At 37.9% G+C, this 144179-nt stretch overlaps 2 protein-coding genes across 17 annotated transcripts in view; one reads left to right on the top strand and one right to left on the bottom strand.

Moving 5' to 3' along the window:
* Positions 1 to 20244, top strand: part of SLC25A12 (solute carrier family 25 member 12) — a 225185-nt gene extending 204941 nt beyond the window's left edge. For all 9 annotated transcript variants that reach the window (XM_054477026.2, XM_054477028.2, XM_054477029.2 and 6 more), the window contains 5 exons: positions 10910 to 11050; positions 13066 to 13204; positions 16713 to 16871; positions 16999 to 17089; positions 19138 to 20244. In XM_054477026.2, the coding sequence (XP_054333001.1) occupies positions 10910 to 11050; positions 13066 to 13204; positions 16713 to 16871; positions 16999 to 17089; positions 19138 to 19339 (732 nt within the window). In that variant the 3' untranslated portion in view covers positions 19340 to 20244. The remainder of the gene's footprint in view (positions 1 to 10909; positions 11051 to 13065; positions 13205 to 16712; positions 16872 to 16998; positions 17090 to 19137) is intronic.
* A 34269-nt stretch (positions 20245 to 54513) lies between these two features.
* On the bottom strand, positions 54514 to 115466 carry DYNC1I2 (dynein cytoplasmic 1 intermediate chain 2). 8 transcript variants are annotated; one of them, XM_054477002.1, is made up of 17 exons: positions 115242 to 115462; positions 112619 to 112735; positions 109981 to 110098; positions 95505 to 95595; positions 90047 to 90106; positions 87431 to 87546; positions 77182 to 77277; positions 76812 to 76974; positions 76600 to 76699; positions 75979 to 76104; positions 74932 to 75078; positions 74483 to 74596; positions 74060 to 74193; positions 73060 to 73204; positions 58719 to 58859; positions 56979 to 57104; positions 54514 to 55149 (listed from the first exon to the last, which is right to left on the bottom strand). In XM_054477002.1, exons 2-17 carry the CDS (start codon positions 112724 to 112726, stop codon positions 55036 to 55038), a joined length of 1899 nt encoding a protein of 632 aa, XP_054332977.1. In that variant the 5' UTR covers positions 112727 to 112735; positions 115242 to 115462; the 3' UTR covers positions 54514 to 55035. The 8 variants fall into 8 exon arrangements, with proteins under 8 accessions (XP_054332977.1, XP_054332980.1, XP_054332978.1 ...); XM_054477005.2 differs by having other exon boundaries at positions 54514 to 55146; positions 115242 to 115425; XM_054477003.2 differs by lacking the exon at positions 115242 to 115462 and adding an exon at positions 114996 to 115124.
* Positions 115467 to 144179: the final 28713 nt, after the last annotated feature.

The following is a 144179-nucleotide window of genomic DNA, read 5'->3' as shown; positions in this document are numbered from 1 at the left end:
GTGGCAGGTGCTTTTAATCCCGGCTACTTGGGAGGCTGAGGCAGGAGAATCACTTGAGCCTGGGAGGCGGAGGTTGCAATGAGCAGAGATTGCGCCCACTGCACTCCAGCCTGGGCAACAGAGAGAGACTCCGTCTCAAAATAAATAAATAAATAAGGAATCATGATATGTGGCCTTTTGTAAGCATGACATTGTGCCTAACTTCTTTCACTTAGCATGTTTTCAAGGTTCATCTGTGTTGTAGCATGTATCAGTACTTAATTCATTTTTATTGCTGAATATATGGATATACTACAGTTTGTTCATTCATTAGTTGATAAACATTTCAGTTGTTTCTACCTTTTGACTATTATGAATAATGCTGCTATGAATATTGGTATATAAGGTTTTGCATGGACATGTTTTCATTTCTCTTGGGTATATACATGTGAGTGGAATTGGTGTGTCATATGACAACTCTAATTAGCATTTTCAGGACTGCCAGACTGTTTTCCAAAGTGGCTACATCCTTTTCCATCCCTACTAGTAGTGTGAAGGTTCTGATTTCTTTACATCTTTGCTAGTATGTGTGTGCGTGTGTGTGTGTGTGTATGTGTATATTTTTTTAAATAATGGCAGCATCTCACTATGTTGCCCAAGCTGAGAGTGCAGTGACTATTCACAGGTGTGAACATCACATGCTACAGCCTCGAACTCCTGGCCTCAAGTGATCTTCCTGCCCCATCCTCCTGAGTAGCTGGGACTACAGGCATGTGCCATCATGCGCAGCTACTTTCATTGCAGAAAGCCTCTGAGAAATGTGCTCAGTACTGGTTAGCAGCTTGTATAGGAATCTCTGTCTTTTCTTCAACAGCTGGCTTCTTAGCCATTGACAGGAATTTCAACATAAATTTCTGAGAAGTAAGTTATGGTAAGCAAAAAATCCAGTAAATTGACAACATTATACATTGGTCAAAAATCATAAGAGGTAAAGATTTTTTTTTAAAGGCTGAGCAAATGAAAACCATCACATTTAACAGCCTGCCAAAGAAAACGGGAAAAATTCCTCACAAATTCCTCACAAAGATGTTATCACATCTTTGATAACACTTCTTATTGTCTGTCTTTTTACTATAGCCATCTTACTGAGTGAAAAGTGATACCTTATTCTGGCCTAATGACTGACAGTGTTGAGCATCTTTTTGTGTGCATATTGACCACTTGTATATCTTCTTTGAAAAAATGTCTATTCAGAATTTTTGCCTATTTTTAAATTGGATTGTTTTTTGGGTTACAGAGTTCTTTATATATTCTAGATATGAGTCCCTTTTCAGATATTTTTTATTTTCTTGATGTCTTTTGAAGAATTGGGCTTTAATGAAGTTCGTTGAATCTATCTTTTCTTTTGTTGTTTGTGCTTTTGGTGTTATATCTAAGAAGTCATTAATCCAAGATCATGAAGATGTATGCCTTTTTTTTCTGGTATATAGAAATTGACTTTATATGTATGCCTCCTTTTTTCTTTTCAGAGTTTTATAGTTTTAGCTTTTACATCCAGGTCTTTTCCGATTTTTAAGCCTAAGTTTTTTAGGTTTTTTTTTTTTTTTTTTGCCTTGAACAGAGAGAGATATTACTAAATGTCAGTTTTGTTTTATTTTTGATTGCTAATGTTTTGGTGTATTTCCTTCTAATGTTTTCATATACGTGTGTAGATGCTCTTATGCATAGCCATGTGTGCACATGTGTATACACACACACACACACACACACACACACACTTACACACTTTTTAAAACCAGATGGAAGTTTTGTTGACTCTGACTTCCTGATTGGAAATGCAAGCAACTCTCACTTACTACAGGAAAGAGGGAGTCACAGTGGAATGTCTTATTTTAGAAGTAGTATATAACCTTTGGTAATAGTAGTATAAACAGATTGTGCATTTTCAGATTTTTATTTTTATTTTTTTTTTTTGAGACAGAGTCTCGCACTGTCGCCCAGGCTGGAGTGCAGTAGCGTGATCTTGGCTCACTGCAAGCCCCACCTCCTGGGTTCACGCCATTCTCCTGCCTCAGCCTCCCGAGTAGTTGGGTCTACAGGCACCCACCACCACGCCTGGCTAATTTTTTGTATTTTTAGTAGAGATGGGGTTTCACCGTGTTAGCCAGGATGGTCTCGATCTTCTGACCTCGTGATCCACCTGCCTTGGCCTCCCAAAGTGCTGGGATTACAGATGTGAGCCACAGCGCCCAGGCCATTTTCAGATTTTTAAATCTCATTGTGAACATTAACCAAACTTTTGTTTTATATCTATATCAAAATCTTCTCAAAAAAACTTACTCGTTCAGAATTTATGATAACTTAGATGTGCTATCCCAATATGTTTTTTGTTTATTTGTTTGTAGTATCTATAAATTGAACTCTAGGTTAAATTGCCTGACCTTGGCTAGGTGTGGTGGCTCATGACTGTAACTTCCACACTTTGGAAGGCTGAGGTGGGAAGATGGCTTGAGCCCAGGAGTTCAAGGCCAGCTTGTGCAACATAGTGGGACCCCCCATCTCTACAAATAATAATATTAATAATTTTTTTAAATTGCTTGACCTTTTTTTAGGTGGAGATGGGGTAAGATTGTATGTGTGTGTATACAGTTGCTCAGTAAATATCTCATGAATGTTGAGTATTATATGAGTATTAAATATGTAACAGTTGGTTTTAAATAATTTTTCCTGTTGTTCTCATAGGTAAACCATTCTTATCAGACCATGTGTTTATTTTTCTATTAGAAAATTTCTGTCTTTCTCTACACACACACACACACACACACACACACCCAGATATTCTTCAACTTACAATGAGGTTACATTGTAATAAACCTATCATGAGTTGGAAATTTGTAGGTCAACAATGCACTTAATACACCTAACTTTCTGAATGTCATAGCTTAGCCTATCCTACCTAAAACATGCTCAGAACACTTATGTTAGCCTATAATTGGGCAAAATCATAAAACACAAAGCTTGTTTTATAATACAGTATTGGATATCTCATGTAATTTATTGAATACTGTGCTGAAAGTGAAAAACAGAAAGCCTGTATGAGTACTTGAAGTATTGTTTCTACTGAATGCATATTGCTTTTGCACCATCGTAAAGTCAAAAAACCGTAAGTTGTATCATTGTTAAGTTGGGGACCACCTGTATATATATGTTTATACATAATATTTATATGTACAAATGTATGTTTATTAGAAGACACAAATATAATTGAATGTTTGAGTATGATACCTGTTGTGGGCAAAAATAGTACCTTAATGTCAACCTAGAATTTTCAAAGTACATTATTATGCATTATTGTCACCCTCTATAAAATAGGTAGATGAGAAACAGAAGTCCAAAAAGGCTAACTCTCTTACTCCAATTTACACAGCTAATATATGCTGGAGGTTTCATGTGAACCCAAATATTCTGATTTTTTTAGACCAAGTCCTTTTATTCTATAATGTCCTCTTGGGGGAATCAAATCATTGATTTGTGTCAAAATAAATCTAGATGACCCTATTCAACTTTATAGTGACTTTCTTTCTTCTTTCCTTCCTTCCTTTAATAAGTATATGAATATGACATATTTACATATTTGGTTTTTTAGATATAATTAACATTTTTAAAAGGAACAGATTTTAGGTATTCAGCTCAATGAGTTTTGACAATTGTATACACCCATGTAATCACCACCTAAGATGAACATTTCACCCCAGAAAATTCGTTCATGCCTCTTTCCATTCAGTCCCTTCTCCCTTACCCCATGCAACCACACTTCTGATTTCTGTCTCAAGTTTTGTTGGTCTTGGATTTCATGTAAATGGAGTGCACGAGATGCATTCTTTCATGCCTGGCTTCTTTTGTTTAACATGTTTTCAGAGAGTCATCCTTGTGTGGGTATCAGGTTTGTGTTTGTTTTAAATTTTGCTGAGTAGTATTTCATTGTACGAATTTACCACAGTTTGTTTATCCATTTTTCTATTGTTGGATGTTTGGGTTTTTGTCTGTTACAAATAAGGTTGCTGTAAACATTCTTGTACAAATCTTTTTGTCAACCAATATTTTCATTTTTCTTGGGTATCTAAGAGTAGAATAGAGTCGATATATATTCAATTTAAAATAAACTGCCAGTTAGTTCTTAGAAGTGGATGGATCATATAGTCTCCTCAGCAGTGTACAGGTATTCCAGTTGCTCCACATCTTCACTAATGTTTGATATCTGTAGTGTTTTTGATAGTAATCATTGTAGGTATGTGAAATAGTATCTTATTGTGGTTTAAATTTGCATTCTCCTGATTCCTAAAGATGTTGATTATTTTTTCATGTGTTTATTGGCTATTCGTATATGTGTGTGTGTGTGTGTGTGTGTGTGAAGTATCTGTTCAAGTCTTTTGCGTACATTTTATTAGGTTTCATATTTTTTACTAATTGTAGAAGTTGTTTATACATCATGGATACAGCCCTTTGTCAAATAGATGTGTTGTGGATTTTTTTTTGCCAGTTTGTGACTTGTTTATTACTTTTATTAATAATGTTTGTAGTAGTTTTTAAAGAAAAAGTAATTATGTAGTTTTTTGGATAGATCCAGAAACTTAAGTGAGAATAAATTTAAATATCTTTCCAAATTAACAAAGCAGAATATTAAAAAATCTAAATGGACTAACCTTTATGTACTTTCTAATGGTCTCTTTGGTAAGTACCTGTTCTTTTTTAATTGTTAAACTCGAATCAGAGATTAGTGATAAACTTACCTAGCTGACTGCATTACCTCTTTCAGAGAGTATATACTCCTGAGTGGATGGAAGTCATGAAACTCAAAACTTATTACTCAGCAAAGTGCTAATGTTGCAGGTGAATTTTCACAACCCTATGCGAACACACTTTCTGGAGAACACATTCTTTCCCTTTGTGTCTTGCTTTCAGTCTGCATAGTGCTCTCACATGAGTTAGCAGTGCGCAAGACCACTGTGAGGCAGATAGCACGGTTGTGGAAATGGAATGGTTATGCTGAATGCAAAATCTATGACGATCTAGGTCAGTAGTCTTCCAAACCTAGAATCTTTCAACTCTCCCATGCTTTGTCTCAGCTTAAGCATGTGTCTACACACACCGCATACACACACCCTCCCTTCATATCGGTAAAGCAAAAAGCCCAAATGTTAGGTGGAGCATTTACTGATCCTGGAGGCCAAGATCTGTAACTAGCCAGCTCCTTATGATGAAGAATTCTATGTCTTCCTCAGCAAGCCAAGCTTGTATATCTCTAAAGAGTAGTTTGGAAACAGCTCTTCCACCTCTCATCCCCAGGAATTAGTGTGGTCCAACTTTATGCCTACATACTTATGTGAACACATATAGATATGCATACAAGTTGAAAATCCTTATATATTTATGTCAAAAGTGGCTTATGATAGGTACACAGGGATTTTCATTCTTGCTGTCTTAGTTCGTTTTGGCTGCTATTAAAAAATACCTTCGATGGAGTAATTTATAAACAACAGAAATTTATTGCTCACAGTTCTGGAGGCTGGAAGTTCAAGATCAAGTTACCAGCAGAGTCAGTGTCTGGTGAGGGAGGGCTTGCTGTCTGCTTCCAAGATGGCACCTTGCTGCTGTGTGCTTGCATGGTAGGAGAGACAAGGCAGCTCCCTTCAACCTCATTTTAAGGGCACTAATCCCTTTCACTAGGGCAGAACCATCATGACTTAATCACCTCCCAAAAGGCCCTACTTCTTAATACTATAATGTTGGATATTAGTTCCAACATATTAATTGTGGGGAAACACCAACATTCAGATCATAGCACTTCCCTTACCGTAGTTAGGAGTATATGTAGTGTTAATTCGTAACACCCTCGCATATATCATCACTCAGCAATGAACACATTGCATTTATTTCTTTTAAACTATCACTATCCTATTTTAGAAAGAACCATAGCATTTCCTATTGCTTTACAAAACTATGAACGGTTGGTGGTGTGCAAGGCTGAGTCACTGTCTGTTCCTGTTCCTCTTGAGTCAGTCCTAGTGACAACTAGTTCTGTGACTTTTACTGTTTATCTGGTTATTTTATATGCACATATTGTGTTCATCTGGAGTTGATGTGACCTTAAATAAATTGAAGTTAGATTTTTATTAGTCTCTATAAGGGAAGACTTTATAATGAGTTGCTTAGATTGGATATTTTGTGGTTGGAGGGAAATCATTTCAATCTATAGGAGACAACAGATCAAAGAAGGAAATAAACAAAGGACTTTGCACAAGCAGGGCCCAGTCTCCAACCTCTTTGTGAACCTTGCCCCGGGGGTAGGATTGAGAGGGCAGAAGGTTGAATAGGCCTAATCCTGTATACAGCCCCTCGGCCTTAGGCACTGTGGAGGCTTGGTGACATCTCAAAATTATATCCTTTTCCCCACTAACTTTTGCTGTCAGCTTTAGTTGATTTTCTCATTAAAAAATTCATATGATATAAGATTAAATGGAAGTTTTTTGTTCTTTCCATTTCTGTTATATATGGGTAACCCTCATTCAAAATGAGATTAGTTCCCTTTTATGTATCTTTTAAACTCAGTTCTAGAACAAAGAAATGGCAACAGAATACTGAAAAATAGAAAGCATCTAAGTCTGTTTTAATATTAATGTTTGTATCTCTTTTAAAAAATAGGCAGCAAATTTAATGAGGGAAATTTAAGCAATTAGAGAATTAGAAGCTAATTTTGGTGATTTCATGAGTGAAAAAAATCCAGCAAAGGTATGGTATAGAATGGTATGTTATCTAATGTAAGCATTAGTAACAGAAGCAGCAAGATGTCAAATTTAGCAACGTCCATTTACATTTATGTAGCTGTGTATCATTGTGGTTTAATTTAAAATTTTATATATCTTAGTGTCGATTATTTCAGATCACTAGCTATATTTGGTTAGGTTTTTTGATGTTCATATATAATAAGCTTTTTAAAAAACCTTGGGTCCACAGTAACTAACGCCAACCAGTTTAAAAAATATATTTGCCAAATTACCAAATTTACCATGGAGAAGAATATGCGAGAGAAGACTTAGTCTATAAAGAAGCCATTGTTTCTAAGACTAGGTCTGTTTCTTGTTGTTGTTGCGTAGTTAATACATTCATATGTTTTGAAATTTAAAAGGTACGGTAGAGTATGCTATGAAAATTATTTCTCCCAGCTATTCAGTTTCTCTTTCCAGGAGGCAATCAATGTTTTAATCTTTAAGCCACTTGGATTTTGAGAAACTTAGGTAAATTTTGACATATTTATGATCAAATGTATGCCTAATATTTTATGTTCTGTTTTTGTCATTTGGTGTGATTTTATTATCAAATCATATTGCCCAATTAATAGCATAAAATTGTATCTACTTAGCTGTTTTATTGGGAATTTGAATTTCTTCCTGTTCAATTTTGCTGCTATTAAAAATAGCAAATGTTAGCATATTTGTAGAAATACAGGTACTATTTTTTATTGAAAAGTTACTATATTTATGAAATTCTATATATTAAAGATTATATTTACTGCAAGCAGTGCTTTTCCCCTTTGGAAAGCTGTTATTAAATTAATGATATCATTTATAATCAATAGAGTCTTAGAAGAAATATGGTATTTCTCTGTATTTGTTTCTCAGAGAGGAAACACCCATTTCAAGAGTTTGATAACATCATAGTCCCTCATTCTGTGTTGCTTGATTTCTTACCAGTATAATTGAACTAATCTCAGATTTTACTCCCCCTTCCCTATCCCCAGTTTAATATGTAGGATAGAGAGAGTGGTCAACCTCAGAATTTGAAAAAGAACAGTGCATATTTGCCATGTGTGTTTCCCTTTAAGCATTATAAACATCCAGAGTTTTAGACAAATTATTACGTTGGTACAAAAGTAACTGCGGTTTTTGCAGTCTTTATCTTTGCTAAAATTATTCAGCATTTCTGGAAAGTATTTGCCTTATGTTCCTAGGCCTATCATGAGGTTTTAAAAATGTATACTAATTACTAAAAAAAAAAAAAAATTTTAAGAGGTAGGGGTCTTGCTCCATTGCCCAGGCTGGCCTTGAACTCCTGGGCTCAAGTAATCCTCCTGCCTCAGTCTCTTGAGCAGCTGGGACTACACGTATGTGTCATTGCACTTGGCTTGTATGTTAATTTTTAAAACATATACAAATCATGTAATTGTCAGAAGTTTTCCTCCTTCAAACATAGGCATGAAACAAACTTACAGATGTGTGCCTTGCTATAGTGTCATTGATTGTTTGCACTCTTACTTGCTAGATTATATGTGTTTATAAATGCACATCAATTGAGTTTTGTGGTTATGTCCTGTGCATTGTTGGGATTTGGTATGTGTGCTAGGTAACTAATCTTCAAAGCATACAACAATTAAGGTGTATGTATTTTTAAAATGTAGTCCCAGCTGGGTGCAGTGGCTCACGCCTGTAATCTTAGCATTTTGGAAGGCCAAGGCGAGTGGATCGCTTGAGCCTAGGAGTTTGAGATCAGCCTGGGCAACATGATAAGACTCCCATCTCTACAAAAAATACAAAAATTAGCTGGACGTGGTGGTGCACACTTGTAGTCCCAGCTACTCGGGAAGATGAGGTGGGAGGATCACCTGAACCTGGGGAGGTTGAGGTTGCAGTGAGCTGATCCTGCCACTGCACTCCAGCCTGGGTGACAGAGTGAGACCCTCTCTCAAACAAACAAAATGTAGTCAGTTATTTCTTTTTATTGTACCATTTTTGTAGAGTTTCAGTAGAAAGCCTGTTACTTGTATACTTCAAAAAATTTGAAGCATTGTTAAAGGAGTATAAATCTCAATCAATTATTTCTAAAAGAGAGAAGGAAGAGGAGGAGGCAGCTGTGGGGTGGGGGTGGGGGACACGGATTGGAGTGCTCCTGCCCAGCAGGATGCTATAATTTACTAATGATTACAAACATGAAAGACCTTTGTATTTATTTAAACATAATGTCCACATTTAACACTTGGCACCCAGGGACTGACACTGTCTGGTAGTGGCAAATTTGGGGGAATTAGAATAAAAATTTGTGGTTCTATTCATTTTTAAATCTGCTTTAGTTAAAACATAAAGCACATTTTCCAAAAGATAGCCTTTGCAACCATTATTTAAACAAGAGATTTCAGGGAAGTAGTAAACTTTTTCAATTGATTTGGTCTTTAATACTAGCTACAGGAGCAATTACTTGGATTATCATTTTAACATAATTTTTCATGCAGCAGTCCTTTTGAAAGTATTGTTTGCTTAGATTGAAACATTAAAGTGCTTCCTTCTGCCTGCAGTGCAACAGATTAAAAGAGAGAGAAACGCAGGCAAATCAGCATGTAAAATTGGGTCAGTACATCGTTAGGGGACCTGTGTGCCAGTGGTCTGGATTGTGTCGAGTTGAGGAGTTAGAGGAAACCATGAGGGAGAGATAGCAAATTGCTGCACCTCCCTGCTCGAAGGACAAAAAGGGGATTAAGGCCCTGGGGAATCCAGGACAATAAGCTGTCCACGAAGAGGGAAGGAATTTAGTATCAGTGCTGGCAATTTTGAATATTGAAAGGAGTTAAGGAGTCAGGATTGGAATAGGGGTAGTAGGGGGATTTATAGTCCCAAGGCAATTAGGAAAATGGGCTGAGCCATGTTCCTGTCCCTTGGAAGTGGGTCTGGGAGGGCTTTGGGTATTAGATAAGTGAGCAGGAATGTGGGCAAAGGTTGAGCACTGAAGTGCCATTGAAAGCTGCATGTAAATTTTTAGGTGTTGTTTGTAATCTTTCTATACCTGGGGAATTACGGTGCCCCAGATTTCATATTTCATATGTGATTATATACAATGATTATAATGATATGAATATTATGAATATTATATGAATATGGTTATGATTACATAATATAAACAGCTACAGTTGAGGATGTACAAATGGGATTTTTCATTTCATGAAAGGAGATATATATTTTATTTATTTTTACATATCCATAGTCACACACATTTTTTTCTTTCTTACAGAAACCAAAAAAAAGAAGTTGGTAGAAGTTTTGTTAAACGTTTTTTTTTTTTCTCTACTAGTTAACAGATTTCAGATGCAAATATACTCTCATTATCCAAATTCAAATCTCTGTCACTCACCACAGGAATATAGAATGTGGCTTTGATCTTGAGGGTGTTGTACTCATGGTAACTAGATGTTCCATTTCTCAGCTTTGCCTTGAAGAGTTTTTCTGGTTTTGTCTTGAAATGATACTGAAATTTATCTTTCTAAATTCTTCCCTTTTGTGTGGGTGTAGCCATGTACCTGTATCAGAGTTTTGCTTAGGATAATACATTTTAGAATTTGAACTGGGGGAGACTTTTTCCCTTCTGACTTAAGTCACCAAAGTAGTTTTAATTGCTTTACAATCCAAGGAAGCAGAAGCAGGTGGGTCTGTTGCCAAGAATGCTTACCACAAAGAGGAAAAAAATAATTGTAGCTCTGAATTTTAGCTCTGGCTTGTAAAATATCACAGTCTTTCACTGTCTCTTTTTCTTTCATTGAGTACCTTCCTGCCACATCTGGCTCCACTTTTTTTTCCAAATGGGTTTATTTTGTTATTTTGAATATGGCTGGGGTGATCCTGGAAAGACTGGTCTGAGAAACAATCTTGACATTTCGGCTAGAAACAAACCCAGAGGTAGATTGATCTGAGACAGAGTTTGGGACCATCCCTCTGAACCTCTCCAGGGTCGGCCTAAGTGTCAAACTGTCATTCCCCCCTGAGGAAGGAGGTTTCACCTCCTTCTTTTCAAGATAGCAAGATGTGGAGGCTTTGCTGGATTTTCCTTTTTTACGCTGCCAGTCGGGCTCTGATGTGGAATCTGCCTGTCTCTTCTCCCTTGCCTACAGGCTGGAGGCTCTCAGGTCATTTTTACCAACCCATTGGAGATAGTGAAGATTCGTCTGCAAGTAGCTGGAGAGATCACCACGGGACCCAGAGTCAGCGCCCTGAATGTGCTTCGGGACTTGGGAATTTTTGGTCTGTATAAGGTGGGTAGGTTTAGGTTATAATGTACTCAATAAAATGTGAAAGAATGTGGAAACCAGACTTCTTCCCTCCAAGTTGAAAAGCAATCTTGTCCAGCAGGGTAGTCTGTGGAGTAGAAAATCAAACAAAAAGAAAAGAATCAGGACACTTGTATGAGAGGCAGTGGGATACACATGCAGCCTCTCCTGTTGTCATCTTTAGGCTTTTATGAAACTGCCGGCAAGGAGGCCAGCACCGCAGACCTGCTGGCCTCAGGCTCACAGCCTTTCATTTGCTGGGGGGCTTGGGAAAACTTTCCCTGGTGCTCTCTTTGGCCTGGTTTAGGGCTTCAAAATAGTCTTATGTTTATTTTCGGTCTGAGTTATCTCTATTGTTATCTTACCAGTGGGAGCTTTTCTTTGTCTTAATAATTTGACCACAGTAAAACAGTAGTAGAGTTTGGTAGGATTCAGGTCTTTAAGAAGTTAAGTGGTAGGATTTGTCAATAATGAATTCCATTAAAAAAAAAAAAAAGCCAACAACAACAGAGTGTACTGTACTTTAACAAAATGCCAGTCAACAAATTCCTTCCCTGCGGGTATACTTACTGCCATCATTACAGATCAGATGTAATGGAGCAGAAGCTATTATTTTTCTTAAACAAGGAAGAATATTTCTTTCCATTCCTTTGCCTGGTATAAGGGGAATACGTAAATTTAGCCACCATAGCCAACTGTGTTTCCACAGCATCTGATATAGATCCATCACTGCAGAAATGTGTAAATTTGTTTTGGTAACTGCAAATTAGAAGTTAGAAATTCTCTAGATTGGAATCACACAGCTACAGGGTTCTCTGGAGACCAGCAAACAATGATGCCTGTCTCAAGAGAGTTTCGTACACATTTTTGCTTCCTCCTCCCCACTCCCAATTTCCATCCTTTTTGAATTCCCTTTGAGAGATGAATTTATTAATATTGCTTCTCTCTGTATTATCCTTTAGCGAGTTCTTGGATTTTTTTTTCAATGTTTGAGTTTGTCTTTTTAAAAAAAAGCCAGGGCTGGGAGCACTGGCTCACACTTGCACTCTCAGCACTTTGGGAGGCCAAGGCAGGGGGATTGCTTGAGCCCAGGAGTTCAAGACCAGCCAGGGCAAAATAGCAAGACCTTGTCTCTACCTTAAAAAAAAAAAAAAAGAAAAAATTAGCTGGCACAGTTGTGCACACCTATCATCCCAGCTACTCAGGAGGCTGAGGTGGGAGGATCACTTGAGCTCAGAAGGTCAAGGCTACAGCGAGCTGTGATCGTGCCACTGTGCTCCAGCCTGGGCAACATAGTGAGACCCTGTCTCAGAAAAAAAAAAAATTAAAAAGAATAAAACAGAGTCATTAAAAAAACAAACGCCAAGGTGGAGTGTTTGCCTAGCTAGGTAGTGGAATGGTGTGGGCTTCTGACAAAGCTGAGGGAGGTGTTCTTTGAGACCCCAGTCATTGGGACAAGCTGTCCCTAGGTGATGATTTTCTACTCCTGTGGACACCTGCTGCTAAAATATTTTGTCTGCTATTTAGGACATGGGGAATGAGGAGAGAAGATTTGGGTTTCTTCTCCCCCTGCTCTAGAGTAGTTACTTTCCTTCACCACTGCCTATAGCTTTTTACTTGGCACTGCGGGGACTCTCAGCTGATGTAAAAATTTAAGAGGGTAGATCTCGTGTGTTTTTACCATAGTAAGAGATTAATTCATTTAAAAAACCCTGAATCTATATAAGAAATGCCAGAAAGTTCTTAGTTTTCAGAATACTATCATTACCCAGTTATTAACTCTAGGACTGCAGGATTCACCATGCTTTCACAAGCTTTGAGATATGCGGATTTCCCTATTCCCCACTTATCTCCCGCCTCCCCCATTTCCCTTGCACATCAGTTCTAATGCTGTTTGAGGGACACCTCAGGCTTGTCACTGACAAATGTCACATGGATCCCATTTGGGCATTCACACTCAGTTTCACACTGTTTTGCACTATTTCCTCACTGTGTGGCAGGGTGCCAAAGCGTGTTTCCTCCGAGATATTCCCTTCTCTGCAATCTATTTTCCTGTTTATGCTCATTGCAAACTACTTCTGGCTGATGAAAATGGACACGTGGGAGGTTTAAATCTTCTTGCAGCTGGAGCCATGGCAGGTAACTACAAATTTTTTTTTAACTGAAAGAATTCTCCCATTATTTAAAAAGTACAGAATCTCTATGTACTTTCCCCCTTTATTTCTGGAATTATTATTGTTTGTACCTGACTTATTTAAATATCACTTTTTCTCCTTTGTGGGATGTGCTGTAATTCTGATGAGAGTTAATTACATTTGCATAATGTGGATAAACAGCTTAATGCAGCTTAGCAACTCAGAGCCAAATTAGATCTGCCCATCTAAATTGGGCTTTCATCATTAACATGTTTCTTAGTTTCCTGTGCCCCTGAAACCTTGAGTACAGCCAAGCTAAGCATTAAGGTGGGAAAGTTTTTCCTCAAATCAGTTGCTTTGCTGTATCTCATGCTTATGCACAGATCTAGCATGCTCTTACTTTCTCTTTCGGTATATTGGAATCTACATGATTTGGCCGAAAATTGAGCTTTTGTCGTGAAGCTGTCCCTCTTCTTCCTACCATTGCCCTCATTAGACCAAAGTAAGCAGTACCCCTCAGCAAACCACCTTGAACTCAATTTTTGTATTTTTTCTAATCGTTAACACTTTGTCATTAGCCAGGTGTAGTGGTGCGTGCCTGTAGTCCCAGCTACCCGGGAGGCTGAGGTGGGAGGATCACCTGAGCCTGGGAGGCCAAGGCTGCAGTGAGCCGAGATGACACCACTGTACTCCAGCCTGGGTGACAGAGTGAGAGCTTGTCTCAAAAAAAAAAAATTTTTTTTGTCTTTTATTAATAGTTATTTGCATAATTGTTATCCTCTGTACTAGGCTAATAGCTTCTTGAGGGCAAGAGTTTCATTCTCTTCATCCTTGCCTTTCCTATGTGGCCAGTCTAATAGTAATAGGTGCTCAATAAATGTCAATAACATGAATGAAAACCTTCATGTCGTCTAAGATACCAAATTAGGCACAGAAGAGATTTCATTTGAAAGAGGAGCCTCGTAAGAGCGGGGAGGTACTAAGATGCTTCCTTCTGACCTCATAGGTACAGCCTGACTCTTGAGTTAGGAAGGAGCTGACTTGGAATAGAAGGAGAGAACCAGGTGTCCTTGGCTGCACCAACACTCTGAAAAGACAAAGGAAGGAAGGGGTGCATGTTTGCTCTCTATACAACCAGTAATGAACCATTACAGAGCTCAGTGTGGCTCTGACCAGCCAGGCTTATGTTCACTGTGTGGCTCTTCCTTGCTGGGCTCATTCTTCTCTGGAGGCTCTGGCTAAACATCAGGACAACCTGAGCAGCTCCCGGAGTGTGCTGTGCTTGTTGTGTGGTAGGAGCCCTTGGGCCTGAGAGTGTTGCGATGGACCACGTTGTTCTTGCTTGTGAAGACAGGGATGACTTGTGATCATTAAGAAATGGCCCCAGGGACCTTACCGCCCTTATTTGGGGCCCAGCAAGTCCTTTCTCCTCTAGCGATGGTAATTTCAGTCAGTTTTGTGTTTAAAAGCCAGTAAAGTTACCTGCTCAGTCTTAGCAGTGAGTTGTTTGTAGCAGCCCCTTTCTGGTACTTACCAGTCTCCCACTTTTTTTTGTGTGTGTGTGAGACAGAGTCTTGCTCTGTCACCCAGGCTAGAGTGCAGTGGTACAATCTCTGCTCACTGCAACCTCTGCCTCCCGGATTCAAGCGATTCTCCTGTGTCAGCCTCCCAAGTAGTTGGGACTACAGGCGTGTACCACCATGCCTGGCCAATTTTTGTATTTTTAGTAAAGACAGGGTTTCACCATGTTGGCCAGCACAGCTGGTCAGAGCCACACTGAACTCTGTAATGGTTCATTGCTGGTTGTATAGAGAGCAAACATGCACCCCTTCCTTCCTTTGTCTTTTCGGAGTGTTGGTGCAGCCAAGGACACCTGGTTCTCTCCTCCTTTTCCAAGTCAACTCCTTCCTAACTCAAGAGTCAGGCTGAGGCCTAGTGTGGTGGCTCATGCCTGTAATCCCAGCACTTTGGGAGGCCAAGGCAGGCAGATCACGAGGTCAGGAGATCGAGACCATCCTGGCTAACACGGTGAAACCCCGTCTCTACTAAAAATACAAAAAATTAGCTGGGCGTGGTGGTGGGCTCCTGTAGTCCCAGCTACTGGGGAGGCTGAGGCAGGAGAATGGCATGAACCTGGGAGGCGGAGCTTGCAGTGAGCCAAGATTATGCCACTGCACTCCAGCCTGGGCGACAGAGTGAGATTGTCTCAAAAAAAAAAAAGAGAGTCAGGCTGTACATGTGAGGTCTCAAACTCCTGACCTCAGGTGATCCACCCATCTTGGCCTTCCAAAGTGCTGGGATTACAAGCGTGAACCACCACACTTGGCCCAGTCTCCTACTTTTAAATGGGGGCAGCATTTGCCTTCCAGGCTTTTCCTTGTACATTCCAATCAACAACGAAAAACAGCCAGAGAAGAAGAGTCTAATTGTGGACAGGCGTTTGCCAGTGGTTGACTGAACCAAGTAAATATTTCCATGGAACTGTCAGCACCGACTTCTTCCCCACAGACATTTGATGTCAGTTTTCAGAATGAGATTATTTTTTCTAATTTTTACCAGTCAAGCTTTGCTAGCAGGAACTGAGAACATTCAGAAGTCTGCCTCCAAAGGCAGGCAGTTTACCTAGTTTCATCTGAATAGGGTGCAAGGCCATGCCAAGGGGAAGTATTTGCATTATTCTCTAGCAGAACCCCCTACAAGGCTGCCGGCTCCATTCGCCTAGTGAGGATACAGTGATATTCAGGCCAAATTGAATTTCTTCCCCCGGGGAAGATTATTTTGCTCCTTTGCTCTCTGTTTTGTTTTATAACTAAAAGGTGTGGTTGTGAAATCCATCTTCTGTGTCCTGCTGCTGATCAATCTCAGCATGACCCCAGGGAGCTCGGGCACAGGGGCCTCTCCCTGACCAGTTCCCCTGTTGTTTCTTAACTGGCTGCCTGGCCACCTCTCGCTTCAGTTGTAATGACTTTTGTCATGTAAGCATGTCTGAAAGGAGTCACAGTCAACTCTCAAGGTAGCCCTTCAAACAAGCAAGTGATTATAAGTATTGATATTCACTTCCCACAGTACGATAAGAATCAGCAAAAACAGTAGTTTGGTGTCACATACATTTAGTGACTCACTAAGATGACATTATCACTTTTTTATACATAAAAATACTTGTATCTTATTTAAGAAAAAAAGGAGGTAAAATAATTGAAACTGAAAGGGAACGCTTGGGAATTGTCTTATTAATATTGCTACTTTTTTTGTTCCCTCTCACAGTTATTTGGGATCATGCAATGTAGAGTGATTTTTTTTTAATTCAGGAAAAAAAAATAATTTTCCCCTGATCACACTGCAACAGCTAATAGGCTTCTATGCCCTTTTCCCATTAGTTGCCAGACATCTATTTAAAGAGTTTTGAGTTCCGCTCAAGTGATTGAAGTTGCAGACTCTGTAGTAGATGTTAGCAGTATTCCTATCTTTTATAAGGTACTCTAGATAAATTAAATGTGGTTTTCTCCTGAAAGGTGTCCCAGCTGCATCTCTGGTGACCCCTGCTGATGTCATCAAGACAAGACTGCAGGTGGCTGCCCGCGCTGGCCAGACGACATACAGTGGTGTCATCGACTGTTTCAGGAAGATTCTCCGGGAAGAAGGGCCCTCAGCATTTTGGAAAGGGACTGCAGGTAGGCAGGGGCTGGAGCCATACAGAATGGCTGGCTGGCTCTAGCGTCCTCCCCTGTGATTCAGTGGCTGTCTTTACCACATTTGTCCTGGTTTTAAGTCTCCCCTGCCCCTGCTTCTCTTTTTCAGCTCGAGTGTTTCGATCCTCTCCCCAGTTTGGTGTTACCTTGGTCACTTATGAACTTCTCCAGCGGTGGTTTTACATTGATTTTGGAGGCCTGTAAGTCAGCTGCTCAACTCCTTTACAAAGAAATCACTAAATCCAAAACAAATGTTTGTTATGTCTACAAAAGCATTGTTGCAACTCTTAGAAAATTGATAAGACAGAACCTTTAAGACCAATGCATTTAAAACAGCTTAAGAAGCATTTGTGTTAAGCAAGTAAAACTGTGACAGAGTGACATCGTACATAATATTAAGCAGCTGTTTGGGGGATTTTAGGGAATCAGCAAATTTTTTTAAAAAAGACAGGATATCCTCTGTTGCCCAGGCTGGAGTGCAGTGGCATGTTCTTGGCTCACCGTAGCCTCAACCTCCCAGGCTCAAGCGATCCTCCCACCTCAGCCTCCCGAGTAGCTGGAACCACAGAGGCATGCCACCACACCCAGCTAATTTTTGTACTTTTTTATAGAGATGGGATCTCTCTGTGTTGCCCAGGCTGGTCTCAAACTCCACCAGCCTTGGCCTCCCAAAATGCTAGGTTTTTACAGGTGTGAGCTACCGTGCCTAGCCAGGAGGCAGCAGATTAAAATGCTGTGTAAATAATTGTCTTTTTTCACGTAAGCAAATACTGAACTTCATGGCGTTCTCATTATGTGGATTTTATTATATGGCCCTTTCACAGAAGTAATGTAAATGTATACCAGTAACACTTTTGTGCATTTTATTTCAAAGTCCCAAGCCCTTTTGCATCTCTGATATTTCATTATTCACCACAATTTATTATTAGTTAGGTGTAGATGTTCTTGAAGCTAATTTACTGGAAAAACCAACAGGTTTGAAGAGAGATTTTGCCCATGAATATAATCACTAGTGAGCTGTAGGCCAGAAATTGGGCTTCTAAAAGCTTACCACTTGAAGCTTGCACTGAGAAGAAGAATTACAAGTTGAATTTTCTGGGTGGGGAAGTTGTACCCAAAGCAAGCAATTATTAGCTTTTCAGCAGAAGACCAAGTACCATTCCTGAGTCCTCACATCAGAAACCTGTGAACTCCTCTGTGCCCAAAGGCCATATAGGGAATCAGCTGTTGAATCAAGTGGAGGGACCTATGCAAGAAATGTGAGGCTTCAGGCTTTTCCATGCTTCTTTCATCTTCTGTAAAAGAACTAAAGTGATTTCTCTCTTTTTTTTTTTTTTTTTAAGACGGAGTCTCGCTCTGTCTCCCAGGCTGGAGTGCAGAGGTGTGATCTAGGCTCACTGCAACCTCCACCTCCCAGGTTCAAGTGATTCTCCTGCCTCAGCCTCCTGAGAAGCTGGGACTAAGGGCGCCCACCACCGCGCCTGGCTAATTTTTTTTTTTTTAATATTTTTAGTAGAGACGGGGTTTCACCGTGTTAGCCAGGATAGCCTTGATCTCCTGACCTCATGATCCGCCTGCCTCGGCCTCCCAAAGTGCTGGGATTACAGGCGTGAGCCACCATGCCTGGCCTATTTCTCTTTAAATAATTTAATTGATAATCTTTATGAGTCTACTGTATAAAAAGTTAACTTCTAAAGTTATGTCAAAAGAAAAAATATATACTTTAAAAATTACTTTCATATATGCTAAGTGCAGAAAATTTGGAAAACCATAAAGCATAAAAGAAAAAAACCAGCCTGGGTGTAGTGGCTCACACCTCCCAGTGCTCTGGGAGGCCAAGGCAGAAGGATTCCTTAGACCAGAAGTTCGAAACCAGCTTTGGCAACATAGCAAGACCCCATCTTTACAAAAAGAAAAAAGAAAAAAATCATCCATAATCTTACTTCCCAGAGAGTCTTCATATTTGAGTGTCTTTTCTTCTGACTTTTTTCCTATGGATTTGTTTATATATGTATACAAGCATTGGAAATAAGGCCATTTCTCTTGTAAATCAATTATGTAGATAAGTTGCTGTCAAAGCAGCTATAAATCATGACTGTGGTTTCTAGTCATGCAGCACAGGTGCCATGGAAATGATTGAGACAAACACTCTTCTTTGTGGCACATGGGTCAGACCAAAAATGTCCAGCTGTAAGCTGCCCTCATCCACCTTGAGCATGCTAACCATTGGCTTTTTTTCTGTCAACAGCAAACCTGCTGGTTCAGAACCAACACCTAAGTCACGCATTGCAGACCTTCCTCCTGCCAACCCTGATCACATCGGTGGATACAGACTCGCCACAGCCACGTTTGCAGGCATCGAAAACAAATTTGGCCTTTATCTCCCCAAATTTAAGTCTCCTAGTGTTGCTGTGGTTCAGCCAAAGGCAGCAGTGGCAGCCACTCAGTGATGAGACAACTGTTGAGTGTGGCAAAATGGCGCCTTGAAGAAAGAGGCCTAGGAGAGCAGCCCTGTAATGTATCCAGTCAGCTGCATGGTGCTGACTGAGCTGAGGAGTCAAACTCTTCTTTCTATATGACATATACATATACTTGTTTATAAAATAATCATTTGCCCAGGGAAAAAACCACAACGCTGTTTCAAGCTTTAGTCTTATGTGTTGAAATGTTTTTGTAAGCCTTGGCATGAATTAGTGTTCTAGACTCTGCTTTGCACAGCTTGCACTTACAGTGATTGTACATATTGTACATCTTTGTACAGAGACATCTTGGCACCTCATCCCAACAAATCACATTTGTAGAAATGTAATGCGGTTCTGAGTGTCTTGAAATGTACAGAATGTTTGGAAGTGTTTTATTAAGAATCACACAAAAATAAATGTATTAAAATTAAATTCATTCTCTTATTGGTGACTTATGGAAATAAAGCATCAATATTGGATGTATTTAATTCCTAGTTTGTTTTCCATTCTGGAATAAAAAGGTATTTGCTGATAAAAGGCATAACGAGACATAGTGCTGATACCACTGAATAAGTGATACTTTGGAAAGATGCATGCCAGTGGATGCCAGAGGACCAGGCTAATGACTTGTGTGTGCTGATGTGTTTCCATTTGTATTTAATGTGTGTGTAGACCCTCCTCTGTTCATCAATCAAAAAGCATTTCCTAGGCAGCTCCTCTCCTGTCAGTGTGCATATAGAAACAGGGACATCTCCATCATTACTGGCTTAGTTTTGCTTTCCTTTGACACAGCAAGGCAAAGGCCAAGCTTTCAAAAGAGTAAAGGATACTTTCACAATTTCCCTTCATATGGATATGATTCCAGTCAAAAATAAAATGCACACCAAAATGTATACATGTAGTTGGATTTTTCTTCGTAAATATACTGATAATACTTTTTGTTCTGATTGACTACTGATTCCAAATAACTCATGATCAGGTTCGCCCTTTCTTCCACCTTTATAGAAAATAGAAAAATTAGTTTTAGAAAGGGCTAGCGCAGAGTGAAGGGAGGGAAGAAGAAAGAGAAGAAAAGCTCTATATGGTGATTTAGTGGGTCTAGGTTCTTACTTTGGAATCCAAGTGCAAACTGTTCTAAAAGTCACTCACCAAGGGCGTGATTACTAATTTGGATCTAAACATACATCTTGACAGCCACATCTACACTTTGCTATGGATGTGATTTGATGTGCAGCATCAGAATTTATTTACCTTATCAAAGTGCTCTGGGAAGACATTATTGCTACTGCCAGTAAGCTGGGATATGAGAATGTATGCAAATATTTTCAAGAGGCGAGCCTGGAGACAGACCAAGTTACTTAGTATCCTGCACAGTGCTCCTCGATTGATGGCTGACAGCTCTGTGACCGCAACTGTAGGCTCTCTCGAGGCCCTCCAGGAACAAAAGAATTAGCTTTGAAAGCAAGTTATTTTCAAATGTATTAGATTGGTCTCATGGGAATGGAACAAATAATAATACAGTTGTTTTGCTACTACCACTTGTTAGAAATATATGAGTAGTCCATGGATATGTGATTACAAAAGAATCCTATGTATGTATCTAGAGTGAGATGGGAAAGTGTCCTGCTTACCCTCCGTCTACCTCCACCACTTCCTGGCCCAGAGGTCATCACTGCTGACAGGTTACAGCATGACTCTGTAGTCTGTTTTTCATAACTATATAAATATATGTACATATTCATATTTTAAAAACAGGATTATGTTATGTGTGTGTTATTCTGTGTCTTGCTTTTGTTTACTTAATGTGTTTTGGATATCTTTCCATGTCAGTTTATAAAGTTTTATTTTTAATGGCTGCATAGTATTTCATTGTATGGGTTATAATACTTTTCATAAATCTTCCCTTATTGATATTTATTCATTTTTTTCACTACTGCAAACAATGCTGTAGTGAATGGCAGACATCTTTGTACACATATCTTGAGTGCATGTGAATTTCATTAGGATAGATATTTGGAACTGGAATTGAAAACTTTTAAGACAAGCTTTACGTTTTTATACATATTGCCACATTGTTCTTCAAAAAGGAATTATTAATTTACTTTCCTATTGACAGCATATGAGAATGCCTGTTTCTTTGCAACCTCAGCAAGAGGGATATTATCAGTCTTTTACATTTTCAGCAAATCATGATAGCTGATCATGGTTATTTTATTTTTCTAATTACTAGTGAGATTGAATGTCTTTTCATATCTACTGGTCATTTGTATATTTTCTTATTGTGGAATATGGACAAAGTACACGAAACGTATGCATGTATACAACAGATATGTACACACATACATATATATATTTTTAACATATCATAATGTACATACCATATGACCACCGGGTCAAGAAATAGAACATCTCCAGTACCTCAAAAGCTCCATATATGTCCCTCCCTAACACAACCCTCTGTCCACTTTAACATCATCCCTACTCTTTGCTTTGCTTTTCTTCATAGTTTACCACCCATGTATATGTCTCTAAAGACCATATTTAGTTTCTGTTTTTGGAATTTATATGAATCAAATTATACTGTACACTTTTGAGACTGGTTTCTTTTGCTACGCATTATGAGATTCATCCTTATCATTGTATGCAGCCATAGTGTGTTTATTCCATTGTATGAATGTATTACATTACATATACTTTTTTCATTTTACTCTTGATGGACAATTTGGATTTTTTCCACTTTGGGGATATTTCAAACAGTGCTTCTATGGATATTTTGAACATGTCTTCTGGAGTTTGCGTCTTTAAAAGGACATATACATAAAGTGGAACCTAGGTCATGCCAACTGTTTCCCAAAGATTCTCGTACTGATTTACATTCTTCCCAGGGTGTATTGGCTTTTCCCCAGCCCCCCAATCTGGTAGATGTATAATGGTATCATATTGTAGTTTAAATGACCATTTTCCTTATATGGAAAAAAATATGAAAGGTGTTCTTGAGGCTGATCACATTTCATATATTTTTTGGCCATTTGGATTTCATCTTTGGTGAATGAAGTATGTTAAAGTTTGCCCATTTTTCTCATTAATTTGCAGGTGGTTCTTTATATATTCTGGATACTACTCCTTTATGAGTTGTGTTGCAGAATCTTTTCCCACTTTGTGGCTTGTCTTTTCACAATGTTTATAAATAGATTAACATTTTAATTTTAATATCTTCAAATATATCAATAGTTTTCCTTTGCGGTTAGCTTGTTTTTTTTTTTTTTGGTCGTTATGTTAAAAATATAGTTAATATTCTCTTGTTACATGCTTTGTAGTTTTGCCTCTCACATTTTGGTTTCATCCCACTTGGAACAATCTTCAACATATAGTATGAGGTAATTTTTTTGCTGTTTTAGGGCTAGTCTGTTGTGCCAGCACTGTTTATTGAGAAAAAAAAAAAAAAAAAAAAAAAAACCTTCCTTTTCCCATTGCTTTGAAGTGCCTTTTCTGTTGTATATTGTCAATATATGCAAAGATCTTTTATGGGCTCTTTATTATATTGGTTTTTTCCTGTGCTAATGTACACTCTCTTCATTACTCCATCATCTTCAAAAAAATTTTTGATATAGTATCAAAGTCCTTTCATGTCCTTGTTATTCATCAACAGCTTGTGGCTCTTCTTGGTTCTCTGCTCTTCTTTATATATTTTAGAAATAGCTTATCACGTTTCACTAAAAAAAGCCAAACACATTGAAAATTTGATTGGAGTTGCAATGAATCTATAAGCTATTTTGGGAGAATTTATATCATAGTGGGCCTTTCAATCCATGAACATGATATATTGCTAAGTCCTTTTAATGTCTTAATAAAATTTTATTAATCACCAAGAAGGTCTTGTAAATCTTTTGTTACATATATTCCTAGGTATGTCATATATTTGGATGCCATTATAAATATATTTTTTGGAAATGTCATTTCTGGTATGTGGGAATATAATTCAGTTTTTTCATAACATTGGAAGCCAGTTGTCTTACAGAATGCCTCACATTGTTTATCTGATTGTTTCCTCCTGGTATCATCTGACGTGTTCCAGTACAATAAACTGGAAGTTAGTCTAGCAGTACAGTTTTCTTTCTGACATCTTTACTGAAGTATTTACAGAGCTACATAACCATCACCACAATAAAATTTTAGTGCATTGATATTATGCTCCAAAATGTAAAATGTATCACTTTATACTCCCACCAGTAATGGATGAGTGTTACAGTTTCTCCACATCCTTACCAATACTTAATTATTGACTATCTTATTATAGCTCTTCAGTGGGTGTGAAGTGATACCACATTGTGGTTTTAATTGCATTTCCCTAATAACTAATGTCAAGCATTTTTTCATGAGCTTATAGACATCTATGTTTCTTCAAATCTTTTATCTATTTTTTAATTGGAGTTTGTCTTTTTATTATTGAGTTGTAGTAGTTATTTATATGTTCTGGATGTGAGTCCTATATCAGATTTGCAAATATTTTCTCCCAATCTGTTTTCTTATTGGTGTCTTTTGAAGCACAAAAACTTAACATTTTTATTAAGTTCAATTTCCTGTTTTTGGTGTCATCTAAAAACTGGTTAAACTAAGGTCATGAAGATTTTCTGTTTTCCTTGAAAAGTTTAATATTTTAGTTCTTACATTTAGGTCTATGGTCTATTTTGAGTTAATTTTTGTATATGGTATGAAGTAAGGATTTAAATTCATATTCTATATGTGAATATCCGATTGTCTAATTACTAATTTTTTTTTATTTTTACTTTTTGTGGAGATGAGGTCTTACTGTGTTGCCCAGGCTGGTCTCAAATTCCTGGCCTCAAGCACTCCTCCTGCCTTGGCCTCCCAAAGTGCTGGGATTACAGGTGTGAGCCACTATGTCCAACCTCAGCACCATTCTTGAAAGGCAATCCTTTCCTCAGTGAATTGCCTTGATGTTCTTTAATCAACAATAAATTGACAATACCTGTAAGAGTTTATTTCTAGACCCTCATTTCTGTTCCATTAATCTGTATCACTATACTTATGCCAGTATCACAATCTTGATTATTGTAGCTTCACATTAAGTTTTGAAATAGGGAAGTGTAAATCCTCTAACTTTGTTCTTTTTCAAAACTGTTTTGCTTATGTTGGATCTTTTGTATTTCCATGTAAACTTTAGGATTAGCTTGTCCATTTCTTCAAAAAAACCAGCTGTTCTTTTTTTGATGAGGATTTTGCTGAATTTATAGATCAATTTGGGAAGAACTGCCATCCTAACAATCCTGAGTTTTCCAATCCACACACTTGGGATCTCTAATTAGATCTTTAAAATTTCAGTCATGTTTATATTTTTCAGTGTTCAGGTCTAATACCTCTGTTAAATTTATTCCTAAATATTTTATTTTTTTTTTGAGACAGAGTCTCGCTCTGTCACCCAGGCTGGAGTGCAGTGGCATGATCTCGGCTCACTGCAACCTCTGCTTCCCAGGTTCAAGCAATTCTCCTGCCTCAGCCTCCTGAGTAGCTGGGATTACAGACACACACCACCACGCCTGGCTAATTTTTGTATCTTTAGTAGAGACAGGGTTTCACCATGTTGGCCAGGCTGGTCTCGAACTCCTGACCTTGTGATCTGCCTGTCTCAGCCTCCCAAAGTGCTGGATTACAGACATGAGCCACCGTGCCCGGCCCTTAATTATTTTATTTATGATGTTTTTATTAATGTAATTTTCTTCATTTTCAGATTGTTCATTGTTACACAGAGAAACAGCTGATTTTTGTATATTGATCTTGTATCTTACAACCTTGCTGAACTCACTGGTTTTGATAATTGGGTTTTATTTTTATGTCTCTTCTTTTTTTTTTCTTGTTCCTTTCTTTCTCCTTTACTGCTTTCTTTTGTGTTAAAAATACATATTTTATAGTGTTCTATTATAAGTTTTTTGTTTTAACTATTTTTGGAGTTATTTTCTTAGTGATTTATCTAGGGGTTAAAATATATATCTTAATTTATCACAATGTACTGATTAATATTAGTTCTGCAAAATATATTCCAGTAAGTTCCAGTAAAATATAAAAATGTAGCTCTAATATAGCTCCATTTCTTTCCCTCCTTTTGCTATTGTCATATATATTACATTTGTATATATTATAACCACACAGTAAAGTTTCATAATTACTGTTCCTTGCAGTTGTATTTTAAATCAATTAAGATAAAAAATATATATGTAGTCTTATATTTACCTATGTATTGCCTTTATAGGTGTTTTTCATTCATGTGAATTTGAGTTACCATCTGCTATGGTTTGAATGTATCCAACAAGGTTCATGTGTTGAAAATTTAATCCCAAATGCAACAATGTTAAAAAGTGGGACCTTTAAGAGGTGATTAGGTCATGAGGGCTCTGCCCTTATGAATGGATTAACATATTTGTTTCAGTAGTTGGTTGGTTATCACAAGAGTGGGTTTGTTATAAAAGTGGGTTTGGCCCTTCTTGCTCTCACCCTGTCTTGCCCTCCACCAAGGGATGGTGGAGCATGAAGGTCCTTGCCAGATGCCAGCACCATGCTCTTGGACTTCCCTGCTTCTAGAACTGTGAGCCAAATATCTGTTAATTATAAATTACCCAATCTGTGGTATTCTGTTATGGCAGCATAAAATGGTCTAAAACAATACTGCTATTTCTTTTCAGATAATAGGACTTCCTTTAATAATTTCTTGCAAGGTAGGTTGTCTAGCAACAAATACTGTCAGTCATTTGTTTAATAATGTCATTATTTTAGCTTCATTTTTGAAGAATAATTTTGCTGGACATAGAATTCTTGACTGACAGGTTTTTGTTTTTTTTTTTTCCTTTCAGCTTTGAATATGTCATCTTCCTGCCTTACGGCATCCATGGTTTCTGATGAGAAATCAACTGTTGATCATATTGTTGTTCCCTTATATATGGTAAGTCATCTTTCTTTTGCTGCTTTAAAAAATTCCTCTTTTTGAATATTACCTGCCTGAATGTTGATCTCTTTTTATTCCGTTTGCTGCCTTTTTTTGTTTGTTTGTTTCCTGAGACAGAGTCTTGCTCTGTCACCCAGGCTGGAGTGCAGTGGCATGATCTTGGCTCACTGCAACCTCCACTTCTTGGGTTCAAGTGATTCTCCCACCTCAATCTCCCAAGTAGCTGGCTAATTTTTGTATTTTTAGTAGAGACAGGGTTTTGCCATGTTAGCCAGCTGGTCTTGAACTCCTGACCTCAGGTGATCCACCTACCTTGGCCTCCCAAAGTGCTGGGATTACAGGTGTGAGCCACCGTGCTTGGCCACTCCCTGTTGTCTTCTGAAGTATAGAGTTCTGAAATTCCAATTATACATACATTGGTATGCTTGATGGTGCTACACAGGTCTCTGAGGCTTTGTTCATTTTGCTTCTTTTTTTCTTTTAGTTCTTCATATTTTCAGGTTTTAAGAATTCCTTCTGGCCAGGCATGGTGGCTCACGCCTGTAATCCCAGCACTTTGGGAAGCCGAGATGACACCATTGCACTCCAACCTGGGCAACAAGAGCAAAACTCCGTCTCAAAAAAAAAAAAAGAAACCTTCTTGGTTCGGTTTTGTTAAATTTTAAGTTTTCTAGGAATTTTTCGGTTTTATTTAAATTTTTTTTTTTTTTTTTTTTTTTTTTTGAGACAGAGTCTCACTCTGTCGCCCAGGCTCAATCTCTGCTCACTACAAGCTCCGCCTCCTGGGTTCACACCATTCTCCTGCCTCAGCCTCCCGAGTAGCTGGGACTACAGGCACCTGCCACCATGCCCAGCTAATTTTTTATATTTTTAGTAGAGACGAGGTTTCACCATGTTAGCCACGATGGTCTCGATCTCCTGACTTTGTGATCCTCCCGCCTCGGCCTCCAAAAGTGCTGGGATTACAGGCGTGAGCCACTGTGCCCAGCCAGTTTTATTTAAATTTTAAAAGTATTTTATTTCTAATGTCTGTAGCATTTTAAAATTATATATAATAAATGAAATAAATTTAATTAAATAGTAAATGCATAAATAAATAGAGACAAAGAGAAAGGGTCACTCTGCCAGCTATGCTGAAGTGCAGAGGCACCATTACAGCTCACTGCAGCCTTGACCACCTGGGCTCAAGTGATCCTCCCACCTCGGGCTCCCAAGTGTCTGGAGCTACAGGTGCTTGCCACCAAGCCTGGCTAATATTTTTCTTTTTATTTTTTGCAGAGACAGGGTCTCACTATGTTGCCCAAGTTGGTCTTGAACTCAGGCTCAAGTGATCCCTGCCCCTCAGCTTCCTAATGTGCTAGGTTTATAGGCATGAGTCACCACACCTGGCCCTACAGCATTTAATATTTCTTCTTATTCATTTCTGATATTGTTGGTGACTTTTTTCTGTATTTTAATGATTCAGTTCAGAGATTGGTCAATTTTATTAGTTTTTACAGAGAACTGACTTCTGGCTGTGTTGATCCTTTTTTTTTTTTTTTTTGACAGAGTCTCGCTCTGTCACCCAGGTTGGAGTGCAGTGGCGTGACTTTGGCTCATCGCAACCTCTGCCTCTTGGGTTCAAGTGATTCTCCTGCCTCGGCCTCCCAAGTGGCTGAGATTACAGGTGCATGCCACCATGCTTGGCTAAGTTTTGTATTTTTAGTAGAGACAGGGTTTCACCATGTTGGCCAGGCTGGTCTCAAACTCCTGGCCTCAAGTGATCCGCCTGCCTCAGCCTTCCAAATTGCTGGGATTACAGGTGTGAGCCATCAGGCCCAGCTGTTTCGTTAATTTTTGCTCTTATCTGTTTTTCTTCTATTTTCTTAGGCTATTTTGCCATTCTTTCTTTTTTTTCTTTTTTTTTTTTTTTTGAAACAGAGTCTCATCTGTCATCCAGGCTGGAGTGCAGTGATGCAATCTCGGCTCACTGCAACCTCCGCCTCCTGGGATCAAGTGATTCTCTTGTCTCAGCCTTCTGAGCAGCTGGGATTACAGGCACCCCACCATGCCTTGCTAATTTTTGTTTTTTTGTTAGAGACGGGGTTTCACCATGTTGGCCAGGCTGGTCTTGAACTCCTGACCCCAAGTGACCCACCCACCTCAGCCTCCCAAAGTGCTAGGATTACAGGTGTGACCCACCATGCCCTGCCTGCCATTCTTTTTCTAACTTCTTGAGATGTCTCTCTCTCTCTCTCTCCCTCACTCACTCTGTCTCTCACTTACTCACTCTCTCTCAGATAGGGTTTTCACTCTGTCACCCAGGCTGGAGTGCAGTGGCATAATCACAGCTCACTGCAGCCTTGACTTCCCAGGCTTAAGTAATCCCCCACCTCAGCCTCCCAAGTAGCTGGGACCACAGGTGTATTACACCACAGCCAGCTAATTTTTAATTTTTTTTTTTTGATAGAGATAGGATTTCCCTATGTTACCCAGGCTGGTTTCAAACTCCTGGGCTCAAGGAATCCTTCCATCTCAGCCTCTTAAAGTGTTGGGATTACAGGTGTGAGCCACCATGCCCAGCCCCTCATTATTATTACTTAAAGAAAGCTAGGACATTTTCACTATTTTTTTTAAGAACTCTTTTCTAATCATCATATGCTAGAAATTGAGAAGGAACTCTTCGTTGATTATTATTTCTTCTTGGACTCATGAGTTATTTAGAAGAGTGTTCAAAATTTGGGAAAATATATATTAGTTTTTATTATTGATTCCTAACATAATTGCATTGTGGTCTAAGGACATGCTATCTATGATTACAATCCTTTTGAAATCCTCTTGGCTCCACAGATGGTCATTTTAAAATAAATATTGCATGAACACTTACAAGAATATGTATTCTGCTATTGATAGGTACTCTTTGTGTGAATGCATGTGTGTACTCACTACTTTCACACATGGCATTATTTGGTCAAGTGCAGTAATTTATTTAAAATGTCTATATCCTACTTTTTGTTTGCTTGTTCTGTCAATTGGTAAAAAAACAAAAGGCATGTTAAACTTTCCTATTATAATTTTGTATTTTCTATTTCTCCTTGTAGTTCTGTCAATGTTTGCTTTTTACATTTTAAGGTTATGTCATTAGGTACATCAAGACAAAATTATTAAGAGCTTCCAGATGAACTGATTCTTTTGTCATTGTCTCTTTTTTTAATCTCTAGTAATGCTTTTTGTCTGAAAATTTATTATTTTTGATATTACCATAACTATATTTTTCTTTTTTAACATTTACAAGGAAAATTTTCTCTGTCCTTTAATTTTCACATTTTCTCTAATTTTAGGTATGTCACTTATAAGCAGCATATATTTGGATTTTTAAAAAAGTGTAGTCTGACTTCACTCTTTCAGTGGAAGCATTTTAGTTCGTTTAATGTAATTACAGATATACCTTATTCGTATTTAAGTATAACATTTCATTTTGTGATTCCTTTGACCCATCTCTACTTATTTTTAATATATTCTTGGGTGTTTTAGAGCAGTTATTTTTATTTTTTTATTCTTTTCCCACTGTTTGGAGTTTATGTACTTTGTTTATTGTTTTAGTAAATCTATAATATGCATACTTAATTTCCTAAAATTGAAGTTGGATTGATTCACTCTGCTCTTTTTTATATGAGGATCTTAGTACACTTGAAGACTTGGTATTATCCTACAGTGCAAAAGCTGCTTAAATGCTCACTTTACTTCTCTAGGTTCTGGCTTTTCCTTAGATTGCTGACTTATATTCTTAGCTTTTCAGTGCTTTGAAAATTTTTAAAAATCTAGCATTTTTAGTTTTTAGTGCTGATACAAATAACGTAGACTGCCATCTTCCTAGGAATGAAGTTCCCTATTTGTGTGCTTTCTGTGAACTGCCTACTTTTAAATTTTAAATAGGGTTTACAATTTTTTTCTTTATTGACTTATAGACATTCTTTGTTATCTGGATATCAACTCTTTGCAATCCTTTTCTGCGCATATAATTTTTTAAAAAAATATTGAACACAGGATGAGGTGGCAAATCTTTTTTAAAAAAATTAATAAACTTTATCTTTTAGAGCAGTTTTAGGTTCATAGCAAAATTGAGTGGAAAACAGAGTTCTTATATACCACTTTCCTTTCTCCACACTTGGACACCCTTCCCCGAATCAACATCCCACACCACAGTGGTGTATGTTTGATGAACCTACATTGACTCATCATTATCACCCAAAGTCCATAGTTTACATTAGGGTTCACTTTTGGTGGTGTACATTCTATAGGGTTTTTTCTTTTTCTTTTTTTTTTTTCCTGCTGTGATCACTTGGTTCTAATTGATAGGTTTTGACAAAGGTATAAAGACACGTGTTTATCATTGTAAAAAATAATTTCATTGCCCTAAAAATACTCTGCTCTGCCTATTCATCCCTCCCTTCCCCCAATTCCTGACAACCACTAATCTTTTTACTATCCCCATAGTTTTGCCTTTTCCAGAGTATCATATACTTTGAGTTATGCAGTATGTATCCTTTTCAGATTGGCTTCTTTCACTTGTTTTTTTGTTTTGTTTTGTTTTGGTAGAGATGAGATCTCACTATATTGCTTTGGCTGATCTTGAACTCCTAGGCTGAAGTGATCCTCCTGCCTCAGCAGGAATATCAATTAAAGTTTTTTGTATGCCTTTTTATGGCTTCATAGCTCATTTCTGTTTCATGGTGAATAATATTCCAAAGCCTGGATGTACCACAATTTATTTAGATACTCATCTACTAAAGGACATCTTGGTTGCTTCCAAGTTTTGGCAATTATGAATAAAGGTGCTACGGACATCTCTATGCAGGTTTTTGTGTAGACATGATTTCAACTCATTTGGGTAAATACCAAGAAGTGCAATTGCTGGACTGTATGAATAGAGTATGTTTAGTTTTGTAAGAAACTGCTGAACTGTCTTCCAAAGTGGCTGTACCATTTTGCATTCCCATCAGCAATGAATTAAGAGTTCTTGTTGCTCCATATCCTTGTTAGCATTTGTTGTCAGTATTTTGGATTTTGGCCATTCTAATTGGTGTGTAGTGGTATCTCATTGTTGTTTTAATCTGTAACTTCCTAATGACATATGATGTGGAGGAGTATCTTTTCATATGCTTACTTGCCATCTGTATATGTTCTTTGGTGAAGTGTCCTGTTTAGGTCTTTCGCTCAGTTTTAAATTAGGTTGTCTGTGTTTTTTTTATTGTTGAGTTTTTAAAGTTCCTTGTATTTTTTTGGATAACAGCCTTTTATCAGATATCTTTTGCAAATATATTCTCCCAGTCTATGGCTTATCTTTTCATTATCTTCACAGTGTTTTCCCAGAGGCAGAAGTTTTAAATTTTAATGAAATTGGCTTATCAATTATTTCTTTCATGGATCATATATTTAGTGTTGTATCTAAAATATTATTGTCATACTCCAGGTTATCTCCTTATCAAAGGTTTTTCTCCTTTGTTATCTTCTAGGAGTTTTATAGTTTGTTTGTTTTTTTGAGACGGAGTCTCGTTCTGTCGCCCAGGCTGGAGTGCAGTGGCACAATCTCGGCTCACTGCAACCTCCGCCTCCCGGGTTCAAGCGATTCTTCTGCCTCAGCCTCCTGAGTAGCTGGGACTACAGGTGCACGCCACCATGCCCAGCTAATTGTTGTATTTTTAGTAGAGATGGGGTTTCACCATGTTGGCCAGGATGGTCTCGATCTCCTGACCTTGTGATCCACCCACCTCTGCCTCCCAAAGTGCTGGGATCATAGACGTGAGCCACCGTGCCAGGCCAGTTTTGTCTTTTACATTTTGTGGGCATAGAGCTGTTCATAGTATTTCTTTGTTATCATTTTCATGCCCATGGGATCTATAGTGATGGCCCTTTTTCATTTCTGGTATCAGTAATTTGTATCTTCTTTTTTTCTTGGCCCTGGCTAGAGGCTTATCAATTTTATTGATCTTTTCAAAGAACTAGCTTTTGGCTGTGTTGGTTTTCTCTATTGATTTTCTGTTTTCAATGTCACTGATTTCTGTTCCATTTCTTTTCTGCTGCTTATATTGGATTTATTTATAAGGTGAGAGCTTAGATTACTGATTTTAGATTTTTCTTCTTTTCTTATATATACATTAAATGTAATAAATTTCTCTGCAAGCACTGCTTTCACTGCATCCCATAAATTTTGATGAGTTGTATTTTCATTTTCATATATATATGTTTTGTTTTTTTGAGACAGAGTCTTGCTCTATCACCCAGGCTGGAGTGCAGTGGCGTAATCTCAGCTCACTGCAACTTCTGTCCCCCTGGGCTCTAGCGATTCTCTTGCCTCAGCCCCCTGAGTAGCTGGGATTATAGGCCTGCACCACCAAGCCCATCTCATTTTTTAATTTTTAGTGGAGATGGGGTTTCACCATGTTGGCCAGGCTGGTCTCAAACTCCTGACCTCAAGTGATCCGCCTGCCTCAGCCTCCCAAAGTGCTGGGATTACAGGCGTGAGCCACCGCGCCTGCCCTCATTTTCATATATTTCAAAATATTTTAAATTTTCTCTTGAGATTTCTTCTTTGACCCATGTGTTATTTAAAAGTGTGTTGTTCAATCTCCAAGTATTTTAAGGTTTCCAGCTATCTTTGTTATTGATTTCTAGTTTAATTCCTTTGAGGCCTGAGAATAGACATTATATGTTTATTCTTTTAAATGTTTTAAAGTGCGTTTTTATGGCTCAGAATCTGGTCTTTGTGAATGTTTCATGTAAGCTTGATAAGAATGCATTCTGCTGTTGTTTTAAGTAGTAGTCAACAGACATCCATCACATCTAGTTGATTGATGGTGTTGCTGAGTTCAACTATGTCCTTACTGATTGATCTTCTGCCTGCTGGATCTGTCCTTTTCTGATAGAGGGGTGTTGAAGCCTCTAACCATACTAGTGAACTCCTTGTAGTTCAATCAGTTTTTGCCTCACATATTTTGATGCTGTCTTGTTGGGAGCATACATAAGAATTGTTCTGTCTTCCTGGAGTATTGACCCCTTTATCATTATATAATGCCCCTTTTTATCCTTGATAACTTTCCTTGCTCTGGAGTATTCTCTGTTTGAAATTAGTATATCTACTCCTGATTTCCAGGATCCCTCACAGATACCAAAATTCAAGGATGCTCAATTCCCCCAATAAAATGTTTTAGTATTTCCATATAACCTACGCTCATACTCCCATGTACTTTAAATCATCTCTAAATTACTTGTACCTAATACAATGTAAATGCACATAAATAGCTGTATTGGGTTTTTATTTGCATTATTTTTGTTGGGTATTGTTATTTTTAATAGTTGTTTTCCCAATATTTTCAAGTTGGTTAGTTGAATCCATGGATATAGAACCTGCAAATATGGAGGGAAGGCCAGTTGCAATATGAAGTAGCATTTGGGAGAGCAAGTTCACCTTCAGTGTTCATTTTCAAAATTATGTTGCTTATTTTTCTATCATTTCTCTTCCATGAGTTATACAATCAACATTTTTTCAAGTTCTAGTTAAAAATTCTGTTGGAATTTTCCTTGGAAATTTATAATTTGCTTTAGGATATATACTGATATTTGATAATATGGGATCTTTCCATCTCAGGTCTGTCCATTTTTCAGATTTTTTAATATCCTTCAGCAAAATCTTATATTCTTAAGTATTAGGTTTTACAAACTCCTTTTATTAGTAGTATGCTTAGGTTTAAATATTTTCATTCCTATTATGAACAGAGTTATTGCCCATTATATTTTCTAACTAATGTAATAGGCAATTTGGATATGCTAATCTTATACTCAGTCATCTTAATGAACTCTTGCAATATTTTTCAGTTGACTGATTATCTTGTCCTCTCATGGTTAAAAATTTTATCTGCAAAGGTGGTTTTGTGTCTTTTCAATATTTACATTTTATTTTCTTATCTTAATGCAGATGCTTGGGCTTCTACCACCGTGTTAAACAGGAGGAGTGTGATAGCAAGCATCCTTGCATTTCTCTAGCATTAGTGAGAATGATTCTAACATCTCACCCTTAAGTGTGATGCTTGCTATAGGTTTCTGATAGATATGCTTTTTTTTTTTTTTTTTTTTGAGACAGAGTTTCGCTCTTGTTGCCTAGGCTGCAGTGCAATTACACGATCTTGGCTCACCGCAACCTCTGCCTCCCAGGTTCAAGTGATTCTCCTGCCTCAGCCTCCTGAGTAGCTGGGATTACAGGCATGCACCACCACGCCCGGGTAATTTTGTATTTTTAGTAGAGATGGAATTTCTCCATGTTGGTCAGGCTGGTCTTGAACTCCCGAACTCATGATCCACCTACTTCGGTCTCCAAAAGTGCTGGGATTACAGGCATGAGGAGCCACCGCGCCGGGCTGATAGATACCCTTTATTGACTTAAGAGTTTTCACTATTCCTAATTTATTCTAGTGTTTCTTTTTTCTCTTAAAATCAAGAAGAGGTATTAAATTTTATCATATACTTTTTTGCCTCCACTGAGATTTTTCTCTTTATTTTTTACATGTGATTAGCAATATTAATATATTCTCTCATAGTGAAACATTAAAAAATTTCTAGGATTAACCCTACTTGGCTGTGATATCTTAATCCACACATATTCAATTTTTGTATTTTTGTTCATTCCTGAGATTGGCTTATTTTTTGACTTTGTACTGTCCATGTCTGGTTTGGTGTTCATATTTGGTGTTCACATTTTCCATCGTTTTCTAGTTTCTGGAATAGCTGTTACTAAAGCTCTAGAAATTGTGCCTTTAAAGCTTATGTCTTTCAGCCAGGCGTGGTCGCTCGTGCCTGTATTCTCAGCACTTTGGGAGGCCAAGGCAGGCAGATCACTTGAGCCCACCAGTTCGAGACCAGCCTGGGCAACATGGCGAAATCCTGTCTCTACAAAAAATTACAAACATTAGCCAGGAGAGGTGGCATGTACCTATGGTCCCAGCTACTGAGGCTGAGATGGGAGAATCAGTTGAGCCCTAGAGATAGAGGTTGCAGTGAGTTGAAATCGTGACTGTACTCCAGCCTGGGTGACAGAATGAGACCCTGTCTCAAAAAAAAAGCTTATGTATTTCAAGGGAGTAATCTTTGGTAACCTTTTCAACTTCTTTTTGGTTTACTGGTCTATTTAAGTTTTTACTTCTTAGATCAACTTCACCAATTTATATTTTCCTTAGTTTTTCTTCTATATTGTCAAGGTTTTCAAATTTATTAACAAAGGTATATGCTGTATTGACTTAACTTTTGGAAAAATTCAAACGTATACAAAGTAAACAGAATACTGTAATATTTACAATTTTTACTCATCACACAGCTTCAAAAATGATCAATTCATAGCTAATCCTGTTTCAATTATACTTCATCCATGTCTCTTCCACCCTTACTGAATTATTCTGAAACAAACCCCAGATATCCGATCACCCAGAAATATTTCCTTATATACCTCTAAGTGTTAAGGACTTTTGAAAAAAATACATACCACCACAATTTCCCCAACTCTGTCAGTCTCTTTCCTTCTCTCTGTCTTGTGCACGCATGCACACACATACACACACACAGACACACACATATACACACACAGTTTGATCAGTATCCAAGTAAAGTCCATACATGGAATATAGTTGATATCTCTCTTAAATCTAACACCACCATTTCCCCAACTGTGTCTGTCAGTCTCTCTTTCCTTTTCTCTCTCTCTCTCTCTCACACACACACACGGTTTGAATCAGTATCCAAGTGAAGCCCATACATGAAATATGATTGATATCACTCCTAAATCTCTTTTTAGTTTTTGGTTTCCTTCTCCTCCTCTTTTTTACTTGCACATAAGACTTCAGCCTGTCTGTCCTGTAGTTTCCTACATTCTCAATTTTGGTGATTGCAACCTTGTGGTGGTGTTTAGCTGTTTCTATTTCCCTGAATTTTCTATAAATTGGTAGTTATGTTCTAGAGGCTTGACAGCATTCATGATCAATTTTTTTTTTTTTTTTGTAAGAATACTTTGTGGAAGCCGGGTGCAGTGGCTCATGCCTGTAATCCCAGCAGTTTGGGAGGCCGAGGCGGGTGGATCACGAGGTCAGGAGATCGAGACCATCCTGGCTAACACGGTGAAACCCTGTCTCTACTAAAAAATACAAAAAATTAGCTGGGTGTGGTGGCGGGCGCCTGTAGTCTCAGCTACTGGGAAGGCTGAGGCAGGAGAATGGCGTGAACCTGGGAGGCGGAGCTTACAGTGAGCCGAGATCGCGCCACTGCATTCCAGCCTGGGTGACAGAGCGAGACTCGGTCTCAAAAAAAAAAAGAATACTTTGTGGGTGTGTTGCGTGTACATCCAAAAGAAGGCACATAATAATGTCTCTTTTGGTAATACTAGCAGCCTTTGATAATTACCTTCAACCATTATTTCATCAGGAGTTGCAAAATGGTGGTATTCTATCTTATATATTAGCTGGGATACTTTTATAAAGAGAAACGTAACAATTATTTGGTTACACAGAGGGGAAAAACAGGATAAATGCTTGATTTTTTTCTGTTTTCAAAGTATTTCCCCAGCATCTTCCAAAGATGACCAATGAGAATTTCTTTGAAAAGTGTCAAAGAATTAAACATATTTGATATGTTTTAAACCTTTGAATTTTCTTTTTTTTTTTTTTTTTTTTTTTGAGATAGAGTCTCGCTCTGTCACCCAGGCTGGAGTGCAGTGGCATGAGCTCAGCTCACTGCAGCCTCGACCTCCCAGGTTCAAGCGATTCTCGTGCCTCAGCCTCCCAAGTAGCTGGGATTACAGGCGCCTACCACCATGCCAGGCTAATTTTTGTATTTTTAGTAGAGACAGGGTTTCACCATGTTGGCCAGGCTGGTCTCCAGTTCCTGACCTCAGGTGATCCGCCCACCTCAGCCTCCCAAAGTGCTGAGATTACAGGTGTGAGCCACCATGGCCGCCTGGTCTTTTTTTTTTTAATATTCAAGTTGTCTCATCTTCGGCCAGTGGGAGCCTCTTGCAATTAACTTCTGAGTCCTACCGATATTACCTGAGGATTTTTTTTTTTTTTTTTTTTTTTTTTTAAAGAGATGGGGTCTTGGTATGTTGCTTAGGCTGGTTTCAAACTCCTTGGCTCAAGTGATCCTCCTACCTCGGCCTCATGAGTAGCTAGGACTATGGATGCATGCTACTGCACCTGCTGGTTTTTTATGGGTTTTTTTCGATTTTTTGTACAGACAGGGGTCTTGCTTTTAGGTTGCAGTTTCCACAATTACTTTTGCGCCAACCTAATATATTGCTCAGGTTGGTTTCAAACTCCTGAGCTCAAGCAGTCCTCCTGTCTTGGCCTCCCAAAGCACAGGGATTAGACATGAGCCACTGTGTTTGGCCCTCAGGAATCTTTGATAGCTTCCTAGCTTTCTGGTATGAGAAGATGCTCCAAACTCTTGCTTTTCTTGCCAAGACCAGACATTAGTCATTTCTCCACGGAGCCCTAATTCTGTATTAATTACTAAATTATTTAATTTTTAAATTTCCTTTTGCCCTGAGTTATTTAGAAGGGGATTTGAAAACTTTCTTTTCGGCAAGGCTTGCATTTAAAAATGTACATTTTAGGGCTCTATGGTAAAAATACACCTACAATCACTCCTGTTGAGATATTCTGACACTTTTGGTCAATGATTCATATTTAAAAGGGATAAATCCTTTTATAGTCCTAAACTTGTGCCTTTTCAAACCAAAGAAAGCTATTCTAGTTTATATTTTTCTCCCTATGTCCCATCTTTTATCTCCTATTTAGATACTGGCATTTTGGGACATATCCCTGTATCATTGAGCTTTCCTTGATACTTTCTCTGTTACTACTTTTTGGTTGAATCTGAGAGACATCTTGTGATTATTCTACTGACAGCTTTACTCTTCAGCTCTATCCCTCTACTATTTAGCTTTTAAAACAACTTTAACAACCATAATTGTAATATCTAAGATTGGATTGGTTCTTTTATAATAACCTATACTTGTTTTATGGCTATGATATCATACTCTATACTCTTGGGATGTTAAATACACTTATTTGATGTCTTCTTTAATATGCTGTTATTTGGACTTTTTAAAATGGTTTGTTCAGGGCCTTTCGTGTTACTGACTTTCTTCAAATATTTTAGTGATTCACAGTTATAATTTTAAGTTATTTAGTTGCTCATTTTTGTTTTGAGAGCCTCTTTTTATGGATGCCATATCTGTTTATCATAGCCTGTGATGAAGAGTGGTGGGCTGTGCTGTGTTGAGGATATGCCAGTATTTTGGCTCTGGGTACAGTAGCCCCCCTTATCTGCAGGGAATATATTCCAAGACCCCCAGTGGATACCTGAAACCATGAATAGTACCAAACCCAGTGGCTGTCAGTTGGAACACGTTTCCATTCACGTCTGCCATCCACAAGTTAATGCTCTTTACACCTTAACTAAGTGCCTACCTGCACTGTGGGGTAACTTCCGCAGTTTAAGGTGCACAGCAAAACTAGCATGAATTTATCTTTCCTTCTTCACAATTTCACGGATGGAAGATTTGTTCATATCTTAGATCTAAGCCATACTTTAGATCTTAGCAACCTCAGCATACAATTAAAAAAAAATAATTATTGTCAAGAACTTTTACATTTTCACTTAAAGGAAGCAATTTACAGTTTTTTGGCACATCTGAATTGCCAGCATCACTACTGGCACTTTGAGGTCATTATTAAGTTAAATAGGGGTTGCTTGAATGCAAACACTGAGATACTGTGACAGTTGATCTGATTAACGAGGACAGCTACTAATTGCCTAACAGGTAGGCAGTGTAGACAGTGTGGATACACTGGACAAAGGGATGATTCACATCCTGGGAAGGACAGAGCAGATGGTACAAGATTTCATCCCACTACTCAGAATCTACCTGCAACTTAAAACTCATGAATTATTTCTGGAACTTCCCATGTAATATATTAGGACTGTGTTGACCATGGGTAACAAACTGTGGAAAGCAAAACCATGGATAAAGGGGAACTAGGGTATGGGCTTCTGTTCTCCCCTTGCAGGTGAGCAAGTGTCTGGGGGCATTGCCCTGCTTTCCCAGCTCCAGTGGCATCACTCAGTTATGCTATAGGCTGGCCAGAGACACGCTTTTGTCCACCACTCGGCCTGTGGTTGGGGAAGGGGACTTGTGTAGCTATTCTGAATCAGCTCCCTAATGAGTCACCCTATCCAGTACCCCAGGGAACCCTCCTGCTCTTTGCATCTGTTGACTCTGGGTTCCAACCCATGCTTCCTTTTGTAGTAGTCTTGCCTGTTTTGAATTATGATTCCCTATCAATCATTTTGTTTGCCTATAACTGATCCTACCTGCTTTTTATGTTTCTGGAATTCTTCCAAATTTCTATTCCATTGCTAGCCCTCTCATCTTTCAGTGCTATAGCAGATTTCTTATTTTTCTTCGTTTTATTAATTACAGCACTTTATGGAATTTAGAGTTGAGAGGGAGAGCAGATACTTCTGTTTGCCATCTTGATCCAATCTCACTAACAGCACTTAAAGCAAACAGAACAAAAACTCTTTTCTTTCTCTTGTTGAGACTCCTGAGATGATCCTATAGTTACAAAATGTGCTGTGCAACTAGTAATTCGCAGAACATATTTACAAGTTTTTATTAAAACATCAGCTCTTTTCCCTTCTTCCTAACACACAACACTTTGTGATGAATCTGTTAACACTAAACACCAATTCCTAGCAGTGAACACTCTTAGGAGTCATGAAATAGTATTCAGTGATAATTTTATTTGCGGTGAAAAAAATAACATATTAGGGACAACAGAATTATCTTTTAAAAAAAGTGACCTAGTTGACTTCAGGAGAAAAGACAGGCCCAGCACTGCTCTCGGGTGCCTCATTTTAGAGGCCCTCCTGTAGTTGTGTTCTTTCCCAGGGGGCAAAAAGTCTGCTGGGCCAATGGGTTATGCCTACCTGGAACTCATTTCATTCTCTTCTAGACCACGTTCAAGGTACCTGAAACCCTGATTTTCCTGCCTAAACTGCTCAGCTTTCAGGGCTTTCACAAGTCCTATCTTTTGCCCAAACTTACCCTGGTCAAAAAGGTGGCCAAGGGGCAGCTATTTGCAAGGCTGTGGAAAAACTTAGGCGTGTAGGCTGAAGAATACACAAGTGTTCCTGTGAAGCCCTTCAGAATACTGAAGGAGCGGGTGGAAGAGAAGGAAGGCAATGTGCTGCAGGCTGGTTCTCCCCTGGTTGCCATCTTTGGGCATGGAATTCTGAGAAGTGTGAAAATGCAAGGTGGACTTGCATGTTGTGCATAAAATTTAGTAGCTTTTAAGCTTGATTGGTAACACTGAAATATCTTGACCTATCTATCTATTGCTTCAGGGCCTGCAAATTTTAGGGAAGGGCCTAGGAAGGAGAAAGAGTGATTCCTAAGTGGGTCCAGGCAGCATACCTGCAAAGGGTGATGTCATAAAGTAGTCCTGCTGAGTTGTAGGTAAGCCACTTATAGCTACTACCATTTTTTTCAGCCAATGGAAACATACTCCATATCTAACCAGTTTCTTCCAGTAGTTCGAGCTAACGAGAAGAGGAGTAAAAAGTTCTAGAATCGATTGCTGGCAAGATGGCCGAATAGGAACGGCTCCGGTCTACAGCTCCCAGAGAGATTGATGCAGAAGGCGGGTGAGTTCTGCATTTCCAACTGAGGTACCTGGTTCATCTCACTGGGACTGGTTGGACAGTGGGTGCGGCTCACAAGGGCGAGCCGAAGCAGGGTGGGGCATTGCCTTACCCAGGAAGCACAAGGGGTCGGGGAACTCCCTCTCCTAGCCAAGGAAAGCCATTAGGGACTGTACTGTGAGGAACAGTGCACTCCAGCCCAGATACTGCACTTTTCCCACGGTCTTCACAACCTGCAGACCAGGAGATTCCTTCCGGTGCCTACACCACCAGGGCCCTGGGTTTCAAGCACAAAACTGGGCAGCTGTTTGAGCAGACACCAAGCTAGCCGCAAGTTTTTTTTTTTCATACCCCAGTGGTTCCTGGAACCCCAGTGAGACAGAACCATTCACTACCCTGGAAAGGGGGCTGAAGCCAGGGAGCCAAGTGGTCTGGCTCGGTGAGTCCCACCCCCACAGTGCCCAGCAAGCTAAGATTCACCAGCTTGAAATTCTCACTGCCAGCACAGTAGTCTGAGATCAACCTGGGATGCTCGACCTTGGTGGGGGAAGAGGTGTCCGCCATTGCTGAGGCTTGAGTAGGCAGTTTTACCCTCAAAGTGTAAACAAAGCCACCTGGAAGATGGAACTGGGCAGAGCATACTGCAGCTCAGCAAGGCCACTGTGGCCAGACTGCCCCTCTATATTCCTCCTCTCTGGGCAGGGCATCTCTGGGAAAAAAAAAAAAAAAAAAAAAAAAGGCAGCATCCCCAGTCAGGGGCTTAGAGATAAAACCACCATCTCCCTGGGACAGATGTCACCTTCCCCCAGGTGAAGGGGCAGCTGTGAGCGCAGCTTCAGCAGACTTAAACGTCCCTGCCTGATGGCTTTGAAAAGAGCAGTGGATCTCACAGCACAGCATTCGAGCTCTGCTAAGGGTCAAACTGTCTCTTCAAGTGAGTCCCTGACCCCAGTGTCTCCTGATTGGGAGACACCTCCCAGTAGGAGCTGACAGACACCTCATATGGGAGAGCTCTGGCTGGCATCTGGTGAGTGCCCCTCTGGGACGAAGCTTCCAGAGGAAGGAACAGGCAGGAATCTTTGCTGTCCTGCAGCCTGGGTGATACCCAGGCAAACAGGGTCTGGAGTGGACCTCTACGAAACTCTAGCAGACCTGCAGCAGAGGGGCCTGTTAGAAGGAACACTAGCAAACAGAAAGAACTAGCATCAACATCAACAAAAAGGACGTCCACTCAGAGACCCCATCCGAAGGTCACCGACATCAAAGACCAAAGGTAGATAAATCCACGAAGGTGGGGAGAAACCAGCACAAAATGAGTGAAAATTCCAAAAACCAGAATGTCTCTTCTCCTCCAAAGGATCACAATTCCTCGCCAGCAAGGGAACAAAACTGGATGCAGAATGAGTTTGACAAATTCACAGAAGTAGGCTTCAGAAGGTGGGTAATAACAAACTCCTCCAAGCTAAAGAAGCATGTTCTAACCTAATGCAAGGAGGCTAAGAACCTTGAAAAAAGGTTAGACGAATTGCTAACTGGAATAACCAGTATAAAGAAAAACACAAATGACCTGATGGAGCTGAAAAACACAGCACGAGAACTTTGTGAAGCATATACAAGTATCAACAGCCGAATCGAACAAGTGGAAGAAAGGATGTCAGCGATTGAAGATCAACTTAAATAAAGCGAGCAGACAAGATTAGTGAAAAAGGAATGAAAAGGAACAAACAAAGCCTCCAAGAAATATGGGACTATGTGAAAAGACCAAATCTACGTTTGATTGATGTACCCGAAAGTGATGAGGAGAACAGAACCAAGTTGGAAAACACTCTTCAGGATATTATCCAGGAGAACTTCCCAACCTGGCAAGACAGGCCAACATTCTAATTCAGGAAATACAGAAAACACCACAAAGATACTCCTCGAGAAGAGCAACCCCAAGACACATAATTGTCAGATTCACCAAAGTTGAAATGAAGGAAAAAATGTTAAGGGCAGCCAGAAAGAAAGTTTGGGTTACCCACGAAGGGAAGCCCATCAGACTAACAGTGGATCTCTCTGCAGAAACCCTACAAGCCAGAAGAGAGAGGGGGCCAATATTCAACATTCTTAAAGAAAAGAATTTCCAACCCAGAATTTCATATCCAGCCAAACTAAACTTCATAAGAGAAGGAGAAATAAAATCCTTTGCAGACAAGCAAATGCTGAGAGATTTTGTCACCACCAGGCCTGCCTTACAAGAGCTCCTGAAGGAAGCACTAAACATGGAAAGGAACAACCAGTACCAGCCACTGCAAAAACATACCAAATTGTAAAGACCATTGACACTATGAAGAAACTGCATCAAATAATGGGCAAAATAACCAGCTAGCATCATAATGACAGGATCAAATTCACACGTAACAATATTAACCTTAAGTGTAAATGGGCTAAATGCCCCAATTAAAAGACACAGACTGGCTGGGTGTGGTGGCTAATGCCTGTAATCCCAGCACTTTGAGAGGCCGAGGCAGGTGGATCACGAGGTCAGGAGTTTGAGACCAGCCTGACCAACATGGTGAAACCCCGTCTCTACTAAAAATACAGTAATTAGCCGGGCATGGTAGTGCAGGGCCTGTAATCCCAGCTACTCAGGAGGCTGAAGCAGGAGAATCGCTTGAACCCGGGAGGCGGAGGTTGTAGTGAGCCGAGATCGTGCCACTAGACTCCATCCTGGGCGACAGAGCGAGACTCTGTCTCAAAAAAAAAGAAAAGACACACAGACTGGCAAATTGGATAAAGAGTCAAGACCCATCAGTGTGCTGTATTCAGGAGACCCATCTCAAGTGCAAAAACACAGGCTCAAAATAAAGGGATGGAGAAATATTTACCAAGCAAATGGAAAGCAAAAAAAAGCAGGGGTTGCAATCCTAGTCTCTGACAAAACAGACTTTAAACCAACAAAGATCAAAAGAGACAAAGATGGGTATTACATAATGGTAAAGAGATCAATGCAACAAGAAGAGCTAACTATCCTAAATATATATGCACCCAATACAGGAGCACCCAGATTCATAAAGGAAGTTCTTAGAGACTTACAAAGTGACTTAGACTCCCACACAATAATAGTGGGAGACTTTAACACCCCACTGTCAACATTAGATCAACGAGACAGAAAATTAACAAGGATATTCAGGACTTGAACTCAGCTCTGGACCAAGCGGACCTCATAAACATCTACTGAACTCTCCACCCCAAATTAACAGAATACACATTCTTCTCAGCACATCACACTTATTCTAAAACTGACCACATAATTGGAAGTAAAACACTCCTCAGCAAATGCACAAGAATGGAAATCATAACAAACAGTCTCTCAGACCACCGTGCAATCAAATTAGAACTCAGGATTAAGAAACTCACTCAAAACCGCATAGCTACATGGACACTGAACAACCTGCTCCTGAATGACTACTGGGTAATGAAATGAAGGCAGAAATAAGTTCTTTGAAACCAATGAGAACAAAGACGCAACGTACCAAAATCTCTGGGACACACTGAAAGCAGTGTGTAGAGGAAAATTTATAGCACTAAATGCCCACAAGAGAAAGCAGGAAAGATCTAAAATCAACACCCTAACATCACAATTAAAAGAACCAGAGAAACAAGAGCAAACAAATTCAAAAGCTAGCAGAAGACAAGAAATAACTAAGATCAGAGCAGAACTGAAGGAGATAGAGACACAAAAAACCCTTCAAAAAAATCAAGGAATCCAGGAGCTGTTTTTTTGGAAAAGATGAACAAAATACATAGACTGCTAGCTAGACTAATAAAGAAAAGAGAGAAGAATCAAATAGATGCAATAAGAAATGATAAAGGGGATATTACCACTGATCCCACAGAAATACAAACTACCATCAGAGAATACTATAAATACCTCTATGCAAATAAACTAGAAAATCTAGAAGAAATGGCTGAATTCCTGGACACATACACCCTCCCAAGTCTAAACCAAGAAGAAGTCGAATCCCTAAATAGACCAATAACAAGTTCTGAAATGAAGGCAGTAATAGTCTCCCGACCAAAAAACGTCCAGGATCAGACGGATTCACAGCAGAATTCTGCCAGAGGTACAAAGAGGAGCTGATACCATTCCTTCTGAAACTATTCCAAACAATAGAAAAAGAGGGAATCCTCCCTAACTCATTTTATGAGGCCAGCATCATCCTGATACCAAAACCTGGCAGACACACAACAACAACAAAAAAAGAAAATTTCAGGCCAATATCCCTGATGAACATCGATGTGAAAATCCTCAATAAAATACTAGCAAACTGAATCCAGCAGCACATCAAAAAGCTTATCCACCACAATCAAGTTGGCTTCATCCCTGGGATGCAAGGCTGGTTCAGCATAAGCAAATCAATAAACATAATCCATCACATAAACAGAACCAATGACAAAAACCACATGATTATCTCAATAGATGCAGAAAAGGCCTTTGATAAAATTCAACACTGTTCATGCTACTCAATAAACTAGGTATTGATGGAACGTATCTAAAAATAGGAGCTATTTATGAAAAACCCACGGCCAATATCATACTGAATGGGCAAAAACTGGAAGCATTTCCTTTGAAAACCGGCACAAGACAAGGATGCCCTCTCTCATCACTCCTATTCAACATAGTGTTGGAAGTTCTGGCCAGGGCAATCAGGCAAGAGAAAGAAATAAAGGGTATTCAGACAGGAAAAGAGGAAGAATTGTCTCTGTTTGCAGATGACATGATTGTATATTTAGAAAACGCCATCTCAGCCCAAAATCTCCTTAAGCTGATAAGCAACTCCAGCAAAGTCTCAGGATACAAAATCAATGTGCAAAAATCACAACCATTTGTATACACCAATAACAGAGAGCCAAATCATGAGTGAACTCCCATTCACAATTGCTACAAAGATAATTAAATACCTAGGAATACAACTTATAAGAGATGTGAATGACCTCTTCAAGGAGAACTACAAACCACTGCTCAAGGAAATAAGAGAAGACACAAACAAATGGAAAAACATTCCATGCTCATGGATAGGAAGAATCAATATCACGAAAATGGCCATACTGCCCAAAGTAATTTATAGATTCAATGCTATCTCCATGAAGCTACCATTGACTTTCTTCACAGAATTAGAAAAAACGACTTTAAATTTTATATGGAACCAAAAAAGAGCCTGCATAGCCAAGATAATCCTAAGCAAAAAGAACGAAGTTGGAGGCATCACACTACCTGACTTCAAACTATACTACAAGGCTGCAGTAACCACATGGCATGGTACTGGTACCAAAACAGATATATATATGTATCAATGAACAGATCAGAGGCTTCAGAAATACCACACATCTACAATCATCTGATCTTTGACAAACCTGACAGAAACAAGCAACGGGGAAAGGATTCCCTATTTCAAAAATGGTGCTGGGAAAACTGGCTAACCATATGCAGAAAACTGAAACTGGACCCCTTCCTTACACCTTATGCAAAAATTAACTCAAGATGGATTAAAGACTTAAACGTAAGACCTAAAACCATAAAAACTGTAGAAGAAAACCTAGGCAATACTATTCTAGACAGAGGCATGAGCAAAGACTTCATGACCAAAACACCAAAAGCAATGGCAACAAAAGCCAAAATTGACAAATGGGATCTAATTAAACTACAGAGCTTCTGCAAAGCAAAAGAAACTATCATGAAAGTGAACAGGCAACCTACAGAATGGGAGAAAATTTTTGCAATCTATCCATCTGACATGGGGCTAATATCCAGAATCTATGAAGAACTTAAACAAAATTTACAAGAAAAAAACAAACCTCATCAAAAAGTGGGCAAATGTTATGAACAGACACTTCTCAAAAGACACTGATGCAGCCAGCAAACATAAGAAAAAAAGCTCATCACTGGTCATTAGAGAAATGCAAATCAAAACCACAATGAGATACCATCTCAGGCCAGTTAGAATGGCGATCATTAAAAAGTCAGTAAACAACAGATGCTGGAGAGGATGTGAAGAAATAGGAATGCTTTTACACTGTTGCTGGGAGTGTAAATTAGTTCAACCATTGTGGAAGACAGTGTGGCGATTCCTCAAGAATCTATAACTAGAAATACCATTTGACCCAGCAATCCCATTACTGAGTATATACCCAAAGGATTATAAATCATTCTACTATAAAGACACATGCACGTGTATGTTTACTGCGGCACTATTCACAATAGCAAAGACTTGGAACCAACCCAAATGCCCATCAATGATAGACTGGATAAAGAAAATGTGGCACATATACACCATGGAATACTATGCAGCCATAAAAAAAAGGATGAGTTTGGCCGGGCGTGGTGGCTCACGCCTGTAATCCCAGCACTTTGGGAGGCTGAGGCGGGCAGATCACAAGGTCAGGAGATCGAGACCATCCTGGCTACCATGGTGAAACTCTGTCTCTACTAAAAAATACAAAAAAATTAGCTGGGCATGGTGGCAGGCGCCTGTAGTCCCAGCTACTAAGGAAGCTGAGGCAGGAGAATGGTGTGAACCTGGGAGGCAGAGCTTGCAGTGAGCCAAGATTGTGCCACTGCACTCCAGCCTGGGCAACAGAGCGAGACTCCATCTCTAAATAAATAAATAAATAAATAGGTAAAAAGATGAGTTCATGTCCTTTGCAGGTACATAGATGAAGCTGGAAACCATCATTCTCAGCAAACTAACACAAGAACAGAAAACCAAACACTGCATGTTCTCACTCCTAAGTGGGAACTGAACAATGAGAACACATGGACACAGGGAGGGGAACATCACTCACTGGGGCCTGTTGGGGGTGGGGGGTTAGGGGAGGGATAGCATTAGGAGAAATATCTAGATGATGGGTTGATGGATACCACAAACCACCATGGCACGTGTATACCTATGTAACAAACCTGCACGTTCTGCACATGTACCCCAGAACTTAAAAGTATTTTTTTTTTTAAAAAGTTCTAGAATCACTTTCTAGAAGCCAGAAGAGTAATCCTAGTACCTCTCTCTCACAAAGAGTTGCTTTGTGGTCTTTTACATATGTAGTATTATATGTAGGCTTATTTGAGCTGAAAACTGTCATAAAAGTAGTGCAGCAACTTGGTTAAGTACACAAGTCTAAAATCAAGACTTTCTGTGTTTAGTTCCTAAACTATGACTCACTTAATGTCCCTAGTCCCAGGGATATGCTGGACCTGGCTTGTACCAGCCCAGTGAGAGCCCACTATGTGTGTATCTTCCCAATTCCATTTTCATTGATACTACATTTGTTGTTTGCAATTGGCCATGGTGGGAACATTTACATCATGCAAATTGGCTACAAACCACTTTCCTCTTTTGTAAATTAGCAATCATATTTCCCACATCTGTGTGTATATATATATCATTTAGTAAATGCTCAGTAAATAGTAGCAGTTATTACTACTACATGGTCAGAATGTACACAGGCCAGTTCTTTGTAAGGCAGAGGAAATGGTAACTTTAGAAACAGCTGTACATTTCCACTAAGTATAAAGTAATGGTGAAAGACCTTTGAGTAGGTTCTCATATCACTCCCATCTCTATTTTTTTTTTTGAAACTTATACTGATTTGGCGCTCTCTTTCAGCAGCAGAATAAAAAAGCTAAGATAAAGATTATAAATGAATCCTAACTGGTCAGGAAGGCTTTGTGTGGTAAAGCAGCTGTGTCAGCAGAGATATCTGAATTTCTAGGAGCCTGTTTTTAACCTCTAACAGTCAGGAGATAAGAGCCTGAAAAGCTTACAGGAGCTACTGAAGATCAGATACTGAACCTGTTGAAGGTTATTTACTTATCACCTTCCATAATACCAATGCTTCATACCTGTATGGTGCTTCATAGATTAGCATGCATTTTCACATATATTCGGGTTTAATTCTCATAACTTCTCTGAGAAGTGGTAGATGAAGGAATAGGCTTAGAGAGGTGAAAACATTTGCCCAAAGACATGGTTAACTGAGTTTCAACAAAAGTTGACTCTTAATATTCAAGGCTCTTAGAACTGGAAATATAAATTTCAGGACTACCATGTTTGAAAGGGCTAATCTACCAACTAAATATTAATATTTGGAGTCGATTATTTCCTCTCAGTTGATGTAATTCCAATTAAAGCACATCTTCTTGACATTCATTTAGCATTTTGGGGCATGTGATCTACATGAATGTATTATTCCAGTTATTCCCGGTAACGCTGATACTGCAGCACTCATTTTACAGCAAAGAGGGGGAAGGTCTAGAGAGATGAAGAATTTGTCTAAGATGAGGAGCAGGCAACTCAGGGGCAGTCTTTTTTGTATTACACTGTATTATTCCTTATTGGACTTTTAGCACAAAATAAAAATTTTTTCTTGATACAAATACTAAAGTTACTCCTGAGTTTGAGGAAGACTAAGGCTTATCATTTCTTTTACCTCTAGAAAATGAAGTTTCCTTCAAATCCATCTAAGAACCCTTAATGTACTGACAAATCATGACTATATCAAACATTATTAGAAATGAGGCCCATTAATAAGGGCCCAGTCATTTTACCAAGTTTCTTCCTCAATGGGTATTTATTACATCAGGTTTTGACTTGTTTCTGGAAATCATATTTTGGATATAGTAAGAGAGCAGGGCTCTGCCGATCCAGATATGAAGCAGATAAGAGCTATTTCTGCAGGACTGATCTCAAGGTGTCCTGTAAGCCTGACAGCCAATACACAGTTCCTTAAGGAACAAAGGTCTTCCTTTTAGTGATCATCTTCTCACATGAGCACACATTATTTCCAAGAGGACTAACCCTAGGGAAGGGAGAAGTACTGTGTAAACAGCATAACAGCTGAATAGCTGTTGTCCCTAGATTTGTATAGAAGTGACTGATTCTGGTTCTGCCACTATGTAACTGTATAGTCTTGAACCAAGTTTGTTCTCTCATTGATTCAAAAAAGGAGTTCCACTTGCCCTTTTCAAAGGCTTCAGATACCACAGTCAACGTTCTGTATATAACAGAAGAGGAACAGCTGAGTCTAGGATGGAAATTCAGAGTGGGTCATTTTTTTTCCTACTAAACGTAATCTGTAACTTTATCATAGAATGTAATAAAACGTTCCTAGAAAAAGTATCACTGATTAAAAGCAATTGGTATTTTTCTCAGTTCACTGCTACTCCTGAACACTTGAGGATTCTGCTGAGGGTTTAAGTTATGTGATTTCCTAGAATTAAAAACTAATAATAATTTCTTGAACACCAACCCACTTTATCCTGAGCTCGTTACATTGCACAGACGGGTACACAGATGGTCTCTCTCCCTTCTTGTATTCTTAAAAAGAAAATGAAAAGTAAAATCCCTTATTTGTATAGTACTTTGTAATATAATTTACAAAGGTCTTCACATATACATTTTCTCACATAATTGTCACAGAAAGCAAATATTTTCCTCATTTAAAAGATGATAATACTTACCCTTGTCCTAGGTTACACTACTAGAAATGGGAGAAATCAGGAATAGAACTTGGGTCTTTTGTACCCAGTGTTCTTTCTCTCATATACCAAGCCACTCTTAAATATAAGAAATTTTGTTTCAATGCATTTCCATTACCTTGTTCAGGAAAAAAAAAAAAATCTAGTACAAAAATTCACAAAAGATAAAATTACTTGCTATCAAAGTCTTACCACTGGTATACCTGATTTCAGGAGTCACAGTGTCAGGTCTCTGCATGTTCGGCCCAACGCAGGTGTGTTCTACATCCATACAATCACCGCCCCACAGCTTTCTGACCGAATCAAGTACATTATAAGAGAGGCAGGATAATACATTACCAGAGACCTGAATAAGCGACCACACAAAGTGAAACAGACCTTTCAGAAAGCTCACCTGAGTGCAAGCTGTTCCATCCTCTGACTGGGAACTGGTAATGGAATATTAAGAAGCCAAAACTGGGATTCCTGCTATGAAACTAACAACACAAAATACCGTAATTTTATAAAAGTTTGTAAAAGACTGCTGATTTGCTATGTGGAAACTATCAGTGGCTAAAAGCTACATACTGAAAACTTAAATTCCTGCCATCCATTTGAACTTTTAGAAGTTTGGGAATTGTGAACATGGCAGGCAGAAAGACAATCTAAATACCTAAAGTCCAACAAAAGGAATGAGAGAACTGGCCTATTGTGAAAAGCATTCCAGTGTGATGGATTCCAAGTTTTATAGTTGGTATTCTGGTTAGCAGTGTAGGATTTTTCTCTAAGATGGACTCCATAACATGTTTCCTATTTATGAAAAAGGATTTACAAAATGTAATACAATACACGCAAATTACTACCATTTGGGGGCTGTAAAACTTTTGAAAAAACTGGTTAAAAGAATGTTCCTAATTGTAATCTTCCCCTTCAAAAGAAATACTGAAAAATGGCTGTTCTCTTAATACTGCCTTTGGGGCAATTTCTAATTCTCTGACAGCATTAGGAGCCACTAGATTTGTAAGCCAGATCTCTAAGTAAATAATTTCACAGCATCAATAATTTTTAATTAGTAAATGATAAGGTCCTAGTTGGGAGTGACTTTTCCTCAAACCTGTAAGGTCTCTAAGTTGCCTAGCACAGGGGGCCCCAACCCCTGGGCTGCAAACCAGAACCAGTAGTGGTCCGTGGCAGGCGGGTGGGTGGGCGAGTGAGCAATACCACCTGAGCTCCCCATCCTGTCAGATCAGCAGTGACGGCATTAGATTCTCATAGGAGTGCAAACCCTAATAATGTGAACTGCACATGTGAGGGATCTAGGTTGTGTGAGCTCCCTCCTTATGAGAATCTAATAATGCCTGATGATGATCTGAGGTGGAACAGTTTGATCCCAAAACCATCTCCCCAACCTCCCTGGTCCGTGGAAAAATTGTCTGCCATGAAACTGATGCCTGGTGCCAAAAAGGTTGGGGACTGCTGGCCTAGCAATCAGCAAGATGGTAGCAGGAAAGCAAGATCTCCTTTCTTGTTGCTGTGTAGCTTGGATTAAAAACAAAACTCAATGGGAACCCCATCACTAAGTCATCAAGAAGAAGTAAAGCTGTTGGCTTTTTAACTTTGGCTTATCCTGAAGACTGAGACATGACACCAGCACCCTAGATGATAAGCAGCATCTGGAGCTGCACTTGGAGCTCCATTCTCTTTAGCATACATTTAGCATTTTAATTATACAGCTTTCTCATTTAGAAAACTATTAGAATATCAATGTTGAAATACTGGGGTTGTGGAAAAGACATTTAAAAATGCACCGCCCAGTGAGTGGTAGGTGACCACTGAAATTTATGGCAGCGCTTTAGGGAAAAACAAACAAACAAAAAAACCTACTGGCTTTCTGACTTAAAAATAATGCACTACTCAATATAAAGGAAAGATAGTATGATATGCTTCACAGCAGATTTTCACTTATCCATTCAAGTCTTTCCATATGGTTCAACGGGTGGATATTACCGTCTATCCACACTAGTACAGAACAGACTACAACATTTTAACAACACTGAAAGACTAGGACCAATCATTCCTAAATTTTAAGTCATCCATTCCTTTGAGATGCAGTATTTCAGCATTATTGTAACAACATTTTATACAAAGAGATTTTCTAAACTTTATAGGGAACTGGATCTGTAAACAGGAAGAAAGCTTCTACCAATGCATATTTGGTTTAAATAATACCAAAAAATGATTATTTCAGAGATTTATTGCAAGTTAATTGTCTGTGAAGCTGGATATTCCTTAACATGAAGGTAATAAACTTTAACGTTCCATTCAAAAAGACAAAAACCATACAACAAAAAATAAGAAATTAACCAGAAAGCTATAGCTTGTTTTCTTACTCAGAAAAAAAGTATAACTGATAAGGTACAATTTCTGTAACTGGATATTTTTCAAAATTATAAGGCTTTTAGTTCTAAAAGTATAAAGAACTGTGATGCACTTCTAGTCAACCTAATCTTGCTAGAAGCTTTATCAACACTGACAGTCTCAATACTTTCTCTTTTGCTATTATATAGTCAACTTTAAAGGTAATTCCTTAAAGTAAATTTGTGTGTTCCTAAAAATACAGACTAAAGTTGAATGGGCAAAGGTATACATCGAATTTTCTGGGGGAGAAGGGGAGAAGTCATTCCCAAAAACTGAAACATTTAAACATATTTTATTCTTTCTTTCACAACTAAACACAACACCTTGAAGCTGAGGAACATCTGATTTGCCATATGATTTCCAACCTTTTCTTGTCCACTATGTTTTAACACTTGTTTTCCCTACTTTTAGTCATTTTTACAAACTGAAGGTAAAGATACAGTAACTACATGAGTAGTGAGTACATGAATTTTTCTATATAAAGAAAGTGTGACTCTGCTAAAATTGAAGTTTTGACTCACAGACACTGCTACAATGAGATAACTTGAGATGTTGTCTTTGGTATATAATGGGCAATTATGGAGTATTAATTTATGAAACTGAATATAGAAAAGTAAAGAATGGCCTACTTTTCTATATTCTGTTTCATATACTGATACCCCATAATTGAGTAGAGCTGAAAGAAAATTCAGAAATCATTAAATCAAAACTTAATTCCTATATATAAAGAATGAGGCACAGACTTGGCTAAAATCACACTTCTCATAGGTGCTTCACCAAGAATGAGAGTTTGGGGCCAATAATTCCAGGTCAGTTATTCCTTACGCTATACACTACTCATTATTTGGAAATTTCTCTCCCAACAAATCTTTGTTACAATTATTAAAAGAAAAGTGTTCACATTCTGTTTTCTAATCTCTCTTCCTAGTTCATGTTCTGTTGAATAAAAGACAGTTACACTTCAGAAGTACAAAAGGTTGGGATCAAATAAATAGACAATTTAAAGTAGATAAAATCAAGATCTGATCATAGTCCTTTCCTCTATTCCTGAAATTCACTGATTTCAATACTGATTCTTAGATATTTGTCACCTACCTTTTGGACTTGTAGACAATGCTGTGGCAACAGATCTCAAGATGTAGATTTTAATGCCAAAGTATGGGTCCATTTGAGCACTTTGCCTTTATGGCTACTGAAATCATGAAATCAATTTCTCTCAAAGATTTTACTCTCAGTGAGGTCACATACATAGTTCTTAATCAGTGAAAATTATAGGCAGCTTTCTATTTATCCTTTAAAGGAAATATGTCTTAGATGGAAAGAATATAAAGTAGTAAAGCAAAAGTTAACCTAGGAGAAATTTTTTCACCAACAGATTATCTAGACATCAGTTCATAATGCACTGGGAGATCTATAGTATATACCACATGGTATATTTAGGGCACGCAGCTCTATAGGATTTGAGATGGCTGCTCACAATAGGAGCTTCAAGAAAGATATGGAAAAAATATATTTTATAAAAGATGGAAAAATTCAAGTTGTAAGGAGTAAAAATGAAAATTTGAAAAGTTAACGCATATTTGTTTTTATTTATAGGTAACTACCACATGAATTATAAAGACAACAAAGGATGTCAGAATGAACATGGATAGGTGTATGCATACTACGGCTAAGGAGAAACAATGTTCCTACATATTATGGGTAGTGAGAACATTATCTGTATAACAGGGAACTGTGATTATTTAAAAATATGCAGAACTTATTTCATCTGTGCTTTAGAAATAACTGTATACAATGTTATAAGTTGAAAAGAACTCAAAATAACTAATACCAAATATACACCTGTGTATTAGAATTCAAAAAAGCTGCTTTCTGTGAAGTCAATCAGCTATATTAAAAAATGACACAAATCCAAAACAAGATGCATGTTATATATAAAGGGACATTGTAAGTTTCCTTGCTGCATTAAACCCATGGTTTAATCCATGAAACTTCCTTTTAATTATCATTTAGATAGAAGCATGCAAATAGTCTCAGGATCTACTTAAGAACGTTTCCCAAATCCACTAGTTACACTCCCCTTTTCAGGAACTAAGCAGGTATTCGGGTAGCTGCTTCCTCCTCTGCATCAGCTTGGTTTGCATTAATTTCTGCAAGTGTTCGGCCAAACCGTGCCCATTCATCATTGCGGGGAACAGCAATCTGCTGTTAAAAGAAAGACAATGTTTTATATACAATGAAATAAAAGATCATTTTGCCCACTATTATTCAGTTTGTTTTCAAATAATTTTTCTGTTAAAAAGTAATAATTGACCTGAATGGCCTTTCCATAATTACAGGGACTATAACAATGATTCACAACATTTCAAAACAAAAGACGGTGTTTGTGAAGTGTGTTGTGACAGCCTCAGAAATGACTTGGCTATTATCACCACCAATGCAAGAGAGAATAACAATGATGCTTTGTAAATATAACTCCTATGCACCATCTCATGGATTTTGTGGGAGAGGAATTCCTTAAAATTTTTTTTTACTGTATTCTTGCACAATTCCTAGTAAGAAAGTGTTTGAAGCATGGTTCATAAGGGGGCTGGTTTCTTGTAAGTATTTTTGTTTGGAACATAAGGTAGTCTTTCTTGATACCTTAACTCCTTCATCAAAAGCTGTGCTACTATTTACCGCTTTAGTGTTGCACTGGTGGCAAAAGAGCCTTGTGATGCTTTACTTCAGAGGCAGCCCAATAACATACATATATATATATAAAATTTTTTTTTTTGAGACAGTCCCACTCTGTTGCCCACGCTGGAGTGCAGTGGCACTATCTTGGCTCACTGTAACCTCTGCCTCCCAGGTTCAAGTGATTCTCCTGCCTCAGCCTCCCGAGTAGCTGGGATTACAGGCATGTGCCACCACGCCTGGCTAATTTTTGTATTTTTAGTAGAGATGGGGTTTTGCCATGTTGGCCAGGCTGGTCTCGAACTCCTGACCTCAGGTGATCCACCCACCTCATCCTCCCAAAGTGCTGGGATTACCGGTGTGAGCCACTGTGCCCGGCCCCAATAACAAATATTTTTGATAACTGCCATTATAATATCATAGGAGTCTGACACTGTCATGTTAGGGCACAAACCACTCACTGTGGCAAATGGCTGTGCCTGTTTATAAATCTACACTATCCAGTAGGGTAGCTACTGGCCACATGTGACTATTTACATTTAAATTAATTAAAATTAAACATTCAGTTACGCAGTTGTAGTAGCAACACTTAAAGTGTTCAATAGCCATATGTGGCTAGACGCTACCATATTAGTGCAGGTACAGAACATTTCCATTTGTGCAGATAGTTTAATTGGCTGCTGTAAATGATTAAATCTACCTCCCACCAGATCCAATTGCTAGAGGCCATGGGATATCCAGAGAGGAGAGAAATCATGAGGCATAGCAAAGGAAAGTGACTAAGGTCACTTTTTTAACCCCTAGCCAGGGTTAAAAAAGAGGAAATCCATCCTGGGCTTTGTGTTCAGCCAATCAGAGCAGCAAAGATGAGAGAGCTCATCCTATTGGATTCCATTACTGTGGCTTTGCATCAAGGCTTAAGAATCAAGATGCACATTTCATGAAGTCACAGATGGTTCTCAAAAGATACTACTTTTGGTTTCTACTACCTGGCCCAAATTAATGAATACAGAAAAATAAATCTTATTTCAATATCAATAAAACCCCAAAGTCCACCTATAACTCCAAACTTCTCCCCGAAGAATTTCTAATTTCCAGCAATGCATGCTTCAAGAAACAAGGTACTTTCAATGTATTTATTGTATTACCCTCAAAATCTGTTGCATGGGACACAGACCATTCGGTTTAGAAAGAAAATGTTTCAAGAGTTGCTTCTGTGGTAGGAAGTAAGTTTTATCTTTACAACCATATAGTTTATACAACTCATAAACCTCAAAGCCTAGGGTTAGCCACAAAGATGCCTTTACTACAATGCAACTAAATAGATGTGTCAAAATTATAGGCAGGGAGTCCCATACCTCTCCCACATCATATATAACAATCTGTCCTTCAGAATCACCCACAGCAATCTCTCTGCCAGAATGGGTCCATCTCACACGATTAAGAGCAGGATTACCCTCCACAGAAATGCTGGCAGTTGGTACCTAAAGTCATTTAAAATAAAGGACAGTGTTAAAAGTTTCATCAAGATTTCTATAAACATGTAAAACAGTAATTCTTCTCTCAATCTGGCTACATTTTTAAAAACAAAGATGAAAACAGATAAGAATTTCCCCAACTTTCTTCTTCTTCAGTGATATATTATGAATGACATTATAGTCAATCCTTGAAAATGGTTTGGGAAAATAAGTCTTTGTATAAAAAATTCTCAGAAGACTAGACACATTATTTTGAAAGGTCTTCTCTTGAATAAAGAATCCTTTTTTGTTGTTTTAATGTCTTTAAGAAGTCAAGCTGTTTGAAAACACATGGCCAAAACCCATTTAAAAAGAAAACACTTCAAAAGCCCTCATAAGCAGATTATGGTTCAGTTGTAGAGGACAGGAATCACTTGTGCAGCATGTATCTCTATCAGCTGAAACCTGTATTTGACTCACTGTTCCTAGAAACAGTTCATACTGAAGGTGCAGTATGAGTCAGTCTAAAGCCTCTTGTTCCATGAGCTAGCTGGAGAGAGCCAGGATGATGGCACCAACACAATGGCACCAGCTCCCTGGAATGTGACTGTGTCTCTTCTTTGCTAAGGAAGAAGAGTTTTATTTGCTACACATGGAGCAAACATTCAGTGTTTGAATTCAGACTAAAAGTATGATAAAATTTTAAAACAATTTTGAAATTTGACAAAAAATCCTTCTAATTTGTATTAGTCATCCCCAAATAATTTAACCCCATACACAGAATACCAAAATTGTTATAAAGAAATATTAAATTTCAATCCACATTTAATTGTAACCTCAAATCTCTAAGACTAAAATCCAAATTAAGAAAACAGAATTGGTACCATTCTAGCTAACTAGGAAGAGATGTGGGAGATCTGAGTTGACTCTCTCTCAACAATTGTTATTGATAGAAATGCTAATATTAATTATATTACCAACAGCAATATAGAACAGAATTCTAAGAATATTTTTAAGCTTCTCTAAGCTGGTAAAAATACATGTGACTAAAAATAAATAAGAGTTGCAATTAAATTTAATTGCTAATAAGTGATTTTAGTACAGCAATTAGGAAATTTGATAGTTTCTATATTCATTTTATAGTAACACTCTGTTTTCAATCCTTCATGGAAAAAAACTCATCAAAAATCAAAATACATTTTTCCTTCCTTCAAACAAATCAGGCTAAGATGAATGTTTATGGATGATATACAATGCTATCAAGGCTAAGAGATAATTTAGAAATTCAGAATTAAGGTTAACATACTTCAACAGTCTGAAACTATCTGCTTTCTAGCCTATGAATGAAAAACATCCCAGTTATCTTATGAATGAGACTTTGCCAGGACATTAGAGACATGACAGTGCTTTTCAGAAGTAAAAGGAAATGCCCCAGTGCTCCTGGCAACATTATTTCTCCCTTCAGTTCTTTGCAGCATGCTGTTTATTATTTAGGGTACAAAGCTTATTTGAGTTCTTTGTGATGAATCTACAATCACAGAGCCTTTTTACATTCTTTGGAATAAAAGGAATTTCACAAATTATTCAATAAATATCCAATTTTCTATTTTTCAATGCAATTTTTGTTATTTTCCTGCTCACCTCTGTGTCATTATTGAGATTCCACAAATCCAATCTCCCCATGCCATCCACACAGGCAAACAGGGCTGGGTGGGTAGGTGACCACATAACATCATAAACATAGTCTGCATTATCTTCAAATGAATACAAAGGCTTGTTATTCTGAAAGAGAAAAGTTGATTCTTAGCATGGTCCATATATGACATACAAATCATTAAACTACTTATCACTGGAAAAAAAATGACATACATTCAACAGGTATGATAACATTTTATGATATTTAACTCAGCCTAGAAAAAGTTCCTATAATTTGTTTCACTACAGAATTACCTGGTATTGTAAACTAAGAATCAACTATTGATTGCATTTTCTTTTTAACTTGTAGATGCCATACTGTTTAAAAAAAAATAGAATATGCTTCAAAAACATTTGTCAATGAGAAGATTCTGGGAAGATAACAGCAATAGCATTGTACTTTTTAAATCTCCTTTAGATCGCCCCATAAACTCAGATAAAGCAATGAGGGCAGGAAGAGCAAAGATTCACAGGCAGCATCTACAGCAGAATCAGGAGACAAACTTCCAAATAAAATCAGGTGGAAACAAACCTCTCACAACTACAAGACTTGTATGGTATCAGTATCTGTGTGGGAAGAAGATGAAGGAAGGCATGAGAACTTCTGACAGGTGGAGAACAGAACCTCACAGTCACAGCAGATGCTCACTGGACAGTGTGGTGGGCTAATCTGAGAACAGCAGCAAAAACTAGGAGGCAGTTTGGCACAATTCCATTTATAAATACATTTGACCCTTGAACAATACAGGTTTGAACTGCACAGATCCACTTATACTCATATTTTCTTCTGCCTCTGCCACCCCTGGGACAGCACAACCAACCCTTCCTCTTTCTTTTCCTCCTCAGCCTACTCAACTGTGAAGATGATAAGGATGAAGACCTTTATGATGATCCACATCCACTTAATGCATAGTAAATATATTTTCTCTTCTTTATGATTTTCTTAACATCTTCATTTCTTTAGCTTGCCCTTAAGATGACAGTACATAATACATATAAAAAATATGTATTAATCAACAGTTTATGTTGTCAGAAAGGTTTCTGGTCAGCAGTAGGCTATTAGTAAAGTTTTTTGGAAGTCAGAAGTTATATGTGGATTTTGAACTGCTGGGATGGGCGTTGGCACCCCTAACCCCTGCATTATTCAAGGGTCAACTGTAAATGCAAGCAGACTACAGTGCAGTATAAGTAAGTTCTCACAGTACAGTCTAGGTGCTATAAACTCTCAAAATTAACAAATCAAAGTTCCTTTCCAAGACAAAGTCTCACAGAAGAGAAACTGCTGGGAGTAGAATCCGAGTTGTAGAATGCCAGACAAAAGAGACAAAGCAGTAAGTTCAGATAGAAGTGGTGGAGAGATGCAGAAAAGGCACATCTCAGAAAGCACAAGGTACATGTATTCTCACTTTGCAAAAGCCAGAGAAGAGAGAGCTTTAACCTAGAAAATGAACTAGGAAAGTTATCCTTGCCCATTCCCTCCCTCCTAAAAGTATACAAAAATTCATTTCGCTAGTAGACAATAGCAAAGAAAAGGATCTCAGTCAGATTCCATAAAAGTTATTGTGGTGTCAAGAAAATCAGATAGGAAAGGAATAGTCTTTTCAAGAAATGGTGCTGGGAAAACTAGATATACATATGCAGAAGAATAAAGCTGGCCCAGGTGCCATGGCTCATGCCTGTAATCCCAGCACTTTGAGAAGCCGAGGTGGGTGGATCACATGAGCTCAGGAGTTTGAGACCAGCTTGGCAACATGGCAAAACCCCGTCTCCACAAAAAATACAAAAATTAGCTGAGCATGGCGGCATGCACCTATAGTCTCAGCTACCTGGGGGGCTGAGATGGGTGGATGGTTTGAGCCCAGGATGTCAAGGCTGCAGTGAGCTGAGATCACGCCACTGCACTCCAGCCTAGGCGATGGGAGTGAGACCTTGTCTCAAAAAAATAAAAAAATAAAAAAAAAAAAGCTGGATCCCTCCTTCCTTACATCATATAGAAAAATTAAATGTATCACAGATCTAAATAGAAAGTAAAACTATGAAACTTTTTTTTTTTTTTTTTTCTGAGACTGCGTCTCGCTCTGTCGCCCAGGCTGGAGTGCAGTGGCGTGATCTCAGCTCACTGGGTTCAAGCGATTCTCCTGCCTCAGCCTCCCAAGTAGCTGGGATTACAGGCATGTACCACCAAGCTCAGCTAATTTTTGTATTTTTAGTAGAGAAGGGGATTCACCATGTTGGCCAGGCTGGTCTTGAACTCCTGACCTCAGGTGATCCACCCACTTCGGCCTCCCAAAGTGCTAGGATTACAAGCGTGAGCCACTGTGCCTGGCCAAACTATGAAACTCTTAAAGGAAGCATACAAGTAAATCTTTGTGACCTTGAACTCAGCAATGATTTCTCAGTTGAGAAGCCAAGAGCACAGTGACAAAAGAAAAAGTAGGTAAAATGAGCTACATCAAAATTAAATACTTTTGGGCTTCAAATGATATCAAGAAAGTGAAAAGAGAACCTACACAATGGGAGAAAATATTTGCAAACCATGTATCTGATACATCACTGTGTCCACAGTGCTTACAATAGCCTATAAGTACATGAAAAGATGCTCAACATCATTAGTCGTGAGAGGAATGCAAATCAAAACCACAATGAGGTATCACTTCATACCACTAGGATAGCTAGAATAAAAAAGTAACAAATGTTGGTGAAGATACAGGAAATCAGAACCTTCATACCTTGCTGGGGAATGTAAAATGGTGCTGCCACTTGAAAAACAGCTTGGCAGCTCCTCAAAATGCTAATTAGTTACCATGTGACCCAACAATCCCACTCCTAGGTATATACCCGAGAGAAATAAAAACTTGCACATTCACAGCAGCATTATTCATAATAGCCAAAAAGCAGAAGCAACTGAAGTGTTCATCTGATGAATGGATAAACAAAAAGTGGTATACCTATACAATGGGGTATCATTCAGCTATAAAAGGAACAATACATTGATACAAGAAGTATCAATATGAAGGATGACCCTTGAAAACATTATGCAAAGTGAGAGAAGCCAGTACACAACTGCATGATTCCATGAAATGTCCATGAACTGTCCATAACAGGCAGACCCAAAGAGATAGAAAGTAAATTGATTAGTGGTTTCCAGGAGCTGTGGGGGTAGGGGAGAATGCGGAGTGACTGCTAATGGGTATAATGTTTCTAAAATTTGAAAATGTTCTAAAATTAGATACTGGCAATAATGCGTGCCTCTGTGAATGTACTAAGAACCACTGAATTGTATACTTTAAAAGGGTGAATTTCATGGTATAAGGATTTTGCTCAATAAAACTGTTATTTAAAAAGAAACTTATTTTAAAAGAAGAGATACGGTGATCTAAAAAAAAAAAGTGATAAAGAAGATCAGCAAAAGTACATCTACAATGGCAGGTCCTGAAGAAGAAAACCAAAGCAGTAATACAGAACAAATACCAAAAACAACTCAAAAGAACTCTCCTAAAATAAAAGACAGCTTGAAACTACGTATTGAAAGGGTATCCTGTGTATCTAGGAACACTGACCCTCTAAAGAAAAGGGAAAAAATAATTTGATCACCCACATTTTTAAAAAAGACCAAATCGCAAGTAGGAAAAAGAAAATCAGATTGTCATCAGATTTTGTGACAGCAATGCTTTTTTCCAGAAGTCCACAGAGTAACTAAGGTATGCAAAGAAAGAAAATGTAAGTCATGGATTTTATAAACAATCAAACTAATCTTCATAATCATGTACTTTCGTGGAATATGAGAATAATGCACCTGTGGGCACCTTCTGCATCATGTACTATAGAATGAGCTTCAGATGACCAAAAAGACTGAAGAGACGTTAACGTAAGGTCTGGTGGATAACCAAGTCATTTATGAGGGTAAACGTCTCATTATGGAAACATAAACTATCTGCAACCACACACATTAATATGAATGACACCACAGGAATGCAAAATCGAGACTGAGAAGCCCTACAGGACCAACTTGACAGACACCAACCTGGTTTCTTCCTCAAGAATAAAACAGCAAGAAAAAAAAGAGGAATGCAAGCCCTACTTTAAAGAGGAACTTAAAAGATATGTCAATTGTGGCTGGGCTTGGTGGCTCAAAATCGCAGGACTTTGGGAAGCCGAGGAGGGCCGAGGCAGGCGGATCACTTGAGGTCAGGAGTTTGAGACCAGCCTGGCCAACATGGTGAAACCCTGTCTCTACAAAAAATATAAAAATTAGCCAGGCATGGTGGCGGGCGCCTGTGATCCCAGCTACTCGGGAGGCTGACGCATAAGAATCACTTGAACCTGGGAGACAGAGGTTGCAGTGAGCCAAGATCGCGCCACTGCACTCCAGCCTGGGCAACAGAGTTGAGATTCTATCTCAAAAAAAAAAAAAAAAAAAAAAAAAGAGAGATATGTCAATCGCAAATGGATGGCCCGCCTTTGGATCCTGCTTCAAATAAATAGTAAAAAGAAAAAAAAAATTGAATACTGATAGGCCATTTGATGACAATAAGGAGCCAATGTTCGTTTTGGGGGGTTTAATAATGATATGGTAGTATTTTTTAAAGAGGTTTTATTTTTTAGAAATACATAATGAATATTTATAGGTGAAATGGTATGTATAGGCTTGATTTTAAATATTGGAGAGGTTAAGTATAGACAAGATTGGTCATGTGTTAACTGTGGAAGCTGGGAACAATAATGGCTTCATTATATTATTCCCTCTGCTTCTGTATCTGAGATTTTCCATAATAAAATGTTTTAAAATTGTGAATTAAAATTTTTCAGATATGATAGTAAATGTCAACAGCATGATCATTTTAATAGCCAAAATGTTTGCTTTTAATTTAAAAACCAAAATTTTAATAAAACTTAAAACTAAGCTAAACACAAAAATTAAAAGCCTTTTTCTTTTACAATCACTATCTGTCACTCTCCCTGGTAACACTACCAAACGAAGTCTCACTCCGAGAAGGTGGTTTTCTTTTTTTTTTTTTTTTTTTTGCACTCTTGTTGCCCAGGCTAAAGTGCAATGGTGTGATCTTGGCTCACTGCAACCTCCGCCTCCCAAGGAGCTGGGATTACAGGCATGCACCACCACACATGGCTAATTTTGTATTTTTAGTAGAGATGGGGTTTCACCATGTTGGCCAGGCTGGCCTCGAACTCCTGACCTCCGGTGATCCACCTGCCTTGGCCTCCCAAAGTGCTGGGATTACAGGTGTGAGCCACCGTGCCTGGCCGAGAAGGTGGTTTTCAACCTACGATGTGCACAATCATCTGCAGAGCTTTTGAAAAATACAGATGCAGGGCTCAACTCCAGATGCACTTCATCAGTATCTCTGCTGTTGCTCCACTAGTGATTCTGATGCACACCAATGATTAAGAACCACTGTGCTAAGGCCTCTGACTCCTGAGGTGATAGTGTACTTCTTCAAAAACAGCTTATTTTTAAGCAATGTTATGTCTTCCATCAAAGACCAAGTAATTCCACTCTAGGTATATACCCAACAGAAATGAGTGCTTATGGCCCTCAAAAGACATCTACAATTATGCTCACAACAACACTATTTGTAATGGCCCCCAACTGGAATGAATGCAAATACCATCAGCAGTAGAATGGATAAATTATGGTATATTTACATAATGGAATAGTATACAGCAGAGAGAACAAATAATCTACAACTACACTAACAAATATGAATGAATCTCACAAACATAATGTTGAGCAAAAGAAGCCAGACACAAATGAGTATCTTTTTTTTTTTTTTTTTTTTTTGAGCTGGAGTTTCGTTCTTGTCTCCCAGGCTGGAGTGCAATGGCACGATCTCAGCTCACTGCAACCTCCACCTCCCGGGTTCTAGCGATTCTCCTGCCTCAGCCTCCCAAGTAGCTGGGATTACAGGTGTGTGCCACCATGCCCAGCTAATTTTTGTATTTTTAGTAGAGATGGGGTTTCACCACGTTGGCCAGGCTGGTCTCAAACTCCTGACCTCAGATGATCTGCCTGCCTCGGCCTCCCAAAGTGCTGGAATTACAGTCGTTAGGTACTGCGCCTGGCAGAGTATTTTCTACTCTATGATTCCATTTTTATATGATACAAAATATGAAAAAAGCTACATGCAAATTAGATTAAAACTTACTTGTATTTATAATATAAAAGAAGATTGCTAAATGTATCAGGAAATGGTTACTAGGCTGAGTACCTGGGTGATGGAATAATCTGTACAACAAACCCCCATGACATGATTTTACCTATATAACAAACCTGCAAACGTACCCCTGAACCTAAAAGTTCAAAAAAAGAAAATCATCTACTCAGTGGACGAATATGCAGCCAGAGACAAAAACAGGATGCATTGTAACTGGGTAAAAGATTACAATAAAAAGAAAAATAAGGCTGGGCGTGGTGGCTCACACTATAACCCAACCACTTTGGGAGCCCGAGGCAGGCAGATCACTTGAGGCCAGGAGTTCGAGACCAGCCTGGCCAAGCATGGTGAAACCCTGTCTCTACTAAAAATGCAAAAATTAATTGGGCATGGTGGCACATGCCTATAATCCCAGCTGTCTGGGAGGCTGGGGCATGATAATCGCTTGAACCTGGGAGGTGGAGGTTGCAATGAGCCGAGATCACCGCACTGCACTCCAGCCTGGGCAACAGAGTATGGTCACGAGTCAAGCCATATTTTTCCTAAGCTCTTTAAGGTTGTACACTGAGTTGAATAGTGTCTTCCCAAAATTCGTGTCTACCTGGTATCTGTAAATGTGACCTTATTTGGAAACAGGGCCTTTGCAGATGTAATCAAGTTAAGATGAGGTCATATTGAATTAGGGTAGGTCCTAAATCTAGCATGATTGGTATCCTTAAAAAAAGAGAAAAATTCGGACACAAACAGGTAGAATGCCATCTGATCACAGAGGCAGAGGCTGGAATGATGGTAGCTGCAAGCCAATGAACAGTAAGGATTGCTGGCAACCATCAGAAGCTGGGAGAGAGACAAGAAACAGATTCTCCTTCAGAACGTCCAAAAGTAACTAGCCTGTCAACACCTTGATTTTGGACTTCTAGCCTCCAGAAATGTGAAAGAATAAATTTCTGTTGTTTTAAGTCACCCAGTTTGTGGTAATTTGTTATGACAGCTTTGGGAAAAGAATATAGATTATTTTTCAAAGCTGGGGTAAGCGGGGAGTTCTAGATTAATAACAAAGACAGTCCCTACATTAATCACGTGAAGATAATAGTGAGATGCTTCCTAGAGAATTGGGAAATAAATATGTCATCAATTTGGATCAGAAGAGAAATAAATGGATTCTCTTCCAAAGAAATGGATTCCAAGGTCAGAAATATCTTTCTATATAACTTGACTGCATATATTAACTTTTTGAGACCAAATGTGTCTATTAAAATAGAAATACAAAGAAACAATCTTACAAGGAAAATGAAGACAGTACCCATTCAAGCATCATCCAGGAGAAAGGGAGTCTCAACCAATGGATTTTGAGAATTACTACCCCATGGCAAGGCTAAAATGAATCAGGCTATCTTAGCTTGGTGCCATTAAACATTCAAATTATAAAACTTCTTTTGTTCCAACTCCTTACTCACCAAGCAATCTTCTGATTATAATTTGGCTTCCCATGTGGATTGTCTACAGGGAAACAACGAGCTGGTCAGGCTCGCAGGAGTATCTGGGCCTTCTGGCAGTTATGTTTTTCATTGTAAATTAATAAACTGACATTCTCCAATGTACCAGTGTCTTAGGAGCCTGTTAGTTCCAGTTAGCACTCCCTGTCTATCAACTCTAGTATACTGATTAAACTGAGTTTCTGAATATGCAAAGGAGAGGCTGGACATTGGCCAGTAGCAAGTTACTGAGGCAAATGCTGCTGCGCAGGCCTGGGTCCAGATGAATAGGCAGCCTCCCCTAAGAACACCCAACTACAAAGCATTTTTTCATCTTAACTTGTCTAAATATGCATAGTTGTTATTCTAAGGACTAGTATGAACTTTTAACCCTGTTTTAATGCTGGTTCCCTCTGAGAGTTAACTAAGTAAGCTATTAATATAAGGAGGGGTTCTAAGACTTATCAGAAAGTGTGAATAATTTCAAGATGTGTATGGACTACAAAAGTGTGAAAACTCCCCCTTCCAAGAAATTACATTAACAATCTTAACTTCGTCATTTTATGGTAAATATGGTTCTGATAAGCATTTGTGCACACATCTCAAAATCCATCTTGTCCCAAGTAAATAATTCTTATGTTTTAATGGTAATCTGTAACAAGTGTGGTTAAATGTGGTAGAACATTTAGTGAATCTACCAGGTCTACCCATAATCAAACTCTTCTAGAATCCTTGTTACCCTGCAGAAGCTTTCAATCCTTATTCTCCCAGCCATTTTTTAGACCTGCCAAAGTGCTTTGGTTGTGAATTTAAAATTTGGTATTTTGAGATGGTAACAGAGTCTTTTAAATATATTAGAAGCCCTGTCTTTATTGGTTTAAACTTCCATACATGGAAAATAATCTATTTGTTTGTCTTCTATACAGGTTGAATATCCCTTATCAGAAATGCTTGGAACCAGAAGTGTTTCAGATTTCAAATATTTTTGGATTTTTGAATACGTGCATTATACTTATGGTTGAGCATTCCTAATGTGAAATGTGAAATGCTTCAATGAACATTTCCTTTGAGTGTCACATTAGTGGTCAAAAAGTTTTGAATTCTGGAGCATTTCAGACTTTGCATTTTCAGATTAGGGTGCTCAGCCTGTATTAAAAATAGTTGAGTTCAATAAAGTAATGAAAACAAGTCAATGAACCAGAACTCTGTGACTGAATTATAAATCTCTGGCTAGGCAAAGATTAGTGGCTAGCTGTAGAAGTAGATTACTTTAAACTAAATTTGAGGCTGTGCCAAATTGAGATTCCCAGGGATTTTTAGAGGACTCATAGAAAGAGAGAAAAGGAAGAAATCTTGTTTTGCTATCAGGGCAGAGCCAGATCTTAAGGACACAAAGGTACAGCAATATCTCAGGATTCAGTCTTCCAATTTATGAGGACTCAATTCCTAGAGTCAAAGAGCACTTAAAAAGTAGAGGCAGAGAAGCAAAACATTTAAAGTCTGTTAAATTCATGAGTGTGAAGACTCTGGTTTAAAGTTTAAAATGAAATTGGAACAATGTGTTTAAAGAGAGATTATTTAAAAACACTGCCTATTATTCTTTACCATTCATTATTAATTAACATTGCGCATCAATCATTATTACAGCATAGAGGCTCTATCAGTTTTTCAACAGGGCAGAAATAAATACCAGCAACACAATTAACCAGGAAGTGTAAATTGACATTGGAGCCACAGTATGGCCAAATATAAAAGTATTCACTCAACAGACTGTTCCTTTACCCTTCACAGAGTAGAACTACTTGTGTGCAGAAAAGTTAAAATAAAGGGTAATTCTTCTGATAAAGTCAGAGGGTCCTTAGGCATTTATAAAAACACTATGTTCTATGGTGGCCCATCCTTTGTACACTAACACTGGAGGGATGTTGGGGGCAGGGTGAGAGGCATGTATCCCAATGGAATGAATAAATGAGTCTTCTATATAAGGCTCAAGGAAGGAAGCAATGCCTAGCCTAATTAGCAAAGAAAGAGATATGCCCGCTTGTCATTCTTATTCAGAAGGCACTTCTATGTTGAAACACATTAAAATACAAGAATAAAAATATCAACCGCCCCTCAACTAGCTGTGTAGTACCACAAAAGCAAGTATCAATCAGTCTGCTATCACAAGATAAGTTCTGTCCTTGATTAGTCAAGATGAACTCTTTATTTTCAAATCCTATTATTAATGTATATAAGGATGGAAGCCTCAAATTTAAAGCCAAAGGAGGCTGGCAAACTGACACCCTGAGAGAGTAAAAAACAAACTAGAAATAGATAAAAGATTCTTTCACACATAGACTGGGAACAGAATAGGGAACCCAGAAATAAGACTACACACCTACAATCATCATCTTTGACAAACCTGACAAAAAAACAAGCATGGGGAATGGATTCCCTGTTTAACAATGGTGCTGGGAGAACTGGCTAGCCATATGTAGAAAACTGAAACTAGACCCCTTCCTTACATCTTATACAAAAATTAACTCAAGACGGATTAAAGACTTAAATGTAAAACCCCAAACTACAAAAAACCTAGAAGAAAACCTAGACAATACCATTCAGTACATAGCCATGGGCAAAAATTTCATGATGAAGATGCCCAAAGCAATTCCAACAAAAGCAAAATTTGACAAATGGGATCCAATTAAAGAGCTTCTACACAGCAAAAATCAAAAACAAAAAAACCACTAAAAAATAAAAAAAACTATTGAGTAAACAGACAATTTACAGAAAGGGAGAAAAATTCTACAACCTATGAATCTGACAAAGATCTAATATCCAGCATCTATAAGGAACTTAAATTTACAAGAAAACAACCCCATTAGAAAGAGGGCAAAGGACATGAACAAACATTTCTCAAAAGAAGACATATATCACTGATCATTAGAGAAATGCAAATCAAAACCACAATGAGATACCATCTCATACCAGTCAGAATGACTATTATTAAAAAGCAAAAAAAAAAAAAAAGGATGCTGGCAAGGTTGTGGAGAAAAAGGAACGTTTTTACACTGTTGGTGGGAGTATCAACCATTATGGAAGACAGTGTGGTGATTTTTCAAAGACCTAGAGACAGACATACCTTTTGACCCGGCAATCCCATTACTGGGTATATACCCAAAGGAGTGTCAATCACTCTATTATAAAGACACTAGCAAAGACATGGAATCAGCCTAAATGCCAATTAATGGTAGATGGGATAAAGAAAATGTGGTACATATACACCACAGAATACTACGCAGCCATAAGAAGGAATGAGATCATGTCCTATGTGGGGACACTGATGAAGCTGGAGGCCATTATCCTTTGCAAACCAGTGCAGGAACAGAAAACCAAATACCACATGTTCTCACTTATAAATGGGAGCTAAACAATAAACATACATGTAGACACATAGAGGAGAACAACTCATACTGGGGCCTACCAAAGGGTGAGAGTGGGAGGAGGGAGAGGCTCAGAAAAAATAACTAATGGATACTAGGCTTAATACCTGGGTGATACAATAATTTGTATAACAAACCCACACATCCTTTACCTGTACCTTCGAATGTAAAATAAAGTTTTTAAAAAAAGATTACTTTCAATTACTGAAAAGGAAGTTGGCCAACAATCTAACAAAAATGTGTCTCTCCTGTGACTATACATGGGATTACTAAGATGAAAGCACATCTGAAAATCTAGCAACTTACATGGCTGTATGAAGCCTTTGGAGAAACAGTTGGCTTCATCTCACCAATTCTGCATCTTGCTTTGGTTTTATATGTTTATCTGAAATACTTGGAACCAGAAGCATTTGAGATTTTGGACTTTTTCAGATTTTAGAATACAGTAAGTCCTCACTTAACATCATTTATAGGTTCTTGGAAACTGTGACGTTAAGCAAAACAACATAAAACAAAACCAGTTTTACCACAGGCTAATTGATATAAACAAGAGTTAAATCCCTATGGCATTTATCTGGTCATAAAAACATCATCAGATTTCTAAATATGACCCTAAACACTTCAAATATTAGGCACTGAAATAAAATGTGAGCTATACATACAATTCAGAAAGATTATCACTACTTTTTCAGGTGGAGTTTTGCTCTTGTCACCCAGGCTGTAGTGCAATGGCACAATCTCGGCTCACTGCAACCTCCTCCTGCTGGGTTCAAGTGATTCTCCTGCCTCAGCCTCCCGAGTAGCTAGGAATACAGATGCCCGCTACCATGCCCAGCTCATTTTTGTATTTTCAGTGAGACGGGGTTTCACCATGTTGGCTGGGCTGGTCTCAAACTCCTGACCTCAGGTGATCCACCCGCCTCAGCCTCCCAAAGCGCTGGGATTACGGCGTAAGCCACCCTGTTTGGTCACATTTGAGAAAGAATCATAAAAACAAGATAATTATTAACCCAATTTTTGGTGAAGAGGTGGTGGGTTAAATCAAGGAATAAATGTTTTGCAAAGTGAAAATTGTAAGGAGCACACCCTATCACCAGGCAGTTCTAAAACAATGACAAAGACGGAAGGAAGGCTCGCTGAGCGGTTTCATACTGCATCCTTTAACTGTCGTGCCTTTGTATGATTACTAAGTATCTTACAAATTTTTATTTTACGACAATTTGTATTCATTCATTCATTCATTTTCCAACTTGCTTTTCCCAGTTCAAGGTTACAGCTGGTCAGAGCACAAGACAGGAACCCACCATGGACAGGATGCTATTCTATCGCAGGGCACACTCAGACACACCTACACTCATTCAGACTGGGACAATTTAGACATGCCAGTTGAGCAATCCTCCCACCTCAGCCTCCCAAGTAGCTAGGACCACAGGTGCGCACCACCATGCATGGCTAATTTTTAAATTTTTTGTAAACATGGGGTCTCCTTGTGTTAACCAAACTGGTCTTGAACTCCTGGGCTTAAGTAATCCTTCTGCCTTGGCCTCCCAAAGCGCTGGGATTACAGGAGTGAGCTGCTGAGCCTGGCCAATGCTTTTTCTTGTCAATTTTATGACAAAACACACTATTTGATGACATGCTGTATTTGTGTTATACTTATGGTTATACATCTCTAATCCAAAAATCCAAAATCCAAAATGCTCCAATGAATGTTTCCTTTGAGTGTCATGCCTGCGCTCAAAGAGTTTTGAATTCTGGAGCATTACAGATTAGGGATGCTCAGCCTGTGCTAGCTAGATGATGCGTTTCTTTGCTTGTGAGCTTTGAGAATCTTCTTCTACCTTTTCCCACTGTATAAATTTCACTAGAAGAATAAAAATTCAAGAACAATCCAAGAAAGGAAAGAGATGACTTATTAAATGTGTTCAGGCTCTGTCTGATCCCCATTAAGAGGTAAAAGAGAAACTAAACATTGGTAAGTGCCTATTATTTGCTGGACACTGTGTTAAGCATCTGTTTCCTTTATTAGAGTTAAGGTAAACACTATTTTTACATCTGCTAATGACAAACCTGAAAATGCTCAATTTTAAAAGGCAAGCTTTTAGAGGCAAAGTTTTCTAACCTGTTTCATTATCAGACAGAAAGGAGGCATCAAGAAAGGACAAGAATGAATAATGAGTTCATCCCAGACTTCTAAGGCCAACACTTGATAAATAATTAGGAGTTCACTAAAATAGTGAAGAACATCTCTTACATTAGGTTTTCTCACAGAAACTGAAGAATCAAAGATCTCTAAACTTTGTCTCATGATGAATTATTTAAAAAGTCAATATTTAGGATAAGGCAGATAGAAACAGAAAAAAAAAACCTTAGAATTTAATTTAAATAGAATCGGATGCTGGGTATGCATTTTCCCAGCAATAATGTAATACCGCAGAAAAACTAGACAGCAAAGTTAAGGCACTTCAATTATAAAATGAGATTAAATGAAATTACAAGTCTATCACAGGAGGTAATATTGCCTACTTGGATTTGTCTTGAGACTTTCAACAGGTCAAGACAATGTCATATTTATCTGGAATTGCTGGAGGATCAGGAATCATTTTATCACATGAATGGGTTTTTAAAATACTGAAGTTTATTAAAACCAAAATAAATGATTTAAACTGCTTATCATAGAATAACAAAAAATATATGCATCCATGCTTTTACACAATGCTTTCCTAAGGATTCCAGTTTACTACATACAGCCATATTATACAGGACTTATTGTAAATCAGTTTCTCTCTCTCTTTTCCCTATTTCCCATCAACTCTGTGAGCCACTGTAGTTATGAATAACCTGTTAAAAACTCTCCAAAGAGCAAATGCATAGCTTTTGTGCTGAGCTGAATGACAACTATATGAGGTGCTATGCGAGACACTCAGAGCTTTTTCGCCAGTGCAGTTCAGGGTAAACAGTTATATGCTCGAAAAGACTGAAGTGGTGGGAAGACTGGTCTTTGATTCTGTGTAGGGTTACCATACTTGTTAGCATACTTTTACAAAAACTACAACATCTAGTAGTTCACTCATGCTCTGTGTAACTTCTTAGCAGGCTTCATCTATTAGCAAACAATTATGATTTAAAAGGTTTTCACCATTCCTATGTAGTATTAGACCACCACCTTGTGTCAGAAACCTGAGCAAACAGCAGACATCTATATTTTAGATACCTTAGTTGTCCAAAGCTTTACTGTCCAGTCAAACGATGAAGTGACAAAAAGATGTGAGAAGTCTACTGCTCCAACAGCTGCATGACAATGGATGCCAGTGATTGGTCCTTGATGCCCCTCAAACATCTCACTGATTCCAGCTTTGCTAATTTCATAAAAGTGAAAATGTTAGAGAAGTCTCCTGTAAGTAGACCAATTACACACATTTTATTATAGGTTCATATATCAGGCCTTGATTTAATTTTGACAGACTTAACTCTGTGCTCATAACTTATAAGAATTAACTTTGTTGAGTGTTATTCCATCCACATTTGGTAACTCTACTAAAGCAATAAGTACCTTTGGAACTGTAAACATCATGCTGTTGACAACAGACCTCAAAAGTCCAATATCTGAAATGGTGTAATAGAAACAAAGATACTCTACATTTAAGAGAGACAATCTGGGCTACTTTTAAAACAAAAGCTTTGAAGTGAAGGTGATCTATATTTGAGATGCAATCTGGACATTCAATTTTTCTTTAAGGAAGCAATAAGGTACAGCTAGACAATTTCAAAACAGAATGGAAGGAGAAATATTACTCAGTTTAAAATATGTATGTGACATTACTGTACAATTATCAGGAGACTGAACTAATGCTGAAAGTCCAAATAAATCAAAAGGGGAAACAGCTGAAAATCTCATTTATAAGTCTATAGGTCAATATTGGCATGTGCATATTGTATTTGTAACTACTGAATGTTCCTGCCTATCACTAACTTACGTGAGTACATGCACACACACACAAAACCACAACCCACAAAATCTAAACACATCATGAATCCAAAATTATCTTTTATACAGAAAGGTATTTAAGTTTTAATTTTATGTGCCTAAACACAAAAAATCTGTCACAAATAACAAGCAGATCTACGACAGATTTCTACTTAAATAAGACAATTTGTTTCAATGGGATTAAAGGAAGAATTTTAAATTATTGCAAATTCCAGTTTAGGTTTACCTGCCATGGCGGCATGCTGTGTACACAGAACCTTCTTCACTCCCAACAACAAAGTTGTTGACATCTCCAACAGGGAAGGACATAGATGTCACAGCTACTGCTTTTGACTGTTTATGAACCAACTCCATGCTATCCTACATAGAAAAACCTGAGAAAATTAGTTTGTAAACTTGCAATTTTAAATTTCTGTAGAAAAACTTCCAGTCTTTGTAAACAATTCTTTTATTATTTACATTAATCTAAATAAAATGAAGCAGGTTTCAAAGTAAAATATATATATAACAAACTATATTAAACACGTTTCAGCTTATAAGCTGTTGTAACACTACTATAAAACAGTTTATGAGAAACATAAGTTGAGGTACACATACACTTAAAACATAACATTTGCCTCAAAATTTCAGTTTCCCAAGTTTAACTCACCTGTGGATGGGAAAGCATGTCCAGACTCCATGAACAAATTTTTCCATCAGTAGAGATGCTAATCAGATTGTGAGCATTTTGTGTTCCAACAACATTTACACAATATACAGGGTGCTGGAGATATTAAAAAAAGTTTTCAGAGATTATTTTACCAAAAAGCAAAACAAAATTTTTAGTCTAATTATAAGCATTCTGTTTATTATCGAGTCTCATAACTTGTGGGTATTCTTAATGTGAAGTTTGCTATTAACAAAATGTTGTCGCAGAAGAGAGATGAGTTTCTAATAAATCTCCAAAAAAAACCAGCCTTCATTCTTGGTTGCTAAATGGTGAGGAATTCATACACCAAAGGAAGCACATTCTGAGATGACTCTGATGGCCACTACTAAGTATTATAGCTAAGGGTGAAGGAGCACAGAAGCCTAATGGAAATAACCTTATTTACTTACTGTGTGTGCAGCTGCTGACAGTGGAGTTCTTTGCACTGGAGTTCTTTTATTGCTACGGTTATCCCAAAGCACAATTTGGCCTGAATATGTACCACCAACAACAAGATTTGGATGAAATTTCGCAAATGTGGCAGACATCACAGCTGACTGCAAATAAGTAAGATTTTTATACTTGAGATTCAAATGGAAAAAGTCTGACAAGTTCTAAAAATCAATCTATTATCCGAAACATTTCTTTCTTCACTGTATGGTATTAGAGGTTATAAAAACAACTAAGTAAATTAATTAAAAGTTTTCACTGTTTCAGAAATATAAAAATATATCTTTAAGATATTTTTTGCTTAAAAGTCCAATGTAATGGCTGTTTACATAAGTAGGTTTAACCAATTTATCAAAGAAAGCAAAAAGTTATTTCAGTTAACTACAGTATTAAAAAGGTAACTAGCCCTGCATTAGACTCTGACAGTAATCTAACAGTAGAGTACATGCTAGTTTAATTCAAGTTAAGTGTTTACTCAAGATTAAGACATTATTAAAAGATTTTAACTTATGCAACCAGAAAAGGCTTGCAAATTCTAACCTTCTACTAAATCTACTTTAAAAATCTGCATCTGTTTTCTACTTCAACCATATGTTTCTACTTAAAACCATCTAGTTCCAATTCCTCAGGCCATGTATAAGTAATTCAGTGGGCCAACCATCTAATTGTATATTCACAAATAAGTTCCTGGGAAACTCCCCGTAGGAAAGACATTTTATAAAAGATTCCTTTTATACAGTCAATCACCATAACAGAAAATCACAACTGCAAAGGACTTTAGGTGTGATTAAACATTATAAGAGATGTCAGAAAAGCTACAAAAGGCAGATCATGTTGAACTGAGAAGTCTTCAGTTTTCTGTTAACATCTGTTTGCAAATATGGAGTGGTTTAGTAAAATGCCAATCCAATGAAATCATTATGTTGACAAGAAAAGAAAAAAGGCACTTGTCTTAATTCATCAATGAATTCTTAAACTTGAGGAAGACTGTTAAAAGACCACCATACCTGGCAGTGAAACACATACTCTGGGGTAGTTTTTTTGTATTTCATATTCCATACAAGGGCCACACCATCAGGCTCATGAGGGGCATCTTCATTGTTGTTATAGGAAGCCACGAGTAACTCTGGATACTGCTCAGAAGAATCAAGAAGAAAAGAAATGGTATGCATAATAAGAACTGTTTTATAATCCTAGTTATTTGTCTTTATCAGATTATTATTCTGAAAATACAAATACCTAACATTTCATCAAGAGAGACATCTCTAGCATTATGCCTACTGGGACACTAGTACAATTTTAAATTAGAACAGTTAATTATTTTAAATGTTTTAATGTTAAAACATTTAATTAAAATATGTGTCCAAATTTTACACAAAGGATTTGGTGAGCAACTGAAATTAGTAAAACTGGCCTGTATCATAAAGTCCTGAATTTTAAACATAAATAATGTTTCTAATCTTTCTTCCAAAGTACGTAAGATGAGTAAGTTAATATTAGAACCATCATCCATTAATTTTAAATAACACATATTGATTATACAAAATTCCCATAATTAAAATAAAATGACCTGCTAATTATAATTTTAAAAATGAGTTAAGAGCAGCCTATATTTTGTTATATTTTACCTGAGATGACCAATCCAAACAACTAACAACCCGATGCTTTGACCAACGTTCGTCAAAAAATTGTCGATTTAATGACAGTTTAGCACCTGCTTGAATCTCTCTACAAAAAAAGACCAAACCCCCCAAAAAGATGGTGTTATAACTTTTATCACTCTTAATCTTAAAGTAATTTAACATTATTGAAGCTAAAAATCTTAGCAATTAAACATTACCCTTCTTTGTCTTCCAAATCTCTCCCACTATAGTCAAAGAAGATGTTAATCTGCTCAGAAAGAGCTCTTTCTACAATTCTTGTAGAATGGTCAAAGAAACTTAAAAATTCCTCAGAGTGCAAGATCTGTTGCTTTTCTTCTTCAGTCAGCTCGTGAGGGGGAGCTGGAAAATAAATAATTTTTTGAAGTATGATTTATGTCAGGCAAATCACGTCAACTCACTATCACAGTATGGATCAATGTATGTTATTATTTTTCGATCAGATTCACTTATTTGATTTACAGCATTTCATCCTACTTTAATACATAAGTAATAAAAGGAATCAACAGAAATCAACAAAATGTTTTAAAGTTTAATTCTTTAAGATACCTTTACTATCATTTTCCTCATCTTTCTTTAAAGTTTTCTCTTCTTCAGGTTCAATAGGTGGTTTAGGAGCCACAACATCATCATCTTCCTCTTCATCTGAAAAAAAAAAAAAAAAAAAAAAGATATAATAAATTATTTTAATGAAAATAGCTGGTAACTTTTGAGACAGTATTTCAGAAGGTATCACAACTCCCAAGATATAAGCAAAAGTAAACCACTGACCGGACAGAACAAGTACAAATAATAGGGATTTTTATCAACATAATCAAATAGTTAAGTGGAACCTCTTGGTTTTTATACATACCTATGTGGTACCTCAGCAACAGCCACCCTAAATTCTGTAGCTACATAAACTGAAATAAGATATATAAGCAACTAGGATGAATTCCTCATGAAGTCTCTAAAAGCTTGCAAGCATTTATCATTCTAGACAGAACAACATGCAACTCCTGCATAGTTTTATATAGCATGCTGACACATTAATGCTGTAGAATGAGGAAAATCAAATGTCTAAAACAGCCTACAGTGCTGGCTGCTTACTTGTGATCTGAAACCATCAGTGTCTAATGGGCCTTCCTAAGGCATAAAGATAGCTTACATTAACTCTCAGGTTGCTATTTGAGAGGCAGATTTTGAAGATAATAGCTATAAGACCACATTTTCTATTCTGTCATTTTAAATGCAAGTCTCATTATCTATTGTTACATGATGTGGCAATAAGCACTTAAATAATGTTTTCTTAATTTGAATAAAAGTGTACATTGGGATAATATACAATGTTTATAAGACTTCTAAAAAATTACTAAATCTCTTATATTCCAAACCAGGAAGTAATTTAAAATCATTTATTTTAAAATGTTAAAGAACACATAACCCTGCCTACCTTTTCTTTTGCTACGCACTGAGATGGGTTTTTATGAAGAAAATGTTTATTTTTATTGCCTAAACACATGCGTTATTTGTCTATAAGGGAAAGGCAGCAGGCATCTGCACCAGAGAGCAGCTCAAGTAATGACAGCCTATTCAATAAGGGGACTTTACTTGCTATAGTCATTTCCCTGACTCATGTTCAAAATTATCTAAAACACACATACATATGACGTACACAAAAGAATGGTCAAGAATGGGAACCAGCTGCCAAGTCATGGTCCCAGCAGCCAGGCCAGCTGACTAGATAGCAACAACCAGATGGCACTGCTAGGATTGTGTCTTTCTGCTACAAGGTGGCAATGGGATGGCATAACATTCTTCCGCTTCACTGCTTCCAATCCTGTGTCTCTCCCCAATGGCGGACCTGTGCAATTACCAGCACTCCAGGAGGCCTAAAGACAAGCCTTTACCCTGCAAACAAAATGCAGCTTGTAGGCCACACCAGCTGCCAAACCACAACATACTGTTAGGTTTAGAGAGCTATGAAAATCTTTCTAACTCTATAGTATAGGCAATAAAAATATAACTGTACCTGTGGAAAGAAAGCTTTAAATGACACTGTATAATGCACACAATGATACAACCTCCAACTTAATCAAAATGATAATGACGTATGCCAATCCTACATTACTTGAAATTGAGCGATTTTTACGTTCTGACAAGTTTACAGAACTAGGATAAATGGCACGAGTGATTTCAATATATGCTCATACTTTTGAACCAAATGGTGAAGGTTAAAATTTTTCCTTTCAAGGGCCTCAATCAGCCACAAAGGAAAACAGTAATCACTGTCTTTTCAGCCAGCCCAACCACATTTGTCAGCCCTTTCTCCGTCAATGCAGCCAGAGCAATCAACCTGCCAAACATTCAGAATGGAAAAACAATCTGAAAATACAGGGTATAATGCACCTGCCAGTGAAAATGGCCATTTCAAGAAAAGCTAGTGATCTCAGTGACCCTGCTGAGGAGGCGGTGGTGCAAAGGGGAAAGAACACGTAAAAGAATTCTTAGTGATCGCCACTCTCTTGCACATTGACACTTCCTTACAAAGCATGCCAATTATAGCTTTTGTGCTACTTAAAAAAATGAAAGCTTTTTGGGGCAAAATAATCACATAGAGAAACAGAAAGACACTACTCTTTTTTAGATGAATTCTCATATACAACGAATTATTAATCTGAAAATAGTATAATTGGTAGCAATTCTATACTATATTACTCAAGCATTAGAATGAAATTCTTCCATAAAGTCACCTGCAGGTGTAATGTAATAAAATAGTTTAATTACATTTAACTTACGAGTTGTCTTTTAGAATAATAGGACATCTACTTCAACTAAAAATTCACTGTAAGAATATACATATATTTTCCACTTTCTGCTAATGCTACCAGTTATCCTAATCAAGTGTGTTTACTAGTAGGGTTCACTGTATGTAAATCCTAAAATCAAAGACAGGAATTTTGAATCACCCAGGACAGGTCATTCTTGAGCACTATGAATTATAAATTACAGCCTCCTACCCACATCTTATTCTCCTCCTTCAACTTTATTGTATTATACGGCCTCTAAGTACCATTTCCAGTGACAGGTGTCAAATTCCTGTCATAATGCTTATGGTCAGTACTTTAGTGCTAAGTGACCTCATAATTTACATATTTAACAGAAAAGATCTTGTTTATAGACACTCTTTTCCTTTTAAAATTTAAAATGTAGATGAAATATGTCAGACAGTGATCTATATCTGTGTACTATACAGCATTTGCCATGCCTATTTGTCCATATAAATTATTTCAGTTGTAGCTGAATCATGAGTATCAACTATTTAAATACATGCTCTCAGGGTTTTATTTTAGAATTAAAGTACATACCCTCCCTTTCTACATGGATTAAAACCAGACTTTAAAACTATCATTGGTACTTAAGCTTCATAAAAATGATTAAATAAATTTCAAGGAACATAAAAACAAATGATAATGCTGTTCTTAAAAACTGTAAAATGCAATCTTTTTGCTATAAGGTTGATCTTAAATAATTACCAAATTTACCAAATACTTGGCAAAAATGCCTAACATCAATAACATCAGATTAAAGAATGTTCTTCTGAAACAAATATGCTTTTCTTGTTATAAGCTAATATGATAGCTACCAAAGGACTATTAACATGGCCAAAAATATAAAATTACAGTTCTGAAGATTTTCTAAGCCAGTCCTTATTACATGATGAGCTATATTTAAAACTGGAAAAGACTGTAACAGAGCAGGAAGACTGAAAAATGGGGCTGCCATGTCACATCAATTTATTGATGAATATTCATTACAATATGCTAAGTGGTTAACTCCATGCTTTCTCTGACAAGGAATCTAAGGTTATAAACTAAGCAGTAAAGAGTGCATAAAAGTAGCAGTTACTTTTAAAATGACAAATCTCTTGTCAATGAATGCTAAAACTAGGTTTAATGAACCATCGAATTTTTACTTTGAGTTAACATCAAAATTGTGATGTATTTTGGTGAGACAGAAAGAAAAGCTGTTTTGTAAATTAAGCTGCACCTAGAAATAACACCAAAGAATGAAATTCCAGTTGTTGGAATAATCTGTTACAATGGAGTAAGTTAATCAAAGTTAAATCATCTGTGAAATGGGTGGCTTTTGTTAAACTGAAGGAAGGAGCCTTCAGAGCAAGTTTTCTCATCTGTACCTCATAGCACATTTAAGACACATTTTACATTTAAGATACCTTTAAGATAAGCTAAGAGTATGCCACAAAGCATACTTTGAATTATTTTAAAATATTATAAGACATTTAAAAGGTAATATATAGTATCTTAAAAAATCCTTACTGAACAAACATTGCTACTTATGAATCTATCACTTTTAATGATTAAATCTCAATATGAAGTAAAAAACAAATCTCATCATTAGTGCACTGTTGTTTAGGAAATATGTTTGTTGTCTATCAATTTACTATGTAGTTTTATTGTACCGGTGCACCCCATTTTAAGATAATTTAATATCCTATGAAAAATTCCTAACTTACAAGGTAGTCTGGTTATTCCTGGTATAAAAGAAGCTGACACTGAGTTCTAAAAGTCAGGACATTTGCTGCATATAAAAATATGATTTGACTTATAAAAATTCAACTTATGAATAACTTCACAAACAGCTATGAAAATATTAGAGGAAAATGCTTTAATCATTAGTTTAAAAATACAGATTACATAGGAATGATTTTCCTTTAATATTTTCAAAAAATCCCTTCTTTTCTGGGTCAGCTTCATTTTGAATCACTCTATTTCAATCCATTTGTCCATCATTTCATCTTCTTATACCTTACTCTTTAAAATCAAATGCATATTAAAGAGAATCTTCATTGGGACAAAGTTTCATGAATGTATCAATGGAATCCATTCCTTTTCTTTTTTTACACCATCTAGAATAAGATGCAAGGTCACTTGGGTTTCTTTGGCTCTTCAACAAGGGAAAAATACACAGCTGACTTTTTAATCATGAACGATTTCAATACAGATGTAATGCTAACTTGGGGGGAAAATAAGAAAAGACTAATAGTTTAATTATACCACTTCCTTTAACACAAAATTTGTCTCTCGGTAGTTTTTTCTTTTTTCTTTTTTTTTTTTTTTTTAAGAGATGGGGTCTTGCTATGTGCCTAGGCTGACCTCAAACTCCTGGGCTCTAGTGATCCTCCTGTCTCAGCCTCCTGAGTACCTGGGACTACAGGTGCACACCACCTTGACCAGTCACAGTCCTTTTTATGTAAAATTTTGGTTTTATTTTGGCAATATTAGCACCCGTACATAGGTCTTGTTATCTGTGATCTCATCAAATATTATATTTTTCTGAGGCCAGGGTTTCAGCTATGCTGATTAAAGTCTTTCAATCAAGATTAAGAACAAATGCTTCAATTTTCAATTTTGTTTATATTCTTATAGGTCCTCTGAGGGTTAAAACTAATTTATTAAATGTGTTATTCATTCTAGAATCTTTTAAAAATCCACTTTATTTAATTAATTTATTTGAGACATAGTCTCACTCTGTAGCCCAGGCTTGAGTGCAATGGCACAATCTTGGCTCAAGGCAACCTCTGCCTCCTGGGTTCAAGCAATTCTGCCTCAGCCTCCCAAGTAGCTGGGATTACAAGTGTGTGACACCACACCCGGCTAATTTTTGTATTTTCAGTAGAGATGGGGTTTCACCATGTTGGCCAAGCTGGTCTCAAACTTCTGACCTCTGGCGATCTGCCCCACCTCAGCCTCCCAAAGTGCTAGGATTACAGAAAAATCCATTTTAGATAAGGGAGATGTATTAACCAGAAGGCATATAAGTTTGGTCTTCTGGGAGTGAATTCCAAATGTTAAGATCATGCAATAAGTGATTACAAGATAATCACATATATTAATATTCTACACACAATAAAGCTAATCAACAGGTATTGAAGAAAACATATCTGGCTACTAAGCCAATACCAACAGTAATTATAAACTCCTTCACAGATAAGAAAGTGGAATGGAATAAGAGAAATGGCACTTCACTAGAAATCAAGTGCCAGTTTCTGGATGTATGCCCGATATTCTCTCAGACGGTGGACTTAGACTCACCAATTAATCTCCTTGAACCTCAGTTTCCTCAGAGGTAAACAAGCTGATTAGATTAGGTAACCTTCAGGATTTCTTTTTCCTTTAATAATCTTTCAAAAAATAGCAAAAAAAAAAAAAAAAAAAATTCCGTACAGAAGAAGTGAATAAGAAAAAAGAATGTGATTTTTTCAAAAGAGTTAAAACTTTTAAAAGGTAAAGAAACTTTTCCAGGAGTATCTCTGTGGGCACCACGTTCCTGCCAAGAGAAGCTCTTCACCTGCTGAGAAGAAAATCGACTGAAGTCACATGGTGCTAGTCAATTTCATTCACAGTAGGCGCTTTAAGACAGCAAAGCACCGCAGTTCAGAAACAGTACTACCAACTTACAGAGTAAACTGGAAAGCAAGAAGGTGGCCAGAAGAGGGGAAAAGAAAAACAAGGCAGAATAAAAACTGCTTTTTTAAAGGAATAGGCTTGGCCATTTTTATTTAAAAAAAGAATACAAAAGAAAGATAAGAGTTAAGTCTATGACCAATTCTTACCTTCAATTTGGTAAGTCACATTACTTCTGCATGGATTTTACTGCCTACGGAAGTTTAATTTGCTGTCTGTTACACTCCAATTGTGATTTCACCAATTTTGTTTTATGGTGAGTTCTGGAATTCATTACATAATTCTTAAATGGGAACCAACCAGGCAAAGTTTGAGAACCACTGTATTAACGTGATGGGTAAGTACAAGAACAGTTAAGCACACAGTGTTTCCATTATAAAACCTTAATTTCCAGGTTTTTCTCTTTCCTTCTTTCTAAAACTTATACACTTTGGGAAAAAAAACTTAATGTAAGAGCTCCAGACATGAAAATAACTGTAATGATACAGAAAAGAAATTATCTCATTTTTTTCCCCAAAGGATACTGCCCAAATATCTCGTTTTTATAAATATTTCCAAAGGGTAAGGATAGCTCCATGGTATGCTTTTTTTTTTTCCTTCTCCTTCACTTATATACCTCAACCTGTAACTAAAAGGACAACAAATCCAAAGAAAGGATAATCTAGTGCCTTTACATAGAGCAAATACTCAATAAGCTTGTAGAATCAGTGCTAGACAATATTAACTAAACTACTTACTATAGGTTACTATCATAAAAACATGAGTTGCTACTTCAGTGGCAAGAGAAAGCACACCGTAGAATCAGTCATATTTGGTTTACAATCACAGCTACTAGCTATGTGATGCTCGATAAACTACCTCTTTCAGTTTTAGCTTCTTTGTGTGTAAACAAAACCAATACCTAACTTTCAGGGTTTTGGTGACAGCATTACAGATGATGTAAAGTGTCTCACACTATGCCTGATAAGTGGTAGGCACTTCTTGGTGTTATAATTTTTAGTCACCAATTTAAATAAGAAGTTTGGAGACGGCCAGGCGCAGTGGCTCAAGCCTGTAATCCCAGCACTTTGGGAGGCCAAGGCGGGCGGATAACGAGGTCAGATTGAGACTATCCTGGCTAACATGGTGAAACCCCGTCTCTACTAAAAATACAAAAAATTAGCCGGGCGTGGTGGCGGGCGCCTGTAGTCCCAGCTACTCGGGAGGCTGAGGCAGGAGAATGGCGTGAACCCGGGAGATGGAGCTTGCAGTGAGCTGAGATCGCGCCACTGCACTCCAGCCTGGGCCACAGAGCGAGACTCTGTCTCAAAGAAAAAAAAAAAAAAGAAGTTTGGAGACATATTCGTTGGAACCAAAATATTAACAATGGGTTCTACACAGCAGTATCAAAGACATTTCCTCTCTATATCCTTTCTGTACTTCTAAATTCTCTATGATATACCACTATAGTAATTAGAAAAAACTATTTTTAAAAAATGAAAATAGTTGAAAAAAATGAAAATCTTGGCTGGATGTGGTGGCTCATGCCTGTAATCCAAGCACTATGGGAGGCCAAGGCGGGCAGGTCACTTAAGGCTAGGAGTTTGAGACCAGCCTGGCCAACATGGCGAGACCCCCATCTCTACCAAAAATACAAAGATTAGCTGGCAGTGGTGGTGCACGCCTGTAGTCACTGTTACTCAGGAGGCTGAGGCAGGAGAATCACTTGAACCCGGGAGGTGGAGGTTGCAGTGAGCTAAGATGGCATGACTGCACTCTAGCCTGGGCGACAAAGCGAGACTCTGTCAAAAAAAAAAAAAAAAAAAAAAAAAAAAGAAAGTCTTCACTTAAACTGGATATAACCATAGATATAATAGGCATTACTCAAAATAGTTTCAGAATACTTTATATTTTAAAAAATCCAAGATGCATTGTACCATAAGTATGATAGTGTAACTAAAAATACAATCTCCAAATTATCAGATGAAGAAAAAGGTCTAATTTATTTTTTTAAATGAGTCACTGTGCCTTCGTTTTGGCTATTCTGCTCACTTTCTGAGTTAACATATCTACTAATGTAGCTCCTAAAAGACAGACATAATACTACTCACCAAATTAATATACTAGTTAATAAAATAATATTTTCTAGAAATTATAGAATCCTGCAGTATTAGTATTCTCATACTGAAAGCTCCGTACTTTCTTTCTTTTTAAAAAAAGTTGCTTGTGTCTCAAGCAAGTTTACCATCAGTGTTTTTCTTCTGTTAGGATGAGGATCTTGCATCTACAAAAGCTATCTTACCAACCAGTGGAACAGCAGGAATGAAAAAAATGAACACACAGAACATTTTACATGGTCAAGTTAAAAGTACTTGGACATGGCTGGGCACAGTGGCTCACACCTGTAATCCCAGCACTTTGGGAGGCCAAGGTGGGTGGATCACCTGAGGTCAAGAGTTCGAGACCAGCCTGGTCAACATGGTGAAACCCCATCTCTACTAAAAATACAAAAAATTAGCCGGGCGTGGTGGCAGGCGCCTGTAATCCCAGCTACTCAGGAAGCTGAGGTGGGAGAACTGAGCCAAGATGGCGCCACTGCACTCCAGCCTGGGTGTCAGAGCAAGAGTCCGTCTCAAAAAAAAAAAAAACAAAAAAAAAACACTTGAACAAAAATGTTATACCAATTTCCTCAAAATTTTGAAAGTGTAATTATATGTATCACAATGTTGCCTCCTTTTGAGAAGAGTGAAAGGAAAAGTTTAATGTATTTATTTCATTTCCATCCTCAGAGGGCAGCAAAAGGAGAGTAGTTAAAAGTGTCTGTGATGATCTACTATTAAGTCAAAAGGTTGTAAATAGTTACAATCCTAATTTTCTTTTTTTTTTTTTAAACGGAGTCTCACTCTGTTGCCCAGGCTGGAGTGCAGTGGCGCAATCTTGGTGCACTGTAACCTCTGCCTCCTGGGTTTAAGCAATTCTTCTGCCTCAGCCTCCAGAGTAGATGGGATTACAGGCACCCACCACCACGCCCGGCTAATTTTTGTAGTTTTAGTAGGGACAACGTTTCACCATGTTGTTCAGGCTGGTCTTGAACTCCTAATCTTAAGCAATCCACCTGCCTTGGTCTCCCAAAGTGCTAGTACGGGTGTGAGCCACCACGTCCGGCCACAATCCTAACTTTTTTTAGGTTTAGGCAAATACGAAAATTTAAAGATTTTCTTTGGTAGTAGACAGGGATTTCAAGGATTTCTCCTCACTTTTGCTTACCTGTATTTCCTGGCTTTCTGCAATGAATATAACTTTTGTTTTTCCTTAATGGAGAAACATGGTAATTTAATTAAAAATTTAAAAATACATTAATTTAAACATTTGATAAAATTTCTATTCCAAAATTGTTAACAGCTCTAAAATCCATAACTCATTTGGTGGTAAACTCTGACATGGTAAAGTCAGAGGCAAAGCTATTTATAATCATTACTTATCTCACTTAGTATGTTCATATGCTTTGCTGCCAAAATATTAATGCCCAAAATACTACTAGAGTGTTAACATATGATACATATATTTTATTACTTTTACATAATCTGAAAAATTTGGAATTCTAATATATATGTGGCCCCAAAAGCTTCAGATAAGACACTGTGAAGTGTATTAGGGATCTCACATAAATCTTTTTTTTTTTTTTGTATGATATAAATTCATTAGCCTCACTGGGAAAATGAGATCATAGTACTTTATGCTTGAATCGTTAGCTATTTGTAATGCTTTCTGGTCTAAGAACCAAAGGGTCTCCACATTCAATAGGTCTGTGCATACGTCCCCATACTATACACAAATTACAGGCTACTAACTAATCAACAAAATAGAGCCCCTATATCATGAAAGAAAAAATTTAAGAATTAAGTCTAGATTTGTTCATTAGTGTGAATAACATCAGGGTACAGTATGCTATTCAGAAAAAATTTACATGACTTTGTTTACTATGGGATCCACTCTCTTTTGGGGAAGAATTATGCTCAATGACAGAAATAGAAAATTCTTAAGCTTTTTGGCTTCTAAAAGCAGTATACATTAATGACAAAATAAGGGCTGAAAGACTTAAATTTATGTCAACAAAATTAAGAAACCACACATACAGCTTACAACGTTAACTTCTAATAGGTTTTAAAACTCAAAAAAATGAAGACATAAATACACAAACTGTAAAGCATTAGTTTTCTCATGTTTCCCTAAGAAAATATGCCAAAACAAAAAGCAAAAAAGAAATAAAACAAAAATCAAAGGAAGAAAAAAAGAATCTATGTATTTAACATAGGTGCTCAATGACAATTATACTAAGGATAGATATTCACCTTCTTTGGGTTGAGCCATAACTGGAGTCTGAGTTTCCTTTGTATATGTGACAATTTCTCGAGGAGGAAAGTCGACTTGCGTGATTTTAGCCATTCCAAGTTTAATAGGTCCTCGTCTAAATTAAGTAAATACAAACAATACATTTTAACTACATCAAACCATGTTATTTTAAAAAATTAAGAAACAGTCATTTGCACCCAACATTGTAATTTCAATCCATTTTATTCAAGAAATTTTAGATTAACAATAAATTGGCTTTATTTTAGCAAAAGAATGAGAAGGTAGCAAAAGCAAAAGATATTTCTGAATCATTCAGTGTTTTTATTTTTCATTTTAAAAAGGCAAGTAATTTCATTTTTTAGAACAAATGTGCGGGCAATAATGAAGAGAATAGGAACTTCAGAGTGGACCACTGAATAAGGTTGTTGTAAGAAATGGTTTCAGCTGGGATATGGTTCTTTCTGGACTCTTTTTAAGAATCAGACTGGATATCACTCAGACCACATTTAGCTGATCGCACCACTAGGAGAATTCAGCTTTATGACTGAAAAACAGGTTTCTGTTTAAAGCTTTTTTTCTATTTATATTTGGCAGAAATTGAGAATTACACTATCAATTTGGACTTTAAAATGAAATATTTAAAACTTTTAAATCTCTAATCTCTGCATGATCAATATTGTCCTTGATTCACATATGGACAAACTAAGGTCCAGATATTCTACATTTACACTGAAGCGACAGATCTTTTGAATACCATAAATCTACTAAAGTCACTTCTGTTTAAGTTAAATACAAGGTATACATTCTTTTTTGACAATGGAAGAGAGCTGTGGCTGAGGAAAATGAACCAAAAGAAAAATATATTTTATTAGCTATCTGGGAGATCTTTTATTGGTTTTATTAGATGTTTAAATTCTAAACCAAATAAAGTACGCTTCCAGACTCCCAAAAAAGTTCTCAGTGATGAAGCTGCCTTAAAAGGATATACAATAAAGACAATGCTGCAACTTTCAGAATATAAAGCAGGCTATCACTGGTAATATAACTTTTTTCTTATATAAATATTCTTTTCAGTTCTATTTAGTAACTAAATCCAAGTCCTATACAATCTAATAAAGCATAATAAAGTATTATAAAGTATAAAGTATAATAAAATTAGTACATTTTAAAAATTAATGTTCCAAAATGTGGGCCATAACAATTTTTTAATGTCTTTTCTAGTTTAGAAATAAAAAAGAAAGGGGAAAAAAAGTATACTCAAAAAATTAAGTGGACAATTTAAGTAATCTGAAGTAATCTAGAAGTCTAAGAATAAAATTTGAAATAAGAAACTTTATATTCTGATTTTTAAGATGCAAATTATATAAAAAGTAAATCACTCACATAGCTGGAAAAAAATCGTCAAGCCAACAATATTAGGAACCAGTTACCAACTTGAATGCATACAGAGTCTAACAGAAAAAACCATAATACTAAACAAACAAAATATTCCAAGATTTTATAGGAGGAGGTGGGTAGGGAAGTAATACCTCACTTATCCAAAAGCCACTTTTACTGAAAATAAGGAAGCAATGGGAGGCAGGAGGGGGAAGCCTCAGTGTGGCCAATACAGAGGGCTTCCAGTTCATGTACAAGAAACTCATATATTTTTCTTACATGCCTCAAATCAAGGCTTATTTACCTTACTTTAGACACAATTCCAAAAGGTATATTCATATGTTTTCGAAGCTGTAAATTATCAGGGGAAAAGGGCTATCTGAGTCAGGCAAAATGGCAGCAGCAAACATTTATAATTTGCATTAGAATCTAGAATAAATAATTGAATGAATGAATGGATGAATAATCTTATCTCTATGTCAACAAAATTTAAAAAACATACATACAGCTTACAACACTAACTTCTAAAAGAACAAGTTTTAAAACTCTAAAAAAAAGACATACAGAAACTATAAAGCATTAGTTTTCTAACGTTTCGCTAAGAAAATATGCCAAAAAACAAAAGCAAAAAACAAAACAAAAATAAAAGGAAGAAAGAAAAGAATCTATTTATTTAACCTAGGGGCTCAATGACAATTATATTAAGAATATTCATCCATACATTCTATGAATAATCTATTAATCCATTCATTCACTCATTTATTTATTCTAGATTCATGAATAGTTTTATTCTAGATTCATGAATAAATAGTAATGAATGAATGAATAGTGTAAGGACCAGCATCTCCGTTATTCTCAAAATCTTAGAAATCATCAGTGAATTTTAATACAGAAAAATAAATTAATATTCATATCAAGTAACCCTGAAAAGGTTCAATTACATGTAGAATATTAGAAAAAGTCTGAGAAGTTTTTTAATACATCCTAGAAAACTTGTATTAAAAATATAGAAATAATTTTAAACATTTGGACACTTAAATGGACTCAGGGTACCTAGAACATCACATAGAATATTCTTTCACTAAAGATACTGGATAAATGAGGTGTCACAGTAAAATATAACTCTTGTCCTTACTACATGATACAATATTATAAACTTAAGCAAAATAAAATTAGGACAGTTTCACAAAGAATCAAATTCATTATAAAACAGGGAAGGTAAAAAATCTATTCAATACCCCAAATCGGAATCTGAGTGAAGCTGAAGAACTGATGGATCTGTATCCCAATGCAGCGTCCTAAATGGTTGTAGGACAACCATGAAGCATTAGCAAAAAAGGCCATAAGTTAGTCAAGCAAATACATTCTATGAATAGCTAAAGCTAAAGTACTATTCACAATTTAAAAACACACGTTCTGGTTAGTATTAAAAAAAAAAAATCAAAAACAAAACAAGAAATCCACCAGGTCACTCAATCATCTAGTGCATGCAATAGGCTTCCTATGGTTAAAGATGCAAGCATACGAGCCAGAATAGTTAAAAGACATTATTTGCAGATTATGGGAAACTAATATTGCATAATAATAGATCTGCTTTAGAACAACTAAAGTCAGACAACCCAAGTTAATTATTTATGGATAACAAGCTAGGCTATAAAATGGTTGAAATTTTAAGATTCCTAATGAAAACAAACACATTTAAACATCTTAGTTAACATATTCTAATCTTCCCCAAAGCATTACATGTGTGCAGGAAATTGTCATACTGGTAAAGGAAATGAGTCAACACATAAGCCTTTTGGTAATAAAACCAAAGACTATCCCACTGGGATACAAAATAGCTAAAGTTTCCAAAATGTGACCCTTCTGTAATTTATGGGTTAAGCACTGCCTTGGGCTTACATATCATCTGCTTAAAGAAAACAACTAAAGATTTCTGTCTCTAGGAAAAAATAGATTTTTCCCTGGAAAAATATTTTATGTTCAAATGTCAATCCTAAATATTGAGTGATAAGTTTTAGCATCGCCTGCTGGCTAAGTAACTTAGACAGGATCTTTTCCACTTAAGCCAAACTTAGTTACTAATAAAACAAAAGGTACTTTATCATACTGGCATTTATATAGGTTAGCAATACATAAGATAATTATGTATGGTACTGTATAATGCTCATAGTCCCCACTAAAAAAAGTTAAGCACAATACATTTAGTATTACCATTTTTGTCAAATATATTTTTCACTTATGTAAGACATTATAATGTATAACTAGTTTTAGTTGCTACAATGTTTTAATACAACAAATGGTTTCTCTACCTGCCTATATAATTTATCAAGAAAAATAATAATGAATTAATCTAGAGAAAGCCTTCATTTAAAAAATATAAAGAAAGATCTTGGAATTTAAACAAGGTTATGTGTATGCAATGTAAGAAGCAGCCACAGTGAAGATCTACTTTGTATTAAGCAATGAATAGCAACAAGCTTAGGCTTTGTTAAATCAAAAGTTCTATGAGATGGTCTCCAAGAAATGTTCTGTCATTTACATTATGTAAGAGCTCTGTTATCAATGACATAAAATTCCTTGTTGAGGATGTCATTTTAGTCTAAAATCAAGTAAGACTGTACCTCAAAATACAGCCAGTACTGAAAATGCACTGGACATACATGTACATGATTACATTTATTAGGGGCATCTTCAGGCACATAGAGTACAATTCCAAGTACAAAGCTTGAGAAGTAAACTGATCAAAAATGGAAAAATGGGCCGGGTGCGGTGGCTCACACTGGTCATCCTGGCACTTTGGGAGGCCGAGGTGGGCAGATCACTTGAGGTCAGGAGTTCAAGACCAGCCTGGCCAATGTGATGAAACCCCGTCTCTACTAAAAATCAAAAAGTAGCTGGAAACCATCATTCTCAGCAAACTATCGCAAGGACAAAAAACCAAACACCGCATGTTCTCACTCACAGGTGGGAATTGAACAATGAGAACACTTGGACATAGGAAGGAGAACATCACACACCGGGACCTGTCATGGGGTAGGGGGAGGGCGGAGGGATAGCATTAGGAGACATACCTAATGTAAATGACGAGTTAATGAGTGCAGCACACCAACATGGCACAAGTATACATATGTAACAAACCTGCACATTGTGCACATGTACCCTAGAACTTAAAAGTATTAAAAAAAAAAAAAAAAGTAGCTGGGTATGGTGACACACACCTGCAATCCCAGCTACTGGGGAGACTGAGGCAGGAGAATTGCTTGAACCCAGGAGGCAGAGATTGAAGTGAGCCAAGATCACGCCATTGCACCCCAGCCCGGACAACAGAGCAAGACTCTGACTCAAAAAAGAAAAAAAAAAAAAAAAAAAGGAAAAAAGGAAGAGGCCTGGATTACCCCACTGAATAACTGTTCCTAAATTTTTGAGATAACAAATGTAATGCAGCTTCCTAATCTGCAAAGTTAGAGAGAGATCATTTCTCACGACCTTTTATATTTATTCATAAATTACCACCAGTCCCAACAGAAATTCTTGGCACTTAAAGTGATTCAAACATTTTTAGACAGCATATTTTATAATGTCTTCTCTATTCCTACTCCGAGTGTACTAATCTTAGACCTTCTTGGCCAACTGAAGTTGCACGTACAGGTGCATGCACACATCTCACACGTCTTCATGTATTTTCCTATTATATTTCTTCTAATTGTCTTTATTCTTACATTAACATCGTGTTTCCTCAATATGAGTTCATTAGGTTTCATTCTCAGACCTGGGCACTCTTTTTAAATGTCACATATTTAGAAATCCATTATTTCACTGCCAATATCACCATCACAATATTAATTACCTCTATGAAAGCTGGATATGATTTAGTAGAATTCATCATTTTCTATTATTTTGTGTGTGTGTGTGTGTGTGTGTGTGTGTATACATAAAAATGAATATAACTCAGCCCTCTTGAAAATTAATGTTTCCAAGTGAGTCGTGCTCTCAAAGGAGACAATGTACATATTAAGGTTAAAAAGATGTGGCTGGGTGCAGTGGCTCAAGCCTGCAACCCCAGCACTTTGGGAGGTTGAGGTGGGTGGATCACCTGAGGTCAAGAGTTCGAGACCAGCCTGGCCAACATGGTGAAACCCTGTCTTTACTAAAAATACAAAATTAGCTGGGCGCGGTGGTGCATGCTTGTAATCCCAGTTACTTGGGAGGCTGAGGCAGGAGAATCGCTTGAACCTGGGAGGCGGAGGTTGCAGTGAGCCAAGATCGTGCCACTGCACTCCAGCCTGGGCAACAAGAAGGAAACGCCATCTCAAAGAAAAAAAGAAAGATGTAAGGTCACCTCACTCAAAAAGAGGATTTTTCTCTCCATTAAACTCACAAGAAACCAATTTTGTATTCATTATCTAACAAGAACAAATACTTTAAAAAATATTAATTATTTGCTTTTGTGTTTTACAATTTATCATTAAAAAAAACTATGCTTCACACTAAACATAGGTTAGCACACTGCCCTTAGGGCTTTTCAATAAAGTCAACAGTATCTTTAAATTAATGATGTAATCACTACAATGTAAATTCTATGAAAGCAAGGACCATGAATGTTTTATCTTCTGCGGTAAACCACAGTATTTAATAAAGTCGGTAACTTAATGAATATTTGTTCTATACATGAATAAATATTTTTCTTACCATTATTACTCCCTGTATTAATTTACAATATTCTAAAAGGTCTCTAATAATCTCTGGGTTGTCCATAAAACTCATGGGGACATGTTTTAATTCACATTAATTTAAAAAACTTAAGTGTCAAAGTACTTTTGAAAGCTAACTTGCTGACACTGAATTAAAATAATCTACTATTCAAAATCAGGAACAATGAGTCATAATGTACACAGTATAGTATCTACATAAAAATAATGTATAATATCAAATAAAGACATTTAATAAATATAGTAATTTTTTATCTTGGGAAATATTTTTACTATGGTAACGTTGTAGAAGGGAAAAAAAATGCTTTCACTTAAAAATGCCAGTTGATTATTAATTATCTAAAGGAATAGTGGCTGGGTGCAGTGGCTCATGCCTATAATCCCAGCACTTTGGGAGGCCAAGGTGGGTGGATCACTTGAGTCTGGGAATTCGAGTCCAGCCTGGGCAATATGGCAAAACCCTGTCTCTACAAAAAATACAAAAATTAGCCAGGCATGGTGGCGCGTGCCTGCAGTCCCAGCTACTCGGGAGGCTGATGTGGGAAGATCGTTTGAGCCCAGGAGGCAGAGGTTGCAGTGAGCCAAGACTGTGCCACTGCACTCCAGTCTGGGTGACAGAGACCCTGTCTGCAAAAAAAAATAAAAAATAAAGGAATAATGACGTATTTGTATAAAAATATAGAAGTACAAAATATGAAAAAAATTTTAACCCTATAAAAATGAATTTACACTAGACAAATTGTCTCTATTCTGTAATACATACTATTTTATAAGGTAATAACATTATTTCTAAAAAGAAAATTTTGATTTTTCTTAAATGAAAGAGTTATGTCATTTACCTCCAAAGACAGTACAGCTTAGATTTGCAATTTTGGTTCTATTTGGAAAGCACTTCTCAAATTCAAGCTGGCAAGCTTTATGTACCTTTTAATTGTTAATGATAACCTGATTATTCAAGAGCTGATTGAAGTATTGAGTTTACAGATCATCCAGACACCTTGCTTTTTTTTTCTTGCCCTGTCTTTTAGATATTTATTACTGGTTTGTAACTTCAACTAGAGGGACTCAGGCACAAAAAGCATAAAACTTCTAACAGCTTATGTCTGATTAAAAGGTGTGTTAAGAGATTTTCTTGGTGAGGACATGCAACTTCCTGGCCCAAAATAAGCATTCTTAATCAGCTGTGGATTTTGACTACCTATGTTTAATTTCATTTCAGAAGTCAAAAAGTACGATACCATTTAATACTCACTATTTTGTGTGTGTGTGTGTGTGTGTGTGACAAAGAGGAGTAGGTAGTAATACTTTTCCCAATATGATCTTTGAAAGAAAGCTGAAATCTTACTGAACTTTTGAAAAGCAAGTCCCAACATGTATGCAGGATCCTAAAACAAACACGAAATGTAATTTTACAAGGAAGATGCAAGTTCAGGAATGCTTGACAGTAAACATTCTCAATGTTGTCCTTAGCAGTTATTCCTTACTCTTGACATTTTATGCATTATTATTCTCTATCTTAATTAGCAGAACTAATGACTTAATAGAACAGAATTGAGCTGTTTAACAGAATTGTTTACATTTTCAATTACTGACTGGGGAATCAAGCACGAGAGAGGTTTTACATTATTTACACCCAAAACATTCACGTAATAACCAACAAAAAGTTTGTTTAAACAGAAAAATCTAAATGCATTAATATCTCTATTTTTAATATAAAATAATTAGCATAAAACCGGTTGACTATTTAGTACTAAGTTAATTAAATGTGACAGTTAAAATATTGTTTAAAAAAAACAAAAAAACAAAACAAAAAAAAACACCTTTTTTTCCCCCCAACGTCCAACAGAGAATTTCTATGCCATTTTAGATTTTAAAATGTTAGGACTAACTCGACGCAACTATTTAGAGTCCCTTTAAAGTATCAACAGTATTTGGGCACTGAATGCATTCTATCATTAAAACATTAAAAGGAAAATTACTGTACCTAGATCCCACGGCGCCATCTCCAGAGTCTTGGCTTCCAGCTTCACTTGGAGTGCTCACAGATTTGGAGGATGGAGACATAGGAGGAGGGACTAAATAGTGAAATAGACAGGTATCCGCTGTTACTACACGGAGAGGTTGCTCAGCTTATGACGTTTCAAAAATAATTTAATGAAGTAATTAACAAAAGAGAAAAAAACAATGGCAAACCAAAAATCAAAAATATATGAATGAAAATGAACAGCAGAAAGAAAGGGGAAAAGACAAAAAGTTAACAATGCATGCTGAAGATTCATGCAATTTTTCTGGCAAAATGCATTTGAGCTTTATAATTTTTTTAAAAAGGCAAGATTATGGAAGGATGCATCTTCATCTCATCCATCACCAAATGTGGCCACTAATTTTCAAAGGAGAGCATTCCTTCTCCCCCTTGTAACTTTTCACTTTTAATATCACCAGATTATAAATATTATTTACAATTGCTGCCAACATTCAACTCTGAAATATGTTTCATTAAGTTATTTAATCTCTGGTTTCTCAAGATTTATTTTAAAATATTAACTTTGGTCTATTAATTTTTTCTTTCAAAAAGTAATGTTTAAAATGATTTCACTGCCTCCCCCGCCAAAAAACATGTCAATTTAGAGAAATGACTGCAGCTAAAGGAATGGCTCCTTTAAAATACTCATTAGTTTCCAGCAATTTGGGTGAAAAATGCAAACAGGCCATAAAACAGCATGCCTTCTAGACATTATGCATAACATAAAGTGATGCATGCAAATAAACAAGGCAAGACTTATGGGAACTTCCTTACCCCAGTATTCAGAAAAAACTGAAGTGTACAGACAAAGATACAGACACCCAAAATATTCTTAATCCCTTCTTATAGAAAAATACACATTTTTCATAGTATATAAAATAAACAGCAAGTGCTTTCCCCTAGATCCTCAACTTTTAACATTATATAACAACAGCTGAACGTGCACATTTCATGCTATGACATTTGTAAAACTTTTTGATTACCGTTGCAGGGAGTATAGGAGGATCATCACTGCCATCTTCTGGTTAAATTTTATCATAAATGTCCCCAATCCCAAGTATCTTTTCAAAATAATTTTTCAGTGTATGATACTAAGTGACTAATACAGTTTAAGTTGAGCTGAAAGCCCTTCTTTTAACAGCCTACTGAAAAGAAGGCAAGTTCCTAGTTATATAGGAACTAAAGAAATAAGTATTTAATTAAAAGTCTGTGTTTTTTTAGGATAGTCATATTCATTGAACCTTAAAATTATGTCTAAATGTTTATACACGCTGCAGTAAAAACAGTGGGTTTGGTAATCTATCAAAACATATAATATATTATGATGGCTCACATCTTAAACCTAAGTATAAAACTGATCATCCTTATTTTTTCAATGGTAAATTCTAATTGACACCAATAAGATTAGAAGAAAAAAAAATCACAACTAGAATATTTCTTTCCTAAGATACAGTGGCTAACTGCTTACATTTCAAAGGACTATAAAAACATAATCAACGTTTCTAATATTGTGATTAAATCTGTCAGAAACAACTATAAGACCAGATAGCTTCCTATAGTTTACATGCAGGTGGCACTGTGCTAGGTGCTGTATGTATAATTCAAAGTAGCTAAAAATGATTTTCATCTAAAGTAGAAGAATACTGACGTCCCTTAATTTATCTTAGGTTACATTTCTTCATCTTTTTGTCCATCTTTCACTGTGAGGCTTCCCCTAGTCTAAGTCCCAACTGATACAGGAATAGAGTAATACTTAACAGTTGTTTGCCTACTGTGCTGTAAACACAAATAAATGTTTATTACAGTGAGGCACCACAATGTTTTCAAGATTTTTAAAGAAGAAATTTTGTATGCTTTAAATTACATACCTAATTTCATACTCAGAAAAACAATTTTTCCAAGTGTACCTATCAGAGGTTGGAGGAAAATTAGTAAAATTCCCATCAATCTATTTGTGATGAACTAGAGAATTCTTTTTCAGTTTAACATGCTTTTCCCCCTTTCTGATGATTTCAAATATCAATGACTCCACTGAACAAGTTCAACAGTATTTTACTTGGTTAAAGACTACATTTTTAAAAAATGTTAATCAAAATTCTTTACAGAAACAGGCTAAATACTAATTATACAGATAAATAGATACATTAACAGCCAGTTCTGAAATAAAAGTTTCAGAAATAAAAAATAAATCAAAAGGGTGATGCTACCACATTATCACAGTTTCTTAGCCAAAGGCAAAATAAATCAGTGACTTCAAATTTGTAATTATATAAATATCTCCATCCCAGAACTATCTTCTTTCTCCCAAATATAGTTTCAAGCCAAATGATGGAAAAGACTCTATAAAGGACTCTTAACTATTATCTGAGCCACAGCTACATTTTGCAGTAATAAATAATGTATACCACAGAAGGGACAATCCTAGAAAAAAATTACTATCATTACAAAAGGAGGAATGTTAATTTTTAAAAAAGGGGAATGATAGTGTTATTTGGTGACTGCTACATTTTAACCCAATTAATCTAGAAAAATCAAAGAATACTAGAATTATGCAAGAAGGCAAATAATACCACTATATTCCCAGACTTCAATAAACCCCTGAGAACAAATGAATGCATGCATTCGGGAGGCAAAAACAAAACAGAAACACTAATCAACTCATAGGTTCTCAAATGTAAAAGACTCACTTCTGGAATTCATTTTTAAGGACGGTTTGTAAGTCTAATCAGCCTTGAAAATAACATAAACCATTACTAATTAATTTTTGCCAAGTATCTGAGATATGATCTGCTTAGTAAGAACAGTGATTCAATCAGATTACCTTTACTCCACAGTTCTGCACACAAAACAGCCTAAAACAGGCTTTAAATGGTATAAAATAAAGGAATTAATATAAACATAGGTGAATATGTTAATGAATTTCAGCTTCTTAGAAGTTTAGAGCACAGATACCTATTCTCTTCTTTGACAACTGTCACAGAAGAAAAAAAAAAGCTAAACCATGGCAGTCACTGATCATGTAAGTAATGTGAAAAAGACTGTACCTCTTTAACTATCCAGGACAAAAAGGCAATCAAGAAAGCCTTTCCTGCCAACTTAGACCTTGGCCTTCCAAGGATATAAAATTAACACTGCTGGCTTCTGGCCTGTGAAGAAACAACTAGAATATTTTTAGACCACAAAGGACCTGGGAATGCACCTAGATTTAGAATTAGCATTAAGTCTGGGTCAACCACTCAGAACTACACAGAAGTCTCAAGGGCAAAGGATGGCACGTAGCTGAATTATTTTTCAAGTAGAAGAAAGCCTCTGGCAAGAAGGGGTTTCTATCAGCAAGAAAGACCTGGAAAAGGTAGACAGCTAAGGAAGGTGAATGGAGGGAATGGGAGTGTTGGTAGAAGACCGTGAAATGGAAGGAGTGAGCTTTTGGGATGCGTGGAACCCAAAGTTGTGAAGTCTCTGCTAAGGTCATCAATGATACTCAGTACTCAAACATAGCCCCCATTACAATAATGCCCCCTTCTGGACACAAGTGTCCTTAGCCTGGAATATTAAAATTTAAATAACTACCTATTTTTCATACCTTACTTTTTTTTTTTGACCTTCTGAAAGATGTTACTTTAAACCTTAACTCTCTGAAATATTAATTTCTCCCTTCCCCTTGCTCCTTCTCTTCATAATGAGGTTTAAATATCCTCTACTAATCTCTCATAAGAGTTTCATTTCCTTTATTCTCCTTGTCAATGTGATTCAGAGCATTACATTAAAAAAAAAAAAGAAATTAATAAGTGAAAATAACATTTTAGCCCGGGTGTGATGTGTCATGCCTATAATCTCAGCACTTTGGGGGACTGAGGCAAAAGGATTCCTTGATCCTAGAAATTTGAGACAAGCCTGGCCAGCATAACAAGACTCTGTCTCTACAAAAAATCAGCTGGGCATGGTGGCACATGGCTGTAGTCCCAGCTACTCAGGAGGCTGAGGTGGGAGGATTGTTTGAGCCCAGGAGGTCAAGGCTGCAGTGAGCCATGGTTGCACCACAGTATTCCAGCCTGGGTAACAGAGTGAGGCGCTGTCTCAAAAAATAATTAAACAATACGATTTTGTTGTTGTCCTAAAGCAGAATGGCTTTAATTCGCCCTTACCAGGTGGCAAGACATATGATCTAGTAATAATGGAACAAAAATTTAGGTGTCTAGCCTGTGATGGCACCAGAGGTAAAAATGTAAGTAATATATTCTCCTTGCTCTCAAGAATCTCTAACAAAAAGTCATCAAGTTACCAAATAATTAAGAATCTATCAGTAGGCAGGGACAGTGACTCATGCCTGTAATCCCAGCATCTTGGAAGGTCAAGGCAGGAGGATCGCTTAAAGCCAGGAGTTTGATACCAGCCTACACACCCAGCCTGTAGAGATGGGTGAGTCCTCATCTCTACAAAAACAAAAAAATTAGATGGCTATGGTAGTGTGAACCTGTAGTCCAAGCTACTTGGGAGGCTGAGGTGAAAGTATTGCTTGAGCCTGGAGGTAGAAGCTGCAGTTTGTGCCACTGTACTCCAACCTGAACAACAGAGTGAGACTCTGTTTAAAAAAAAAAAAAAAAAAACTACCAGCAAAGAAAAGTTATAAAGGTTTGATTAGCTGTATCTCTTTTTTCTTTAAACCAATTGTTTTTAGTAGGAAAAAAAAATCCACTTTAGGAAAACAATAGATTGATTTTTAAAAATAAACCCAGTGTTTTTACACTTCTATGCTTTAAAAATATTTAATAAATACTCAAGGAGTACATTCTATATTGAAAAGAAAAACAAGTATCCATCCTAAGTCATGATACAAAATAGATTTTTTACTGTGGTTTACTGTCATAAAAGGTTTGGAAGCCATGGCCTTCATCCGTATCCTGTATTTTTCAGGCCAAATTACAAATAAATACTGGACTTGTAGGCATATGTTTTAAGGATTATGAAATGCACTTAGCCTAATTTTCTAACGGTAATGAGATCTTCAGAAAGCCTTTAACCCTTCACAGGTTCCATTATAATGGTAAATCTGCCAACAAGAAAGGGAAACATTATTTAGAAATAAGGACCTCAAAGAAAGGAAAAGATGTAGATCTAACTTGAAAACTTAAATTCTTAAATCTAAATACAGTGTTAACCTTTTCTGGGAAGGAACAGCCAACCCTTTGTTCATAGCCATTTGGAGAAACTGGTAATTCAATTGTTAATCAGCTCATGCTGCTTTGATAAACACAATCTCACATACCTTCACATTACTGAAAATTTCAAATAGATATCATAAGCTAAATAAAGTAAAGCAATGACATTTGGCTTGTTTTTCAAAGCATATTTATTTACTGCTCCCTACAATGTTCTATCTTGACCAGAATTGAGTCTCCACTCTTAATTACTGACAGCTAAAAACTCTGAAGTCAAATAGTTTACAATAGATAAGCTAATATTTAATCAAGAGGAAGATACTATTCCGCCCCACTGAGAAAAACCTATGTTGAAAATTATGCCGATAATATATTCTGTAAAAAATTTTTTATTAATAATCTATTTATAAAATGACTGGAGATAAAATATGCTACCTTCCCCACTGTCTTATAACTAATCCAAATATTCAACAAAGTTTAAATCACATATAAAATGTTCTTCAAAATCTTTCTATAGCCAATCATGTTCACTAGGGACATTTTTATTTTAAAAAGTAGCTACTTACTAAATTATCTCTCCATGGCTTAATTTAGTAATAACATTACACTAATAGTATGAGGTTTAATGGTATCTTTCTTCCTTCTCCCTTTCTCTCTCATATCTACACTCATAAACAAACAAACAAAAAAGTTGGCATAAAGAAAAACAGCAAGGGGCTGGGCACAGTGGCTCACGCCTGTAATCCCAGCACTTTGGGAGGACCAGGCGGGCGGATCACTTGAGGTCAGGAGTTCGAGACTAGCCCGGCCAACATGGTGAAACCCCGTCTCTACCAAAAATACAAAAATTAGCTGGGCTTGGTGGCAGATGTCTGTAATCCCAGCTACTCAGGTGGCTGAGGCAGGGGAATCGCTTGAACCTGGGAGGTGGAGATCGTGCCACTGCACTCCAGCCCGGGAGAGAGAGCAAGACTCCGACTCCAAAAGAAAGAAAAATAGCAGGGGAATGAATGATCTCTTTTAAAGTTTATAGTCTAAAAATGCCCATTCGAGATGAATATAAAAATACAATACTAATACTACAATATTTACCCCAGCAAAAAGCTTGTTTTTGAGTTCTAATCCATTAAGATAAAATCAGTTTGTTATTGGCTACAAATGGTTTATCAAGACATATTTTTTATTTTAACCAACTTTTCTCAGAGTCAACTCTCAAAAATCAGAGTCACCTAAGACAGGCTATAAAACTTGGATAATTGGCCGGGCACAGTGGCTCACACCTGTAATCCCAGCACTTTGGGAGGCCGAGGCAGGCGGATCACGAGGTCAGGAGATCGAGACCATCCTGGCTAACACGGTGAAACCCCATCTCTACTAAAAATACAAAAAATTAGCCAGGCGTGGTGGCAGGCGCCTGTAGCTCCAGCTACTTTGGATGCTGAGGCAGGAGAATGGCGGGAACCCAGGGGGTGAAGCTTGTAGTGAGCCAAGATCACGCCACTGTACTCCAGCCTGGCTGACACAGCAAGACTCCGTCTCAAAAAAAAACAAAAAAACAAAAAAACAAAAAAAAACAACTAGGATAATTGAAAGCTGATTATAGTTACGAGTAAACAAGCCAGTTTTTAGTCTCTACAGTAGTTTGGTTTAGTGACCCATTTAAGACACTATCCTGCTTAAAACTCTATTAAAATGCCTTTCATCACTTATAAGGCTACAATTTTTTTAAATGTTGAAATCTCTCAGAAAATCCCTCAAAAATTTGTGACTTTGATTTATGGGTAAATTCTCTGTGAATGTGGGCTGGACTTAGTGTTTCTCTTCCAATGGACAGAATGTGGCAGAGGTGATGCTTTGTGACTTCCAAATCTAAGTCATAAAAAGGACAGTTTTCTTCTGACTCTCTTTTTCCTCTTGGATTGCTCACTCTGGGAGAACCCAGCTAACATGCTACAAGGATACTCAAGTAGATCTGTGGACTGGCCCACGAGGATGGGAACTCAGCTGTCCCACTAGCAACCAACACCAACTTGCCAGCCATGTGAATGAACCACCATGAAAGCAAGTCCTCGAGCCTCAGTCAAGACTTCAGATCACTAAAGCTCTAACTGAAATCTTGACTTTGACCCAATGAGAGAACCTGAGCCAGAACCACCTAGCTAAGCTGCTACCAAATTCTTGACCAGCAGAAACTGTAAGAGATAATAAATGTTTACTGTTTTGGGGAGGAAAAAACAGACATAAGAAGAAATAGAAAATCTGAAGAGATTATAACCATTAAAAAAAACTTCAGCAGTTAGGGAGGCCAAGGCGGGAGGATCACTTGAGGCCAGGAGCTTGAAACCAGCCTGGGTAACATAGCGAGACCCCATCTATACAAAAAAAATTTTTTTAAACTAGCCAGGCATGGTGATACCTGACTGTAGTCCCAGCTACTTAGGAGGCTGAGGCACGAGGACTTGAGCCCAGGAGTTTGAAGCTACAGTGAACTGAGATCACACCACTGCACTCCAGTCTCGGCCACAGACTGAGACCCTTCTCTAAACTGCACCCCCGCCCGCCGCCACACACCCACACACACACACACCCACACACACACACACACACACTCTCCAAATGATGAATAACCCCTGCTCTCTACTCTCTGTAGAAAAAAGGTTATAATCAAGGCAGTTTTAAAGTGGAAATCTAACGAGCTTTTAAGAAACAGGCATCTTTTATAAATTATTCTACAAAATAACAAAAGCAAAAACTGACCAATTTATTTTAAAACCATAACCATGATGACCAATGAACATGGACAGTATAAGAATCAAAGGCAAATTTCATTCATTAGTACATATACAAAAAACCCTCAATAAAATATTAGCTAATCTTTTCTTTTTCTTTTTTTTTTTTGAGACAGAGTCTCACCCTGTTGCCCAGGCTGGAGTGCAATGGCGCGATCTCGGCTCACCGCAACCTCTGCCTCCTGGGTTCAAGCGATTCTCCTGCCTCACCCTCCAGGGTAGCTGGGATTACAGGTGCCTGCCACCATGCCCAGCTAATTTTTTGTATTTTTAGTAGAGTCGGGATTTCACCATTTTGGCCAGGCTGGTCTTGAACTCCTGACCTCATGATCCGCCTGCCTTGGCCTCCCAAAGTGCTGGGATTACAGGCGTGAGCCATCATGCCCAGCCTAGCTAATCTATTTTTAAAATACATGCAGGCCAGGAGTGGTGGGCTCACACCAGTAATCCTAACACTATGGGAGGCTGAGGTGGGTGGATTGCTTGAGCTCAGGAGTTTAAGACCAGCCTAGGCAACACGGTGAGACCCTGTTTCTTTTCTTTTCCTTTGAGACAGAGTCTCGCTCTGTCACTCAGGCTGGAGTGCAGTGGCGCCATCTCGGCTCACTGCAAGCTCCGCCTCCCGGGTTGACGCCATTCTCCTGTCTCAGCCTCCCGAGTAGCTAGGACCACAGGCGCCTACCACCACGCCTGGCTAATTTTTTGTATTTTTAGTAGAGATGGGGTTTCACCATGTTAGCCAGGATGGTCTCGCTCTCCTGACCTTGTGATCCGCCCGCCTCGGCCTCCCAAAGTGCTGAGATTACAGGTGTGAGCCACCACGCCTGGCCTAGGAGACCCTGTTTCTACTAAAAATTCAAAAATTAGCTGGGTGTGGTGGCAACACATGCCTGTAGTCCCAGCTACTCGGGTGGTTGAAGTGGGAGAATTGCTTAAGCCTGGGAGGTGGAGGTTGCAGGGAGCCAAAATCGCACCACTGCATTCCAAAATGGGTGACAAAGTGAAACCGTGTCTCAAAAAAATAAAAAAAAGAGATAAAATACATGCAAAAACTCATCTGCCATGCCTAGAGGTAACTATTAGTAATTAAAGCAAAAAAGTAAACATGTCTCCTGCTTTTCTAACATTTAGGGTAACCGAAACCCCTAGTTATTGACAGAAAGCTCCCCTTTACAGAACAGCTTTAGCCAATAAATGCAGAAAGAATGGCAGAATTACAAAAACAATGCTGCAACTCCTAATTAAATAACTTAGATGAGGATCATCGATGAGTATTAACACCATCAGATAAAAGGCTGATAAAGAAATGAACAGTCACACAGTGCCCAAGTATCACCCTCAGATATTACCTATTAGTCACAACGGGGTAATTATGATGGAGAGATCAGGTTATCACAATTGTAACCCAATAATCAAGCTTAGCATCTCTCAATAGCCAGAGATGTGCTACTGATATGATACAATATGAAGGACACAACATCACTTATGAGATTTTCTTGCCAAAAAAGTTCAGCCTAAAGTGAATCAAGCTTCTTTTCTTTTCTTGAGATAGGGTCTTGCTGTGTCGCTCAGGCTAGGGTTCAGTAGTGCGATCATGGCCAGCACCTCGACCTTGCAAGCTCAATTGATCCTCCCACCTCAACCTCCACAGTAGCTGGGACTATAGGTGCCTGCTATCATGCCTGGCTAATTTTTGTTTTTCTTTTTTTTTTTTTTTTTGTAGAGACAGGGTCTTGCCATGATGCCCACGCTGGTCTTGAACTCCTGGGCTCAAGCGATCCACCCACCTCAGCCTCCCAAATATCTTTCTTCCTTCTTCCTTTCTCTCTCACATCCCAAAGTAATGGGATGACAGGTGTGAACCACCACGCACAGTTCAAATTAGATCAAACTTGAGCTTTTTAATCTAACTTCCAGTTTAAAGGAAATATAAGGGATAAAAGCTAAATGTGAGAATGCCATCAGACAAACCCAGGAGGGAAGACAGTCTACAAACCAATTGGCCCACCCTCTTCAACAAGTAGATATCATGAGGCAAAAAGTAGTATGTGTGTGGAGAATATTCTAGATTTTTAAAAATTAGGAAGAGTGTAGTGGCTCATGCCTGTAATCCCAGCACCTTGGGAGGCCAAGGCAGGAGGATTGCTTGAGCCCAGGAGTTCAAGGCCAGCCCTGGCAACATAGTGAGACCCCACCTCTACAAAAAAAAAAAAAAAAAAATTAGTCGGGCATGGTGGTGTGCACCTATGGTCCCAGCTACTTGGGAGGCTGAGGTGAGAGGATCGCTTGAGCCTGGGAGGTTGAGGCTATAACAGGCCATGGTTGCACCACTGCATTCCAGCCTAGGTGACAGAGCAAGACCTTGTCTCAAAAATAATAATAATAATAATTAAAAAAATAAAAACATATAGCAATGCAATGTATGTATGGTACAGCAACACTCTGGAGGGAAACAAACTAAATTTCTTAAGGGAAGAAAAATGTTTGTGAACCTAGGACTATTTTGTAAAAGGAACAAAGGGGGTGATTTTCTATATCATAAATTAGAATACAATACAAAGGTGCAGTAATTAAAACTGGGTTGTGTAGAATCAAACAAATAGATTCATAGTGAAAATAGAGAGCCCAGAAATGCCCATAAATATATGGGAATTTACTGTATGACAAAGTTGGCATCGGACTTTAGCGGGGGAAAAGATAAGACTAATAAACGGCACTGAGAAAATTAGCTAACTATATAGAGAAAAATTAGGTTGGATCCCTACCTCATACTATTTAAAAAAATATAACCCAAATATCTACATGTGAAGGGTAAAACTATAAAATTAATAGGAAAAACATAGAAGAACATATTTGCATCCACAACGTAGGAAATAATTTCTTTTTAAAAAAGACCAAAAGCACACAAAAAAGCGTTATACAGGTTGAGTATCCCTTACCCAAAATGCTTGGGACCAAAGGTGATAGATTATTTTGAATTTTTGACTATTTGCATTATACCTAGCAGTTCAGCATCCTAACTTAAAAATCTGAAATCTGAAATTCTCTAATCAGTATTTCTTTTGAGTGTCATGTTGGTACTTAAAGTGTTTCAGATTTTGGGGCATTTTGAATCCTAAATTTTTGGATTAGGAATACTTAGCCTGTAATTGCTAGATTTGACCATATCAAAATGAAGGATTTGATCATATCAAAACAGAGGATTCTGTTCAATGAAAAATATTATAAACAGTTAACAGGTAACAGATTAGAAGGGTTTTTAAAAAGACCAAAACAGACAAATGTCCTCCCTAAAATATACAAAATAGACAAAGAATGCCTACACATCAGAAGATAAAGAACCTCAATCGTAGTAAATGGGGAGAAGGATACAAATATGCAATTCGCAGAAGAGAAAACTTGAATGGTTAAAAGATATATAAGTGGTCAACCTCACTGTAATCAGATAAATGTATATTAAAACATTTTGGTGTACCACTTTATACTCATCAAGTTAGCAAAAATTAGAAAGCTGGATAATATCCAATCATGATGTGAATATGGTAAAGCAGTTACTTTTTCATGCACTGGTAGTGGGAGGGTAAACTTTGTAGCCATTCTGGAGAGTGACACGCAGAACCTAATTAAGCTAAGTCTTATATACAATAACATAGCAAGTCAATTCTTGGGCATACACCCCAGAGAAAGTATTCCACAGTCCTCAAGGGAAAAAACACATATTTTTTGCAGTGTTGCTTATGATAGTAAAGCAAAGAGACAAAAGGAAACTGAGTGCATAGCACTGGGGGAATGGATAAGTAAAATGTGGTACATAATAGGATATTGTATATTAGAAATAAATAACTAAATACGTATATAGCAACATGGAATAAACAAAAGACATACAGCACTATGCCATTTATATATATAAAGTATATATACACAAAAATATGTGAAACCTTGAAAAACAGAGGATAATCTGAAGGATGTATGTTAAAAATTCAAAAGTGGGCTGGGCATACTGGCTAACACCTGTAACCCAGCACTCTGGGAGGCCGAAGAGGGCGGATCACGAGGTCAGGAGTTCGAGACCAGCCTGGCCAACATGGTGAAAGCCCTTCTCTACTAAAGATACAAAAAATTAGTCAGGTGTGGTGGCACGTGCCTGTAATCCCAGCTACTTGAGAGGCTGAGGCAGGAGAATCGCTTAAACTCGGGAGGTGGAGGTTGCAGTGAGCTGATATCACGCGATTGCACTCCAGCCTGGGTGACAGGGCAAGACTCCGTCTCAAAAAAAAAAAACAAAAAGCAAACAAACAAACAAAAACTGCAAAAGTGGGCACTTAATGCATTAGTGGGAATGAGAACGGAATTAGAGATGAGAAATGAGGGACACATACACCAACCCTAAAGAATGTTCTTTCAAGAATTAATGATGGAGATGGGCCATTGATACAGTTTGGACATCCCCTCCAAATCTCTTGTTGAGATGTAATCGCCAGTGTTGGAAGTGGGGCCTAGTGGGAGATGTTTGGGTCATGGAGGCGGATTCCTCATGGTTTTGTTTAAAACTGTGTGGCACCTCCCCCCACCTCCTGCTCTTGCTCACTGCATGAGACATGCTGACGCCCCTTTGCCTTCTGCCATGATTGGAAGCTTCCTGAGGACTTGCCAAAAGAAGCCAGCAACATACTTCCTGTAAAGCTTGCAGAGCCATGAGCCAATTAAACCTCTTTTCTTTTTTTTTTGAGACGGAGTTTCACTCCTGTTGCCCAGGCTGGAGTAAAATGGCCAGATCTCAGCTCACCATAACCTCTGCCTCCCAGGTTGAAGCAATTCTCCTGCCTCAGCCTCCTGAGTAGCTGGGATTACAGGCATGTGCCACCACGCCCACCTAATTTTGTACTTTTAGTAGAGACGGGGTTTCTGTGTGTTGGTCAGGCTAGTCTTGAACTCCTGACCTCAGGTGATCCACCCACCTCGGCCTCCCAAAGTGCTGGGATTACAGGTGTGAGCCACCCCGCCCAGCCACCTCTTTTCAAGTTACCCAGCCTCAGTATTTCTTTATAGCAACACAAAGAACTAACCCAGCCAAAAATTAAGAAACATGAACACTTCAGGGGTGGGCGGATCATGAGGTCAGAAGTTCGAGACCAGCCTGGCCAATATGGTGAAACCCTGTCTCTACTAAAAGTACAAAAATTAGCCGGCATGGTGGCACAAGCCTGTAGTCCCAGCTACTCAGGAAGCTGAGGCAGAAGAATTGCTTGAACCCGGGAGGTGGAGGTTGCAGTGAGCCGAGATTGAGCCACTGCACTCCAGCCTGGGAGAGGGAGTGAGACTCAGTCTCAAAAAAAAAAAAAAAGAAAGAAATATGAACAAGTGAGTTCAGTGAAACTAAAGTCTTAAGAAGAACATAAAAGAAAAAAAATCCTACAGGAGAAAAACAAAAGCCAAAGCACAGAAAAAAAAGGTAACTCAAACAAAGGCTAACAAGCAACTTGGTTTAGTTACAAGAAAATAAGTGTTCTGATTCATTTACTCTTAAAATTGCATATTCAACATAAACTTATTGAATAAATACATAAAATTAATATACTTCAGTCTTCAAATTCTACAAGAAAAGGAAAATGAGCTGAAAGAAATAACAATGAAGCTGACCATGAGAGTAGCCAGCCTTTTCATCTTGAAACCTTTTAGAAATATCAGCTCTAAGGACAGTTATGTTGCAGTTTCACAACAAGCATAGAGCATTTACAATCTCCAGTATTTGTCCCTTGGACTAGATAAAATTAGCCCACCAACTAGCCCTAAAATGTTAGGTCTCTAAAGGATAAAGGCCATGTTAAACTAAAATACTATGTAATAGCACCCAGCACAGAACTATTTTAAGTAAGCATTTGTTCCTGATATGTAACTAGATTGTCCCATGTACCTCTACTATTTCAGCTTTTTTGGTCTAGTACAGTTATCAAAATGAATAACACAGAAAAATAATAAGATTAAGTCAAATCACTGTGAAAATAAGCCACAAAATTATCTCCCTTATTAGCATTAACAGCAGAAGGCTATAAGCTTATCCTTCCACTCCTGTACCTTTCAATACTAATATATTTTGCATACTAAAAATATAAGTCTAATTGTATCTCTCTCTAATCTCCAGAAAGGAATATAGAGTTCAGATCAGGAATCCTAGTTATCTTTGGGCTTAACACAGTATGGCACATAAAACTTGCTTAACAAATGTTTGTTGAAATAAATTACTGATTTAATAAGAGAAGTCAATTGGTAGTTCAGTATATGTTAATAATTACTCTTGCAGCTCTTTTGAACAAATAAAATAACCATGAACTAGCATATCTGAAAAAAAGACAATTCCAAATAAAAGATTAATAATTTTAGAGACACAAGGAAAATATGTAAAATATATCAAGTCAATCCACTCAGCTATGTCTGAGCTGAACAGAATCTATGCCTATCTCTTATAAATGGATATATTCTTAACCTTACCAATGGGGGATTCTGGAGTTAGCCCCATGCTTTGAAGCAATGCTTCAGCTTCTCTTCTTTTTTTTTCAAGATCTGATTCTTCTTGCACAGGAGCAACAGCTTCCTTCTTCTGATCTGTCTAAAATGTTTAGGTTAAAAATTTATGTTTACATATAGTATGAAAAATTTGTTTGCAAAAATGTTTTAAATAATATGCTAACACTGTATACTTTTAAGCCATGAACTTAGTTTTGAGTACAGCTTAAGTTCTTTTTATAGTCATTAAATGAAAATCATTCCCAATAGAGTTCTAGTAAATAACCTCCAAATGATATGTACTAAACTGCTCTATCTTCATATGTAATCAAGGAGTTTCCACAAAATTTTCCTAACAGACAAATTCAAGAAGTACAGTCAACTTCAAATTATCTACAGTATGAAATTGCTGTCTATGGTCAGGAATAATAGACAACTTCCCCCAAGTGGCACAAAAGGTTAGATACAATATCACATACAATGAAAAAATTAAAGTGTAATTATTTAAGAGGTAACAAATTTTAAGTAAATGACAATATGATTTGTTGAAAAAGAGTATCACAAACTTCTGTATAAAGTCTTCATTTTATTTGGGATTGTTTTGTAAAATTAAACTCACTTTCGCATAGCACAAAACATTTTGTTATGAAAATTTTTGCCAGCTTTTATCTCAGCTATTTATCGTTTTAGCACAATCTTCTGGTTAAACTAGATAAACCTCAATACTCTCAGATCATCCAAGACATCTCAAGTAAAATGTAAGCTTTCCAAGGAGAAGTTTTTTTTATGTAAATCTCAAATCCCTATGCCACCTAGACAACTACTACTCAGACATTGTCTGGAGTGAATTTTGTTAGCCATAATATTCTATGCCATTTTGACTTAAAAGTCATCAGAAAAATTAATCAAAATAACAAAACAGGTTGTAATATCAAGCTGATGCTTCACTGTTGATAAAAATATATTAATAGACTCACAGTTTAATACCATTGTATTATCTCTTGTAACATTTTTATAAACTTTGTTTTTTCCCATTGGTCTGTGTGACTCAATAGTTTTACAAGCTTTAAATTAGGTATAAATCATGCAACAGATATCCCTTAGAAGCCATTTTTGCCAGTTATGGCCATCATTAGAAAACAAAAATGAAATTTGCTCTCAGCACGGAAATGTTTAGGGCTATAAATATTATTTTGGAATAGCTCTGCCAACCTGAATCATGCTTCTACCAGTCAGCTTTCAATCTAATAGCTAATGTAAAGCTCCAATCCTCTTATAATGTATCACAGAAAGGTTCAGAATAAACTAGCAAATTCTTCAATTACAGGCCTTTACAGCATCATAGTAATGCCGCACATAAAGTGTACCTTCAACTTTTCTATTACTTATTTTTCTCTTAGTCCCCAAGAGATTTCTGGCAGTCTTGGCTATTATTTAGGCTACCACATATAAAAACTTGGTCCTAAAGACACACAAGAAAAACTACCTTACACTAGGTATTTAAAACATATCTGTAGTAAAAGTATACAGATATGTCTAAAGAGTTTCCATAGGGATAAAAGTATATCTCAATGCGGGAACAAGTAAAATGTCTCCAACTCAGGGCCAATGTACATTTGCTGTATATAATGTGATGCATATTTTTGATACAAAAAATCAAAAGAAGTACCTGGTCCACCTTTATGGTACCATCAAACCTACTACTCAGTAAAAATATTTCAATGACTAACTCATAAGAGATAAGAAAAAATCCCTTAGTCAATTAAATCATCTATTATGTATATTTTATTTGCCATTAATATTATCCATTCTGACAAATTAGCAGTTCAGACTAGCAAAATATTCAGATAAATTCAAAGTCCAAACTAAGTTATGATATATATATACCATATTTATGAGCTATTATAATATAGACGTCTTGGCTGAGCGTGGTGGCTCGCGCCTGTAATCCCAACACTTTGGGAAGCCTAGGCAGGACGACTGTTTGAGTTCAGGAGTTCGAGACCAGCCTGGGTAACATGGCAAAACCTCATCTCTACAAAAAAATACAAAAATTAGCCTAGCATAGTGACATGTGCCTGTAGTCCCAGCTACTCCAGAGGCTGAAGTGGAAGGATCACCTGACTCAGGGGAGGTTGAGGCTGCAGTGAGCTGTGTTCACACCACTGCACTCCATTCCGAGTGACACAGTGAGACCCTGTCTCAAAAAAATAAAAAAAAACCCCAAAACAAAAAAAAATACAGATGCGCCTTACTTTATAATAAATATATTCCTAGGAGACTAAATATGTAAACTGAACTTTTATAAATCAAATTTTAGAAATGCATCAATCTATATGAAATTGTTTTTAAAAATCATATTTTATCAGTTTTGTCATTTTCACATATCTTGCTTCTTTAAAATCTTGTAAAGTAAGATTCACTTACAGTGCTATGTCTGCAGTCAGAACTGCTAGATTTTTAACTATCCTGAAATTATTAGGTTTGTGCAAAAGCAATCACAGTTTTTGCCATTACTTTTAACCACGATTACTTTTGCACCAACCTATATGTAAATATATAAATATGTGAAATAAAACCCAATTACTTTATGTTGTTTATTTAAGAAAAAAATCAAACATACTTCTTTTTTTTTCCTTTCTTCTTCTTTTCTCTTCTTTTCCTCTCTGATTTGGGCCAGTCGCTGCTTCTTACGTTCCAACTCAGCCTTTAATTCACTTTTGTCTGACATGTTTGTGACCTTAGAAACATATAATCATTATGTTAGTAAAAGCAGCACAGTTGAAAAAACTAGTGTTCCAAGAAGAGAACTGTCCCAGAAGGCCATATAGTTCAATGCTATCTCAAAAAAGCACAAAAACCTTACTTTTAAAATAACAGGGCTGGGCAGTAGCTTACTTTGGGAGGCTAAAGTGGGAGAGCTGCTTCAGGCCATGAGTTTGAGACCAGCCTGGGCAACATAGCAAGACCCCATCTCTACAAAAAAAAAAAAAAAGGCAAGAAAAATAAAAAATTAGGCGGCATGGTGGCATGTGCCTATAGTCCCAACTACTTGGAAGGATTGCTGGAGCCCAGGAAGTCAAGGCTGCAGTGAGCCATGATCATGCCACTGCACTCCAGCTTGGGCAACAGAGCGTCTCTAAAAAAAACTTTAAAAAAATAAAAGAAGCATATATATTATTACTAAGATTTAAAAAATGTATAAACAAATATACATAATAAATATTACCTAGATCTGAGCATAGTAGCTAGCCCATAGTAAGCACTTTAATGTTCGCATACACAAACTGAACACAATGTCTCAAAGTTTTTGATGACAATATATTAGGTACCCAAGATAAAGGTCAAAACTGGCTCTTAAAACAGAGGACATGGTTTGGCATTTAGAAGCTCTTAAGCTATATGACACAGATCAAAACTATTACCAATTCTATTGCATTCATAGAAACTTGATAAAAAACAATAGATCAAACTGAACTTTTCTGTAAGTTCTAAAAGTGCTGTAGTAATACTAAAGCAGAACGCAGGAGTTACCATCATTAGCTATCAAATCAAATGACTGTATTTCTCCACAATAACCTTACCTATACCTCTGATGGCACTTTTAGTACAATTACTTGTGGACATACCCGAAATGTTCCCTATTAGATTGTAATGTACTTGAAATCAGGGACTGTTTTTTAGTTATTTTTGTTGCCTTCACAACATCCACCAGAATGACCTTAACATTACAATTGATACTGGCTAATGAATAATGGATACGGTAAACAAAATTACAATCTGAGCTTCAAAAGCCAATTGCACAAACACTACTTCAGCTTGAGTTTTAGGAAGAAATAATGAATTAGGATTTTTTTTTTTTTTAAGTAGCCTAGCAGCTGAGCATAAGGCAGGAGCCAGGAACTCGTTACCTTCTCCACATGATTGACTTATTGCCTAATGATCAATCGCTTTCAATGTCTCTGTACAAGCGAAGTATTAAATGCTTTAGATCAAGAAAACTAGGAGAATAACCTCTGGAAAACTGTATTTCCAGAGGTTAGGGGAAATCTCTTAAAAAGCGCAACTGTTAAATCTGAACAAAGGTAAGTCAGTCAAGAGGAGAAATTCACCTACTAACAAGTGGATAAAGGAAATTTCAGCTACTAAACTCCATTAAGACTGGCAAGCGAATTGATAATTTTCAAGCATACGAAAAGGTCTTGACATGGCAGACCTGAAATATATACACAATATCTTCCAAGATTTGTTTGAACAAACTAAAAGCAAGAGACCGTGTTTCTTATTCCACCCTTTCTACACCTCTCAACAGCTCCATACAAACGGCTGGTGAAGAGAACTTCCATACGTAACTGTATGCTATGCTAGACCCATTATTTTTTGTTCAACGTCAACTGTAAAATAGATATGCCAACACTAATTGATATTAAAACAAGCGCATTTTTAGTTAAAGCCCAACAACAAAGTCTTGACCAGCTGAACTATAGCTGACCAATCCTCTCATCCTCACAGACGCCAGAGACTTCCTCCATGACCGACATGTTCACGTTCTTAAAACTCAAGAGAAGAGAAAGTCTCTAGAGTTTTGTGCTAGAACCTCCGTGTTCGGGTACTTTCCATTACACATAAGGTGAGGGGAGACACTATCAAGGCAAGTAGAGATGGCCTTAATTTGTAAAATGGGGCAAGGCGAAAACGAATCACTTTCTCCCCTGGGGTCACGGCCAGGAGGGCGCGGTCCAGGGCAGGGCGTCCAGGAGAAGAAGCCAGTGGGCGCCGGACAAGCCTCAAGGCTCCCCAGGCCACCTCTGGAGGGTCGAGAAGGGAAAGGAGTGGACTCCTCTCACCGGGCCGCAATGAGTCACCGCACCCAGGTTTCCCCGCCTTTCCTCCCCAAAGCCGGGCCGGGCGGGGATGTCAGCAGGAACTGCCAAGCCGCCCTTCGAGTTACGACGTGGAACACAGGCAGGGAGGCCTTGAGGGAAGAACAGTCAACCCACCTGTCAGGTGACTGGATGGGGAAGAGTCCTCCCGCCTGCAACTTCCCGGTAACGTCCCTCGCCTAAGCCCCTAACACCGACTGTAGCCACCACCAGCTCCACGGCTTTCCAAAGCACACAAAGAGGGATGGGCGGCGGCTGCTACGGCGAGAGCTTAGGGACAAATGGCCTCACCAGAACGAGGTCGCTCCCAGAAATAAAAGGTGGGGCCCTGCTGCGAGGAATTGTAGCCCCTCCGTGACTTACCTGTCGTAAAGCAGAAGCCGGTAGATAAAACAAAGAACCCAGCCAACCCAGGGGCCTTAAGTATTTCCGCTTTGCCAAAAACTGGAAAACTACGCCTAATATTCTCAGGCCAGGAATCCAACTTCCGCCCTCGCCTTACAAACTGACACGACCGAGAAGAACTACAAACCCCGGCAACAAGGAAAACCTGCGTGCGACGAGCAGTGCATTCTGGGAATTGTGGTCGCTGGGTGTCGCAAGGTGTGCTGGGACATGTAGTGTGTCACCTCCTTTAGGTTTCCCACTCCAAGGCCTTCTTCCGTCGAGAAGCTTCTGTATAAAGTATTCTCGTCTGTTGATCCGTGCCCACAGTATAGTATGTGTTATAGTGTAAGATCTTTGACCCAATATTGGCGGAATTTTAAGAAGGGCTATTTTCCAGTGGTGAACCTGTGAATCACGCTGCTGCACATTTGATGAAGACGTGAAGTAGACTTTTTAGGATGTAAAACATTATATATATATATGTACATATATGTGTAAGTTTTAGGGAAAAATGTCTTATATAGGCTTCATGTGGCATCTTTCGCAAAATCTAAATAAAAATATGTCAACTGACATAGCAAATAATTCTTTAGTATTTTGTTGCAGTGTGGTAGCATTTTGGTTTTCTCTCAAACAATTTTAGGAAATAAAGCATTTTGTATTATTAGACTCTCAAACCAAGCTAGAATGTTTTCCACGGTTAGATTTTTAACATACAAAGAAAACAAAAGTTACTGGAACATGAATTTACCTGCAATGTATGCACTGACACACCTTTTTAAAGTTTAAATAATTTAAAGCATTATTTGGCAGGAGTTAAAGCTAACATCAAGGCAATATCTTTCCTATGTTCTAGAAAACTGATCGTTCTAGAAGTTCTAGATATTGCCCAAGTCTAGAATGAACCTTTATGATTCAAATTCCAAGTCCTTGGGCTTGTGGTCTTTTTCTTATCTTTCTCTGCCTTATCTGTGGTCTTTTGTGTAGAAAAAAAATTCTAAAAATAAATTTGAGAAAGAAAATCCTTGGCTTTCCACAGCTTTTCCCGATAACCTAATATTCAAAGAGCTTTATAGCTATGTTATTTTTAAATTTATTTCCTAATAGTTTTCATTTATTAATTTGAAAAAAAAATTATTATTGATTGCCTACCATGTGCCAGGAATGGTGATGGGTGTTGTGTTAACAGCTAAAATGGAGCGGGCGCAGTGGCTCACACCTGTAATCCCAGCACTTTGGGAGGCCGAGGCGGGCAGATCACCTGAGCTCAGGACTTAGAGACCAGCCTGGGCAACATGGTGAAACCCCGTCTCTACAAAAAATAGAAAAATTAGCAGGGTGCATGGCATGTGCCTGTAGTCCCAGCTGCTCACGAGGATGAGGCAGGAGGATGGCTTGCGCCCAGGAGGCAGAGGTTATAGTGAGCTGAGATTGCACAATTGCATTCCAGCCTGGGAGACAGAGCAAGACCCTGCCTCAAAAAAAAAAAAAAAAAAAAAAAAAAGAAACAAACAAAAAAAAAAACAAAAAAATGCACATCCTTCTTCTCAAGGGAGAAAGGACACTCACTCAACTAAGTATGGATGGTTCCTGACTGATGGTTTAACTTATGATTTTTTTTCCCATTACAATGGGCTTATTAGAGTAAAATGCGTTTTCAACATATATTTTTGACTTGAAATGGGTTTATCAGGACATAACTGAAGGAGCATCTGTATAATGATGGAATTATATAAGGAAGTCATAGAAACACCTGGAAAAACTTTTCAGGAAACTTTTGGAAGGAGGTGATTCTAGAGCTAAGTCTTTGATTCTCAAAGGTTGAGTAGAAGTTAGCCAAGCAGAGAAGATGCAGAAAGGTGCCTTGGGAAGAGAAAAGAATATGGACAAAGGACAGAGGTGTGAGAGCATAGAATGCTGGTGAATTTGGAAATAATTCACAATGGCCATAGGCTAAGACAGGAACTGGGGAATGAAGCCATAAGCAGGGGCAAAGTCGCACATCCCGGTTTAGATTTAGTCCTACAGATGATGTGAATCCACTGGTAGATTTTAAGAGGGTGCAAGGTATGATAAGATTTGCATTTTAGATAACTGACCTTTCAAAGTAGTCTGGAGAAAGACTATTGTGCTGGTTATTTTCTTTGCCCCCCAGATTCATTTCCTGACCTTCTTTGCTAAGCTCTATGCCTCTGAGGGTTGACCTCAATTTCTTTAAGGACTGCTTTGTGGTTGGACATAAAGAAGGCCAAGGCAAGGATATCAGAAGGTGGGTAGAAAGGGAAATTGGGGCATCTCTTCCTTGCTCCTTCCTTCTTTGAGTGTCAGATGTCCAGCAATAGCTTCATTCTTTCATGACTATAGTACCTGCCAGATGGCTCTTTCTCCATGGCTCTAGTTTTCCCCGGGCTGTCTGGTGATTTTATGTTCTCCTTTTATCTCTTGAACACCTCCTCTGTAGCTAGGCTCTGAGTGCCTCATCATCTCGTTTGTTCCCTTACTACCCGCTCACCCCTCTGTAACTTGTCCTTTCATTAAAGTATTTTCATATGAACTATCTTGTGAATTCTGTTTCTTGTTGAGATCCTTGTTGATACAGCTTGCCTAGAGGGATGAGAGGTGGAGAAAAGAGGTAAGGTAGAGACTGGAAGCAGGGAATGCAACTGGAAGAATCTGGGTAGAGCCAGCAATTATAAATGCATGAACTAATGCATCATCAGTGAGAATCAAGAAAAGCAGATGGATTGGAGAAATGTTAACATTATGTGAGACTTCTACAGCAATAAAGCAGACTAGATACCTCTTCCCACTGAAAACCACTAAATATACTGGCTGGATAATGTAGCTTTTGAGTGGGTACAGTGGCTCATGCCTGTAATCCCAGCACTTTGGGAGGCCAAAGTGGGAGGATCAGTTGAGCCCAGGAGTTGGAGACCAGCCTGGGCAAGATGGCAAAACCCCATTTCTGTAAAAAAATTTAAAATTAGCTAAATATGATGGCACTCGCCTGTAGGCCCAGCGACTTGGGAGGCTGAGGGCGGGAGGTTTGCTTGAAGCCAGGAATTCGAGGCTGCAGTGAACTATAATCACACTACTGCACTCCAGCCTGGGTGACAGAGTGACATCCTATTGCTTAAATAAATAAATAAAATTTTAAAAAATGTTTTAAGGTATGAAATATGTAACTAAAAACCCCTCACTTTTTTGTTGTTTTATTTTTAACACTTTTTTGAAGAAACCCATTAGCAGCCCTGATTAGAAAGACTGTACCCTGGACATTACATAGTTCAAACCACTGTGTCTTCCTACTTTTTAAGTTGGAAGGGCTGGGAAGGAGTCCTAATAAGCATTAGTGCTGCAGGGTGTTTTCGAAGGGGAGAATTTGCATTTTAAAACTTCTTATAATGGTTTGTAGGAGAGGGTAGAAATATAATATATACAGATGAATTTGTTGAACAAATTCATATCTGGATTTACACTTGAATTCAATATGCCAATGTTTGCAAAATTTTAATACAATTAATATATTGACATAATGCAGGATTTCATTTATATAGAATGCAAAAGCAGGTAAAACTAATGTAATGAAATGTCAGAATAGTGGCTATTGAGGTATAGGGGTATTGATGGCAAGGGATATGGGGAGGTTTCTGCGGTGCTGGGAATGTTTCATTTCTTCATCTGGTGGGGGTTACACACATTTACATATCTGTAAAACATTCATTGACCTCTACTCTTAACATGGGTCCTTTTTATTGTATGTATGTTATATTCAAAAAATAGTTAAGAAAAAAGTAGCTATTAAACCATGGGACTTAAACAAATGTATAAAACATCAAAAAGATGTAGCAGACACCAAATTGGAAGAGGAAGGAATTTGAAGGGGTTAAAAATGTATTCTGCTACCCAGCAGTTCAGGCATCTCAAAATATTCCAGGAACTCTAGTAAGTCCCAAGTAATCAGCTAGAACATTTATAGCCATTTGTTGACAACCTTGTTATATACATCCTCATCATACAAGTTTTTAATGAAATTATGTTGTGAAAAGTTGTGGCCCCATAGCAATGCATGAAGCTTTCTAGTAATTATACTTTTAGTGTTCTTGTGTAAATGTCACTTGATTGGTTTATAACTTTGCTAAAATGACATGTATAAAATCGAATACATACATTCTTGTGACCTTCTTACCATGCAAAGAACATATTTTCCAGGACCTTTTCATAAATATTGGATTGTCATTATTTTTTCCACATTTTAATCAGAGGTCCTCTAAGATTTCACTTTGGTTAAGTTCATGAGATTTCTACCAGATTGCCTGTGGAATCTTGAGATTGTTCATTCTTCACATGTTAACAGCTCTTCCTGAGTCACTTGTGTTTTTAATTTTTTTCTAAATATTTCCACTTCACCTTCAGTAAATGTATTTGACTCTTAGAAACATGGGCATGAGAAAATATTTTCTTCCAACTTTGGAAACTATCTTAACTTTCCCATTTCCTCTCATGTCTAAGAGAAGCTCTTTAAGAAACTATCTTCACTCAGGGGAGTGTTCATGAGCTGACCAGCAAGTCTCTGATAATTTAACAGCATTACTTTTCTATTATCCTTATTATTGTTCTAGTCTGTATTTTTCCCTTTGGAGTGTTTGCTGCATTGTTAACTTAATATAGGTTTTTTTTTTTCATTATTTCCTCTACTTGTCTTGATGCACATATTTTCTCTCTTAGTGTCAAAATAAGGTGATGGTGAATTATGAGTCCCTTCTGAGCCTAGAATACTTTTGTAATCTGGTAACCTTTGGCATGAAGCACATATCCTAGTGAATGATGGAGCACTTAAGAGTGATTCACCACTGAGCATTACAGAAAATAGGCTGAGGGGCTCAAAAATTCAAGGCAAGTTCCTTCTACTCAGCATGGTGTATATACTGCACTCTCACTTTGCTACCCCCTATTATGTGGTTAAGAGAGAGGAGATAATGATGGCTTCTTAAAGTTACTGATAATGCACTCAAAAAAACTCCGTTAGGTGTAATGGTTTTAAAAGGTAGAATGAAAACACAGCTAGGAGATCAACACAAAAGGAATCATTTTCTGATAGAGACAGTGAGCCTGTGCTCTTGATAACACACACACGCAGCTCCCATTAACTATAATGGGAATTATGAGTGCCCCGTTAAAGGAGCATATACCCCCAAAATGTGGTAGGGGCATACACTTTCTTCACCAGAGTTTCTTGTATTGATTTAGTTTCTTATGGTAGAATAAAATATTGTATTATATTTTTAATTCCTCTTGACTATTCAATATATCATCTTTTGAATGTGGGAGTGTAAAATAAAAATTGCTAATTGCCAGGTAGAATATATTTAAACAACCACAATCCCTATGTAAAGCCCAAACCAGACCCAGACTGATTAATTTTCAGGCTAGAAGCATTGACCTGTAATACTCCTCATTGAATATTTATTCAACATTTGACCTTACTGACTTTAGACAAATTTAAGGGTGGTTAAGACTTTCCACATTAATGTTGAAATGAGCTTCTAATTCTGAAGAACTGTTGATTAACAACATGCACAGATTTACATAATGAGAAAAGAACTGTGGTTTGCTCAATGGTCTTTCCAGCTATATGTAAGTATAGAAATATAGAAATCTTGATCACTGGCAGAATTTTAGGTTTTCGTTTTGTTTTGTTTTTGAGATGGAGTCTCGCTCCGTCACCCAGGCTGGAGTGCAGTGGCGCCATCTCAGCTCAATGCAAGCTCCGCCTCCTGGGTTTACGCCATTCTCCTGCCTCAGCCTCCGGAGTAGCTGGGACTACAGGCAACTGCCATCACGCCTGGCTAATTTTTGTGTGTGTGTTTTTAGTAGAGATGGGGTTTCACCGTGTTAGCCAGGATGGTCTCGATCTCCTGACCTCACGATCCGCCCACCTCGGCCTCCCAAAGTGCTGGGATTACAGGCGTGAGCCACCGCACCCGGCCAGAATTTTAGTTTTTAAAATGTTGTTTGTGGATATGCCTGAATATGTGTGGTGTGTGTGTGCACAGAAATATTTGTGCAAATGTAACACCATTTCCTGAGTTCCCACGCCGTGCATCCAACTCTCCACTGGATATCTCCTGGAGATCCTGCAGGCACCTCACATTCTACATGTCTAAAACTGAACTGTCACCTTTCCTAGCAAGCCTGCTCCTCCTCCCCTGTTTCCAACCTCACTGATGAAACCATCATTCCTTCAGTCAACCGAGCCACAATCTTCAAAATCATCCTATTTCAGATTTCATATCCCCCACATATGTTGATTCCATCTCCTACATATTTTCTGGAGGCAACAGGAAGACATTTGTGGTGTGAGTGGGCAGGCTGTAGCAAGCATGAATCTAGCATCAGTTCTAGGCAGATGGTCTTCCTGAGAGAAGTGTGAGCGCAGGAAGTGAGAATCCAGCCACAGGACTGGCAGTGCAGAAATTCAGGCAAGATAGTCCCAAGCTCAGATAACTAACAGATTAGTGGGAAAACAAAGCAGTAACGAGCGAATGCCAGGGGTGGAGACATAAGATGGGGGATATATTCCTGGAACTGGGATGGCAAGCTGGACTTGGTGACATATGGCACATATGGCCTAAATGGTCACTTGCTGCAAGATAAAAGGTCACAACTGGGCCAGCAGTTAACACTTTTATTAATGCAGAGCCACAAAGCTCTGGATCCTGTAGTCCTTACATTTCCCTGGCCTGGGAGCCAAATTAAGCTCAGAGGCTGGAGTAGGAATGCAGGAGCAGATGGGAGTTGGGTGGTCCCAGCTTCCAGCTTCTGGGACTTTGCAGCCAGAGAGGTCGTCACATAGCTATCTCTGGATGCTATCTGTAACTGTGTCATTAACAGCTCCCTTATCATTTTAATTTATTGCTTAAGATGTTTTTCTCTGAATAATTTCACAGTTTCAAAAGAACAGTGTTTGTGCCATATATTAATATTTGGCTAATCTCGGGTATATACTAGATTACCAAGGTACCTGGATTAGGACAGTAAATTGCAGGAGGGAAAATGCCTCATCTTGCTTGGCCTCCGCTGTTTCCTCAGCCTTGAGAATAGTATCTAGCCCATGGAGGGTATACAAGAAACAGTCATTAATTTCGTTTGAATAACTATGTAATTATAATGGTATTTGTTACTTTGGACCTTACAGATTTAGATTCTAATGGTTAAGACATCACAAACTGTAATCTTGCTTTTCTCATTGTAACAAAGTAAACAAGGAAAACTAGGAGTGATGTTCAATATATTGTTTTCAAGCAGCTCTATAGCAAAACATTTGAATTAATAAAGATGCTACTTATAAATTATTTTTGAAGGGCCAGGTGTGGTGGCTCATGCGTGTAATCCTAGCACTTTGGGAGGCCGAGGCAAGAGGATCACTTGAGCTCACGAGTTCAATACCAGCCTGGGCAACATAGTGAGACCTCATCTCAAATAAATAAATAAATAAATAAATAAATAAATAAATAAATATTGACATTCCCAAAACTCATTGAAATCATAGAAAAATACTAGTACTCTCAGGTATGAGAGGGTGTGAGAGAACCACAAGTGATACTGCGGTAACCAGCTCAGAGCCCATAGCTGCAGGGGCATCAACACCCACAAGGCCTGAAGAAAGGGAGAGTAACAGAAACCTGATCCAAGAACATTTTACAGGGTGAGGTGTCTTGAGCCCAGGCAGCTCAAGGTGACCTCATAGGGAGGAAACCAAGGGAATAGGTGGCCCTGATGTCACTCTGATCTCCTCCTTGGGCTTCCCATTGGCCAAACCCTACTGGAAGCCAGTAGGCACAGGAGACCATTCACCCAGGTCAGCCTCCTGAGGCTGAAATCAGGGTGGAGAAGGGTGAAAGTGCATCTGGAGGGGCAAAGGGAAGGTATCAGATGACATGTTACAGGTGGTTTAATTCTGAGAAGTGAGCACTTGTTCCTGGTAGACAACCATACATTGTTAAGTTTTCAGTTTCAGCTGACTGGAGCTACTGGCTTCAGGTAAATAATAGCTCATCTCAAGGCAGCTACATGTCACAAAACACTCAATGGGGATTGGAACAATGCCTGTAAGGAGTGTGTGTGTGTGTGTGTGTGTGTTTTGTTACTATTCAAGGACAATATTTTCCAGGAATGAGACCAATGTACATTTTGCCACTCATATAAGAAGTTGCATGGGAAACCCTGAGTTAATTGGCACCATGTTTCTAATTAATTCTAATAATAGTTAGAATCCTTTAATTGGGTCCCCTGAGCAATGACCCAACACTGCCCTTTATTGTGAACTGATTAGACATAAGGAAGTAGAGGGAGATGAAGGATTTTAGAATTCTTTAAAGGCATTGTATTTGATGGGGTAGATATGTAACGCTGCATTTTCTCTAGCCAAATTTAGAACTATTTGAGAGAGAGAAAGAGACAGAGAGACAGAGGCAGGGACAAGTAACTCAGGCCGGTCTCCTTGGAGGGCCTGCTTGTATGAAACCCATAGCAGAGAACAGACAGCAATGCATGGGCACTTTCTTTAGGTGTGCAGATGCCAAAGGAAATAATAAAGTAGAGAGAAAGTAGGAAGCTGCATGTACCAAGGTTTTTTCTCCCAAATTCACCAATCAGATAATTCTCTCCTCCTCCTGCAGGGAGGAGTAAGGGAGGGGATGGAGAGAGGCCAAGGGTGGTACTCTGGAGAGATCCCACTACAAAAAAACCTAAGATGAGGAGAGAGGAAGTGCTTCTCCAATAGAAGACAATATCTTGGCTTACTGGATGCCATTAGAGAATATACAAGGAAAGGAAAAATAGTGACTTGGTTTGAGAAATGTTTGACTTTGGTTGCTAGTGGACATTAAGTTGGGGATATACAGTAGGAAGGTGCATATATGGATCTGGAGTTCAAGACAGATGTTGGGCTGGAAATGTAGATTTGAGAGTCATATACATATGGATAAATAATAGTTGGAGATGGATATGAATAACAATGATTTGGGTTTATGTACATAAAAAGAGAAGATAACTCTTTGGAATCCTGGAGAACACCAGCATTCAAGGAATAGGTGAGAAGAAGTGAATAGTAAAAAAGTAATGGAGAAAAGTAGGTAGAAGAAAAGCCAAGAGTGGCTGGGTGCAGTGGTTCATACCTGTAATCCCAGCACTTTGGGAGGCTGAGCTGGGCGGATCACTTGAGGTCAGGAGTCTGAGGCCAACCTGGCCAACATGGCAAAACCCTGTCTCTACTAAAAAGTACAATAAATTAGCTGGATGTGGTGGCGTGTGCCTGTAGTCCCAGCTACTCAGGAGGCTGAGGCAGGAGAATCATTTGAACCCGGGAGGTGGAGGTTTCAGTGAGCCGAGATTGTGCCACTGCACTCTAGTCTGGGCCGCAAAGTGAAACCCTGTCTCTGAAACAAAACAAAATGAAACAAAAAAGCCAAGAGAAAGTGGTATTTTTAAAAATTTGATTCATTTGAATTTCTTTCTTTGTCCTGTTGACAGGTTATAGGGCATCCCAAGTATAATACATATGATACTATAAAATAACAAATATTAACAGTTGAACTATTGTATTCAACTATAGTGTTGAGCACTAATGATCAATGACACAATTTGGGCATAAAGATAAAAATTTAATTATTTTATTTTAAATTTCTGGGGTATATGTGCAGGATGTGCAGGTTTGTTCCTTGTAGATTCTGGATATTAGAATCTGGATAGTAGAATCTACATGGATTGTTTTTCCATCTGTTTGTGTTCTCTCTGATTTCCTTGAGCAGTGGTTTGTAGTTCTCCTTGAAGAGGTCCTTCATTTCCCTTGTTAGCTGTATTCCTAGGTATTTTATTCTCTTTGTGGCAATTGTGAATGGGATTTCATTCATGATTTGGCTTTCTGCTTGTCTGTTGTTTGTGTATAGGAATGTTTGTGATATCTGTTCTCTCACGTTTACTGTAGCGCTATTCACAAAAGCTAAGATTTGGAATCAACCAACAGATGAATGGATAAAAATGTGGTACTTATACTCAATGAAGTACAATTCAGCCATAAAAAAGAATGAGATCCTGTCATTTGCAACAACATGGATGCAACTGGAGGTCATTATGTTAAGTGAAATAACCTAGGCACAGAAAGACAAACATCGCATGTTCTTGCTTATTTGTGGGATCTAAAAATCGAAACAATTGAACTCATGGAGATAGAGAGTAGGATTATTACCGGAGGCTAGGAAGGGTGGTGGGAAGGTAGGGGAGAGGTGGGAATGGTTAATGGGTATTAAAAAAAATAGTTAAAAAGAATGAAGAGAACTAGCATTTGATAGCACAACAGGGTGACTGTAGTAAAAAATAATTTAATTGTACATTTAAAAATGACTAAAAGAGTATAAATTGGATTGTTTATAACACAAAGGATAAATGGTTGAGGTTACCATTTACCCTGATGTAATAATTATACATTGCATGACTGTATCAAAATATCTTGTGTACCATGTAAATAAATATACCTACTATGTACCTACAAAATTAAAAAGTAAAAGTAAAAAATTAAAAAAATATATTTTTGGTAGTTGTATAGAAGATGGATGGGTGGGGAATCTAGAGCAGGGGTAGGGAGACCAATTAATAATGTAAGTGAGAAATGATGAGATGAAAGAAGACAATGAGAGAGTTGGGAATAGATTTGAGGAATATTTACAAGGAGAAGCAGTAGGATTCCATGCCTAATTTAGGGTATGGGACACATAAGAGTTCTGAGCAGCATAATAACTTGGTTCACCATTTATTTATTTATTTATTTATTTATTTATTTATTTATTTATTTTGAGACGGAGTCTCGCTCTCGCCCAGGCTGGAGTGCAGTGACGCGATCTTGGCTCACTGCAAGCTCCGCCTCCCAGGTTCACGCCATTCTCCTGCCTCAGCCTCCCGAGTAGCTGGGACTACAGGCACCTGCTACCACGCCCAGCTAATTTTTTTGTATTTTTAGTAGAGACGGGGTTTCACCATGTTAGCCAGGATGGTCTCGATCTCCTGACCTCGTGATCCGCCCACCTCAGTTCACCATTTATTAAATGGGTTTAGAAACAAAGAAATTTTCTATGAATACAATTTGAAGATAGAAACAATTGAACATAGAAATTCATATACTAGTTTACTTTCACTGACTAAAGCAGAGCCAGTAGGCTAAAATAGATAATACACGCAAATTAGGATAATCCAAGGATGGTTCATTTGCCCTGGGGACTATAATTATCGACTGTGATAAGTGCTGTGAAGGAACAAACCAGGTGCAAATAATAACAGACTGCAGATCTTTTAAGATAAGGTGGTCAAGGGAAGGCCTCTTTGAGGTGTTAGTTCAACAAAGACCCAGATTGTAAAGAGGTCAGTCTTGAAAAGGCAAGCAAGGAAAGAATAGACGAGTGAAATTCTTTGGCTGTCTAGCATCTGAATTCTTTTCTTGTGTGTGAGCACTTTCCACTATGTGAGTCTTGGCAGGAGGCGGGCTTCTCCAAAGCCCATTTACTCAATTTCCTAGCCTTCCTAGCAGTTAGGGTATGAGCACGTGAGCCAGGCTTGGATCAGTCACCTGCCCAAGTAAGTGAATCAAGAACTAGTGCTACTCAGAAGCAGAGCAGAGAAATTGTTTTGGTGGTAGTGACTATAGTAGCAACATCCAGTTTCTGGAGCAGCGACTCCAGGGTACCTTTGTCTATGACAGCTTTACCTACAGAAGCAAAGGCAACAGGGCCCTCTTAGACTGGGTCCAGGTGTGATCTTGCCCGAAGCTCTGTTTGTCCAGGCTTGTTTTGTTTCTTCCTGTTCTCCAAACTTGGTATTCTGGCCCTCCTGGAAATTCTGTGAGCCACTCAATGCACTCCAATACATTTCTTATAGGCTTAAATCAGCCCGAGTCAGTTTCTGGTGATTCCATCTAAGAATCCTGATGAATATGGGGGTTGGGGAGAGGAATTGGAGTACATTGCAGTATTGGAGGACATTGGGATTACAGGAACGTGCAGAAGCCCTGAAGTGGGAGTGGAGGTGGAGAGAGAGCTTGGATTATTTGAGGAACTGAGAAAGAAACTAAAGTGGTTGGGGTTAGTGAAAAGGTGGCAAGTGGATAAGACGGGTGCAAGTGGATGGCTAGGCAAGAGTCCAAGCTAGCAGGTACCCATAATAGAAGTAGGAAATGTGCTGGGCCTATTCTTTTCTCAGCCAGACTCAACTGTCCCATGTGTCCTGATCAGATGGGTCTCCATTGGTCAGCAGGACTCCAGGGCCATTCTGGTGTGGTGGTATCCACTCTGCTGTGCCGAGAAATTCCAAACCATGTCCCACACAGAAGGCTAAGCCTTGGGCTTTCCATTTCCCCCAATGAGATCTCTCTCCTTTGAAGACCAGGATACTGTTTATGTATCCCTAAAGACATTTATAACATTCAGCTTTTGTTATACGTTTTTGAGAATTTGTCATATCCCTTACTAGACAGTTAACTCCCTGAGAACAGAGTGGAGAAGTGAAATGATTACATGCTTTGGCAAAAATACATCTGGAATTAAAAAATTTTTTGGTCCTTTCGATTACACGTTATATGATCACAGACAAATTGTTTCACCTCTCTGAACTTCAGTTTTCTTATCTGAAAAATAAGCATACTAGAATCTACTTGTCAGGAACATATCGAGGGTTATTTTTACTGCAAATCACCACACAATGCCCACAACATAGGAGGCACTCTAAATCACACAAAAGGCGCTCTGTAAATGTTAGTTCCTTTGTGTCTTTTGTAGTATTTCATTGAACAGAATAAAATCTGCTGTATTTAGGTAAATAAAATAAAATCCTTGCTTTTTGTGCTTACCTCATTGTAAAGTGCTAATTTAAAATAATGTAGATTACACTGCTTTCTCAGTTCAGAATTTGATCAGGAAAATGTTCTTTTTCTCAAAAATTTCCTTTTTCTTAAAAACTATTTTAAAGCATTATTGGCCAGGTGTGGTGGCTCATGCCCATAATCCCACCACTTTGGGAGGCCAAGGCAGGCAGATCACTAGAGTTCAGGAGTTCGAGACCAGCCTGGCCAACATGGGGAAACCCCATCTCTACTAAAAATACAAAAATTACCTGGGTGTGGTGGTGGGTGCCTGTAGTCCCACCTACTCAAGAGGATGAGGCAGGAGCATCTCTTGAACCCAGGAGGCAGAGGTTGCAGTGAGCTGGGATCACATCACTGCACTCCAGCCTGGGCAATAGAGTGAGACCCTGTCTCAAAAAAAAAAAAGTTATTGCCATTCACTCAGTTCACTTCAGAAAGTGTAGTGATTTTTAAAAATCAACAATTTGTTTTCCTCAAACATCTATGGAGACGTGATCTAGGGTATAAACAAAACATTGGGTCTAAAACCAGAAGGCAGATTTTATTATCTTGAGAATGCAGGAGGATATTACTCAAGTCCTGATTATCTTAACCAAAACATTCCCTTATGCAATATTCCCTCTTTTCCATTTTAATAACTTGAAATCATATATGCTGTATATGATTGTCATTAACTGATCAAATATTTAACTCAGCTGTTAAGTTAAAAATTTTAAAACATTATAAGACAAAAATCTTAGAGTCTCTCAAGCCCCTTGCTTCCTGACTTGCTTAAGCAACTTATCCAATGGAATGAATAGATGTCTTTCAGAACCCTTTTCTTTCCTCCTTGCCCTGGTCCTTTAACATATATTTCGTGATCTCCATCTTCTAATTTCTTTCTTCTGTTTCCTAGGATTTTGGTGCAGTTTCTTTTTTCACATCTGGGATAGGTAAAGAATAAAAGTTTGCATTATAAATGCATGATGTTTCACTTCAAATCGCAAATGAGACAAGGCAGATTGGACAGAAGAGTTACCTATCTTTTTATCTCTAGTTACTTTCTACAAACCGCAAGAACTTATAACCATTGAGGGACCAGTCAAAGAAAAGCTTGATTACATAAGGTTGTTGTTTAATGACATTTTAAAAAACATATAGCCCTCTCTTTAAAAATTCCCATATTCTCAGGCTGGGCATAGTGGCTCATACTTATGATCCTAGCACTTTGGGAGGCAGAGGTGGGTGGATTGCTTGAGCTCAGGAGTTCCAGACCAGCCTGGGATGGTGAAATTCCATCTCTACCAAAATATATTAAAAAATTAGCTGGGCATGGTGGTGCGTGCCTATAGTCCCAGCTACTCAGGAGGCTGAGGTGGGAGGATGGCTTGAGCCCAGGAAGTTGAGGTTACCGTGAGTTGTGATCATGCCACTGCACTCCATCCTGGATGACAGAGTAAGACGCTGTCTCAAAAATAAATAAACAAGTGAATAAATAAATATTCTCAACACTAGTGACGTTCCCAGCACTGAAAATACCCACATAGCCCTGGCGATTGGAGCCTCAGGTGAAAACATTATTGCAACTTCCCACAGAGGGAAGGGAAGAATCTTTTGTCGTTTCTAATCACAAATGCGACAAATAATTAACCACTGAAAAATAAATAATCAGGCCCTTGTCATCAATTCTTGGCATGTTTGCCTTGGAATTCTAAATCACTAAAAATAACAGTTCAGATTCTCGGAGAAAAACTTGCAAAGACTGCAGGCAAGACAAATGGAAACACTTATTGCCAAGAAAAGCACACATATAGCAAGATATATTTGTTGCCTGTGAAAAGGATATGCAGGTGAGCACTGGTGTTCTTTTTGTATTGGCCCTGAGGTTTATTGTTTTAGGAGGATTTAACCAAGTTGACTTTGAAAGCATCTGGTCCTCGTAGGAAGGATTCATTTTGTCATGTCGGGAGGAATCAAAGAACAATCCTGCTCTTTTGTTGTAGGTTTTGTGCCCAAATAGATCATTGACTTCCAGATTTCCAAGACCAAACTCCAGTTGATGAGAGGAAATAAAACTGTTTGTTAACTCAACAAACAGATTAATTTAGGATACTTGAACAATTATTCTGTTCTTGTTTAACTATAGGTTTTAGGTAGCATGTTATCAGTGGCTTTAAAGGACAAGCCAGTATCAAGAGATTTGAACATATATTTTTTCACACACTTAAAACTCAACCAGGTTAATACCTTGTGCCAGATTCTCTCAGAACATAAACTTCTCCCTAGCGCTTCAGTAGGGTGGCTAATTCAGTGCAGGTGTGTGTGTCTATGCATCTCTGTGTGTTTGATGGTTAATAGAAATGGGTAGAGTTAAATCATTTGTGTTCAACCCAAAATTTGGAAGTCCATTGCTTAAGAAAAAATACATAGGCTGGTCGGGCATGGTGGCTCACTCCCAGCAGTTTGGGAGGCCCAGGCAGGCGGACTGCTTCAGCCCAGAAGTTCACGATCAGCCTGGGCAACATGGCTTTACAAAAAAATACAAAAATTAGCTGGGTATGGAGGCGCATGCATGTAGTCCCAGCCACTCTGGAGGTCGAGGTGGGAGGATCAGCCTGGGAGATTAAGGCTGCAGTCGTCTAAGGAAGGAAGGAAGGAAGGGAGGAAATACTTAAGCTGTACTCTTTAAAATGATTGCTATTTTAAATGGAATATTTGACAAAACAATAGAAACATAGAGCATCAAAACCCAAATTCCATTTAAAATCATACCTGATGAGTATGTAAGCCTCTTATACAAAGGCAAATATCTTTCTCTATTTTCCATTTTTCCTATTCAATTACTGGAGCACTGAAATTGACCCAATGAAATGTCAAGTCTAAGGCATCTTGTAGTGCCTGGTATGTTGTACATGTTCAGTGAATGTTAGCTACTACCTTTTCCTTTCTCTGGATTTCTTCCTATTGCCTTTTAAATTTTTGATCCAAACAACACAGTTAAAGCATATAATAATTACATAATCTTATTCGATTAAACTGCTAATATTGTGTATGTATTAATCTTATCTCGTTGTATTAGTTTCTTATTGTTGCTGTAACACATTGCCACACACTTGGTTGCTTTAAACAATACAAACATTATCTTACAGTTTTGTAGTTCAGATGTCTAAAATGAGTCTCAGTAGGCCAAAATCAAGGTGTTGACAGGGCTGTGTTTCTTCCTGAGGCTGCCAGAGAAAGTCTGTTTTCTTACTTTTGCCAGATTTTAGAGACTGTCTGTGTTCCTTCCATCTTCAAAGTCAGCAATGGCCAGCGTCTTTCTCACATTGCATCGCTGACACTCTGACTTCTGCCTCCCACTCCCGTATTTAGGGAGACTTGTGATTTCATTGACTACGCTAGTCATTATCATCATCAGCAGCAGCAGCACCTTACATGCTGTAATCTTCATTTATGTCTCATATTTTTCTCTGCATTTCTCATAGCAACAATAATAGTTCTAACTATGTGTTTTTGGTTGTTTCTTAAGCTAATGGAATAAGAGTTCTTAAAGGGCAGTCTGAAAAGCTCTGGTGATCTTTGACTTTCAGGTAGTATGCAAGTTGCATTAAAATTCCAAACAGAAAAACATGTAGCTTAAAAAACCCAAAAGAACACTTTTTAATATTACAACAAATTTGTAATATATAAAAAGAAGAAATTTTAACGACATTGCTCAACAAAATAAGGGAGCACACCACGGAAGAAGACATGGGACCTGGAAAGAATTGTCTAGGCCAGGGCAGAAGGGAGTTCTTAGCATACAGCAGGCCTGAACACAAGCCAGATATGAGCCTGAGAATGCAGTGGAGACATGGCTAAAATGATTATAATGAAACTGCTAGATTACTTGGTATGTCCAAATGTACTGGAAGGATATTTGTATTTCTTTCAGAGAGTTTAATGATGACTCATAGCAAATTAATCAAATAAAAATACGAGGAAATTATTATACCATAAAGAAAATGTATTTATAGTATACTATGTAGCTTAGCTCTGAATAATATTAACAAAATGATAATAATGTAAACAATGAATATTGGTTGAATGAAAATTATGTCAAAACTACATAAGAGGATGAAAAGAGAAAGAAGATGTACCAGGGGTGCTATATCTGGGTAAGAATCAAATTCTCGGTCGGGAGCCAAGATGGCCGAATAGGAACAGCTCTGGTCTACGGCTCCCACCGTGAGTGATGCAGAAGACGGGTGATTTCTGCATTTCCATCTGAGGTACCGGGTTCGTCTCACTAGGGAATGCCAGAGAGTGGGTACAGGACAGTGGGTGCAGCGCACCGTGCGCGAGCCGAAGCAGGGCGAGGCATTGCCTCACTCGGGAAGTGCAAGGGGTCAGGGAGTTCCTAGTCAAAGAAAGGGGTGACAGATGGCACCTGGAAAATCGGGTCACTCCCACCCTAATACTGTGCTTTTCTGACTGGCTTAAAAAACGGCGCACCAGGAGATTATATCCCGCACCTGGCTCGGAGGGCCCTATGCCCATGGAGTCTCGCTAATTGCTAGCAAAGCAGTCTGAGATCAAACTGCAAGGCGGCAGTGAGGCTGGGGGAGGGGCACCCACCATTGCCCAGGCTTGCTTAGGTAAACAAAGCAGCCGAGAAGCTCGAACTGGGTGGAGCCCACCACAGCTCAAGGAGGCCTGCCTGCCTCTGTAGGCTCCACCTCTGGGGGCAGGGCACAGACAAACAAAAAGACAGCAGTAACCTCTGCAGACTTAAATGTCCCTGTCTGACAGCTTTGAAGAGAGCAGTGGTTCTCCCAGCACGCAGCTGGAGATCTGAGAACGGGCAGACTGCCTCCTCATGTGGGTCCCTGACCCCTGACCCCCGAGCAGCCTAACTGGGAGGCACCCCCCAGTAGGGGCAGACTGACACCTCACACGGCCGGGTACTCCTCTGAGACAAAACTTCCAGAGGAACGATCAGACAGCAGCATTCACGGTTCACAAAAATCCGCTGTTCTGCAGCCACCGCTGCTGTTACCCAGGCAAACAGGGTGTGGAGTGGACCTCTAGCAAACTCCAACAGACCTGCAGCTGAGGGTCCTGTCTGTTAGAAGGAAAACTAACAAACAGAAAGGACATCCACACCAAAAACCCATCTGCACATCACCATCATCAAAGACCAAAAGTAGATAAAACCACAAAGATGGGGAAAAAACAGAGCAGAAAAACTGGAAACTCTAAAAAGCAGAGCACCTCTCCTCCTCCAAAGGAATGCAGCTCCTCACCAGCAACAGAACAAAGCTGGACAGAGAATGACTTTGACGAGTTGAGAGAAGAAGGCTTCAGACGATCAAACTACTCCAAGCTAAAGGAGGAAATTCAAACCAAAGGCAAAGAAGTTGAAAACTTTGAAAAAATTTAGACGAATGCATAACTAGAATAACCAATACAGAGAAGTCCTTAAAGGACCTGACGGAGCTGAAAGCCAAGGCTCGAGAACTATGTGAAGAATGCAGAAGCCTCAGGAGCCGATGCAATCAACTGGAAGAAAGGGTATCAGTGATGGAAGATGAAATGAATGAAATGAAGCGAGAAGGGAAGTTTAGAGAAAAAAGAATAAAAAGAAACTAACAAAGCTTCCAAGAAATATGGGACTAGGTGAAAAGACCAAATCTACGTCTGATTGGTGTACCTGAAAGTGACGGGGAGGATGGAACCAAGTTGGAAAACACTCTGCAGGATATTATCCAGGAGAACTTCCCCAATCTAGCAAGGCAGGCCAACATTCAGATTCAGGAAATACAGAGAACGCCACAAAGATACTCCTCAAGAAGAGCAACTCCAAGACACATAATTGTCAGATTCACCAAAGTTGAAATGAAGGAAAAAATGTTAAGGGCAGCCAGAGAGAAAAGTCGGGTTACCCACAAAGGGAAGCCCATCAGACTAACAGCGGATCTCTTGGCAGAAACCCTACAAGCCAGAAGAGAGTGGGGGCCAATATTCAACATTCTTAAAGAAAAGAATTTTCAACTCAGAATTTCATATCCAGCCGAACTAAGCTTCATAAGTGAAGGAGAAATAAAATCCTTTACAGACAAGCAAATGCTGAGAGATTTTGTCACCACCAGGCCTGCCCTAAAAGAACTCCTGAAGGAAGCACTAAACATGGAAAGGAAAAACCAGTACCAGCCACGGCAAAAACATGCCAAATTGTAAAGACCATTGAGGCTAGGAAGAAACTGCATCAACTAACGAGCAAAATAACCAGCTAGCATCATAATGACAGAATCAAATTCACACATAACAATATTAACTTTAAATGTAAATGGACTAAATGCTCCAATTAAAAGACACAGACTGGCAAATTGGATAAAGAGTCAAGACCTATCAGTGTGCTGTATTCAGGAAACCCATCTCACGTGCAGAGACATAGATAGGCTCAAAATAAAAGGATGGAGGAAGATCTACCAAGCAAATGGAAAACAAAAAAAGGCAGGGGTTGCAATCCTAGTCTCTGATAACACAGACTTTAAACCAACAAAGATCAAAAGAGACAAAGAAGGCCATTACATAATGGTAAAGGGATCATTTCAACAAGAAGAGCTAACTATCCTAAATATATATGCACACAGGAGCACCCAGATTTATAAAGCAAGTCCTGAGTGACCTACAAACAGACTTAGACTCCCACACAGTAATAATGGGAGACTTTAACACCCCACTGTCAACATTAGACAGATCAACGAGACAGAAAGTTAACAAGGATATCCAGGAATTGAACTCAGCTCTGCACCAAGCGGACCTAATAAACATCTACAGAACTCTCCACACCAAATCAACGGAATATACATTTTTTTCAGCACCACACCATACCTGTTCCAAAATTGACCACATAGTTGGAAGTAAAGCACTCCTCAGTAAATGTAAAAGAACAGAAATTATAACAAACTGTCTCTCAGACCACAGTGCAATCAAACTAGAACTCAGGATTAAGAAACTCACTCAAAACCGCTCAGCTACATGGAAACTGAACAACCTGTTCCTAAATGACTACTGGGTACATAACGAAATGAAGGCAGAAATAAAGATGTTCTTTGAAACCAATGAGAACAAAGACACAACATACCGGAATCTCTGGAACACATTCAAAGCAGTATGTAGAGGGAAATTTATAGCACTGAATGCCCACAAGAGAAAGCAGGAAAGATCCAAAATTGACACCCTAACATCACAATTAAAAGAACTAGAAAAGCAAGAGCAAACACATTCAAAAGCTAGCAGAAGGCAAGAAATAACTAAGATAACAGCAGAACTGAAGGAACTAGAGACACAAAAAACCCTTCAAAAAATTAATGAATCCAGGAGCTGGTTTTTTGAAAGGATCAACAAAATTGATAGACTGCTAGCAAGACTAATAAAGAAGAAAAGAGAGAAGAATCAAATAGACACAATAAAAAATGATAAAGGGGATATCACCACCGATCCCACAGAAATACAAACTACCATCAGAGAATACTACAAACACCTCTATGCAAATAAACTAGAAAATCTAGAAGAAATGGATAAATTCCTCGACACATACACCCTCCCAACCCTTCCAGACTAAACCAGGAAGAAGTTGAATCTCTGAATAGACCAATAACAGGCTCTGAAATTGTGGCAATAATCAATAGCTTACCAACCAAAAAAAGTCCAGGACCAGATGGATTCACAGCCGAATTCTCCCAGAGGTACAAGGAGGAACTGGTACCATTTTTTCTGAAACTATTCCAATCAATAGAAAAAGAGGGAATCCTCCCTAACTCATTTTATGAGGCCAGCATCATCCTGATACAAAAGCCTGGCAGAGACACAACCAAAAGAGAGAATTTTAGACCAATATCCTTGATGAACATTGATGCAAAAATCCTCAATAAAATACTGGCAAACGGAATCCAGCAGCACATCAAAAAGCTTATCCACCATGATCAAGTGGGCTTCATCCCTGGGATGCAAGGCTGGTTCAATATATGCAAATCAATAAATGTAATCCAGCATATAAACAGAACCAAAGACAAAAACCGCATGATTATCTCAATAGATGCAGAAAAGGCCTTTGACAAAATTCAACAACCCTTCATGCTAAAAACGCTCAACAAATTAGGTACCTATGGGATGTATCTCAAAATAATAAGAGCTATCTATGACAAACCCACAGCCAATATCATACTGAATGGGCAAAAACTGGAAGCATTCCCTTTGAAAACTGGCACAAGACAGGGATGCCCTCTCTCACCACTCCTAGTCAACATAGTGTTGGAAGTTCTGGCCAGGGCAATCAGGCAGGAGAAGGAAATAAAGGGTATTCAATTAGGAAAAGAGGAAGTCAAATTGTCCCTGTTTGCAGATGACATGATTGTACATCTAGAAAACTGCATCGTCTCAGCCCAAAATCTCCTTAAGCTGGTAAGGAACTTCAGCAAAGTCTCAGGATACAAACTCAATGTGCAAAAATCACAAGCATTCTTATACACCAATAACAGACAAACAGAGAGCCAAACCATGAGTGAACTCCCATTCACAATTGCTTCAAAGAGAATAAAATACCTAGGAATCCAACTTACAAGGGACGTGAAGGACCTCTTCAGGGAGAACTACAAACCACTGCTCAATGAAATAAAAGAGGATACAAACAAATGGAATAACATTCCACGCTCATGGGTAGGAAGAATCAATATCGTGAAAATGGCCATACTGCCCAAGGTAATTTATAGATTCAATGCCATCCCCATCAAGCTACCAATGACTTTCTTCACAGAATTGGAAAAAACTACTTTAAAGTTCATATGGAACCAAAAAAGAGCCCACATCGCCAAGTCAATCCTAAGCCAAAAGAACAAAGCTGGAGGCATCATGCTACCTGACTTCAAACTATACTACAAGGCTACAGTAACCAAAACAGCATGGTACTGGTACCAAAACAGAGATATAGATCAATGGAACAGAACAGAGCCCTCAGAAATAACACTGCCTATCTACAACTATCTGATCTTTGACAAACCTGAGAAAAACAAGCAATGGGGAAAGGATTCCCTATTTAATAAATGGTGCTGGGAAAACTGACTAGCCATATGTATAAAGCTGAAACTGGATCCCTTCCTTACACCTTACACAAAAATTAATTCAAGATGGATTAAGGAATTAAACGTTAGACCTAAAACCATAAAAACCCTAGAAAAAAACCTAGGCACTACCATTCAGGACATAGGCATGGGCAAGGACCTCATGTCTAAAACACCAAAAGCAATGGCAACAAAAGCCAAAATTGACAAATGGGATCTAATTAAACTAAAGAGCTTCTGCACAGCAAAAGAAACTACCATCAGAGTGAACAGGCAACCTACAGAATGGGAGAAAATTTTCGCAACCTACTCATCTGACAAAGGGCTAATATCCAGAATCTACAATGAACTCAAACAAATTTACAAGAAAAAAACAAACAACCCCATCAAAAAGTGGGCGAAGGACATGAACAGACCCTTCTCAAAAGAAGACATTTATGCAGCCAAAAGACACATGAAAAAATGCTCATCATCACTGGCCATCAGAGAAATGCAAATCAAAACCACAATGAAATACCATCTCACACCAGTTAGAATGGCGATCATTAAAAAGTCAGGAAACAACAGGTGCTGGAGAGGATGTGGAGAAATAGGAACACTTTTACACTGTTGGTGGGACTGTAAACTAGTTCACCCATTGTGGAAGTCAGTGTGGCGATTCCTCAGGGATCTAGAACTAGAAATACCATTTGACCTAGCCATCCCATTACTGGGTGTATACCCAAAGGACTATAAATCATGCTGCTATAAAGACACATGCACCCGTATGTTTATTGTGGCACTATTCACAATAGCAAAGACTTGGAGCCAACCCAAATGTCCAACAATAATAGACTGGATTAAGAAAATGTGGCACATATACACCATGGAATACTATGCAGCCATAAAAAATGATGAGTTCATGTCCTTTGTAGGGACATGGATGAAATTGGAAATCATCATTCTCAGTAAACTATCGCAAGAACAAAAAACCAAGCACCGCATATTCTCACTCATAGGTGGGAATTGAACAATGAGAACACATGGACACAGGATGGGGAACATGACACTCTGGGGACAGTTGTGGGGTGGGGGAAGGGGGGAGGGATAGCTTTAGGAGACATACCTAATGCTAAATGACGAGTTAATGGGTGCAGCACACCAGCATGGCACATGTATACATATGTAACTAACCTGCACATCGTGCACATGTACCCTAAAACTTAAAGTATAAAAAAAAAAAAAAGAATCAAATTCTCATCTACCGTAGTAGGAAGTCAGAAAAAAAAATCAAAATACTAGAAGAAACAGCTAAAAGTACAGATATTATTAGTGGGGAAGTTCAGGACAAGACCCTTCTATTACTATTTGACTGTGTAAATGATATATGTGTGTTATTTTGGCAAAAATTACAATTAAGGCAAAAATTTACCCGTATTTATTTTGAAAATAAAAAAGCAGGGATTATTTACAAAGGCAAAATCCCTGCAAGTGTTGTTTCTTTTCTTTTTTTCTTTTTTCTGCCTCTTGCAAGTAGTAGTTTCCAGAAACTTTTATTCTAACCAAAGTGATTTTATTGTTGTTGTTCTTTGGTTCCAGAAGTTGAAAGACTTCAGTATGACTTAGCCAATTAATAAACACGACTAGCTGCAATGAGACAGGTCAGGTAAGGTCCTCGGAGAGTGCCTGTACAAAATGATCAGGAAAAACTGTACTAGAAGTGGCAAGGTGTTTAGGAAGAATATTACCAGAGATAAAGATAATATTGAAAAGGAAACATTCTTGTTTATATTTCTGTCAAACTGAACTATTCCAAGTTTCCAAAATGTGTTGTATTTTCTTAGCTACCGATTCTTCATATATACTTTATGAGGCAACCATAATTAGTCCTGCCGCTCCTGGTATTACCTTTTTACCTTATCTGTAGGAGGCTTTCCATACTTGATGGAGTTTTTAATAATTAACAGAATGACATATCTAGAGGAGATAATTTAGTTCAAATTAAGCTTGGGTAGAGCCTCCTACCTCCTTCTTGCTATCTTAGTTTTTCCCTCTCCCTACCTTCCAGTCTAACTGTGATGAGCACATGGTCAGCCAATGACTTAAGGGACAGGGAGACAAGACACTTAAAATCAAAACTGTTTCAGGAATTCCAGCAAATATGGCTCTCAATTGTGTAGATTTCTTTTAACATACCAAGGTTTGGGGCAATATGATAAATTCACAGGTTATTTTTCTTCTATTTGTTTTCCCGGTTAAGAGGTCCCATTACTCATTATACATTTTCCCATGAAGTTGCACAGTTGGATTAGCTGATTCCAGAAAAAGGTATCTGGATGCAGAAGGAGCTGCAGCAACCAGCCCCAAAAAGCCAGTCAAAGAATGGCTGGCTATTGATACAACCCAAGGCAAAGCAACTGTTTCTTTCCATGACTTAACAATGAGGACGACTCTGTTCTATTGCAGTTTATTCATTCAGACAATATTTATTGAGTATCCTAGTGCCTGGCACTGTTCTAGATACTGGGGACACAGCTGTGAATACAGTGACACAATTCTGCCTAATTGTATCCTTTTCAGATTCAACCATGAAAACTAAGAAGAGTACAGTTGAATTTTTCACCCCCTAATCAAAGTCCAATCCAGATTTTGCCAATTCTTACTTGGCAGTATTTAACCAAAAGTTTCATAGGAATGAGGCTTTCTTATGAATTTGCAGTGTTCCCAGATTCTGATCCTTCAGGAAAAACAAACTTTATTTCTCAGTACTTTGTCCTCTTCTGTGTGTTCCACTACCATGCCACCTCTCAGATAAAGAACTAAATTCCATGAAAAGCCACAGCTACCTTGTAGTAGAAATCAGTCCCTAATGATATTACACTTGCACAAATTGAAATGGGGTTAAAAGCTCACATTGTGGAATCTTAGATTTCTTGCTAAGCTGGAAGCTTTTATGGGGCTCATTTTAAATTGAGAGGCAGAGTTTAGACCCTTTTGTTACTTAAGGGATTGAGCAAATTAGCAAATCCAAGGCAAATCTTTTTTGATTACTGAACTATTACAAATGTCTCCTGGCCAAAGAATAACCTCTCTCCACAGAGAAATGTTCAGCAGGACCTTTTGCTTAAATTCATAAAATCTGTTAAAGCAAATCTCTCACATTTCCATTAAGTCAGTAAATTACCTCTAGGGGAAAAAGATAAAATGCTGATGATAAAATGGCTGGACTATATTAATGATGGGAGGTGGGGCTGCAGAGGCGGAAGAATTGATGCCACATTTATGGTGCAGAGAATTTCAGCCTTTTTCACGTGTTGGGCTAAATGTAAATGATGTCACCTTCTCCTTCCTGAGTGAGAGGCAAAGTTATCAGGCTGCAGAGGCTTCACAGAACGCATTCTGTGGCTGACATTAAAATGACTACAAGGTTATTTCTTTCCATATCTATTCTCTTGGAATTTTTTTCAAGATTTTATTGTAGATGGGAAAAATGCATAATGCTTACAGAAACAAAGCCCTAGCTACATTCTTGCTACTGGATTATTGTCATTCTATCTCGATGCTGATTGAAATCCAAGACTTTGTATCGAAGCCTTAATGAGATGCTGGCAAATATCTTTCTGCCCCACTGGAAATGTAATCTTTCTATTGAACATTTTGTACCAGTGAATTTCATCTGCAATAGCATTTTGCATTTGAATCAGAGAGGTCACTGCTTGAGAGCAGACCATGTGGTACTGGCTTGGTTCACTTTTGGGTGAAATTGATCCCTAAAGGTGTTGAAAGTATAGCAGTGAGTCATTATAGATAATTAGCTCATTGTTTCATTTAGATGATTAGAGTCATAATACCAGTGTGCAATCTGTTATATTTCTAAATATCAGATTTTCCTATAACAATGACCGGCCAAATCTTATGTTCACAGTGCATCAAGTAGATTGAATTAGTGTATTATCTTTTAATGCATCTTATTTATTTATGTTAGATTTACTTAGGGAGACTCATGCATGTCATAACAGTTGTCCCTAAGATGGTAAGATTTTTCTAGCTTTTTCTCAGTTTCGTGTGAATGAAGTAGTTTATGCTGTGAACATAATCTAAAATATAAAGTAGAAATACTCTCTCCCTTGCCTAACCATCAACATTTTCTTGGCCTTTGGACAGTTAATCATCAAGGAAAAGTGCTAAATTGTACTCTTATTTGCTAAGGTTGAGATAGCAGAAAAGGAAGCAACTACGGTCTTTTATAAAGATAAGAAGCAATAACAAAACACATTTTCAAATATTTGGCTCGGTAGTTAAATTATTTATTTCATGTCTATAAGCAATGAAGCATATCATGGTAGGAAATGCATATATATATGTATGCATGTTTTTAAAGTAAATGTATACCCCCAAAATATAAAAACTGTTGCTTTTCATGCTGTGCTAATATCAAAAGACTGAGCATTTAACTGCTATATGGACATGGCTTTTCAAGTAAATTTGCAAGTCAAAAAGGCCTACCATTGCCTTCATTGAATTCACTTAAATAGTGGCAGCTTACTCTTCTATGCAATATGATCAAGTTAATCAAAAGATGAATAGAACTACAAAAGAGATTTACCTATATTAAGAGACAAAAAGATCGGGCTATAAAACCCAATTATTGGTATTCCAAGTGTGGAAGAAATTCAAGAAACCGTGAAGCTAGTAAATAATGGAAGAATTTTAACTTTGAGAAAAAATAAAACCTATTACAATTTCAGAATAGTAAGTTCATTACCATCATAATGTAATAACCTTGTTATGATACTGTTTGGTATAGAGAAATAAACTGAACATTTTGGTATAATTATTTAAAAGGCTAATATAATTTTCTATAAGTAGAAACATTATTTATAAAAATATTTAAATGTACCTATTGAGATTTGCAATATATATTTAAAACAACATTGTACAAATACTTTGTTTTTTAAGTATATATTTTTTAAATTATATATATTTTTTTATTTCAGTAGCTTTGGGGGTACAAGTGATTTTTGGTTACTTGAATGAATTGTGTAACGGTGAAGGCTGAGATTTTAGTGTACCGTCACCTGAGTAGTGTACATTGTATCTAATATGTAGTTTTTTTATCCCTCACCCACCTCCCATGCACCTCCCTTCTGAGTCTCCAGTGTCCATTATACCACTCTGTATGCCTTTTGTACAAATGCTTTTAACCAGCAAGTCCATGTTTCAGAAACTACACTAAGGAATTTAAGAGCTTAATAAGAAGGTTTAAAAGGAATTGAGCTACAATTATCATAGTGCTTTTAATTATAACAACAAAAACTTAGAAAAGCCTGAGGATCTCACACTAATGATTTGGTTGTGCATATTACTTACAATATAGAACATACAGATTCTATATAATAGAGTACTATGTAGAGATTATAAATGATGTTGCAAAAATATAATTGCAGAAATGTATTTGTTTATATGAAAATGTACTTGCAATGTTATGCTATGTAAAAAAAAAAAAACCCAGTTTACATAAGTGTTTATAGAAAATGATCCTACATATGTGAATATACGTGTGTGTGTGTGTGTGTGTGTGTGTGTGTGTTCAGGAAAAGTAGTCACCAAAATACTGAGTGTTTATCTCTAAGGGGTGGTTTATATGTGATTTTTATTTTCATTTTGCTTCTGTATTTTTGATTTGCATAATTTTTTTAAAATTACAAATACAACAGGAATAAATTGTTCCATAGTGCCAGAAATGTTACACAGTATATTATTCTAAGTAGAATTAAATACAGTATATTATATATATATATTTTTTGAGATGGAGTCTCGCTTTGTCACCCAGGCTGGAGTGCAGTGGTGCAATCTCGGCTCACTGCAACCTCTGCCTCCCGCCAAGCAATTCTCCTGCCTCAGCCTCCCGAGTAGCTGGGACTGCAGGCACTCACCACCACGCCCAGCTAATTTTTGTATTTTTAGTAAAGACAGGGTTTCACCATATTGGCCAGGCTGGTCTTGAACTCCTGACCTCAGGTGATCTGCCTTCCTCGGCCTCCCAAAGTGCTGGAATTACAGGCATGAGCCACCGCGCCCAGTGTAATGGCTTATTTTATAGCAAGAAGTGATCAGTTGTCTTCCATGGTCACTAAAGACAGGTTAAGAGCCTGAATTACAGCCTCAGAAAGTTCCATTGCCATTTCAAAGAGCCAGACAATTGTGTATTGATTATCTGTCTTTCTCCTCAGTGTTAAAATCGTCTCTTTATCAAGCACTTGCTATGCATCAAATTCTCTAAACACTTTACATGCTTTTTTCTCCATTACATGTTTATATCCACCCTGTATAGTAGCCATTGTCTACCCTGATTTATGGACGAACGGACTCATGTTTAAAGATTTCAATTCTTTCTCAAGTTAACATAGTACAAGTTAGATGGCAGAACCAGGTCTATTTCAAACCCTTGTTCTTAAATGCTACTTTTATATCATTTTGGATGCATTTGGCTGCAAGTAACAGAAAATCTCAACTCAAATTGTCTTTAAGAAGATGTCATAACTCGCAAAACCAGAGATGCAGAGGTCATGTGGCTCCAGGGCACCTTGTCAGGGCATCAGTTTCTCTTGGCAGGGATTCTATTGGCTCTTCCTTCCTCTATGTTTTGGCTTCATTCTCAGGCTGATAGCAAGGCATTCATCAGTTCCAAGCATAATGTCCAAACACAACACCATCCAGAGAAAGAAAGGAACCAAACCTTTCTTGTCTTTCATTTAAGAATGAGGAGACCAAAAAAAAAAAGAATGAGGAGACTTCCTGGAAATCTCTCCTCCCCCACAGACTTTCTTCTGTGTCTGCTTTATCAGAATTCAGTCATGTACAGATTCTTAAAACACTTACTAACGAGGTAGGATTATTGTGATTGACTTAGATTTATTATCTCAGATGAAGTAGACTCTG

This window comes from Pongo pygmaeus, chromosome 11, assembly GCF_028885625.2.
Source record: "Pongo pygmaeus isolate AG05252 chromosome 11, NHGRI_mPonPyg2-v2.0_pri, whole genome shotgun sequence".
Taxonomy (NCBI): domain Eukaryota; kingdom Metazoa; phylum Chordata; class Mammalia; order Primates; family Hominidae; genus Pongo; species Pongo pygmaeus.
This window is presented reverse-complemented; position numbering and strand designations above follow the sequence as displayed.

Excerpts from the sequence above, each read along its gene's own strand:
- DYNC1I2 (XM_054477002.1), bottom strand. The coding sequence starts at position 112,726 with ATGTCAGACAAAAGTGAATTAAAGGCTGAGTTGGAACGTAAGAAGCAG. Across the intron at positions 87,547-90,046 it reads CACTCAGATTCCGATTTGGG|ACGAGGACCTATTAAACTTG; the intron begins GTATTGAATAGA and ends TACTTAATTTAG. Across the intron at positions 76,700-76,811 it reads GATTTGGAAGACAAAGAAGG|AGAGATTCAAGCAGGTGCTA; the intron begins GTAATGTTTAAT and ends CTTTTTTTGTAG.